This window comes from Chlamydotis macqueenii, chromosome 6 (genome assembly GCF_036417535.1).
Source record: "Chlamydotis macqueenii isolate bChlMac1 chromosome 6, bChlMac1.mat, whole genome shotgun sequence".
Classification (NCBI taxonomy): Eukaryota; Metazoa; Chordata; class Aves; order Otidiformes; family Otididae; genus Chlamydotis; species Chlamydotis macqueenii.
This window is the reverse complement of record NC_141561.1, coordinates 19,410,609-19,554,787: the sequence shown is the minus strand read 5'-3', so window position 1 is coordinate 19,554,787 and position 144,179 is coordinate 19,410,609. Positions and strand designations below refer to the sequence as shown.

Sequence of the window (144,179 nt, the reverse complement as noted above, 5' to 3'; positions counted from 1 at the left end):
ACAAGGCATTTAATTGTGTTTGTCATGCAGTTTGCAGGGGAGGCCAGGCCTGTGCCTTCCAGCCCGTGCCAAGGGAAGAGCAGCCCAAGCCTCTTTCAGGGCCTCACGGTCGCCTGTGGCAGAGAAGCCCGAGCACTGGGACCAGACAAGCTATGCAACCCTCTGCGGTTTTGCCCTTCACATCACTAAGCATAGCAGGTTGCTGCCTTTGGGTTGCCAGACAGGTGTCCTGCCATACCAGGGAGATTTCCTCCTGAGGGACCTACAGACCGGGTGCGAGACCCCCCCATCCTGTGAAGCAGTGCCTGGGTAAAGCCTGTGGGTGATGAGGGGAGGGAAGGCAGTGCCCATGCTGTTATTTCTCTCTTGGCTGAATGAAATAATTCCCAGATCAGCTTCTCAAGTAAGTGTTTCAGCAAGGTCTGGCTTGCTTAAAGTCAAAGTAAATTTCGTTATTGGCTTCAGCTGAAGCGCTGTTTCTTGCGCTCCATTCAGTTTCAAAATTGCAAAGTTTGTGCTTAATTTCAGCAAAATTATGTGGAGTTATTTTTTTAGTGGTCAGTTAAACCTGTGCTCATTCCTATGTCAAGAAAAACATCACAGTGACCTTGCTCAGAGGAATACAGCAAGAGGTTTACATCTGCCTCCACTTTCTTCAGAACTCTCTCTCAGAAAGTGTCTGATTCACTTTCCGATTTAGTATCACTATTTTGATAAAGAAAATAAATAGCAAAGGCATGTATTTAAAAGATCATTCTATTTTGTCCCAGCTTTATAGTAATTTTTGCTTCGTTATTACTTTGGTTTCACAGAGAAAAAAAAATGTTTGTATACCTTTTAAATTTTAATCCCAATGAATGAGCCAAAATGGAGGGTTAATTTCTGTTTGATGCATTGTGTACCAGGTGACTTAGGCAGATGCTATGCTTCTTTTATAAGCAAAGATCAGGTCTCACTGTTATTATCAGAAACCTGACAAAGGCCATAAAAAGACCTGTGTGGCTGTATATGCTATGTATATACTATGTATATATATATATAAAGTGTGTATATATATATTTTTTTTTATATATATCCTGTGCGTATATTTAGAGATTATGTTCTAGTCTTAAAGCAAAAGTTACTTTACCAAAATATAATTTTGCTTGTATTTCAAGGCCACAATGTCTGCTTCTTCTGCAAGTGCATAAGTAGAGAAACAGGTACTTGGTTTCTCCTTTTTCAGCGAAGTACCTTATTTCTAAACCCTCAGCATTTCTAACCACAGTAATCTTTACTACCACCAAATTCATTCAAGTGTTTTGTTTGGTGCATTTTAGTAAAAATTTCAGCCAAAGCTGCTAGCAGAAGAAAGCATGCCTGTTAAGTCTGTCCCTGGCATGAAAATGGTGCATTTCCTACCTGATTGTGTGCAGCTGCAGTGTTAAGGCAGTGTAAGAAATATTCTCAGTTAGTACGTACATGAGACCCAGGATATATATACTTTTAGTTGACTGCCTCTTGGAGCCCCCCCTGGGGTGCCGCGGTGTGCTGGAGCAAACTGAAGCGCTGTTTTGACCGGAGCTGTGAGTAGGGCGTTGTGGTAGAAACCTGACCCAGAGAGGCACAAGCCTCTCCATAATAGTGGCACCTCTACCTGATGCAGCAAATCCTTTTCAGGACACTCTGAAGGTATAAAATAATGTTTACTAAATTAATTCTGTCTGTTTAATCTAAATTCTTGCCAAATACAGAGATGTGATCTCTCTTATACGTTGCACAAGCACCAAATTGATTTGCTTCCAACATATTTAGGGCCTGAAGCTGAGCTGTTTCACAGAGGAAGGACTCACTAACCTGCACACAAGATGCTTATGGGGAGCAGCTGCACTGTCAAGAGCTTTTCTGGTTTTAAAAATAATTATATTCCCTTCAAGGCTGTAAAGGGTCTTTTTTATTATTATTTACATTGCTAAGTTAGCTTTTCCTTATACTTGAGCTATCTTTTCCTACCCACTATCCCTTCTGGTTTTTTTAATTTATTTTTTATTTTGGTCCCTCTTTTACCCCTCCTGTGTTCATGAGTCTGTTTTGCAGTTTTGATAACTGCTTTCTCTTTGGTCCTATTTCTAGATAATACAAAGGATGCTCTGTAGGCCTGGGATCTTCTCTGCAGAAAGGTGGAAAGATTGGTCAGATTGGAGAAAACAGAGAGCATGGTGCGGGAAAGTCTTTACTGCATATTCAGGGCCACGTTTCTGTGAAGGTAATTCCTAAAGACTCAGGAATTATGTATCAATGTAGCAAATTATGAATAGCCTCCACTGGAAAGACATGGGTGATTGGTATTTGCATGAGTTTGGTGGGTGAGGCAAACGGTGACCACGGTGACTGCAGGAGGTTCGGTGCGCAGAGACTTGCGTTGTGAAGGTGGCCTCTAAGAGCCCTGGCAAATCCAGAAACACCTGAGCCAAGAAGAATAAGCAGCTCATGATAGGCCAATAGAAGGAGACCTGGTCCTCTAAGTAGCACTATCCTGTTAGTTTAATTCTGATTTCTTTCCACTAATGTAATGACACTGGTTTCAGGGAAAATGCTACTGATGTACAGAGAAGTGAGAATACAATCAAGTTTGTATGCAGGCTATGTGTGTTATGATTTGGATATTTTTCACATCCCAGTAATCTTACTTCATAGTTCCTTTCCTCATGACCTCCATCTTATGACCATCAATTCTTTCCTCCTAAATCTAACTAGACTAATTCTCCTTACAGTAATAATTACCTAATAGGTTTCTAAAAGAAATGGCTTAGTAGTTTGTTCCAAAATTGTCAAAGACACTAAGTAAATGAAAATTATTTTATCCTAAATTATCAAGCTAGGAGTCCACAATAGAGGAATAATTTACCAATGTTGAAAGAATAGCCAATTTACTTTGATAACTTATTCCAAGCAATTTGGGTGCGTGGGGAGCAAGAATGGATGCATAGTAATTACTGTGTATGAAATTTAGAAAAATATATTCTCATCATTTTTTTTTTTGTTTCTCTGAAAAAAAACCACTGGCATTTTAAAGTGAGTTTATTCTTGGCAGTCCCAATTTATCAGTGCTCAGAATTCACTTTTCCATAGATTAGACAGACAGCTTTAACTCTTCTCAGTGTTTAGGAATTGTATGTGGGAGATCCCTTGGGATTTACTTGTGCTGTAAAGCACATTGTGATCACATTTTGTGAATTCTCTGTTCACTAAAGCCCCTCCAGCCTGTTCGCTGCTTTGCTGTGCGTTGGTCCTAAGGGATGTAAACTCAAATAAAGGGTAGTCTTGAAATATAAAGGTATTTTTAGCTTAGAGGGGAAACAAAACTGTAGAGGTAAGGGCCAAATTCGCTATTGTTGTAAGTGGACCCACAGTCATTTACTTCAGTGGATTTGTGCCTGCTCCTGCAAGTGGATCACTGTGTTTGGCTCTAGATATGTAAAATAAATAATGGAAAACTTTTTAGAATCATGATTGTAAGTGAGCTAGACATACAGGGGTGCTCTAACTTGCACTCTTTCCCTGCCATGGGGTTTTATACAATTCCCATAACTATGAATTTCCTCAGTGCAACAAATGTTCTGCTTCACAGGAGATTTACCTTTCTTAAGTATACATAGCAATAAATAAACGAGTGAAGTTTCAGAAAAAGTATTCTAAACATCACCCTATTTAACCTTTAAAATGCTAAGTATACCAATTCAGGTAATTTTCCCAAGTAAACCTGGACAAATATGCTAATATTAAAAAAATCAGGATATTGGCCTTAGAAGTGGGTACAATGCCTGATTGTAATTGAAAAGCTTAATATACATAATTAGGTACAGAATAAAGAATGAATATGTAACTGTGTAGATAAGAGTACAATTGTAGAGAAGACCATACCATCTTATACAGCAGGTGTGAGTTAAGCAAAGAAAAAGCAATGCAAGATTCTCCTTTTCTTAAATGATTTTTTTTCTGAAATCCTTCTTGCTTCTCCGACAGGAAAGCAAGTTACTCTTCTGGTCAGGGATATCTCCACTGATTTCAACATAATAGCTTCTGGTTCAAATTTGGCCTTAGATTTCTCCTTTCTTGGCTTCAGGGCAATAATAATTAGACTTATAACTATTAAAGATGACATTTTTTAGAAATATGAAGCAGTTGATGTCCTTTTTGTCTGCTGTATGTCATCACATTTTGATCCTTCTGGAAGAGGACGACTGTGCAGCAGCAAGAAAGCCACCATCTCTGTCCTGTCCTGGCTGCTGCAGGGGGCAGGGGATTTCCTGGCAAGGGAGCGGATGTGCCTCCCCGCAGGGCAACTGGATCTTTCTGGGGAAAGGGGCTTTTGTAATGAGGGGATAAGCTAGGAGGGAAAACCCAGCAAGCAGGACTTCAACAACAGGGGAGCCCCTGAGAAAGGCAGGGAGAGAACATCCAGGCAGTCCTCAGAGCCTGACAAAAAGGAAACTTTTTCTGCCCAAAGGGGACTCTGTAGAGCTTGCAGCTGAAAAGTTCCTGGCCTGAGCCCAAGTCTGGAGGAGAGGCTGTGTGTCACAAGGCTATGGCATACACACAAGGATAATCTTTTTGTGGGGAGGAGGTTGCTTTTAGGCCCTCTTACCCAGTAGGGCTGACTCCTAGCCTTCTCACATCCTAGGCTGGGGAATTTGTCCCTTCTAGGGCTCGTCACCCTCCTGGTGCTTTTTGAGGTGCTGACTTCAATAACAAGCTGAGGCAAGTCCAGTTCAAAACTCAAGCTGATTCAAGGGCTCATCACGGAAGGTAGCGAAGATGCCCACTGTTGTGAGTACAGAATTGATCAAATTATTCAGGTGTTAGTAAACTACTTCCTGTTTATTAAGTATTTGTGAATGACTTGTTTGATTTTTATTTGTAAATTGGAAGGATTTTTCAGCCAGCTTTCAACCAACTATTTTGTATTGATTTGCCATAAAACCCTTGGTTCAGCTGTAAACTATTCTCTGTGACCATAAACTGTCTCTAAATCTGTGAATTAATTAGGTTATTTAATTCATGTCATGAGTTTTCCTTTCTGTTTTTCTGAAAATATGAAAATGAATCTGTCTTTGTCCATGTCCTCATGCATACAGGTGCTGGCTCGATAAACTTCCTTTAATCATTCAGTCAACTATTAGCAGAATTCTTCATATTTACACTAATTTTAAGATCCTTTTACACTGGGCTTAGATTTGCTTAAATTAAGATGTGGCCACAAGAATCTGTGCGCATACCATAAATAAAAGGAGGTACAAAGATTAAATCAGACAGACATCTGAGAATTTGCATATACTTTGCTGAACTGAGCTTCCTCAGGTTTTGCTGGATTTTGATCGTGTAGGTGCAAACGCATGTTCACATGGCTGCCATGAGGCCAGTTTGCCTATTGCACCACTGGTGAATGGCATTTGCTTTAGCATTTCATATCAGTAAAATTGGCAAGCTATTTGCAATCAATGCTAAGCAATCTGACACAGCTGCTAATTGAGCAGCCTACTAGCTGCAGTATAGAAAGAAAGATTGTTAGATTTATTCTTGTCATGATACTGTCCATATCTCCCTATCGTGTTATTTTATCCTCTCCAATACAATTACTTGTGACTATGCAAAGACTTCTGCCCAAATCAAAGTCCACTTTGAATAACCACTGAGAATATAAGCGAAAAAGTCAATACAATATCAATGGGTGAGATACAGACAGTATATCCATCCTCAGTGCTCAGAGAATGTCTAGTAAAAAAATATTCCTTTTTTATTTCTCTCACAAGAACCTGAGAGCAGTAGTACTTTTTCCAGAAACATAGTTTGAGTGTTATTTTCAATCCATGCCTTTCTATATTCTTTAACAGCTGCTGTCATGTCTTGAGACCTACCAAATACAGTATGTCTCTCTCCTGCTTGGTCAGTCTCAGGTCATTACTTCTCTGGGAGTGGAATCCCTTAATCCACCAGCATTCAGGCTGGGCCCTATGTTGTAGTCCCATGAGTATCAACCAATGACTACTCTTGCAGGTGCAGACATGGGCCTTCCTTTATCTTTTGAAGCCTGAAACAGTAGCCCTCATTAAAATGACCCCCAAGCAACTTTTCAGCATACCAAAGTAAAAAGCAGGGGGTCTACCAAAGTTTCCCTGTTTATCCGCAGTTCATTCGGCACCACCTTGTTCTTCACATCTGAGCCAGGAGGAACAACTTGGTTTCTTTATAGGCTGTTCTGACTGCTTCTGAATTTTCCAGCCTGACAATTTTTTCTCACACTGGACAGCCTTTTCTACTTCAGCCCAAAACCCTTTCCTGTCTGTAGGATCCTTTAACAGATCAGTGTTTTCTGATCTTCCTCTTCTTAGGCTTAGGCACAAGGAGTCCCTCTTTCTAGCTATAAACCCCGTGCCAGTGTTTTGAGGGATGTTCCTTATCTGGGCCATTCTTTCATCTTTCCTGCCCAGTTCTTTAACAAACCCTTTGCAGCTTCCTTTGATTGAACTCAGTTCATTCAGGTTAAGCAGCAATAGAAAACTGAACAGGAAAAAGCCACATTTAATATTCATTGGAGGATACAAGTATATTTTTCCAGTTTGTCACCCATTTCCTTCAAAAGTGGCCAACTTGCTAGTTGTTGATGCAACAGACGTGTGTTTATTTGCTTTATACTCTGTCTTAGATTTGTTGTCATACATCATGCATAAAACCGTGATAATCCAGCCATACTTATTATCTGTTTCGACTGCATGAGGCCTCAGGTTCAGCAAGAGAGCTGTACCTGTTCCTCAGAATTGTACACTCTAAAGATGTGGACACACAGATGGGTACATGCAGAGCAGGACGCTGGGAATAAACTTAGTTCAGGACTATAAATTGAATAGCTGCTTATTGCTGAGATACTAGGAGATTATATGAAATTCACTGAAGAAAAGTGAATTTTATCAAGTCTTAATGATAATAGAAAAAATAAGTAGTAGAAATGTGTGCATACAAATTAGGAACGATAAAATACTAGTTGATTGTGCACTGGTGCTGATGCTGTGGCATAAGATTGGGGTCTTTGTGATTATTTATGTACATTGCTAATGCTCTTCTGCTCTCCCTTTTGTATAAACTGAATGAATGCCACCATTTTCAAACACATTTGATTGCCTCCTTTGCCTTGTGTGTGCTGCTTCTTAGTGTTTTGTTGGCACCCATGAAGCAGCATTACCTTGAAAGTTAAGAAATCATGTGTGGCTCAGTTCAAACGTTCCCGCTGCTGCTCCTGCACCATGCTGTGTGAGAGTCTGTGGCATGGCCGTGACATTGGTCTACTCTGTCTCTTTTTGAAAGCTGAGTAACTTCTTGCACTGCAGAACTAGCTAGGGTGGTTTGTACTGTTACAGATGGTACTACTCTAATTACTGCTGAGAAGAGCTCAGGTTTGGTCTTAGGAATTAGGAAGCTTGGCTGGGATTTTGTGTTAGCGGATGCAGCAGACTCCATGGCTAGATCTTGATCTAGTGAAGACACAGTGTCACCTCTGACACTTGAATTAATAGAATAAGGCTCTAAGCAAACAGGACTGCAACTGGCAGAGGTCTCCACACTCCCATTGGAGGTATTTGTCCCCTTTATGTTAAAAATAAAAAAAAGAGTAGACCTTGCCAGGGTAAGTGGATTTTTGGTACTACTAAGTATTAATGCGTTGCTTAAAACACTAAGTCTTATGTGTGTAAGACAGTCTGTTTCAAACGACTTGAAAGTTACAAGTCCTTTTTGTTTTGTTTTTTTTTTCAGTCTTTCTTGAAGGGAAAGTGGAGGAGGTGATTTAAAAATAAAATCTCTCCTTTAATTTACTTTGATTACTGAACTTAGACTGTCATGCTGACTTCACTGTGATAGTTTCTCCTTCCTTTTTCCTTGTTACAATAGCTTGTCAACTGCAGTGAAATGAACCTAAAGTGACAGCTTGAGACAAGGAGGAAAACTAATATACACTGTGGAGAGCAGGGACCGGCTGCGCGGGTGACGTCACTCAGAGGGACACCATCTGAGCGTCAGAGCTGTCACGATTCATTCCTCACATATCAAATCTGCTCTGCTTTTGTGTGGAGCAGGAGCTTGTTACCTTAGGTACTTGAATCAAATATCCCTTTCATTTGTTTGTATTTACTCAAGTGTGTTTTGAGGAGACTGAAACCAACTATGTCTGTTGCTACCAGTCATCAACTAGGTTGTGTGCCGGACTCTGTGACCCAGCACTATGAGTGGCTGTCAAATGTTTGATCTTCTAATATGCACTCTTTTTTGCCTCTCCTGAGCTGCTAGTCTTTGTGAGCGTCCACTCTACATGTCATCTGAAATAAGGGTACAAAGCCTGCATCGTGTATACAACAGTTTTTGGTAGTCAGCCACGTCTTCTCCTTTAGGCCATTGTCTTTTCAGCCTGACTGAAGCCTCCTGCTACCGCACACATGAGCAGGAGAAACCCTGCTTCTTTCTTTTTTCTCCTCTGCCTATTTTCCTCTTTTGTTGAGTTCACAGGGAACTCAGTGTTAGATCAGTGATAACATGTAGTGAAATGCTGTTAAATATATGGGATTCCAAACATTAAAATAACTCTCCTTTCTTGAATTATCTTTCATCGCAGGCTGTCTGAAAGCCCAGAGAATTTAGCAATACAATGTCTGGGCAGGATACTTCTGTGCACTGAGATATAATAAGAACTCATTAGGGATGAGCCACCAAAAGGACAATGTAGAGGCTGTGGCATCACAACTATATTAAAAGCTAGATTCACTCATACATGGAGTGTTGGAAAGTATCAGAGAGGAAATTTCACGGTTGCCACTCTCACTGTTTGATTGCCGCAACTTTGAGGTGATGTAGGTATCCGTACTTAACCACGATGGACAAGGGCACAGCTATGTTGGTGTCCTCAAAATTGCCAGGTATAGTGTAGCCTAGTAGACCTGTGTTTTGTGTCTTCTCCTGTTTCCCTTTTTCTAAAAGCTTTGTATGATCTTTTGTGGGGTTGTGAGCAATCCAAGGTCAGTGATTAGCCATGAGGCAGTGCCAGTTCCTTGCCGGGGGAAAGGCTGGGATCTCCTTGCTCTAACAGTTAATCTAAAGAAGGCGCTGCCCTCCTCTTCTGAGCTAGTTCCTTGTTTGCCTGTATGAAGCCATGAAAGCTCAGCTGTTGCCGTAGGCTGGACAGTAGAGGGCACTAATTATTACTGGACCCTAAAGCCTCGTATTCTGCAGAAAATATTGTCTGTGGGGCTGGTACTCTTTTAAGTCATCTGGCACTAGCTAAGGGTGGGCTAGTGTATATTTTTCTGCTACGTACAGCCATATGTTTATCAGAACAGAGTCTTGATGTGTAAAGAGAACACAGCCTACCTTCTTTATGTGGGACTCTGGTACTTTTATCTCTTTCTTGTAGCTGTTTCAGGCCATGACTACTTGCTCATTAGCAAGCAACAACTCTATCATGTAACCAGGTATCACATGACTGTAATATTTTTTTACAAATACTAATGTATTTCTTTGCCAAATTTACCCAAGGGTATCCTATTCCCTGCTCATATATATGAGACATTCATGCTTTTCACAGTTATATAAATTTCCAAGTAAACTGGGAAATGTATTTGCGAGAATAATAAGATATCAACAAAGAACCAGGATTACACCCGGCCTGTCCTGGCTTCCACAGCACAGTGAAGGCTCCTGTAGCGGCAGCTCTAGGCAGGACCTCAAAGAATACCACAACTGCCCTGCCCTTGGAATTAAGCCCAGAGAAGAGGGAGGAAAGGAAGAGTAGAGAAGGGGGAGCGGTGAGCAAGTGTTCCTGATGGGGCAGAGGAGGGTTTCATTCATTCATCCTCACTGACAAGAGCCCTTCACTGATGGGCAGTGCTGCAAGCACTCTGATGCAGATTTTGCCAAGAAGTACCCACCTTGAAGCTCATTTTTTTTCAACAGCACTTCTGTAATTTCTCAATCAGTTTCAGTTCAGCCAAATCCAAATATACTAGAGTAAGCTTTTTTTAAACTTCATTAATATGAAATGTGTAGACATTTTTAATTCAATCCTACTGTCATATTTAAGGAACATATGGAAAACAGTCTGTACAGATTAATCTAAGGAGCATTTTAATGTGCCTTTCCTTGAGTAAGCTGGTTGAATTCTGGTTAGATATGTCCTAACTTGAGAAGTGTTGAAATTGCAGGCAAGTGCTTTCAGACAAATTGATGTCAAATAGCAGAATACAATCCCATATTCTGGATCTTGACCAGAAAGGGTAATGTGACACTGTGACACAGTGCCTAACTAGGCTCTTGTATGTTTGTAGTGTTTATAATTATGGAAAAAATAGCAAGATATATAATGACAAAATCCAGATAATTTGTATATATGTCCCAAAAGAGCTGACAAGATTTCACGGAAACATTCATCAAACAAAAGGGAGGAGTTTAAAGGGAGAAGGTAAATGAAGGAATTGAGAAGTTTCCAAAGATGGGCATCCCAACTCTAAAGAGGAATAATTCAGGAAAAAATGATGTGAAGTGACTGCTTCACCTCAGTATGGAACCTGGTATTTCTAGATTGTTGCTAATGAAAACCATAGCAGTATCTCTTTATAATGCTTTTAGGAGGATCCAGTTTCTCTTTCTGATTAGGAAGGAATGAAAAGAGCATATCCCAAAAATTGATATTGATATTTGCATTAATACTAGAAAGGACTCGGGCAAGAATTTGAAAATCTTCTTTAAAGTTGTCGAGCCGTGCAGGCAATGTGGTTATGTTTTCTGTAAAGCCATGGCTCTGTTGTCTGCCTTAATTCAGGCTCTCTACAGATTAAATTAAAAAGCTTCCCGTTAGCAGGAACACTGTATCCTTTATGCCCATGGATAAGTAAAGCATGCTAACACTGGAAGAATGAACAAATTAACAGATAGCCTGGAGCAACAAGTAACTCGAACTGTCTTGACAATAAAAAAAACTGTGAAGGGAAGTTAAAGTGCAATTCTTATCTATTGACTAAGCCTGGGAAAGATAATAAATTCATAAATTCTTAAATTCTAGGTGGATCTCTTAGAAAAACAGATAAGGAAGACACACACTACACAAATCCTAGGAATCCCAGAGGGGGAGGAAGGTAAGAAGCTACCATATATCCTACATTATGCTACAAAGAACAACTCACTCTATATTGAGAGCTTATCATGTTGCTGTGAAAAGGGCACCATAGGAGACCAGCAACTGCAAAACTGTTCTCCTAAAGTTAATGGACTTGAAGGGTCAAGGGGAGAGTATTTTTGCCTGCACAAAGCGTCAGGACATTTAGTTTAATAAGTGGCAAATTTTGATTTTTTTTTTTTTCCCCAGTGCTGGGCCCTGCACTCAGCAAAATTGTGCTCTTCAGGGCCCAGAAAACATGCTTTCCAAGAAAATAAGTGCTATCAGTTAGTGTAGTCTGGCGAAGTTGTGAGTCAAATAGCCCTGGAAAATGTACTTATTCTAGATGCAGTTGAAGGCAAAATATATGTGTATAAGAGAGAGAAGGAGAAAATTCTTCAGCTGAAGGCTACATAGCTGTATACAAACTGTGTTTTCAGTGGGCTTTGTTGTTCTTTGATCATGATTTTACATTTCGGCTAGTGTTATGTTATAGATAGTAGCTGAATTCCATAAGCAAATGGCCATCCTGAAGCAGGCTATACTGGCAAAGTGAAGGGGATTAATCTCTTTAGGATGCTAGAAAATCTGTTTCAAATTCTATTATTAGTTTAGTTTATCTCTCCCCCCTCTCCTTTCTTAACATAATATTTAATACCAGGAGCTTTTTAGCTGGAACTCAGTATTTGCCTGAGTTTTCAGAGGATTTTTATATGCGGGTATGCATTTACATTGGAAAGTGTAAATGTAGGCTGGGTGATGTGATGGTGTTCCATTTGCTAAACTTATGTGGTACTCATTATTTTTATTTCTTTGTTTCTGGGTAGCTGAGTGTGCTCCATTTGGCCAGGTATACTTCACTTTTGGGATTATGCTGATGGATTCAGTGACACTGTACAGCAAACATTTTGATTTTAAGTATAGGGGTTTTAATATAGTTTGATAGTGGCTGAGAAATGTGAATCACAATTTATTTAATAACAAACAATATATTTAATAAGAAATATAGACAGTAACAATGGAAATAATGACAGTTCTGATCTAACCTGTGTTCCCAATTGTATCTGGACAATTCTTTGGTTCTTTCTTGTTCCTTTGCTAATCTAAACTACTCCACTTGCCACTTGGATGCTTTGTAATCATGTCTGCCTGTTTGGTTCCATATTGTCAAAAATTCCCCAATAGTCTCAGCTTCCAGTTTCTACTTCGTACGTTTTCAAATATACTGTAACCCTGTCCCTTGATATAGGAAGGAAATCCCATGCACATTTGCAAAGCTGTCTTTAAGACTTTAAAAGCTTACTTTAAAACTTTCCTTTGCAAAGAAGCCTGCATAAAAGTAAATCTTTGCATCACTAAATCAACTGATACCAGTGATACTGCTGATTAACATTGTCCTGTCGTATTTCTTCTTAAATCTATACCCTTCCATTGCATTTTATTTAGTCCTTAGACTGAAGGGCATTCAATCAGGGATCATCATTTTGTTCTGTGTTTGTGCAAACCCTATCACAAGGAAATCCTGCTCTGTGACTAACAGTCCTGTGTTAAATGGTAATAGAAATAAATTAATAAATGTAAGCATATGTCTTACTGAGGGGCAAACTGTCAGTTATTACATTATTTCTTCTAATTTTTTGTGGTGTGATCAATAAAACAAGACTGTTCTGAATTTTGTTTGATGAAGAATAAAAAGATATCAGTTGTAGTCTGCAGCATGTGTCTGCCAAGTCACCACTTTTCTGCTGCTGTTTTCCTCCCTTGTAGTTAGAAGTCCAAATCAGTGCCAGATATTCCTAAATAGGGACATCTGTAATGGGCTTCTTGTCCTTTACATGCCTCCTGCCCAGATTCCATCATCACTCTTCTTCTTTCTTTGTTTTTAAATGATTGCATTTCTCATATTAGGCAAATCCTGTCCCTTACCTGGATGATGTCATTAATCTTCTTTTACACCATGATATATTACTAAGTGACATACTGCATTGTATACGTATTGTTACTCCACTCACATGCTTAGTGAAGACATTGCTGGCATGTGGAATGCAAACGTCAAGTCAGCTGTGAAAAAGTTCTTTTTAAAAATCACAGAAAGTGTGTGTGCCAGCAGGACAGACTGCCCTTTTTACTGCAGATTAAGACACAAAAGGATGAATTTTAAGAGAACCAGGAACACTTGCCAGGGCTATGCTGATCAAATTGCTTGTGTATGATGCTTTATATTCCGGACTGAGAAATTACTACAGGAGGAATGTGACCTTTTTGGCTCATTTTCAAATACTAATTGTAAAATTTCAAGTTTAGTGGTTGCAAAGAGTTAATTCTTTGTCCTTCCTTGGTATTAAACTGACAGTTCTAAAAGACCTGGTCTTATTTATTGTTTAGGAAGCATAGAAGTCTCTTGACAGGCTCTAAGTGTAGTGAAAGTCCTTTTTGTAAGAAGCAGAAGGGTGCAAGCAAAAATAACAGCCATAATTTTGAGGACTAATCAGTATGAAGCACAAGGCACAAGATAAAATATTAAATTTAGTTTAATTTTTCTTGTGGCCAGCAAGATGTTTCTAGCGCCTGAATGAGCCATGCCACTTAATTAAAAAAAAAAAAAAAAATGGGGATGGGGATGAGCACTCACTTTTTGGCATTCAGATAGCAAAGAATTTCATAGATTGAAATGCTGTTTGCAAGGGTGCAAACTGACATCCTAGCATTAGCTTGGAGACTGTATTCTAAACAGCTATGTCCACCCAGCATAAATGAAGCATAATGTAGCCATCAATCCTCTTTCCAGTGGTGTCTTGCATCACCTCTGGCCTCTCTGTCGTGCTGCATTTTTGCTTAGGATTAAGGTATCCCTGAACCATTGGGGAACATCCAACCCATACCAGTCCTGTCTTTGGAGACTGTAATTTGAGAACTAGTAAGATGCTAATTAAGAGATTGAAGCATATAAATAGTTTGCAGAGAAGATCATAACGGAGACAGAATACTTTTAGTTTTATCATTAATTGTCTCTACTGGATCATGTTTTTATAAACTTTAGCCCACAACTGGCTCAGTTTTTAAACTAATGCTTATGTTTGATTTTTGCTAGAGCCAAATACTGCATTAAGAAACTCGATAACAAGTGAGATGGAAAGCTCCTGCTCTGGAAGCTTTTTTTTTTGTTTGAGTTTTAGAGAAGAAAACAACTCAGTGCAGTTTAATGATGCTCTGGTGGATAGAAAGTGAAAATATTTTCATTGCTTTGGAGAACAATAGAGTTGGCCTTCTTCAATATACCACTTTCAAGTATTGAAAGTCCATTTAATTTGTTGAAGCTCTAAATGCACCTTTGATTGCTTTCTTATTACCTATTGGCATTGTAAAAATATATTTATTACGTATTGTTTATTTTCAGGAATATTTAAGCATGTCCTCACATTTTATCATAAAAATATTTTTACATAATTTTTAAATGATAAATTATGAACTACGATCCACACTGTGCATAGCAAATGTTAAATGTTGTACTGTTTGCAGACATTAAGCCATCAGTGTTATTTGAGATGTTGCAAAATCATGACCCCTTTAGAAGAAAGACAGCACTAAAGCTTTCCTTCCATAGCAACTATATTCATAGCAGCAATGTACCAGAGTCCATCAAACTAAACAAACCATCAGAAATACCATGCTGCTGATCAGTTGTTGGAGTTTCCATTGTCAGATTTTTTTCTAAAGTCACAATACATATAAGTGAAGCGCAATTTTTTCACCAGTGCGAGGCTTCTGATAAATACTACAGTCAGTTTTTGTAAAGAGATACCTTAGTGTGGGTAGTCGTGCCAAATTTTACTTTAAAATGCTGATATGGAAATCAGATTTTTTTTTTCAATATAAGCTGGCAAGAGGCAGATTTTTTTTCTTATTTTCTCGTTGCCTCAACTACATACTGTCAGTTAGGAAGCCCACAGCTCTGTATCAAAGTCTGTGATTCCCAGTTTGTCTTCTGTGTTGGGATCAAACTGGAACACGTAGCATGTCAGCACAGCAGTGTGGCTGATGGCATCATGCATGACAGAAGAAGGTCTGCTTCCCATGCAAGCATTCTGTGAAGTGATACACTCAAAAGACAAAATCTTGTTCATTTCTAAAATGTAATTTTTAATGTGTTTTGATAAATATTACTAAAGAATTGTATTTTAAGCTCATAGAAAGCTCTGAAATAAAAACAATATTCAAAACAGCTCATGAGAAAACTCTTTTCTTGATTTCTTTGAGGATTTTTTTTGAAGAAACATAAAACTGTGGAGTCGCAGGAAAATAGAATATAGTGGCTTCAAATTAAAAATGCAGTTTTATCTTTCTTTTTAAAATATTTTTAAGGGAGGAAATTTTAATTCCTGAAGTAGTCCTCCCAAATTTTAATTTCTGAAGTGTCAGTCTTGTTACATACCAAGGAGGGGAAAGGTTTTGTTTACTGTACTCTTGTAATCATGGCACTGAAGTCTAAATGAGTTTTTTTTTCTCTCATTGATACAGCATATAATTCAAGTAACTGACTTAAACTTGTGAAAAATACCACTGGCTTTAAGGTGCCACTGAGAACACAGGTAGATGAACAAAGTTACTATGAGATAAACCAGGGTACGTTTGCTTTGTCCTATTGTGCATTATGTTGCCTGTCTGTATGCTCTCACTTCATTCTAACTGTGTAGTACTTCACTTCTAACGAGGGGCAAGATTTTCTGCTTCCTTGTATATAAACATCTTAACATCAGAGATACGTGCTTCTCTCACCAGCTTCTTCTCCTAATTGAAATAACTTACATGACCTTGTGTCTGGATAGCTACTCACATCTAAAGCAGTACCTAGTGATGTACTTGTAACTAGTGAGATTAACATGATACATTTTAGAAAATAGTAAGTTCTATAACAACTGTTGCTAGCTGATGCAGAAATTACCTTATTTTGTAGAGGGAGCAGAATGCTGGAACAAAGAGGAATTTATACCATCTCCTGCTTTGGTAGGTCCACAGAAACTAAGACTTTTTAGTGAACAGATGCCTCTAAAGACTAATATCTCTTTATGTTAATTAGTTACCTTTCCTCTTTCATTCAAGCTTTACTTGCTGCTATTCTGGGATAGATAGCAGGTAACAGACTGAAACACTCTAAATTAAGGCTGCAAGTCATCAAGTTACGGATTAATGCAACTAAAGATGAGGGAAAAGTGGTCCCAATACCATCACACCAGCCTTCCATTACAGAAGTCTTGGGGGAGGGTGAATGCAAATTGGACAATAAAACTCAAATGCTGTAGACCCAACAGAGACATGGTCTGTAGTAGGAGATATAGAAACTTCATCTCCACCTAGAGCTTAGTGGAATAAAATCCCCTGGTATTATATACTAGTGCCTCAGAAAAGGCATTTTCTTTGAAGGCATAAAATGGTCATTATTTTGGTTTGGTCTGTGACCCTAAGAATGACTCCCTGTTACTGCTGGTGAGTTTGTTTGCTTGTGTGTTTGTTTGTTGTTACTTCGCACACCACTCTAGAGAACTAGAGACTGTGCAAGAATAATTAAACTCTTATTTAATTTTTTACTTCTATAGCATTGCTATTGTAATTTCATAGAGTTCTATTATCTTCTCATGCAGAAATACCTTGTAACTTTTTCTTTTAGTTGTTTCAGAGGAATGGTAATAATTCTGTTTCTTGCTAACATCAAGGAAAGTTGTGGAACTTCTCATCAGATCCTACATAAAATGTAAAGGTTTACCCTTCAGCATAGAGAGAGAAGGAGTATCACCACATCTCTCCTGCTCTCACTCAAGGGAAAGGAAAACTTATTTTTTGTATTTTAGAATAGTCCTATTTTAAGAACTAGTCTATGGAGTAATAGTTTAATGTCATTGCTTCAATTGCAATGCAAAGGGAAACTGGAACATGAAAACAAGCACAAGCAAAGAAATAATATTCTAGCAGTGGAGCATTTTGGAATTTATTTTCAACAAGGAACAAATAAACTTGGTCCCCTCACAAAATCTTGTTAAAAACTAACTAGCACACAGAAAAAATAAGCAATAATTCAGATGAGGGGAAAAAAGCCCTAGTTCCTGCTTTACTAGGGACCTGCTCCAGGACCTAGTTATTGAAAAAGCAAAACTCCTACTGAAGTGAACCTCCAGAAGCAGTACAGCAGAGCAGCATTGTAGCCTGTGGTCCAACATGACCATCCTTCTCCCCAACTCCTCTTGCAAGTTTGGAGGGAACAACAGAAGGCAGTGTCTCCTCAGAGAGGTGTTTTTCAGGGACTGACTGCAATATTTCAAGTAATTTATTACATAGACTTGATTGTGGACACGAGGTACACCTTTCTGACTTCAAACATTGAGTCTTGTGAAGGATGCCAGTGTTGCTCTAGAAGCAGAGATAGTACTGTTCTTCTGGAAGGGGCTCTGAAGCAAAAAAGAAAGTAGGAAACAGCATAACTTTAACAACCTAAATATCCCTCTTTTCTGTCTATGCAATGAGTAAGTTGCTGTTATTCCTGGCACTGTCAGTCTAGAACGATTCACAGACATCCTCTCTCTATTTATCTGAAGACTCTAAAAGTATCTTTTTAAAAAGTTACATCCATTGGCAATACCATTAGCCAAGTTACGATGTGTGCCAGTGATCCCAAAACCAAACTGAATTATCATCATTCTATTTGGTCACCAATTCACATTATTAAAATACAGGCCAATATCACATATGGTACACCAAAATGAGCCCTTTGATTTTTGTAATAAAAAGGTACAACTTTATCAAGTTTATTTTTTTTTAATTCATACAATACAGATTTATGACCACCAGAAGATCTCAGTACCCTGACATAATTGTCCCAAATATGTACAACATTCTCCAGCGAGTAGAAAATAAATACCTCAAAAGAGGTAAGAAACCCCTCCACAGCAAACAATGAAGCCTCTTCATTTCAGAGCCCATTTCTATTCCCAAAGGCAATAGAGATTTGATGGACCTGGCAGACTTAATTCCCAAGCCAAATTCCTCTTACAGACGAAACCCTGCTGGCTAAGCCATTCTTTCATACTCAACAAGCTCCAGCACAGCCTCTGATCCAGAGCTGGCAGTTTGACGCAGGAAGAGAAGTGATTTCTCAGGTGAATTTGTTGGAACCATGTCTCCTTTCTAAACCTCTAGATTTGTTCTCACACACTGAGCAAGAGGAGTAACAGCAGTCCCTGTGGTATCTTATCTGTGCAGGAGAGCAATGACTCATCATTATCTTTTGAGTTTTCACAGAAGAGAAGAAATGGAGCCATTCAAGAAATATTTCTGTTGCTGGTAACTGCAGATATCTCAACAAAATACCAGAATTGGATGTCTCAAAGGATAATGGTTAACCAAAAATAATTTGCATTGTAATTTCCTTTTGATCCATAGCCACTGCTGCACACCCTGGTTTATAATGTCATTGGAGTGTCTTGCCATGTTGTTTTAGTGAATTTGCTGGAAAAAAAAAAAAAATTGGTTTATTAGTTTACAACAGTCAAGGAGATCAGCACCTAAAGTTATTTTTACTCCTCAGCTCATTGTTTATCTGCACTGATAGAAGTTATATTCAGCAGCAATGTACCTCATCACCTTTTACTAAAAATGTGATGGTACTGTGATGATTTTAAACTAAAATCTGATCCTATGGAAGGTTGTCATGAAAGGCTGGCTGAAACTCAGGCAAAACTGCATTTACCCTGTGAGATACTATTTGTTTCTATAAGAATGCACGGCTTTAAATGACATCTCAGCAATTTAATTTGAAACTTCGTTACAGCAATCACAAACCAATTCAGCTTTCAAATGAATGGAGGCAAGTAGGATACATGAAGTTGTTAGTTTTCACAAACTGTACTGTCATTGAGATTTTTCAGACATTAACATGGAGCGACTGTCTACCTTTGACACACCACTCATCCTTGGATGCATTCTGGGCTTTGTCCAGCAATTGATGGCCCTGCCCTTCCACAAATGGGCCTCCAGCACAGGGACCCAGTGAGAAGGTCCATGGGTCCATCCCTTCTCTACAATCAGTGTTGGTCATTGTTTTACCAAGTTCCAAATATGGCTTAGTAATTCCTCATTATCATCCTTTCCCTTTCTCAGCTTGGACATTCCCTCTAACATCTTTGTGGTTTGTTCTCCTAGCTATCTTTATGTCTGCATTCTTTATATAAATCCGTAATAACATCCCTTTTGCTTTCTTCTTTTCATCAGCCAGTAGGAGAATATTTTTTGGTGCTTCCAGAAGGTTTCCTCACAACCTTCATCCTTTCCTTGTCTTAGTAAAATTAAGGCTGAGTCTCTTAACCTGTTCTAGTCTTCCTAAGGCAGCTTTCCTATGGCTTTGTATTGTGTTTGCTTGGCCATCGCAGTTTGTACTTCTCACAAAGTCACTTCAAGTTTAAATGATCAAGTTCTGATTTGATGCGGTATTGGCTCTAGGGAAATGATGATATTGAAACTATGTTTGCCCACCATGTATTTATCAGGAAAAAGTGAGTCACAGTTTTTAATTGTGATTTGTTGCTTTTGGGGTTTATACTTGAAGTTATTTGGGCATTTGTCATGCGTGTGTAAAAATTAAGCTACTGAATATAACAAGGGGTTTTAAACCAAAGACAAATGGAAATAAAAATTTCCTGCAAAATGGCAGCTAAGATTTTGGACAACTTCTCAGTCCCTTAGTTTGCATAACAACTGAGTAGAGACCTTCAAATTTAGCCCAATATGATGCATTGCTCTAATTCCTAGCCTTTCTCTAATAACGTCTTACTTTTATAAACCAATAATTGGCCTCCTGAATTACCAGCAGTAATTATCAAGGACTGGCAAGCAGCAAATTAATAAGTATCTGTCGTTCAAAGCTTTATTTCTGAGCAAATACGATGCTCAAAAAGCAACGGCCGAATAGTGTTGACTTGAAAAAAGGCATAATGCAGGCAAATGCTGTGAAAGTTTCCCTCCCACATCTCTGCCAATGAATCTCACTCCTGATCTCAGTACCCCATGCTATTCCAGTTCTGTGCATCTGTTGAGCACAGTCTGTCAACCATGCTGTGCTGACTGCTTTGGTTTTCTGATGGGAACAAATAGGGACTAGGTGAAAACCATCAAAATCACATTCCTTGAGATTAAGAAAAAATAGTTATGTTTTGAGGCATTCATTCAAATTATAGATTAGCTTGTATTTTAATGCGTATGTTATACCATGCATATTTAAAAGCAACTCCTGAACAAAAAGTCATTCACAAAAAGCCAGGTCTACAAGGAAAATATATTTTGGTTTGATTTTGTGATATGTTGTAGGTATATTTTAAACTTTTTTGAGAGGCTTAAACTGGACACAAGGAGAAAATTTTACCATGAGAACAGCCAGGCGCTGGAAGAGGTTGCCCAAGAGGCTGTGCAGTCTCCATCATTGGGGGTTTTCAAGATCAGACTGACAAACACACTGAGCAACCTGGTCTGATCTCATAGCTGACCCTGCTTTGGGCAGAAGGCTGGACTATAGACCTCCTGATGTCCCTTCACGTCTGAATTGTTTTATGATCCTTTTAGGACTTCATTGATGAGAAAGAATGGTTGATAGAGATATCTGTAGTACCTGGAACGGATTTGCTGGCCCACATGCTGTTGTGACGGTTAAGAAAAACTGCAGTGCTCAGGGGGGAACTTTGAAGGGTGTTTTGTTACAACTAACCCACTCATGCTACCAGGTTTCTGCTTATTTCTATTTCTCATTGTCAATATAAGGACTTAATGAGTCACACAGCTGACTGGGAATTTCTGATTAAACTTTTTTTTTTTTGTAGCAAAATACAGACGTGTGTCACTTTCAGTTATATTTTTATTGAGCTATTATAGCACTACAATTACCTGGAGTTAGAAAATAATTTTCTAACTAGTCATGATTTTCCCAACAAGGTCTTACTTTCATTCTATAGAAGTACAAAAGCAAATGAGGAGCCATTTTAAATTTTAATGAAGAGAAATGCCCTTCTTCCTAGTAGTTCGTCTGCTTCTGTACCTGATGTCTTAGCTAAGCGGCCAGAGATTCATCCTGTACTACACTACTGTCATCATCATCAGAAGGTTCATAGGCTTCAGCTAGTCCCAGTCAGTACAGGCACTTATACTGTAAGTTTATTGAGGAATTTTCTGCAGTTGAGCTACAGGTGTAGCTACTATTGGCTCTAGTTTCTGTGGATGGCCTGTGGTTTACTGCACTGACTTCTTGCACTCGATAAAATGACACCCCATGCACTTTCTTGCAGATTGATAGGTCTAAAACTCGCAGAAAGAACACCTATGACCACAGGACCCTGTACCTGATGTTATGTGGTTATGATCTTTGCCGCATAACCTGTATACCTGTTCTAGAGTGCTGGTTCATTAACAGTGACTTCTCAGTAAAATGATGCTTTTTTTGATCAATGTTGTGTGCATTGTTCTTAGGCTGAAAATATGAAAGATGATATAGTGAAGACCAATAATGTGAATCATTAAGGCATTTTGAAGTATGTGCAGGGCATAATTAATTAATCTTACACTTTTTGATGGCATCTGTTTACTATGTCACAGAAACAAGTTATTTGCTCATGAGCAACTCCTGAGTTACTAAAATTTAGTTACGTCTCACAAGCACATGTCTAGTACCACAAAACTCAAAGTCAACACTGTGCAACTGAATTGGGCATCTCTTTTCTTGTTATAATCTCCTGAGGGAACACTAGTGGTACAAAGACAACTAATACATCAGACTAGACAGTAAATTGATAGTTATGTCAAGCTCATTTAACCAACTTTTCTACTACAATATTAAGGCAATTTTGTGCAGGTTTTTATACCTAAATCACAATAATAAAAATTTACAGGGATATTGGCTAGCCATGTATCAGGTTACATACTCATTGAAGCTGAGATCACTGTTCCATGGAATTTAACACAAGCAGAATTCAACCCTAAGAATTTACTTCAAACCTTTTCCAAAAACTAAAAAGTCAGAAGTCTTGGGAAGGTTCAAAGAAGTGAATACTTCTGTGATGCAATCTAGTATCAATTAAGTTTTGTCAAGATACAGCAGATTAGTTGGCTCTGAAATCTGAGCGTATCATTTGAGCAAACATTAAATTTCCTCCGTGTGCATATTCCCTCCCCCTGCCCACACACAAATTATTGGAAAAAAATCTATGTGCTGTATTTCAAAGCAAAAAGTTGTATCTATTATGTGATTTTATCCATAGTTGCATACTAATACAAATAACTATTTTGATTTCATATCCCCAGGCAAATGCATTTAACTGCAATGCACTGGCTGAGAGCTCTGTTACACATTCTGTATGAGGATATAAGGTTTTTAAGAATATACAAAGTGTTCACTTGTGGATTCAGTCATGGCAGTGTGCCTGGGAGCAGCATTGCAGCCTCTCCAGAGCAAACCTAAATGATTTAGTGTAAAATTTAGACTATAGCACAAATGAAAACTAGGAAAAAAATATCAATAAAATTGCAAGGGAGAAGTAAAGACCCTTATAGCACTTTGAAACATTAGGAATCTTATTCAGAAGATATTACAGTATATGGACACTTCTGCAGCATGAAAAGTCATGAATCTGCCTTCCACACTCAGTCGAGCTATCATATTAAGTAAGAAAATTCACCTTGGTTGCGGTTGTACTTGTGTACATCCCTGTATGCTTCCTCAAGGGAATACTGGGAGAGTGGAAGGCTGTAATACATTGTCCCTCACCCATGTACCCTTGCTATTCACAGCCCTTATTTGCCAAGAAAACAAACAAACAAAGTTGTACTCTTTGGTAATATTAGAAGTATTTTGAGAACATAAAAAGTAATGCCAAACTGACCTGAAGTTACAATTACATACTTCCTTCAACCAGGATGCAAATTTATAGGCACTCACACCTGGATAGGTATCTGAGCCCTAATACTCAAACTCAATGCACGTACTAGTTCTCTGGCATGCCTGTGCTGATGCCCATCTGCTAGAGTGGCATTGTGCCACCCATAAGGTAATAACACAATTTCAACTGGAGATAGTTGCCAAGCACAAACAGGTTTGTAAGCTGAGCTTTCAAAACAGAGTGCTGTGAAAGATATTTCCTTGTATGATTCTCTTGGGAAAACACCCACCATATTATGTCTATAGGCATGTATTTGAGTACTTGATGTCACATCTTTTGACATGAAATATAGGATACACATGATGGAATGCTATTGTTATCCCAAAAAATGCAACATTTGTTCTAGGCAGTTGGTGAGACTGAAGAGACAAGCCACAGAATCTCAGCAGCAATTAAGATGACAGTAATAATAATAATACAGAAATAATAATTAGTGGTAGTAGCATTACAACAACTGCATTGCTAGCTGCTCTTGAATACAGAGAAAGTTACATGTCAAGGAGTTAAAAAAACTGGACATGCATTACCCATTCTCAGCCAATCTTATATCTATTGAATTTTGACAGTAACAAATCTTAAAAGGTAATAAAGGAAAATTTGGTAATTTCTGGCCAAACTTACAGACCAGCTGATTGACCTGACCCATGTGTAGGACCTTGCACTTGGCCTTGTTGAATTTCATGAGGTTTGCACGGGCCCACCTCTCCAGCCTGTCAAGGTCCCTCTGGTTGGCATCCCTTCCCTCCATCATGTCAACCACATCACACAGCTTGGTGTCACTGGCAAAATTGCTGAGTGTGCTCTCAGTCCCACTGTCCATGTCACCGACAAAGGTGGTAAACAGAGCCAGTCTCAATACTGACCCCTGAGGAATGCCACTTGTCAACCAGTCTCTAGTTGGACACTGTCGTAGTTCAGCCCCGATCGGACCAGACTACGCAGTCTCTCTCTCACTCCCCCCACCCTCCGAGAGAACAGGGAGAGAAAATATAAGGAAAAACGGCTCGAGGTTTGAGATAAGGACAGGGAGATATCCTTAAAGTTACCGTCACGGGCAAAACAGACTCGACTTGGGGAAAACTATTCATTTATTACTACAAACAGCAGGATAATGAGACAGAGAACAAGATAACCTCCCCCCACCCCTCCCTCTTCCCAAGCTTAACATTATCTCTACTACCTTCCCCCCACAAGCAGCACAGGGGGGAAGAGGGAATGGGGGCTGTGGTCAGTTCATCACATGTTGTTTCACGCCGCTGCTTCATGGTTGGGGGAAGAACTCCTCGCATTCCTCCCCTGCTCCGTTGTGGGGTCCCACCCCTACGCCACAGTCCTTCGTGGAACTGCTCCAGCATGGGTCATCTCTTCCATGGGTGCAGTCTCTCCAGAACAGCTGTCCCAGCGGGCCCTCCACGGGCCACAGCTGCCTTCAGGCATCCACCTCCCCCGGTACGGGGTCCTTCACGGGCTCGAAGTGGATCTCTGCTCCTCCGTGGACCTCCATGGGCTGCAGGGGGACAACCTGCTCCACCATGGTCGTCACCACAGGCTGCAGGGGAATCTTGGCCAGGAGCCGCATTACTCCTCCCCCTCCTTCTGAACTGACCTTGGCGTCTGCAGCCGTTCCTCACAACAGGCTGGTAGATGTCTCTCAGGATCTTTTTTTACATCTTATTCACTTCTTATCTCCTCTCCACTTCTTGCAGCCGGGCTGGATTGAGTCGGGCCCAGTCGGCTGCCTGGCGAGAGGCCAGAGGGTGAGGCCTGCAAGGCCCATGAGGCCTGCGCCTCCCCCTCTGCACCTCTGCCCCCGCTCAGCTTCTTCACATCTTCTCTCCTCTCTCTTTTTTTCCTGTTTTCCCATTCTTAAATACGTTATCGCAGAGGCGTTATCACGAGACATTCTGCTACCAATCGGCTTGGACTTGGCCAGCAGTGGGTCCGCCCTAGGCCTGGCCAAGTCCACTGAACAAAGGGGAGCGACTTCTAGCAGTTTCTACAGAAGCTACCACCTTAGGCCCCCCACTACTAAACAAAACCACGACAGACACTGAGCTGTTGACCACAACTTTTAGAGTGTGGCCATCCAGCAAATTCCTTATCTACCAACTGGTCCATCTGTCAAATCCATATCTTTCCAGTTTAGAGACAAGAATGTCATGCAGGATAGTGTCAAATGCTTTACACAAGTCCAGGTAGATGACATCAGTTTGTTGTCCCTTGTTCACCAATACTGTAACCCCATCATAGAAGGCCACTAAATTGGTCAGGAATGTTTTGCCCTTAGTGAAGCCATTGTGTCTGGAAATGGTTTCTGGGATTATTTGCTTCATCATTTCCCCAGGGATTGAGATGAGGCTGACTGCCTTGCTGTTCCCCAAATCCCCCTCCTTGAAGATACGTGACAACAGTTTCTTCTAATCCTCAAGAACCTCCCCTGATCACCATGACATTTATAAGGTAATTGAGAGTGGCCTCACAATGATCTCTGCCAGCTACTTTAGCACTCATGGAGGCATTCCATCACATCCTATGAACTTATGTACATCCAATTTTTTTAAATGCTCCCTAACATGATCCTCTGATATAGAGGGTAAGTCTTCATTTCTTTAAATGTTCCCACTGGTTTTAGTCTTACCTGAAGGAAGCATATTTGGCTGGGTTGCATCAGAGACCATCATTCTTGGGTTGGAGCTTGTACAGTGTAGTTCAGCTTACTGGAAATATGATGTATGATGAAATATTAAAATATTTTCACAGTGCAAAAACACAATCTAGTCCAAGATTATGAAAGAGACTGCCTTCTCCCCTCCAGTTTTACGGTGTAGCTTTTTTCTTAGAATTTATTTTAAAATACAGTCCAGCAGGTATCTTTTAAAGAATGTTGCATTGCAGTATTCACTATTTTAGATTGCAAAAACTACTACAAATATTGGCAAGATTATATAAAATATTTTTAATATTATAAATATAAAGGTGTCAAAAGTTATGAAAATGTGATTGTTAACCAGCTAGTTATGTAGCTAGTTGATTTTTAGATACAGTCATACACTTAGCCCTTCCTTGTACTTGTGGTTAATGGTGCCTCCTGTAAAGTTAAAGGTTAATAGTAAAAAGTAGGGGAGGGGCGGGGGAAGAGAAACAGAAGCTGGATTCTCTCTAGTGCTGAATGTATAATAGCCACTAAAGACAACGAGGAGTAAGGAGTTCCATTTTTTTCAGGATCAAGTCCTATCTGCCACAATCTGATCTTTCTTCTTATTGCTCATGGTTGTAATATTCTTTTATACTGTACAAACTTCAGGCTTTCAAAACAAACTAAATGAGGGACAGGAGGCTGTGATGAAATGAGCTGTGCCATTCACCAAAACATGAGTTGAGAGAACTAACATTCTTGTCTACTAGTTTGGGATCTACCCTAGTGGTTTCAAGTTGGTGAATGTTATCAATAAGTCTTCTCCAAAGCTCGTTTTTGCAAGCTGATACAGGACTTTAAAATTTCTATTTTACTTAATTTAAGTGAAAATTAAAGACAAATGTGTATTTAAACCTTGGTAGCCATGGAATGTGAAAGGGTGTTATAAATTGGTACCAGTGTATGCGTTCCCCTCACTAAAATTCAAGCCACAAACCATTTAGTAGCATTGCATCCTTGACTTTTTTCCTCATGAAGACATTTTATGTTTTGAGAGAAGACACAGGATATGCATATCTTCCTTGTATGACCTTTAATGAGATTTTTAACCAACAAGGTTCTTTCAGATACTGGCAAGCAAAAGTAGAATTCAAGACTTTTCTACAGTTTTGGTCAAAACGTCATTATTCATGGCTCCATCACAGAAAAATTGGAAAAAAAAAAACCCACATATTTTAAGGGATGAAAAAAAAAACAAAACCTGAGGAGGGAAGAGTTACACTGGCCTGAACTAAAGACTGAGCAGGGCTTGGGAGCAGGAGCCACTCATTATATGCAGTAACTGGCTTTCCAGAGCTGGAGAAGACGAGACCTCCACATTCTTTGTAGGGAATTGGATATAGAGCCTTGATCCATTGATTATGAAAGGGGACTATTGAACACATTTCTGATAGTGGTAACTTTTGATCATTGCAAAGCAAGTGAAAAAAAAAACTATTTTCAAATAAGTAGTACAGAAAAATAACGGATTAGTTTCTATACGTAAAGGCATGAAATGCCAATATTTTCTTGCATATTCCATTTTTTTTAAATGAAGGAGAGAAAACAAATTTGAAGTAAATGATACACAAAGGATGGGTTTTATCCAGCCTCTTGGGTCTGTAGACCTGGTCTAACTCAGATGATATAGAATTGTATATCACACACACAAATATATCGCACATTCCTTTGTCTAACTTGGCTGAAAAGGTATTGTTTGTGTGTTCTGTAACCTATCTAGAAGGAATTTAGAAAGAGGATTGTGAAGAATTCTGATTCATTCAAATTACCATGACAAATCGTTAAACAGTGGCTAGTTTGGCAAAGATCCAAACTAAGGAATTCTGCAAAGTTCCTACTAGTACTTAAAATGGAAGAAAGGCATCAAGAGAGAGAGGAAATTAGTCTGGGATAAAAGGAAGGGGGTGGGGGGAATGATGGAAAGGTTAAAAGAAAGGGAAAAATGTGACGGAAAATTATTTTGTTTAAAAGATGGCATTTGGTATTTTCAAAGGGCAAAATGTATTTTTTTGTTTTATGACAAATGAATGTAAAAATGTGCATGCCTTGTGGCCTAGAGGACAAAACAGTAGGATCAATGTTCTTTTTGTACTCGATGAAGCTTAAGATTAAAGTCCCCACTGATAAACTGAACATTCTTTAAAAGTGACCAGAAGCAAACAGTGTCTGTTTGCTGCTACTTTATTAGAAAGATACCACTGAGAATAGCTAAGAATACTATTTGATCTTAAACAGGTTGACCAAATTATTGCAGTTGGCTCCAGTACATGAGATGCTTTCTGCAAATTATTGTTTCTGGTTATAAACCTTTATAATATCTCAGAATGAATTATGTATGTATTTCATGTTTTCTTTTCTTTTATCAGCCTTGATGTTCTCATTTCAAGTTTCACCCTAGCCTCCTAATAATGCAATATTGAGGCCATTCAGACACTAATTATGCCTCCATGGCTTTCTTGAAATGACTAAATCAGCATCAGTTCTATAATTATCATTAGCAAGTTTGTATCCGTGCCTCACATCACATGAAAAGCACAACTTTAAATGATTTATGAATATATGCATCTGTAACATCGAATGTGCACTTTCTAATAGTATACATACATGAGACAGAGAGATACTTTAGCCATAGGCACACCTGTATGTAGGTTTTCATCTTATCTTCACTGAACTCTGCTGTGTATCTTACAGAAACACAACCTGATTAAAAGCTAATACAATATTTTTTTCTTAATAGAGAGATATATGTATGAGAGTACCCCAAAATGTGTATATTTGAGAATCCTGATCATTTAAATAGTACAAAATGTAAGCAAATCTTCATCAACAGTAGCTTTCAGACTCAATGATTTCCTAATTTTCTTTATGTTTATATAAAAGCCTAGCAAGAATGACTGATAGGACAGAAAGACATATACTAATGCAATTCCTCTATATTTTCATTGTTTCTCCCTTTGAATTATTGATGTTGCCAGTAGTCATTTGTCAAGAAAACAAATCAAGATATATATGCTATAGTGTTGCACTTCCATATGTTTGTAAACTGTTTGTTCTACATAATGCTTGTATTTCAAGCAAAAGCAAAAAAGGGGAATAATATAAAAATTTTCCTATTTTTTTTAGTAATAAAAACATGAATAATAATGAATGTCCAACATAAAAATAGCACAGAAAGAGAGCTTGTAGACATCTTTGAGTCAATTATACCCTACAGAATTATCTGCACATTTGGGAGCTGAGAAACATAAGTAGATATATGCAACACAGCATCTTGTGAGGTGGTGTAGTACCTCACAGCCTAGTTTGGTCTCGATAACAACCAACTTCTGGATTTCTCTCCTCCCTCCTCTCCTCCCTTCCAATAGGGATTCTTTGTTTTGTATGAAAAGTTGTGCTGATCACTAGTATTTTATGACCTACATTATTACCCTCTAGGTAGCAGAATGATAGTGCCAAACTAATTATTGCATTGTCTAATTTTAAATCCAGGTCTAGTGAGATTAACAACTTGCACATTAATTCTGAATATCAACAGTGCACTTAACATAATGCAGTTTTAAAAGAAAGAAGCCTGCTCTGAAAACTTTTATATACTTTCATCTGGATCAACAGCAAATGTAAATTACTACAGCTTCATTGACTTCAATGGAATTATGCCAGTCTTCCCAACTGGATGATTTGGCCTTTTATTTTTATTCAGGAAATGTTTCTGGTTTGAGCCATGTGAACGTCAGAGGGAAAGACACTGATTTCACTAATAAATGTAAGATCACAACTATGTGAGCCCAGAACATATCTGTTAAACTCAATGGATTAATTCCAGATTTTCATCCCTGTAAATGAGATCAGAATTGGCTTGGAATGTGCTTTTAGTTCCTCGACACCCTCTTCCCACAACACAAACACTCGCAACATAGACAAGGATTTTTTGGTTCTTCCTAATTAGAAAAAAAAAAAAAAGATAAAGCAAGAAGGACATTCACAGTCATGGAAAGTGTGAAAACTACTTTGTAGAAAGGTAGAAAACCAGACTTGGCAATGTGTTCTTACTTGATGTTTCACCCTGCTAATTTTTGTGAAGAAACTTATGTGTTGGAAAAACAGAGAAGCTCCCTATATCTGAATCTTGTCAATAGGCAGGCAAATTTAGATCTAAAATGTAGCTTCTGGTCACAAAAAAATATTAATCTCATATTACTGGAAGAGAAACAGGTCCTGGAGAAGTGCTGAACCATGTCCATTTAGCCAGGTAATTAAATAATGGAGTGCGTAGCACAGTGTTTATAAAGTTTCATTTTAGATTGAGAAGCTGTGACTGAATTGAAAAGATCCTTAGAATACTTTTCCATCCTTTCAGCTGCATGGAAAGAACAAACATCATCAACAATCCCCCTCCTCACCTCTTCAGCATAATAACTGGCAGAAAACTGTTAACAAAAACATTTAATTCAGAGTCTTAGATCCCCAGAATCAGAATCCTAGATACCCAAAGTCGTAGTACTAGTGGCATCCTTTGTGTGGCTGCTGAAGGGCTATGTTGACCCCCGTGATAATATTGTATGATACTTTGACTCATCTTTAATTCTGATTAAGTTGTGCGATTGTATCAATTTAAGGTCAAGGTCTTGAATAAATTCTTTTGTGAGTACTATTAGCTGGTCTTTTAAAATTAAAAAGATCCATGTGTCTAATGGTCTTATGAGAATAGAATTACAAACGATGATCTTTAAAATAAATTGTAATTTTATGGATACTTATTAAGAGAATTTATTGTATTGGTAATTTGCTATATTGCAAGTACTGCTGCCAGTTGAGTGAGTTGTAACAGAAGAAAAGAATGCAGCAGCTACTTATTACTGTATTTGTCCTTGCCTTTCGTACTGTTGATTTGAAGTGGGGAGAAGGTTTCTACAGGATATTTAAGGTTTGTGATCTCTTGCTGTGCAGTAAGGATGACCTGCAAGTTGTCATGCTCTGGCCCTGATCCAGCAAAGCACTTAAGTGTGTGCTTAACTTTGAGCATTCAAGTTCCATTTACTGTAATGTGATTGCTCATGTGCACAAAATTAAGCACATACTTAAGTGCCTTGTTGATTGCAGCCAATGCTGTTCATTTAGCAAATTTGAACTTTCTAAGGAAGTTAGAAGAAAGTACACAAGTTGTTACATTACAGGCAGTAGGAAAGGATGCTCTCATTAAAAGCAAATCCAACTGTATTAATTTACTCCATTAACTTCTTTGTATCCTAAGTAAGATAGTATAGTTCTTGCAATGGAAGAATGTCATATGTAGAATAGCTATGTTGCTCAGATTGTCTGAATAGAGATGTTTGTAGTTTGAAAAGTCTGTTCTTTTGCTCTTCAAAAACATAAGGTATACTTGTTTGATATGTTGGTGGTTTTGCATCTTGGAAAGTTACGAAAGGTATTTTATTTTGGATTTTTGATTAAAAATCATAAGCATGACATTCCTAAAGATGAATCCCTAGCTAGAATAGTTTAGAATGTTTCACTTGTTTGAAAAGCTTTAGAGAATGAAAAGCTTTAGAGATGACTGCACAGATAGATTGATAATGTTGTTTAATGACTTAAATACACCCACATCAACACTAAAGACAATGTTTAAAACAATAGGAGTCATAAACACTGTCTTAATTTTACTATAAAAGGAATTTTATTCTGTGAAGATCAATAACATGGTGTAGGAGTGTTACTTAGAGCAAAATACTTGTCTAAGAGTAAAAAAGCCTTTACTCATCAAAAGAGAAAAAACAGGTAAAAGTCTGCTCCTAATGCAACAGCGTATAAAGCCTTGTGGGTATTTTCTCCCACATGCAGATCTTATAGCATGTAATCTATCAGGTAAACTTTTTTTCTGTGCATATGTGCAATTTTGAGCGATTCCAGTGTTCTGCGAAATGTTTTTCTTTCCTTTGATTCCAAAGTTAATTCCATTCATTTGTAGGGTAACTGAGAGATTTTACAATGCGCATTTGAAGATATAAAATGTTTCTGAGAACAGCACATAAAGTGCTTGGAAAAAACACTTGGAAAAAAATCACAATTATGTAAGCATACCATTGTTTAATTTTCACCATTCCATTCCTCCTCAAAAATAAAGTTTTTCTTTCTAGGCACTGACTAAATTAAGTCATTATAGTATTAAGCATTAAGTAAAATATGGTTTTGGAACTGGTAATCATTAATTGTAGGCTCTTATAGTAGGATACTTAGAGTCAAGGTTTAATTGTAAGAACCTTTTTACGGTTGCTTGTAGCTTTGTCAAACATAAACCATTGGGCAGCAGTTTTCATGCCAAATATCTGCCTTGGGCTATTTTTTCAAAACTTTCAGCAAATATGGTCTGTTTCTCAGAATGCACTGAGGGAAAATCTGTTTTGCTCATGTTAAGAAATTTTTGAAATATTTTGATGGCTACTTGCTTGTAGAGGGACCCAGAGCTGGGGAAGGGATACTCCTCTTTCACCAGCCTATGAAGGTCTTCCTCAGTCTGGAGAAATCTGATCCTCTGTAAAATTGTTTGCATATTTCATTTACCAGCTTCTTCAAAGATTCTGTCTGCAGATTCTTTCCTGGGGCTTGCAGATCTGAGAAGGACTTGCTCTCAGATTTCTCTTTTCAGTTGCCAGTGGTGCTAAATACAAAGGGAATAAAGGTGTCTATCAGATGTTCTCAGCCTTCTTCCTGCAAATCATCGGACAGCATGGAATAAGAAGAAGCTTGACTAGAATGCAGAAAAGGGAGACCATCAGGGAAGGGAAAAAAACCAAAACAAAACAAAGGAAAATGTTTTCCGGCACAGGAAAAAGGCACAAGTCAAAGGTCATAAAATATGATGATGGTTTAGGACAAGGACTTATGAGTCAGACTGATACTAGATAGGAGAGTGACTGGGAAGGATTGCGATTGAGATATGGAATCAGGGAGGGAATGAGAAAGATCTTGGCACCAAGGCAAAGATAATATTTGTAAGGGACAAAAGGATTTAGAGACAGGGAAAAGAGAAATCATGTGTTTATAACTGTCATTCCTGTGCCTTGGCATTCTGTTGTAACTGTCAAATGTCTCTGAATCCTACTGGCCTCATGTGGGCATCTCATCCTCCTCTAATTAAAATGAGAAGAGGCTATTTTAAACAAGTGGAAGAAGTTATTAATGTATTTGTTAAGGCAAATGTCAGGGATTAGTGTGGTTCTTACCCAGTTAATGAACAACACAGTGAAAAATAAAAGAAGACAGAGAACAAAACCCCTAAAAACATTCAATTCCTTCCTACAGTTTCCCAAGAGGGATTTTCTGTATTAAAGTTTGCTTTTAAAAAAAAAATGAGAAATTTTATTAAAAATGCGTTTGCTACCAAAGTAAAAATATTAAGCACTCAAAATTCAAGAAATGCCACAAGGCAAAGGTCTTGTCAGATGTTTATGTGACAAACATCTATATATTGTTCTGTTATGCAGGGCACTCACTAAATGAATATTTTTGTTGGATATTGTGAACAATTTCTCCTCTAGGACTAAAATGGAAAATGGAAGTGACTTCAGAGACCAATAGTTTTGTGATGCCAAAGCATCAAATACTCAGCAAGATTGTAGAGAATGACCAATAAAGGGTTTGGCTAGAAATCTCACGAAAATCAAGGCGACCCAGCCCTCATTCCACAGAAATGGAAACAAACAAGAGAACAAAAAATATGTGAAACACTATCGCTTCAAAACCCCAGAATCTAACATAAAGTGGTTACAGGTTGTAAAAGTTATCAGTTTTTACATCAGCACAGCAAAGATGCAAAAAGTGCCTGTATGGACTCTGTATATGACACAGTCAAGAATTACATTAAATATGACCTGTGGTCAAGTGATATTTTGTGATATTAGGTACTGGCCAGTACCTGAGCCAGCATACTGTGTGCTACAGGAGTCCAGGAAGACATTATGTTTTCCTGGCTTAGTCACTGACCTAGGGCTTGGAAATGTTTGAAGCTTCAGTCAAACTGTGCAGAACAGTGGTATGGCTAGGAGGGAGGATTTCATCCCTTGCAATCTCCTGGGTAGAACCTGGAAGCAACATGTAACATTAATATTTGAAATGCATTCCCCCTCAGTGTTTGACTATTGTCCCATTGTTTGCTATGGGGCTTATTTAGGGCATTAATTCAACTAAATGTTAGTTGCCTGTACAAGAAAGACACAATTACTTCTGGTCTAAATTTATCAATATTTCAAGGCTCACACAGGTGTCACTGCCTCTTGGAGTCTCAGCTCCAGCAAGCTGTTAACCATTGTACTCATGCTGACACACAAAAGGTGGTCCTAAAAGGCAGTCAGTGAACCCTTAGCTGAAGAATCTGAGGTTTCTCAGATTGATTTAGTCAGTGAGAGAAGAGGTAGCGTTTCCCACCTGATGAGGGAGGCCTGTGAAAGTCTGTCTTGTCACACATATCCTAGAAATGTCCCAGCACATGGGATATTGAGGCACCCCAGTGGAGATCCAGGTGGAGTAAACAACTAATTGGAGTTGCCTGAGCTCTTAAATATGTTGTACTCCTAACAAAGGAAAAAAATAGTCTGTATATTCACTAATGACCACAATTCCAAAAGAGAGCACTTGCAGGCCATTTATTGCAGCATATACTAGTAGGCAATTACAGCTGGATTGCCCCACGTGAGGTCTGGGAGTGGGAGACTAAAGGGATTGCCCAGCACAGAAGGAGGAGGAAGGCAGGCAGGAGGCCCTGCCCTGGAGGTCAGCACTGCCAGCACGAGAGGGGAGCCCAGATGCTGCCAAACTGTCACCATTAAAAGAAATCTGGCATTGTCTGCCACTGTGAAAACTTGCTCTCATTTACAAATGAAATCCATGTAATTAATGTATGTATGCAATTAATGACTATTTAACAGAACAGAACACTGTTGTTTTTAATACAGCTCTTAAAAACCTTTACTAGGTATACTAAGTAGTAACTACAAAGTCCACATGCATCATCACATCAGCATCCCTGGGAGAACTGATGCAGTAGCATAGTTGGATGTTCTTGTTCTTTGTTTTCTGAGATTTTTGTTTCTTTTGTCTTGTTTTGTTTTCACAATTCAAATCATTTAAATGTTATTAATCTAGATTTGCTGAAAAGGTCTGTGAACCTTTCAAGGAGCCTAGTCTGAGTTTGGAGTTTGTAACAAAACCCGAAACCAGGCAAGTTTCATGTGGTTTTGAATTTCATTGTGAACGTTTCACCTAGATGTACGAATAGGCTCAAAGTAACATTCCCAGTTTGAAAGTCTGTGAGAATTTCCCATTCAAAAGGATCAGGACTGTTTGGTGGCATTTTAAACAAAGAGTGAAATTCATCTATGTACAGATGAGCTGAACAGGGCCTTCACTTCAGCCTAATTCAGACCTCAAAATAAGGACTTAATATGGTACATAAGCCTTATGCTGACCTTCTGCATGGAAATGAATGTCAAGCCATACAAACATATACTGCACGGGTATTGTTTCAACTCAGGCTGTTTTAATGTGGCGTGAGAAGCCTGAAGGGAAGAAAAATATAGGTACATTAAATGAAAATACTGGGGTTAATGCAATACTAAAATTGATAAATATATTATGCACTGGTCAGAAAATTTCAAAAGTGCTGGTGCTCAGCTAACAATACCTTATGATAGTTGCTGTTGTTTTCCTACAGCTGAAAGTTGTTGGAGCTCTGTAATTGTGCAAGAAATTAATCTTTCACTTCAGAGAAAAACTGCATAGTGCCATGGTTTTGGAAAAAAAAATAGGAAAAGGAGTCTCTATGTGCAAAATAGCACAGAGAAGAACCATTTTTACATTTAATAATACGATTTTTGGACCAACTTCATTACCTCGGCACCATGACTTCTTCTTTTCGGTGCTTGGTGCTGGCACCACTGGCAGAGGAAATATGCTGTGTTGCAGATTTCCATATCAGAGACTGCTAGTGTAATACATATAGTTTGGTCAAACTGGTGAACACCAGAGACTACTGACATATTACCTGCATTTGGAACAGTTGTCCGGTTGCATTAATGCCAAAGCTGCCGCTTAATACGTACGAGCTCTTGTAAAAGGGATGAGGGGTGGCTATCTGCACAGGTAACGGGCTGATCCAGGCTGTGGGCCCATTGCTTCTAGCCCCTCGATGCTGAGGGCCAGTAAAATATATCAGAAGAGCACACTGCAGACTGAGCCAGAGCAGATGCTGCGGTGGGGTTTCTCATCTGGCTGCTCTGGGCAGCTGTCTAAAAGCAGTTTCTATAGACTCCTGTTGCTATAGCTATGTTGTCAGTTCTAAAAATAGCTCTACATCCCAATATTCAGTTAAACTGTGTTTTCATGTGTATGTTTTTTTTTTAGTTGGGACATAATGGGAAGCAAAAGCAGTTTCATTACTATAAGCTGTATTTCTCTAGAACCAGCTCCTTGCTTCAGGACGCTGTGTTATTTCACTAGCAGCGCTCTCCTCACGTAACAGTGCTGGCATTGTCCGTAGCTGTCCAAGCGAGCTAGGAATACCTTCAATATCCTTAATAAGCAGAAGTTTGTCCAACCGTTTTACTCTGTCCTTTTACTTCCTATCTGTAGGCACAGCTTTGTCACCTGAGGCCTCAGGCCTCCCAAAAAGAGTCTTCAGCTGGTGAAAACAATTTGGGGTTGACTGAATCACTTCATGGACCACATCAATGGGATAGGCCTTCTGATCCTTTCTTCTCTCCTTCCATTACCCAGTAGTAGAGGGACTGGCTAACAGCTCACAGCAGCTTCTGCTGGCAACTACTTCTGAGTTTTATTTAGGCCTACTATATTACTGAAAAGGAAAACAGCCAGGAAACCAGCCCATTTCCACTCCTCCAGATGCTAATCCCCCGGTCTTCTCTGCCTCTTCCAGAGCCTCCCACTACATCTTCCTTTTTTACTAAGAAAATTTAATCCCTCTCTTCCACTTCCAGGACAGACAAATGACTCTCCCAAGCCATCCTTAACTCCTTAGCAGGACCAGGAAGAGAGGAAGAGAAACCGGTCCAGGAGCACCCTAAGCCAGAGCCCAGGAACCGCAATCCAGACAGCGTTGCTTCTTCTCCGTTGGAAGAGAAGGTACAAACGCTCTGATAGTCCCATCAGGTGTAAAACCAGGAACGCAGCTCCGTTTCGTGGGAAGCCCGCACTCGTCCTTCCGCGGCTGCGGTACCAGGAAGGTCGGAGGCGCGCAGGGGTGGTGCGGGGGGAGCAGGGTGCCCGTGGGCACGGCGGGCCGGCCGCGCCGGAGAGGGACCCGTTTGCGAGAGAAAGCATAACCGGTGTATGAGAGGAAGGGCCCAGTTTGTGCTGCGTGGCCACTTTCTGCCTTTCCTGCCAGCGTAAAGAGGCGGTAAAGCCCGTCTAACGGCCCCCCGGGGAATCCCTCTGATGCAAGGGGAGTCCCCGGCAGCTGTGGGCCGGGGTAGCTGGCTCCCTGCCATCCCCCGCCGAGCCGGGGCTGGGGAAGTGCGGGCAGAGGGAGGTGTGGCTGCCGGGGCCCCTCGGCCATTGCCGGCTACCGGGAATGCTTCGCCGCGGCTGCTAGCGGCCGGGCTCCAGCGGGCGGCTGCTGGGGCTCCCCGGGAGCAACTGCGGGGACCGGACACGTCCGAGCGGGCCCTGGCCGCCGCCCGGGCCGGGACGAGCCCGCCGGCGCGGGAGGCACTTCCACCCCGGCCATTTTCTTCAGGCGGGAGGCGGCGGCGGCCAGCGAGCCCCGACACCGGCCGCCCGGGGACGCGGCGCAGAAGCCGGCCGGCGACTGCAGCCGCGCAGGCCGCCGCCGGCTCAGTCGGGACGCCCCCCTCCTCCTCCTCCACGGCCCCAGGCGGGGGAGGTGTGGGGCGGCCGCGGCGGAGCGGGGGTGGTCGCGGCCGAGGGACCTCCGCCGCCGGCTCCCCGCCCGCCTGCCCCGCGGCCGCGGGCCGCCGCTAGGCCCCGTCCCTCCCCCGGCCCCGCGCCGCGGAGCGGAGCGCGGAGCGCGGCCGCGCCCGGAGGGGAGCCCCGCCGCGGAGGCAGCCCGGTGCTCCCGTCCCGCCGCTCCGGGGAACGGGACCACGGCGCGGGCGCCCCGCTGTCCCCTGCGGGAAGCGGCGGCCCCGGCGCGCAGGGCCGCGGAGCGCCCCCGCCCCCCGCGCCGCTCCCCCTTTGAAAACTGATCTTTGGCTCTTCGCGTGAAAGTGATTTGAATTTGGCTCGGCGGCGCTCTGCGCAGGCGTCCAGCTGCTGGCATGCTGGCTCCTTGCAAAGCAGCTGTTTTGGGTTTGAAATTCCAACATGGCAGAGGCTGCAGTCAGTCTTCCCTTCAAAAACTTGGAATGATTTCAAATCATAGGCACCTTCACTTAACCCGAGCCCCCATTCATCAGCAAACACATCGGATCGATGCTACTCTAACCTATCGGGTTCTTGTACCAAATCTCCAGGTAAGAGGATTTTTTCCCCCTCCTTAGTCTTCCTATCATCATTTTAAATTTTATTTAATCTTAAAGCTCTCCAAGACAGCCGCGTATTTTTTTTTTAATCGCCCGCTCGTGCCCTAAATATTTTGCCTAATTCGCGGTCGTTTTCCGATCCTAAACACTTCGCTCTGCTTTCCTAATCGTAGTCTGGAAAGTACAGATATACAATCGCAGTGCATGGTTTTTCCTCCTTGATCATTGCCAACAATAGTAGGCAGATTAAGAGTTCGCGATTGCAAGCTCCCTCCCCACCTCCTCCTCCTCCTCCTAATTAGATTTATTTTTAAGTTGCATTGAAAATAATAAACTGCAGGTAACGCGGGGCTGGACTTTGAGGCAACTAACTTCTGAGCAAATAAGTGCAAATAAGAATCTCGCAAAACAAAAGTTAGGCTTAAATTGCTGTGTCTTGGCTGGTGGGGGGGGCACGAATATGTCAGAGGAGCTGTTGCAGTAAAATGTAAGCACATCATCTTGGAGGGGTACAGCGTGGTGGGCGTATTGTTGGCGCGGAAGGGAGAGAAAGATGTATAATTTAATGGTATATACAATCCACTGATCCTATTACTGTCCTCCCCGGAGCTCTTGTTAGTTTCAATGGGAGTGAGTGAAATTGACATGGACTTGCATTCCTGGTCATGTGCTTTTTTTTTTCCCCCCCCTTTCTTTCTTCTCTTGTGATCTGAGATCCCCTTTTTGTTGATGTTGCTTTCCCACTTAATTATATGCATGTAGGTTAAATGAATACCTGACGAAAGGGCCCACGTTTCAAGGCAGTGACATTTGATAGCTGAGAGGAAAAGTGGCTTTAATGAAAAGCAACCTTTGGAATTCCTGCTTGTGAAAAATCCAATTCAGCTTTTTGTGCTGCCAGCAAGAAATGATCAGTAGCACCAGTGTTTATGGTATGTCCGTTTTGGGATCTACTTCCTTTGCATCTAAATAGCAAAGACAAATTTAAATAGCATGATAACGCACCGAGGACTCTGCATGCAAATATTTTGTAGTAAATATCTAATGTTTAATAGTGTGTTTTCACTTGTGTGTGTACAAGCATTTTTTTTCTCTTGCTATCATTTGTTTATCATTTCTGCTTCTATTGTAGCATTAGTTTTGTCTATTGTATTGATCTCAGTTGTAAAACCTAAAGTTGCATGTTACTACTGGTGCACTATATATGCCACTGAACTCCAGTGGTATGTAAATTAGTGAAACTCAGCGACTGGAGAAGGGTAAAATGCGTATCAATGAATATATACCTTATATGTCTACGTACTCGTACATGCGTGCCTACAACGTATCTTTTTCTTTTGCAAACTAATATTTTTTGAGTATTTATTTGAACTCCAGCTGCTTTTCCCTCTCTTACTTTCAGTGTAATCATCTGCTAGAGGTTTTAACTGATGTAGGGTGGAGGAATGTTTTGCATGTAAACAAACACAATTACTGTTGTGGTTGAATGTTTAATACTGTTTAATAAGTGGTATTTTATGCTCAGTTTACAAGTGTCTGTTTCCCACTGCTCTGTCCTCAATGTGTAACAGAACGAAATAATCAGGTGCTGAAATTGGATTCATTTTAATGGTCACTCTCCAGCCCCCCACGCCACCCCCTCCTCCAAAAAAGTCAGATAAAATGGAGCATGGGGAATTTCAATAGATCTCCTTGTGGTGCAGTAGATGCACCTCTAGGTATGCAATTAAGGCTAAGTAACTAACAACAGAAGCAACTATTAGTCTGTTTTGTGCAACCAAAAAGGGGGTACGTTCACTTTTAATTACGTGTCGTAGCAACAAATAAGGATGGAGGAGAGACCCTAGGAGAGACAGCAAGCGCGCGCGCGTGTGTGTGTGTTTGGGATAAGGGGGAGGTCTGGCGTGTGTGGCTGATGATCTCTCGTAATAACATATCTGAATGCAAGAAAAAAATTGAGAGTGCAGTTGCACAATGTACACTCCTGTTTTGGTGCTGTAGGTGACTATATCGCTAAACATATCCTGGGTGCTGTATGATGGGAGCGATCTGATTGCATTTTGCATTTAGAACTTGTTGACTTTGAAGTGATCAATAAGGCGACTGTTTATTTTAGATGCACATAATTTGCCCTGAGAAATGTTTTAAGAAGGAGAGCGGAACATTTTTTTTTTTTTCCTAGAGCTGTTGGAGCGAATGTGATTGCCAGATGGGAGATTTCCCTCTGTGATGTTAAAGCTGTAATATATATTCAGAGCAGATTGGACTGCTGCTTGTGATGAGGAGGATATTAAATTTATAAATTTTAAATCGAGAATCGGACAGTATGCTGAGAGCTGAAATTGGATGGTGTGGATGGTTGGGACTGTAAAATGCGATTCCCAGATAATAATAATAATTATAGTAGCAGGAATATATATATATGTATAATAAACATGATACTATTAGGCAGCTATATATATATTCTGTGGCACTTAAGTATATATTTTCGGATATGATTTCTCCTCTCTTCCCCTCATTCCCTAAAATATTAGGGATTGGAGGTAGTTGGGAGGGGGGTTTAAAAGCCCACTGTTAGGAGAAATGAAATGTGATCGGGTTCCTGTTTGAGGAAAAGTTTTGCTACAATTCTTGTTGCAGATGCACCTCTTTCTGAGTTTTTGTTTTGCCCGTCTATGTGGCCTGACAGTGCCACAATCCTGAAAGGCTGGAAAGTGGGAACTAGTCACACTCGAGCAGCTCTGCTGTTGCAAATTAAAAGTGTGTTGTGGCCAGGAAATGAAAGCTACAATGTCTCTTTTGAACAAGTCGTTTATCAAGAGAAACATCTATCAAGCAGTGACTTGTCACATTGATCCTCTAAAAGTTAGGTCCGAAGTGGAAGCTGCTTTGATGTTTTTGATCCCAAATTTATAAAATTGAAAAAGCTGGAGAGAGTAGGACCGATTTGCACTTAAAAATGACTCCGCTTTGGGCATGACAAAATCATCAAGTATCTGTGATACAGAGCTGGTAAATCAAGGAGGTATCAAATCTTCTGCCTAATTTTTATTTTCATGTTGAAACTTTAGCTTTGCTATGCAAGGATGTCTTTTCATACTTCTAAAGATCCACTCTGTGTATCTGTGCATTATTTCACTGGGGCTATTTTCTTGCTTAGGAATACATCTGTTGCTTCCAAATTGAACCTTTTTTTTCTGTTGTTTTTGTGGTGGTATTTATAGACTTCAGCTTGAGAAGGCAATTTCAGGGGTTTTTTTTCCCTCTCATTTTAGCCTTGTTTCTCTTCTGTATTTGTAATCTCAGTTTCCACCTCTCTTCCCCATGAAGCAAAGTTGCTTTGACTGCCAAAGTAATGTTTATTGCAAGTAAGGTACATTTGAAGATGTGTTTGCACAGCTTAAAACATGTTAAGACTCCTGTTAAGTGTGTCTTCCCCTTCTCATCCTCTTTTTGTTTCCATTTTTGTCATATGAACCACACTCTCATTCTCAACAGAAGCAGTATATTTCAACCAAAACAAAGTCTAAACAAATCTTTTATTTCTACTTATTTGCAACCATTTGAATTGTTTAGCAACTTTTTTGAAAAGTTTTTCATTTTGCATGAAGTTTGTTTTTGGATTATCAAGGAATCTCTTTAACAAAAGAGGGTTTTGGTGTTCTGTTTGTTGTTCATTTTTGTTTTCTTTTATTTTCTTTTTGGCTAACGTATGAGCGAAATCTTCCTTAAAGCAGTATGCTTTGACTTCTTTTCTCCAGTGTCATAAATGAGACTAATAGTGCTTATGAATACTTGATAGAGACCCATTTGCAAATAGGCAGCAAACAACAGCGTGGTGGGAGTTTTGGTGAGTGTTATACTTGCTAATTAATCATGTTTGAAATGAAGGAATCATAGCATGGGTAATAAAGGCTCGTTGTTGTTTGATGTTTGTAACAGGATGTGACTCCTACATGAGTCTGGTGGGTTTCGGGTTTTTGTTGTTATTTCCCCCCGTTCATAATAAAATACCTTCAGTACTTGATCAATTTTTTTTTTTTTTACTTATTGCAACATCTGTGAAAGCACAGGCATGTTTACTTCTCTTATTCTAGCAGTATTTTAGAAATATGAAGATTGTGTTGTTATTGATATCTTCATCATACAGTTCATGGGAAAAAATGATGGTCTTACATTAAAAGCTGTTCTTTAAGACTTTTTTTTTGTTTAAGCAGAGAAAAAAATTATTTTTTTTTTTCATGATATGAAAAGCCTACTACTCTTTTTCTTATAATTGGCAAAGTGGCACTTCATGAACTTTTGTGCCCTACTTGTTTACGCATATGTAGTATGGGATAGTAACTAAAAATATATTCCAGAGCAATTTATATACTAGCCCTTTAAAAATTAAGCTGTATAACACTTGGATGGTGTTTTTGTTTCCTTGTTTTGTTTTTTTAATATGGATCTTATCAGAGATGTCATCTTTAGGCTTTATTGTTCACCTTTCAATTAATAACTACTATATGCTGTGTAAAGAGGTGTGATAATCTTTCAGAGTGCAAAGCTTTAGTTTCAAAATTTAATTAATTAATTAAGGCTACTTGATGCTCCATGAACAAGGTCTGAAATCTGCTTTTGTTTAGATACTCTTCTCCTTTTTAAAAGTATAATTCCTAGAGGAAAATTATTCTGCACGGTTCCTGTCAATACGTTTGTTCAATGAATGCATACAAGAAACATTGAATATGACTGATCTTCCTGAGTCTTAATCATCAATTAATAGGCTTATCTGCTTGTTAGGAGTGGGTTTAATGGTACAGAATCAGCATGAGATCTGTGTGTGTGAAACATTTGTATGCTGTTTATAACAGACTGAGTTTTGATCTAGCTTTCCCAGATCTAATAATAGAAATATTTGGCTCTTTGCCCTCAATCAATATATCCCTTAAGAGAACAAACTTCACATAATACTTTCATAAAGTGCTAGATGTATTGATACTGAGTTGATAAATTTAATTACTGGGGTTTTACATTGATTCATTGATCTTATGATTGGAGGAAATTTTTCTGCAGATGTTTCTGAAGTATTGAGGAATATTGTATGTCAATAAAGCTTGATTAATTGATCAGTCAGCACTTTTTTCTTCTCCCGAGTCTTTGATAGAAAAGGCATAAAAACAACTGTAAAAAGAATTATTTGGGATAAACTAACTGGAAATTCTCATGTGTTAGTAAAAAAGCAAATGAGAAGCAAAGCACTACGCAGGTGGGGAAAAAAAAATCAACTTTGAAGTAGAATTGTGCATATTGGGCCCAATCCTCAGCTGGTGTAAAATAGTATTGCTTTAAAGAGCTACAGTAATTTACAGCTCCCAGAATCTGGCCCACTGTGGCTTTTTGTTTTTTTTTTTTGGTGGCTTTTTCTTTTTTTTTTTGAGTACTGTTCTTTGGCTTATTGGAAGCTGTTTTAAATCAGATATTATGACTACCAAAATATATGGAATTTTAGATAAGCACCTGATCCAAAATGAACAGTATAGCTATAAAAGTAATTTGAAGAGCTGTAAATTCAGGATTGCATATCCCTGATATTGTTGCAGAGTATTAAACTCTTGCTGCTAGAGATGGTATCCTCTAAGTGAAAACTTATCTTCCTTATGGGAAAGATCACTTCAGGGAATTCTAGGCTGGGAAAAGGCCTGAAGGTTTTTTTTGTTGCTAAAATAATAATAAGAAATTTTCAATACATAGAATTCGTTATAGGGATATTTTCCAGGTGAAAAACCTTACGGGAGTACTTGGCTCCATTTCTGTGAGGCATGCGACCTTTTCACCCTATGTCAATGATATTTTTATAGAGTGTGTGAGAAATGCGAGCATAAAGAAAATTCCTTAAGATCATTCAATTTTTATTTTTTCTAAAAAAAAAAAAAAGAAGAAAGAAAAATCTGTGAATCTCAAACCAACACATATATCTCCCTTAGTGAAACTGTATTCCTTTAAAGGATGATAGCTAATACAGAAGAACAGAGAAACTCCTCTTGCAATATGTTACCATAGGTTCGACAAATACAATCTTATCCTTCAAGGAGCAAAGAGTCCTAGACTGTAATGGAGGTCAAAGGAAATCTAAGCCTTTCAGTCCTTTAATAATTGTACCTGCCACCCCCCGATCAGCATGTTAAAGAGAATGTGTGTGTATATGTATTATGTTTCTTAGAAAATAATTTGTATTTGCAGCAACCTGCTAAATACAAGTAGACTTCACTACTATTGCTTCTAAATACCTGTTGATGTTGGTCTCACTGTGTGACACATGAGGGTAAAATGGAAAGAGAGATAGTTGGTCAATCTTGGTTAGCAGAGTCTTGAGAAGGTGGGGGGGGGGGGGGAAGATTGGGCTTTGACAGCTCAGTTTGCGAATGGGAAGAATACTAGAAAGTATTATCTGCAGAAAGCACGACTGATTAAGAGCATACAGAGACCTCTGCAGTGATGAAAACGCAGAGTCTGTGCTTCCCTTTTGCTGAGTTATAGTGCTATGAGGTATCGGCACACACAGTATGGTAATAACAATATTGTATGTCTGTTCCTATAGTGCTAGTAATGGTACCTGTCAAACGTATCATAATACCGAACTATCTGTTAATCATATAAGCAACACTCCTTCCTACAATGGCTATTGTATTTGTACAATAGAAAGAACAGCTATGTGTTATTATATTTAAATAATGGAATAAAACTTTGTTCTTTAAACTGTTTTTTCTGCATATGGGAAAAAGTTTAACCTGTCTCAGCTATAATTAAAAATAATGCAGCTACAGATGACTGTCATGTCACTGGCTGAGATTCGTTTGTTTTTTTTTTTTTTGTAATAGTCTATTAAGTGTGTAGTCTGATTGCAATGAAACACTGAAATAGCAATTATCAGTCATATTATTTAACTGTTACTGAGAAACTAATTTCTCAATTCTTTTAAAGTATAGTGCAGCTACTGCTAGTGTATTGTTGGTTAAATTTCAAATGTTCTGAAAGTGAAGTGGACAAAAATGCTGAGATTATTTTTATGCAATGGCAAACTTTGGTGATGCAAGTCCATTTTTGCTCCAGATTCCTTGAAATCATGTATTGCTCAGACTTTGTTATCTGTTTTTAACCCTTTTGTATTCTACTTTTAATGTGTCATGTACTCTTTTTTAAAGCATATGGTTCATTTTCTGTATATGAATTGCTCAATGCATGAAGATGTATGCCACGATTTATTTTGTGTTATACATTTGAATGTGTGCATGTGTCAAGCTGGTACTAGACTGGTAATGATAAATTGGTTTCAGTAATCTGTATCTTATTTGCATCAATACTCTAGCAGTAAAAGCATACAGTGGTCAAACTTCATGATCTGAGATAGCTGTCTCACATCTAATTAAGCAGGGTCTGAATGAATGATTCTCTGGTATGGGTCATAATTAAACTTTTTGTTTCTTGTCTTCAGTATGATAAAATACTAAGGAGACACATTAATGCATGTTTGTGTAACTCCTGCTAATCTGAATGGAGTTGAAAAATGAATATTGAGAGACGGGAGAAGGGAGTGGACCTGGTGGGTTAAGAGGGGTTTGTGGCAGGAATGTATCTTCACGCTCTCATTCAAGGAAGGTTTTGCCTGATTTAGAAAAACTGCTGTTTGGCTTTTAATATGTTGGAAATAACATCCCTATTTTCCTCTGAGAGGTTTTTCCTGTTCTGTCTCCTCCATTCTAGCATACAAGCAAGTCATTAGTAAAAAAGCATTTATACAGTGAGCTAGAATTATCACTTAATAAAACGAGTAGAACTGTACTGCTGCACAGATATTCCTAGACAGTACAACAGATGTTACCGTATGTATGCGTCTTCTGGAGACGTGATGAAGGGAAGAGCCAACAATTGCTTTATATTACTCAGTAACAGCAGAGACTGGATAGGAATGATAAAGTTATATGCAGAAATTATTAATCCCTGACAATAGTATCAATATTGACATTTAAAATATTATGAAGTGATAGCCCTGCTATACAAACTTCTGTCGTAGCTGTGCTTTTAGATGAAAAGTAGCTATTTATATACCTTACGGCTCAGTGCGGTCATGTTGAAAGCATGAACTTACTCATCACAGATTCTGAGAAAGTGCAGGTTAACGTCCTCTGTCTTCTTTAGACCTATCTGATTACTTCAGCCTCCTGTGTTGACACAGAGAAAGAAACAGCTAGATTCTATGCTGGAAGAATAAGGTTTGGAAGCACTGACTGATATAAGGTATCCCATTGTGATATCTAAACCAAATTTAAAAAAATCAAGTATCCTTTTCAAGTAAAACTTGAGAAACATAGAAAGGAACAGCAAAGATGTATCTGAACACACTTGAAGGTGCACCATTTACTTTCAAAAGAGATCTTTCCCATCACTTGTGGGTAGCTCCACCATGAAGAGCGATATCAAAAGATCTCAGAAAAGTAACTATTCTTTTATGTCTTTGGGAACTCAGATGCTTACAAGATTGTTTCTGAGAAGGAAAAGAATTGATCCTATTTTCAGTCCCTTGTTGTTGGCATTTGTGGACCACATCACTGTATATGGTATTGTAGAAATACACTTTTGGTATACGAATACAATTCTATTTCCTCTTGCAGCTCTAAAAGAATAGTGCAATGTTGCTGTATGCAAGCTCAGTTTGGACAATATATTTTTATTATTCCTTTCTTGCAGTCTATAAAATTGTTTTATTTAAAATATATGGAGTTTGATGAAGATCTTTAAACTTAACTATAATCTATGAGATTAAAATAGAAAAATTCAAATTTAAAATACTCTGTATTGTTTTTTATGAAAATAATATAGGCTTAAAGCCTTTTGTGGTAATTTGTGAACTGGATATCCCCATTCAGTCAGAAAATTGCTAGGTTTAAACTAGTAAGATTCAGTTATTTTTAATATGGAAGGAGACTGTAGATTTGCTAACTCTTCAGCTGAACGTACACTTAATTTACAAAATTACGTGGTTTTGTGTTGCTAGTGTTAGATCTGCAGTTTTATATTAACTACATATCTATGATGTTGCTATATTGAACATATAAATAGGCAGATACTCTATTTTAAAGATAGTATTTTTTTTATGTCTTTATAGAATTTCTGATAATTCTTTGTTTCTTACTCTTTGCCTTTGATAAAAGCTGAAATAAATATATTTTGGAAACTGCTCACGCAGCAATTAACTTTTTTGATCATTGATTTTTATTTTATTCTTTGACTTTCATTCATTTCATTTCATACTCCTATCCTGTTCTTTATGCTTTAACTCTGGTGTATTTTTCCTCTTTCAGTTTAAAAACTTCAGGAGTAACATTAATTTAGCTGATACCATGGTAGTTCTAATTTAATCTATTATTCAGATGAATATTAGTGTTGGTAGAGACCTGAAGCTGGAAGTCAGTAAATCCTATGTAATGAGGGGTATGAAGCACTTCTCATTATTTGGCCCCTAGCATTTGTCAATGCGACAGTCATATCAAAGGCATGCCTTAATCTGCAGAGAACATCTTTGTCAACACACGTAGTTAAATAAGTTTGAGAAGCCTTTGTCTTAAGCTTTTTTTTTTAAGCTAATGTAAGTAAAATATATCTCATCATGTGCTTATAGAGACTGTGAATAGCCATTGCTTTAATGAATGACATTTTAAAAGTTTTCCCTAGTTAGAAATGTTCAAAGAGTTGAGTTCCATCACTGAGTAGATTATCCATATGGTACAGAATAACAGACAAACTGACACCAATATTCACTTGGAGTAATCATTTTTACCACTGATTAAGGAAAGATGTTTTGTTACTGAGTAATTAGCAAACACACTTCTTCCCCCCCGCCCCCAGATGTCAGCTGTTTAGAGATAGTAAAAATCATTGCTTTCATTCATGCCAGGCAAGTCGTTTTTAGCTAAAGTTACTGTTCCTTTCTGTTTCAGAGCTGCTACAACAGCTGCAGTTCGAGCCTGAAGGCTCTGAGTGGCTGCGATAACATCACAAATAGTATTGCATCTCAGCAAGTGCAATCCAGGTTTCCACTTTTGGGTGCTCAGTTATCAGAGGCACTGAGTCCCTGCAATTTGTATTGACTTTGGATATGCAGGTGTGCAATGAATCTTAGAAGCCAAGTGATGGCTGTTACAAGGAATTTCCCCAGAAAATAGTAGGCATTAGCTTTATTTGTACTTCTTAAATGCTACAATCTCCCTCTTGAGGTATTAATGCTGTATGATAGAGTAAATAGGGCTTTTGATTTTTTTCTGGTGGTTGTAAGAACACATTTTGCATTCATTAGGACAGAAATATTTGTGTGATGTAAAGGTATAACAAATTACTTATTTGTGATTTTGGATAGAGGAAACTTTAAACTGTTACTGTGAATGTTGCAAGGAGCAAAATGCAGAGTAGATGATGCTGTTCTAATTGCAAAATCTCCCTTAGTTACCTTCTCCCTCCTCCTGATCCTCTTCTCCCTTCCCCCTCTCCCCCCATGGCTTTTTTAAACAATTATGGGCATTGTGCTCCTTAATGGTGCATAGTTGCTGTAAAGATAGATGTCCTCAAATAATGAGTTTCTAATAATAATCAGAGGGAGTTAGATTAAACTGGCTTTGTATAGAAATCTTACAGTGTAAAAAAGCACACCTAAAATCCCGAGATATATTTACAGGAGCTAAGCCTATTTACAGGGTACTAACCCAATTTTGTATCCATGTATGTGTGGGGAGGGGGGAGTAGAGGCATATGTTTGTATGTGCCTACATTTTTGTCCACCTACTTTAAAGACTTCAGAAGATTATTTTTTTTTTTAGTACAGATTTATATTATGCTTTCTGATGACAGAATATTTTTCAAAATTACAACATACTAATTAGCTTCTGTATTTACACTGGAAAGCTTGCATCCCTTCAAATGACTTCTAGCCGTGCTCTTCTTTCTCTCTGTTGCGTCCCCCCTGCCCTGGTCTCCCCCCCCCCCGCCCCCCCCGCCCCCGTGAGGTTTAGTACATTAGATTTTTTGCTTTCTTCCTTGTTCAGAAGTTCTGAAGGGAAATAAATGAAAGTGCTAAGTACAGTAACAGATAATTGCTACTTTAAAGAGTTGTCATTGTATTGGCTAGAAAAATATTTTTCTTAACAGGTTCTGGATCAGCAAGGCTGTGCAATGAACAGAGCAAAATAGTTTAACTTATGGTTTAGAAATATGTATGCCATTTAAATGGAAACAAACCCCCAAATCTCCCACATACCTTTTGGGGTTTGGTAAACAAAAGCTTGCTTGTACGCTCCAAATTCCCCTGGGCCTCAATTTGCAATACCATTATTTAAGCCTGGCCGATATAAACCCATTGCAGAGAAATAGAAGCTCTCCTTTCTGGCTTTTCAAAGCTGTTCTGCGCCGCCCTCTCTCTGCCTACCCGCATCCCCGAGCCCCCCTGCCCCGTTCCCAGCCTCTTGGTCGTACCCTGCCACTGTGAAACTCTTTTGTATTTGAAATATAGTAAATGTGGAAATACTGCGCTTCTAAAACACAGAAAAGTGCCATTCTGCGTGGTCTCATTGACATCTCTACCAACACATATGTAATTCTATCTTCTGACTGGAATCAGGGCTATAATCACTTTAATATCTGTTGTGTCCTCTACCAGGTGACCTGCAGTCTTTCATTGTAAAGATAAGAGACTCTGATATAATAAGTTATTTTTTCTCTAAGTCTGATCTTATAGAAAATACTAACCATAAACTGAGGATAAACTTGTGCCCGCTTAATATGCTCCTGGGGTGCCAGGCTCTCTGGATATCTGCTTGTGGGTACACTACTGGCATTGTTGGATGCTCAGCTGGAAGTTGTTCTGGGTTCGGGTGTAATCCCCAACAGCTACCAGTATGTGTGAGAATCACCGTAGCTCGATGCAGCGTTGAGTACTACAACTGTATTTCTTTTGCTGCTAATAAAATGTCAGTATAGTTTGTCATTAAGAAGCTTGTCTTTTTGAAACAGCAACTGAGGTGCAGTTCTGAGCTTCTCAGTTAGTACCTGTTAGTGAGAAGAGCTAAGAAATAGATGAGCTGGGTTCCCAAATGTGGGCAGAAGGATGGTGAGTAATACATGCCTTGGCATGGCATCTGGCAGAAGTGGTTCAGTTTCTCTTTTTTTTTTTTTTTTTTTTTTTTTCCTGCTCCAGTTTTGAAAGGTGTAAGGTATTCTGATAAGCAGAGGGGAAAAAACAAAAGGGAAAAATACTTCCAAGCAAATCATTATAGCATATCTCAATGGCTGTGCTCCACACTTAGATTTAATTAGAAGACAACTCTACTGGAAAACTGGTCATTTCAGTCATACTTAACGACTGGTTCTCTCCTACCCCCAATCAGAACCGATTATATGCTGTGTTGTATAATGTAATCTCTAAAAGAAAATTAAGTATGAATAGGCATGATAGTATTGTGTAGTTGCAATAATGAGGTTTTCATTAATGATGTTAATTTATCACTTAACTATCCTTTTAGAGGTGAAAATAACTATTTTCCTTGTGATGTTTCCTTTTACTGCATATAGCAAGCAGTATCAGATTAGGGTATTTTGTAAATATTTTAAGCAGAAGACTGTGATTAGATAGCTATTAATATTCATTATGTGGTAAAAAGGCACTGAAAGAAGTGAAACCTTGTATATCTATCTTTCTTATAGAATAATGACTTTCAGGAGGGATTTCTTTTATGATGTAATATAATTTACTAGTGTATGGTTTCTAAAGTGTCATGGGTAGTCCAATGCTGGATTTCAGGCAAGCAAGTTTGTTTCCTACTTACCTGCAATAAGACTGACTTGCTTTCAGTAGGAAGATAATAAGGATAAAAATCATGTATGGTTTAAGAAAAATAATTTGTCCATTTGCATTTGTGCACCAAATTCCACTTGGCGATATGCTTGTTGGGCTGAACTATTAAGTGATCTGTAGGCTGTGTTTCAACTAGTGTACTATTGACTAGGTATAGCAGAGCTTTTTAACTACTGGCAATGCAAAATTTGACCCTGGTTTTACCCTGTGATGTTTTTGCCTTTAAAAAGATCCACACTTCATGACTATACAGGTGGGTGGTAAGAAAATCTATCATTATTATTTGTAGGGTGTGGCTCCATGTTAGAGTAAGAGTAACCTGAATCTGAACTGATGCTGAATAGATTTTATTTTTTTTAATCTTGATTTCAAAGCCCAAGTATGGGAATTGGTATACCATCTTAAAATTTCAAATCTACATTTTATGCACCGTGCCAAAGCACCCATGAGCTTATTAAGCAAAGACTTTTTCAATTATATCTTATGTTTATGCATGTATTTGTACTTGACAGGAATCCTTTAGAGGTTTGCTTTGCAGTATTAACACTTATAGTGTCTTGGAATACATAAAATATGCTCAAACAATAAAAAGAGTAAGCACTGCTTAGAGATCTGGTTCTGGTAGCTTCCTCTGTATTTTTCAGTAGCTGTTGAAAATTTCCCTGGCCAGACATCCAGCCTCTAGAGGGCATGCCAGTAGCCTCCTCTGCCAGACCCCCACCCACACAACCACCTGCAGAAAGTTTGAACGGTGGTCCGCATTTGTGTTGCATAACAAAATCTCTGTATGTATTCCTTGTTATTCCTGCAGTTTTGCTCCAGCAAGTGGCTTGCTTTCATTTTTTTTTTTAAATCTGAGGGAAGGATTTTTTATTTATTATGTTGTTTTACCTTTTTTCTTCTTCTTCTTTTTTTTTTCTTTTTTTTTTTTTTTCTCTCTAGTGGTGATCTTTATGAAGGTAAAGACTCAAATCCACTATGGTATAATCATGTGGCTCACTTACTGTTGTTCCTTCACCTGGTACAAACCTTTCTTTAGGTATACACTGCATTTTACTGTAGTAAAGACCACAGAAGACAGTGCATGGTATTTGAGACTTGCAAAATTAGGTACTAAAATTTATTATGTAGTAAAATCTAGATAATAAATAATTCAGGTGGGATTCAGCCCAGTTAACTCTACTCCAGTCGCCCAGGTTCAATTGCTCAACCCTTTTCTCTCGTGAAATGCCGTATTACAGTTTTTTATTCTCCTATGGGCTATTGTTACTAATGTTGATATTTATGTGAAGTCATACTTATTCTCCAGTTTAAATGTTTGACTATGGTTCTCTACTCTGGTATATCACCGTTAGAAATCAGAGGGGTTTGCAATAATTCAAATGAATCTGATTGTCTGCTTCAAATTTTCCTTAGAGCTAGTGGAACAAAAAAGCAAGTACTCTTGGATTTGGTACCATAAATTAAGACATGCCCCAATACATAGTTTAGTTTTGGTCTAAGAATATGAGTATATTTAGGGAGAAATATATATTTAAGAAAATTTTGTCACACAGAGTGTCATTAACCAAATATACAACCTTTCCTGAAAATGCACTGGTTTAACTTGGGCACTTTCTGCTTGAACATTTTTAAATATTATTTTGCTGGTTTGAATTGAAACGTGTTTGGAGCAGGTACACTTTAGAAGCAGCAAAAGTATCTCCTGCTGATGACTTTGTTAAGTCCTCTGTGTAGGTGAACAGATAGGCCTGTTACTCTTGTCAAACTTTGCTTTCTAATTGCATGAATACAGGATTTTAGCTACACATTTATTGTTAAATTGTCATATTAATCTGAAATGTATTGTTGAGTTTCTATGTTTTTGTACAGCATAAGGAAAAACTGAGAAAGAATCCAGCAAAAGTTAAGGGGATAGATTTTGGTTTATTTTGTAGGTCACCTGGCCTATAATCAAGAGATCTATGCTCAATTCCCACTTAGTTTTCCAATCTTTTATTTAAAAGTAATTAAAAAAAATTAAAAGCTGTTTGGTATATGAAGTGTACGTTATGATGGGTGATATTATTTATGGGTTATACTGGACCAAATTTTGCTGGGCGAGTTTGAAAATAACCCCTGAGCAGTTTGGAATATTTATTTGTTATGTTCCTAGGTTGATGCAAACCCATATGCAAAGTTTTCCATTGCCTCAAAATGTCAAAGATTTTTTGTCAGTCTAAGGATAATTACAGTTTATGGAGATGAAGGGGAAAAAAAATCTCCAAGACAGAGCACAGTCTGTGAAAGTGCTAGGTCGTACTTGTTATTTCTTGATCACCTGTGGCCAACGGGTAGTTAACTTACTGGAGAAATAATGGTGACATTGTTTTGTGATTCATCTAATCCACTTTTTCCCAAGGGGCTGAGACAGTCACTAGTGTGTCACTTCAACCTTGGCATACACCCAGGTTGCAAACTTGTTCCTTCGTTCTGTGTTGCCTGTTGGGGCTGTGCAGTAAACTGCCCCAACCTACAGCAACCTCAATGAAAAAGGATTCGTAACACCGGCAGGCTGGCATTGTTAACCCTTTACAAACCTCATCTCTTCAGGGTTGGGGGCACTCTTAGAATGAGCTTTAGCTGTCATGACAAAGGGTTGGAAATATAGTTAGGGTGTCTGGTCAGTCTTAAACAACCAAGTTTTTTTTGATGACAGAGGTGTTTACAGTCAGAGACTGTCCCCACAGTTTTGCCTGAGAGAGGATAATCTTTTTTTCCTAACTGCCAGTAGAGGCTTGGTATCATCCAAGCATATCCCTTATCCTTGTCCTCCAAACCTCAATATCCTAGGTCTTTCTCTTCCACCCAGTCAAATGAGTGGCTTTTACAGCTTGTCCTGAAAGCCAAAAGAGTCAAGTTGTGTTGAAGTGAGTGGGCAGAAGCAAGTCCTAAAGCCAAAAATGTCCCTATAAGGGACACAGTGCCTGTGGTCCCTCCCGGGTGCCGGTGGGGTGCCCACTGGAAGTCCTCTGCCCATATCATCCGTGGCATCGTGGTGGCGGGCAGAGGTAACTGACTCTCGGATGGGTCAAAATAGCAGGGACAGGTGAATATTCTGTGACTGTATTTATACATTTTATAGGATTTTTTTAAAAAATAGTAATTATGTGGGGAAAGTAAATAAAAATTAATTTTGATGGGAAGTATTAAAGTACTGAGCAACTCAAATGTAAGCCGAAAGGATGGTCTCTGATTTTTGTCACTGGAAGGGTATGTGTTGTATTTGGTCTGAATTTAGAAAAGTGTGAATTTTGTCCTTGTCATGGAACACTGTACCTCTTAAATGTAGGGGAGGGGAGAAAAACAGCAAAGGATTTTTTTTTTTCCTGCTGAACAAATGAAATCCAGAGCAAAGCCATCCTCATTTTAGAATTCAAGCTCCAAATTTCCTTTTAAACCGTTTTTAATAGAAACAGTAAGTTATAAATCATCTAAGCAATTACCTGAACACAGGAGGAGTGTGGCCCAGCCTGGGCTTCAGCCCCAGATGTTTCTGGACTACAATAATGGCCCAGCCCAGATATTTACAGCTTAATTTCTGTTCATGTGCACTTGTCCATAAATGGTTCATTTTCCATTCCCAGTTCAACAACTGAACCACTTATAGTAGAGAATGATTTAAACTTGGATGATGGCAAAGTGTGAATAGAGACAATTTACCTTTGGAAACTTTAAAGTCCATTTCCAATATTTAAAATGTAAGGTAACTCTTGAACAAAGAATGATTGATCAGTAAGTGCCCCCTTTAAAATGTCATATTCTTTATTTTTTTTAATCTATATATGTGTATAAAATCCAATTTTATACTTTTTTTTTTTTGCTTAGCTTTGCTGCAATTTGTCACAGAGTCTTTTTTTTTCCCTCCTTTTAATGCCATGCCATCTAGCACTACTTACATTGCAAGCCAGTGTATCTAACCTCACTCCTCTCCCCATTCCTGTCCTCCTTGCTGCTCCTCCCAACCCAGCCCCATTGCTTGAAACTAAACAAATTGAAAATAATGATTGGTAACCATCTGCTGTGCTGAAATTCCACGTACATCAGTTAACTCCATTTTACAAAACAACTTCAATCTAGTGAATTACAGTGCAGTTCTTGGTGGCAGCAGATAGCAACAAGCAGTTTCGAGTTCCTCTAGACAAAGCAGTTCACGCAGGGAACATTATGCAGAGTCACTTGGTGGTGTTGGGGTGGTGGGACTGAGACTTTTGTCATCAGACAGTCCAGTGCCATGCATTTGAAACTAGAGTCTAACCGCAGCCTAATTGTTTCATCTGATTAAAAAAGAGGCTGGTCCGTAAAGCTGTGCAGACAGGCGATCTTGCGAACGCGCGCGCCCTTTTGCTTGGTTTTCTGTTCCTGGAGCTGCAGTGCAATGCGATGAGTAGTGCGTTCAGGTTCCAGTCACTTTTGTGTGACTTCTGGAGTGCCCAGTGAAAACCTCAACCAAAAATTAGATTGCACAGCTGGTCAAAGTGTATTGAAGAACAATAATTATTCATAGAGATTCTATTGAAGAAACTCTTCTACTGTTGCAGAACTATAACAAGAAGCACTCTAAATAGCGACAGACTGCCAAACAGCGGATATTCAAATAGCGACAGACCATGATGTAATATTAAAATAGGTACTGTTATCGTCTATGTTTTTAACTCAATTTCAGTTATTTGAGCTTAGGTTTTGATCATGTATAAAGAAAGTTGCTTAAAATGGGCAGTATATTGAGTTCAAAGGACCCATAGAGTTCATAAATTCTCCGGTGTCTACTGGATTTTTCATCAGGGAGACTTCCAATAAAAATGATCTATTTTAGAAATAATATTGTTTAGTAGGTTGAAATGTGGTGTAATAAAATTAGACCTTCAGTCTTCTAAAGTTACTACTTAGATGGCACCCTTGGGATGGTAAAATGGCTGTATAAGCAGATGAATCAGACAGTTTCACTGATGGATACATTTGTCAGTCTCTGTTACAGATATAATATATTCTTATATCTGTAATCCTGACACTGTTACATCCAAATGAAATCAACATGAGGTTGTCATCTTTAAGCAAATATGTTAAGTGTTGTCTTTTGTGCTTTGGATTTGAAAGAAAGGGGCCCAAGGGAGCCAGCATCATGCAAATGGAACAAATCCCATTTCTTCTGAGCTGTGCTGTTTCCCCCTTCATGGCAGCTGGCTGTGTTATCTTTGTGTGTTTCTCTGAGTGCTGACAATTCTTTCAGTGATCTAAGTTAGGGCACATTAGAAAGTGGAAGCAGCTGTCTGTCGTTATACTGAGAGACGTGTTTGCTCTACTGCAAAGATGAAGGACCATGAATCCTTGACACACTCTCTCCCCCCCTCCCCCTTTACTTTCCAACATGATCAACATTCAGACGCACAGATTGTCTGCTTGGACAGTTTTTTGTTCTGACTGACAGCATCTGGCATAGACAAATTTAAAAATACATAGCATGCCATGCTTGGAATTGGAACATCCCTTCTTTATTAATCTTCTCATTTAAACCATTCATTTACATTTCAAGAAAGGTTACAGCTTGATATGGTTGAAACATTTATTTTAAATGAATAACCTCCTAATGAAATACCTTGAATGAGCACCAAACAGTCAGTGTTCATTAAAAATTACACCTGATTAGTATGGCCTTGGAACTGTTGCGAAGACATAAGATTTCCCCATTGTCTCAATCCATTAAAAAAAAAAAAAAGAAAATGTTTAGCATGAGTGAATGTATATATATTTTTTTTTTACCACAGAGCTAAATGAGAATGGTGTTTTCACTTGCAACCCCTCATAATTTTCAAGAGTACCATGTTATAAAGCAGTAGTCTTTAAAATGCTATTTGTCTAATTAAATCTGTTTTTGCTGGAACAATACATTTGAAGGAAACACCTAAATAGTGTTTTGTTTTGTTTTATTCTGCTAAGGCATTTATGATTTGAGAGACAAGGTGCTTTATGATTTGATGTCATCTGAAATCCTGTATATATATTTTTCTACTGAGACATATTCACATGTTTGTGTACAATACTTTACTAGTAAAACAGAACTGAAATGGTGGACCACCCACAAAAATGTTTATGCACGTGCACATGCACATATGCACACGTACATTCTGTGCACTCTCATCTTCATGATGCAGGTTAGCAATGCAGACGTGCTTGCCTAGCATTTATGTAAAAATAATATGAAAATTGGCTGTACCACTCAGAATATGGACTTTGAGTCCAGGAAGGGAGGAAGAAAAACCTCTTCTTGTACAAGGCATCTCAGATGCTTTGTATCACTGTGGATTGCAGCTATAACTACTTGCAGTACAGAAAAAAAAATCTTCCGGGGGTGGGGGGGGAACCTCGAGTATTATAATAAAATAGAGGATTGTTCAAGTGCTTGGCAGTAAATATGTAAAACAAGTATACTGGCTTATTTGGAGAGGAAAGAGATGCTGTAGCAGACAGGCTCAATTAACAATTGTAAGCAGGAGAGGAGTTGTATTCCTTCGGTAAATGTAGGAGAGGTCATTTGCTTTAGGATAAATTCTGACAAATTTCAGATATAGACATAAAGGCTGGAATAAAAATGACAAAAGATTTTCAGTTGCACATCAAGCATTTTGTATTTGCAATGGCCATTTCCATTTTTTTCTCTATGAATAGATTTCTTTTTTTTATTAATGTTTTCCTGAATAATATATTTTGAAATTAATTGACTGTGAAACAAGCATTTTGGGACAATAGGAATTTTAATACAGGCTTGAAATGTCATTTATGCTTTTTTAAAAATTCTCTTAGTAATGCCTAATCTATTTTTCTTCTTCTGGAGGAAGCACTACGACAATAAGTTTTCAGCACAGGTTTTAGTATGCTAGTTATGTGTAATCATAAAAGTGAAATCAAATTTTATTTTAAATGAAATCACATTTTTACCCCACAAACTGTTTCATTTATGTGATAAACTTCTATTTTGATTTTTTTTTTTTAATGACTAGTTATAAAGGCTTGTACAGATATGCCTCTGTAAGCAAACTGGGAATAGGTTAGAGAACACAATTCCCTGGTGTAAAAAGCAAGGTTTAGCAGTAATGCTTTTAATCTGGACTTGTAGAGGATTCGGGAGCATCCATAGATCTGCTTCAGTAATTACCATACCCCAAGTGGCACTGGAAGAGACATTTGCCTAAAAACTTGATGTCTTCATTACACTGTTTACATTTTAATTAGAAACATGAAAATTAGTGATTCATACGGACAACTATAGTTTAACTGGGTTTGCTCATAATCTGATAAATCCGAGGGGGGGCGGGGGGGAGATGACGACAACTCCACAACCTGCATCTGCAAGCAACAAACCCTCTCAAACCTTGCCGTTGGAATAAATAGTTTACTAGGAATCATTCAAGGAAATAATGTGTTGGTATTAGAAGCTGGTTAAAATGCCTTTTTTATTTTATCAGAGATGAAATTTCCATGTAAATTAGCGAATGTAATTTTAAAGATAAAGCTACTTGCCTGCAGTACTACACGTACGCAAACGATGCGTGTGTGGGGTATACATACCTCAGCGTATCCATGTATATAAAATCATAGCTATATTAAGGAGAATGGGTGTAGGAATATTTTGGCGGTGCTGAGCACTACGTATGGCGGCAGAGGAGCCAGTTTAGGCCGTTTCAGCTCCGTAAACACATGTAAACATTTGTATAGCTGCACACAGAGCTGTATATATACAGACACACACGTGCGCACACGGAGACAAGTAAGGATACGTTGGTAATTTCTCCCGGAATTTTGCGTGTGCCTGTCGGCTCCCGTGGCCTAAAACCGCTCCGCCCGGGAGGGACGGGGCGCGGGAGCGGTGCCCGTCGGTGTCCCCGCCTGAGTCAGCAGCCCGTTCCCTTCCTGCGCCGGGCGGCAGCCGCGGACCGGCCCTGCCCTCCGCTCCGCTCCCGGGGGGCGCCGGCCGCCGCCGCGCCGAGGCGGATGTGACCCCTCCGCCCGCCGCGCCGGAGAGCGCACCGCAGCGCAGCGGTGTGCGAGTTCAAATCCCTGCTCCTGAAGGCAGAGCTGGGATTCCAGCTAATGACTCAGGGATACAGGGGGTCAATGCACTGGTGATCTGGAGTACTGAGCCACCGCGCCAGCCTAGTTGTACTTCCCCCCCCCACCCCCCCAACTCACGGTCTCAGCCTCCGCATTTCCACCCCCACTCCCTTACGATAAAAGTGATGATATGCAAAATTGCATTTCTTCTTCTAAGAATACCTCATGGGTGGTATTCCTTCAGATTTTAGTTTAGCCTGCCCGATTAAAAAAAAAAAAAAATATATATATATATTTTGCTTGGGGGGGAGTCATAGGGGAATTGTTTTCTACACTATTAACTTATGTTACGCCAGTTCCATATACACTGGTTTGGGTATCATATAAATAGTACATGGATAACAAATCTCTTTGGATGAGAGCGTAGCTTTGGTAGCAATAAGGAAAAACTTGTTGGTTTAATATTAGTGTCTTTAAGCAAAAATAAGGACGTTTCCTTCTCTCTTGCTTTTTAATTGATTTATTTTTGTCAGAATCCTTAGAGATTTGTAGGATAATCTCTTTCCAGAACTCTCATTCTGCATTCTGTTTATAAATATATATATAAATTTATGTATATATTTATAATTCTTCCTGTGTACTTCAGATTTTTAGATAGTATGTGATATACATCAGAATAAGCATTTTATAAAGATATTTCACATCTGCCAATATGAATCATATTTTTGTTCTTTCATCACTCCAGTGGTATTTATGAGCCAGAGAATAAATAAACCGAGGTATATCTTGTGGCTGTTTTAATGCTTTATGTAAGCATTTTATATGCTAAAAATAGACAATAGTTTCTCTTTTCTTTGTATTTGTTTTAACATTAAAATAATGTTTCAGTTTAAGTCAAGCAGTTTCATTTAATCTGCAGATTTGTTTTCCTTTTTCTTAATTTAAGTTTTTATCAAAAGCTGTTATAATTCCTGGTAATTTGGCAGCACTGCAATGAAGTGACTTGGGTGAGCACTTTGTAGTGCAGTTGACTTAGTGACAGCACTCTGTCTTCATTTGTTCTGGTTTTTCTTTTTCCTTTTTTTTTTTTTTTTTTTTTTAACCAGTCTTTTCGGGTGTAGGCATGTTGTAAGTGCGACTAAACAGAACTGTCTGCATCTGCAAAGACAGAAACATGCTGCTTGCTTGTACGTACTGCAAAATTCTAATAGTTTTGTGCTATCTGTAAAATTCAGTGTGCTTTTTGCATTGTGGCACGAAACAGTTGTGCTGTGAGGGAAGCTGGCTGCCTGCCAGCCATCGACTATGAAATCCTGGGTACCTGAGAGCTTATCAGTTCTTTTGCTTTGTAAAAGAAAAAGTGATGAAAATGTTGGTAAACTGCCATGAAGGTTTAAGGCTGCTGGAATAAGGAGCCGTGTAATCAGATTGGAAAATGGAGCTTGAGATTCTCTGCATGGGAAGCGGTCGCCTGTGGACCTACCGAGATGCTGTGCAAGTGCCCGAGCTGACCACTTTGTTAGCAAATCAGCTTGTTTGCTGCAGCAGCAGGGTGGAATAGCCTAGTTCTTGTGATGGTATGTAACACAAGCAATATCTCCTGCTCTGCACAATGTAATCAGCTTGCAATTAGCTCACTCTACATTAACCTTCTTGATATTTTTCCCTTTTGTAAGACTGTGCACTTTAAACAATTAACTATAGAAAGTAATCCTTCAAGCAAATCAAAGCAATCCTTTAATTTTATCACCCTGCTGAAAAAGTATCAGGTGGTCAACTGGTCTTCATCAGCTGCTGGAAATTCTCAGGCTCAGTCTAGCGTGGAGAGGTTCTTTAACCCATTCACATTTAGAAAAATGTCAAGATTTTGTGTTTCTCGCGTAATATAATACTGCATCATGAAGCTGCAATTGGAATTGTTTTAATGAAAAGGCTTGGGAGAGCCCTTTCCTATACAGACAGCTTTTATGCTTCTGTTTGTTTAGGCATTTCCATACACTACATCTCAGAAAGCTTTGATGACACAGCCACTTGTACTGATAATTCCACTGCTTCACCTCCAGTGAACTTGATTCACTAAGGTTGGAGAGAACAAGGCTATCACTGCTGATCTTGTGCGTTGCTTTTTAATCCTCTGAAATAAAAGCCAGATAACAGGAAAATTTGTGTGGTAGGCAAACTTCCTTTTGGGTAGGAGAGAAAAAGTGTTAATACCTTTTGTTGAAATATGGAAGCTTGAAGTTTAGCTAAGGAAAATAAAACAATTCAAATTAAGAGTGCAGAGCACTGCCTTACTGCGATTTGAATGGCTCACTCACCCAAAAGTTCCTTTGTCTATTTGATAGTTTTGGGTTTCATTGAATTTTCCAGAGTCATCCTATAAAACGTGATTATTTATACCCTAGTAATATAGCATAACAGGAATATGCCTGGTATTTGATGTAAAAGTTTGCTTCTATTTAAATAATTGTTTTACATGCATTGCTAATTTCTGAACTTAAATCACTCGACAACTATGCTCATATGAATAAGAGCGGTGAAATTAGTGACAAAAATGTTTACGAATAATAATGCTGTGCATGAACCTTATTCATATGACATTAGTTACATGAGAATAAATATTGTGGGTGATATAAAGCTGTAATGAACAAAGTGATCTGAAACTTCTGTCCAGATATTTTGTTTAGAAGACATTGGAAATGGTCAGCAGCTGCTTTGCTGCCACCCACAAAAAGTCGTTTCAGTCACTTCATTGAATTCCAGTAGATCAGGCCAATAAACTGGATTTATAATATGTGATCTGCTTTTACCAATGATATCTGTGAAAGCAATATTGACTGGCTATGTAGAAGTCATCTTTTATCTGTCTTTGTAGAATGTGAGCATGTTTTGTAAATACAAAGCCAGATCCTACTAATCACACTACATTTATCATATTGACTTTGTCTTAGTTTTAATATGTATAAAAATTCTGGAATTTATGTGCACATCTGTTTTCTGTATGCCCCAATTTAAAAAAAAAAGCCAAAAAAAAAAAACCCTGCATACATCTTATGCTGCAAAGATCTACTTTATATTCTTTCAGAGGACAAACTCCATTAGATATGCACTTACTGTACATTGGATTGTAAATCTTACAATTTAATGGTAATTCAGTGAGCAGTTATTGCTTCTGTGGCCTTTTTTCTTTCTTTTTTGTCCCATCTCACTTGTGAAATAGGGTTACCCTTTACAAGTGTCACATCCATAGATTCATCTTTTGTACTCTATAGTTGTTCCTAGTGCATCATTCTAAGTGAAAAGAAAAATAGGAAGCCAAAGCTACAGGAGGGGCATTGGGGGAGGGAGTCTGTACATAGAAATACAGCGTATAGCAGCAGAAAGACCAAGGCAGTTTAGCATCAATCTAACAGATTAAAATTTTGCTGTAAAGGTGCATTTTCTTTAACCTCATTCTCATTCCTTTTTCCATACCACTGTAGCTGGAGTTTGAATTCCCAGGAAGCAGAAATGGTGTCTTAATGATACGAGCCTTTTTGCCTTGCTTACACTGTTAATACTCTTATCCCTTTTCTGATATGAAATACTTTTTGTAGAAACAATATACACATTTGTAAAGAAATTATAAAAGGATTCTCCTTTTGAAGATAATGAGTTCTCTTCAGGAACTGCAGGTTATGTGGAACACAAATGAGCTCTAAGTGGAGGGATTTAAAGTCCTGCTACAGCATTTAATTTCTTGAGGAAAGGAGTTCAGTTCAAGGTTAGCCTGTTATTGTGGCACTGGCAACTACTTCTCTCGTTCCTGTTCTTCTGCCAGCAGTAGCGCACAAAAGGCAGTCATTTTTATTTAATATGTAGGGAGGTATTAATCACTGCAGTGTTTTCTTGCAAAAATTTGTGTTCTCAAATTCATTGTTTCACCACTCATGACAATAATAGGTGTTTAATTACTCAATAAGAGCAGTTTATAGACTCCATTTTTCCTGTTTGCTGGACAAATGGTATTGATTTTGTACTTTGATGCAACATGAAACTGTATTAAACACAATTAAAATTCTAAGGCTGGCAATGTGTATCGGTTGTGGTAACTGAGCTCCTTGCTAAAGAAACTGCATCTTCCAAATTTTCACTACGTTTAAATTCCCAGGAGAAGAAAGGATCTTTAAGGCTACTCCTTTTATTACATGAGTTCTTGGTGTCCTGTTTTTCTTGTTTTTCACTAGCATTTATGATTGCTACAAATTTTATGTATTTAAGACAAATAGTTTATGTAATATTTTTTTCAGATAATAATCACTTTACAGTGGTAATAAGTTGTGAACATTCCAACCTCAAAAATTTTACCATTGTCTCAACCTACCTTCATGCCATACTTAAAACCAAGATTTCTTATGTGAAAAATAAAAATGATATTGTACCCCAAGCTTGAGTTTGGACAGTAAAAAATTATGAGACTAGGGAAAAGCAGCATATTTCTTTTTCTATTTTTCCTAGAGCTTTCAGTTTTCTTCAAAGGGTGACTATTAAGCCACATGTGAGGTTTTTTTTTCTTTTTTTCTTTCTCCTTTTTATTTTTAGTCATGATTATTATTCTACTGTCATTCATGTCATATTATTGATATATCAGTACCTGCATAGGCTTGAGCTCTTTCTTCAGGTAGGATTTTAGCTGATTTGCAAAAGTTGCACTGCCAAAATAATTGTTCAGTGCTTTCTTTGTGGGTCACTACATTTTTAATTGCAATTCTTTTCTGCTACTGGTGCTTTTGTAACAATTTCCAGTGGGGGTGTTCAATGTTTTCTTATTTTGTGTCTGGTTTTGTTTCTAAAGAGTCAGATTTAAAAAGCATGAACTGAAGGTGAGCATACTCAAGTATCTGTATCTGAATCAAGAAAAGAAGAATGGTTCCTGTCAATGTACATTCCACTGTACAAACTTGTTTAAGTAACCAAATCTTTATGATCTTTTGATGCTTCTTGTGTTCAGACTTCTAGGTAAAGAAAATAGATAAAATCCTCAGTGTAAAATTCCTGCTTTCTCTTCTTGTTAGTTTTATTTCTAGGTTCTGCTTGGAGCCAATATTTTTCCTCATTTAGCTCAGTTTGGGTATTTCTTGAAAATACAGACAGAATTTATGAAAATTGTACCTTGATTGAGTAATATTTTTGAAGACAAAATGTCACAGTGATATCTGTGTTATTTTTTTTCCTGCATCTAAATGTTCTCAAAGTAAAACTGACATCGACAAGGGAAATGCAAGTACTGGAAATATTTTCTGAATTGCATATATAGGTGTGGTGTGTGCTTGTTGGGGAGTGTGGTTGATAGCAGGAAACATACAACATTTAATCACCTGTTTTTAAAGGAAGCACTGGTTTTGCCCCCTGCTTTGGGAATCTGTTCACATTGCATAGTTTCCCAAATGCATATTAACATGCTTACACTCATGTTTTTGTTATATTTTTTTTCAAATCTTTCACAGAGCGTTCCCCAAACTTTGTAAAGCTCTGATTCCTCATTTAAATTTACTTTAAGAGCTTCAGTGGGACTACTCATGCCTAAACTTAAAGACATGCTTAAGTGCATTGCTGGGTTAAACTTTATACTGGATGGACCTTCTTGTTTCTCCTTTTGGACGAATGATTTATTTCCTATGTGTTCTGAATAACTTGGAAACCAGTGGCTCATTCCATCGTTTGTGTTTTAAGCAATGGGTTAGGTGTTCTCCCCTTTATGAAAATCAATACAAATTTCAATTACACAAACAGCAGGAAAGACATGAAAATTAAAAGGACATAGGATTGTACGTTCTAATCCGTGGTGATGTCTCAGCTATCCAGATGTTACGGGAAAATTGAATAAATGTAAGTGGGATTCTGAATAATTGAATATATTGTTCTTATTTATTTGGATTACTGTAGCACTTAGAGGTCTCAACCAAGATGTGACCTTGTTGTGCTGGTATTGTAAAAACATGTAGTGAGAGACTGTTCTGCGTCAGAGAGGTTACATTCTAAATAGCTGAGACGCACAAAGGTTAATAGGGACACAAAGAGGCGCTGAAATGTGAAGAGACTTGCCCAAGGTCGTATAGCAGGTCAGTAGCAGAGCCGCGAGCTAAGCCTACATCTCCGGACTCCTATTGCAGTGTCCTATACACTAGATTGCTTCCCCAATGATTAAGCTATCTGCCTTTAATAGCTATTGAGGGAAGTAATTGTCTTTGATTTATCAGGGAATTTTGGACAGTGACATTTGACTGCATTTCTACTTGGTTCTTGCATCTCATAGAAAATACAAGGATATCATTCAATAATACGGGAAAGAATGTTAAAGTATGACTTACTTTGCCCTGCTTATTGCAAATATACTTTTTTGAGAGGTGGATACTATTTCATAGAACGTTAGCTGCAACTGCTGGTGTTTCTTGCTGTTTTACACATATATTTTTGCTTTTCAGGTGTAGCACAGAAAATCAGAGGTAGAGCTAACCACCTTGATTTGCTCTGAGGCAGTAATGTTTTAATTACTTTGGCGAAGTCATCCCGAAGCCTATATCCTCCTTATGACAGTTCACTTTAGAAGCTACACTGCTTCATTTCAGTAACTTTATTACCATTTGGCTCAGAGATTGCTATTTCGCCGTGGCCACAGATTTCATCAGTTGCCCGGTTCACCTTTGTCCACACTATACTTGTGAAATGACCTGCTCCTTTAGTGCTTGTCAATAGTAAATTGCTGCATCCTCAGTGTCCAGGCTGAAGCGCAGTAAGAAACACAACTCTTTATTAAATTACTGGATTTTACACGTAATTTTTTTGGATTAAGCCTGAATGCGAAAAGTCTTAATTTACCATTTAATACCAAGTAATTAAAGCACTGACCAGGGTCAACTATATAAAGCACATCAGTTTGAACTGCCACCTGATTAATAGGCTTGGTGATATAAAAAGTTCAGCACAAAAGCATGCTCTGCCGGGGTCACTGCTTTAATAGCTGTAGAAAGTGCAGTTTTTGCTGTAATTCTGTTCTAACTGTTGGATCAAAATAATAATTTGTGAGGTGTTCATGGTTGGCTTCTCCAGCGTGACGTCAGGTGAATTATTTGAATTGGACATCAGTTAAATTGGTTTTGTGGGATATATTGATGAGCAAATCAGTTTGGCTCAGATCTTTTCTTAATTTTGTTTACATTCTTCAAAGTGAACCATCAAGTATAATTTTTTTCCAGCCTTTTCTTCCAGATGAGAGTTAAGTTTTGGGAAGGATAGAAGATGTAATGTGTATTAGTGTGTCTATATTGTCATCTGTTTACATACATACAATCATCAATTTATTGCAGCTCAGATGCTGCATGCACTTAGGTGCGTGTTTGCCTGTGAGTATGTGGGAGTGTGTGCACACAGAATTATACTGAATAGTTGGCTTAATAGCTGAGTTTTTATATCCCTGTATATATCTCTCCCTTTCTGTATCTCCCTGTGTTTTATTCTGTTACGAATGCTTTTCCTGTGCCATGCTTAGCCCCAGAGGCTCTGGGCTGCAGGATCACTTGAAAATTGTGCTGTGTTCACATTTAACATAGTGGGGTTTTGTTTTGTTTTTTAAACACTTAACAGTTTATTGATAGGGCCTGGGCAAACGGCTGCACCGTCAGAGGACTCAATTAGCTTTCGCCAGGCTTGGTGTGCATGCAGCAGGCAGCCTGTGCATTAGCAATTGCAGGATGGGAGCCATAATGATTTTTACCTACTGACGGCTCTGTGAGCATTAATCTTGACAACACCCTACGAAGTAGGTAAGCGTGGTTATCCCCACTTTATTACTGAGACCTCAAGAGGAAGGATTAAAGCCTCCATCCTACTGATAAGTGTGCATGTGCTTAGCTCTAAACATGTGGGCAGACCTATGTATTTGAGTGGGAGAGCCTTTTCCAGCAAAGTTAAGGATGTATGTTTTGAGCAAATTTTCTAAGTAAGCAGAAATTTCCATGTTAGAGCTAGGTTTTGGGTCTGGAATACTTGGTTTCAGCTTTGTTCTTCATACTTCACCACTACTTTCAGATAAACTTATAAATACTGTTTTTTATTATTTACTACAATGATTACTTAATATGTAACAGCAAGAGGGTCAACTCTTATTTCCAGCAAAGACTGCTGAGAGTTGTGTGAGTTATTTGCTGTTAATTTAATTCAGTTTTGATGTCAATGTGGATCAAGTGTTTTACTTTACTTTTTTGTTACTGTTTTTGAATGCAGCATAGCTTTCACCTATGCTCTGTATAGTTATAGCATGCAGGTCCTTAGCTGAGATTTGGGTCTCTCTGTACTGGATGCCCCACTTCTCTGTAAGAGCGTATGTGAAGAGGATGCAGTTAAATGCAACAGAGATGAAGTCGGGAGAAAGAGTTCTCTTGACTTTTATTACAACCTTGTTTGAAAACCATGGCTGTGACAGCTCGCTCAGCCGTGAAAGGGGCCAATGTGCTTTCCCTCCAGCCTGCCCCTCTAGGCAAGCCAAAATTTCCTTGATGGCCCTTCTTGGCAGAGCAGCCCTTGGGCTCCCTTGCTGCCTCCTGCTCTGGTACTCTGTTGGGCACTGGCTGCTGGCTCTGGGGACTGTGTGCGGGTTCTGAGGTGAGCTGGGATTCGTTTTATCCCATCCTCTGGCCTGAGCCGCAGAAGTTGGTTTGTGTCCAGCTCTACAAATGGAGTGCCGCATGGGTAGCACAGGACCATATTGAAAGCGGTGCCACGTACGGCTGGCACAGTTGCCGCTGAGCCCCTGTTCCTTCCTCTCTGGGTGCTCGTAAAGCTCCCCTTTAATTTGACAGTTGCGAAGTGCACATTTTAAATAGTAAATGGGAAATCCAACTTCCATTCTGTTTTTTTTTTTTTTTTTGGCGTTTGCTGATGGTCTGCTTCTGTTAAGGATGAATACCTCCTCCCTCCTAGGTGGGAATGAAGATGCTGATGTTCATTCATGGACTCTGAGATAGTGTTCAAAGCAGTTACAGGTTGTTTTCTGAACCATATGCCTTTCAGTTTTACTCTTAAAACAGGACCAGCACAGTAATAAATTGAAACTTCAATTGTCAGAGTATTTCAGGTTCTGATAAATAGACACAGCAAGCATAGCTATTTTTTAATATTCCTACTATGATGAAATAAGTTTACCTGAATGATTCCAGAGAGATGAACAATTTCAGCATACTGAGCAAGGAAAAGGGAACCTTGCAATGCTAAGGAAGTAGTTCACTGATTAAACTATAGAAATTACACCTCAGGCTGTGCTGTAGTTGGAACTTCCTGTAAAACTGTGTTCTTTTCATAATATAGCTGATAGACACTAGGCAATATAAAACTGTCAGTCATTCAAATTTAGGCATTCATAAACACATTTCCAAAAGTGTTGCTCTATTTTGCAGGTAGCAAAACAGTGGCTGAGAAAAGTTGTGTGAGAAGCACTGTGATCTAGCAGACAGTGACTTTTGTGGTAGCCAGATGGGATTACCGAAGTGCCGAGGTTAACTTGTAAAAGGGTTAAATTTTGAGAAGGTAGTGGGGCCAAAAAAGAAAGGATTTATTAGTGTGTTTGAAATTGTTTTCAGGTCAGTTAGTAGCAGATTGATTACAATAACACCAGCTTTCTTTTTTAAACTGGATTTGGGCTTCCAAAGCATTTTGATATCCTCTGGTAGAATCTATTGGAAATCTGTCCACAGAACTCCAGGTCATCACAGCTGAAAAAGAAAACCAATGCAAAATTGGTGTGATGATAAAAAAAAAAAACATTGTTTTCCAAGTCCCTTGTTCCAAGACTTAGTCTGACAAGCTCAAAACAGCCCTCCTGTGAATACATGAGAGAACTCTGAAAAATTAGAGCTGAAGTTCTCTGTCTTTAAATGTGCTGGTTCTTTAATTCTCAGAGATTGAAAAAACTAGCCACTAGCTTAAAATTGTTCAGTAACTCATAGAGAACACTTTTGATAGGAGCATATCTATGAAAATGCTCTTTACAGCTTCCCCCCCTCCATACAAATAGAACTAAATAAACAGCAGCAGGGTGGGTTTTGATTTTGTTTTTTTTTTATGTTCTGGAAAACTCTCCCGTGGACAGATTAACCACATGGTATATTAGCCTGTTTTGAGGAGGCAGAGGTTAGTAACTGGAAGAAAAAAAAATAATTATGATAAAGATTGATACCAAATCTAAATAAATACTTGAATGCTCTTTAACAATTTCAACCTGTTGAATTTTTTTATATACAAACCTGTTCCATAGAAAGGAAAGTGCCGATTGCAGACATATTTCCATTGAATGAAGTGAGTACATCTCAATTCTGATACCTGCTTGAAACAGTTAAAAAAAAAAAAGAAAAAGAAGAAGGAGTTTGATGAACAAAACACAGAATTGTTTGGCTCTGTTAAGAAATGTCACCATTTATCTAAGTAAAACTATTAAGCTTGTTAGCTGTATCTTTTCTTTCACCTTGGTGTACGTCTAGGGTAAAGGTTCAAACCAATCCTTTTCATGTACATAATCATGGGCTGCAATTAATTACGATCTAGTTATTTTAAAAAGAATCCATTAAGAAATCATACCAGATGAACAACCACTAAAGTAGAAAATCTGATGCATTAAGAGTTACAGGCTTGCCATATGAAGCTTGTGTAGCATTTATCAACACTTAGAAGAACATTAAGAGTAACTTACTTGTTATGGCAGTATTCACTGAAATGAAAATTAGAGAAAAAAAATAACTTACAACTAAACCAAGCCTGTGTCCTTCTCAGGAGGAAAAAATACTGATTGGCACTTTGCTGCAAGGAAGCCTTTGCATGATCTTGTAAGAAAATGGAGGATGTTAAAGTAATGGTTTACTAACTAGAAAGTGACCACACGGTACTCCAAACCAGTTGTTAATGTGGAAAAAATGTTTGTCTTCCATTAAAAGTATAAAAAGTGAACAGAAACAAAGTGATTTGCTGTCCTGGAGGGAGATAACTTATTTAGACCTAGTTTATCTGAGCTCTTGCATGGCATTGCAGCTGCCACAAAGCTGCCCTGGTAGGCTGCTGACTAAAGCACTGGGCAGTTGAGACACATCAGCCATTTCAGGTGTGTAAGCAGTGGGTGCACTGACGAGGAATCTGTTATCTGGAGGACCTAATTGAGGTAGGGACATATATCTGAACTAAAAAATTGTGTTTGCAAGCGTGATGACTGTAAGAAGAAACATACGAGCTTAGATTGAAGACCTGCCTAAGTGTCTATTGGCAGAGGTCAATAGTGGATGGTAGAGAAGAGCATGAGATCCCACAAATGTGGTGCTACACAGCAGCTGCAGGCATTGCAGCAGGAGCGTGCACCCACACCACCATAGGCACTGCAGGACCGGACCACAATGCTCAGCAGGGTGTTCAGTTTCCAATGGGCTGTAATTGTTTGCACTTTGTAAAGCTATTGAATGAGAAGTAAGAAACTTTTAACTGATTGCCATAATGTCTATCCATTGACGCAGAATTAAGGAGGTTTTTTTTTTTATACAGTGGACAATTGTTAGTTATTAGCTGGAAATATGCTAATAAATCTAATAGGAATAAAATAAGAAAGGATTCCATAGAAATTACTCAAACTATCACACTTAATAGGCAGTGATAATCCTTCTGTAGGTTTTTTAATCACTCTATCAGTTTCTAGAGAAGTAATATTTTTCCCCTGTCAAATTTCATAGATTGAAAATGTCTTGAAATTGTAATTTCCAGTAAATTTATGTAGAGTTTTTCATGGGAATATGTATGCTCCTACGGGTATTGAATTAGAAAGTTTTTAAAAGGAAGTAATTATAAAAGTAGAACCTTCCAAGGCACTATCTTCAAGGACTCTCAAAGTGGGAAGTGTCTTACTTGTGGTACCTCCAAAAAACTTCTGCCAGAAAGAAATATGGTATTTAAGATAGAAATAAGAGAAGGGTAAACTTTATTATCTGCAAAATTTTTTTTTGGACAGGCTCGCAAAGTACAATGGGTGTGGTGGAAGGAGAGTGAGCTGCTATATCCTAGCAATATTTAATGACAGGAAGTACTGAGGAATGTGGGCAAAGGTTTTGCAATGGTTGTCCTTGGTCTGAAAGGCCCCATGGGCCTGCTCATGGGGCCTTTGACAGGGAGCTGGATCCTGGGATTATGTTTTTGGAGCTGCAAGAGAGTGGCTGTGGGACGCTGTGGTTGTCTACTTCTTCTGGAGGTTCACCTCTGCATTGTCCTCGTTCTGTCATCAGACTCCTGTATGCCTTTTACTGTGTGATGGTGGTTGCAGTAAATTTCTGGAGGTGGAGGGGCAGCAAATGCAGTTTTATTATGCTTTTCAGAGTTGTACCTCTGCTAAGTCAATAGCACCTGGAGAGCGAACTGGAAAAAATGTACAACTAGGGGAAACTACCATGAGGTAGTTGCTTTTGCATTGTTTGCAGGATAGCTTTTCAGCAGCAATCTTTGCTTATACACTAAAAATCTCACTCAGGAAAACAATATTTAGGTATGATTTAATTAAGTAAATAAATAAGTTGTGACTTTTAAAAATTGCGATGCTCCCCTAGATGGAGTCTAGCCATGTTAGTAATTCCTTTTTAACATCTCTGTAGAGTACTTTAGGAAGGCTTTTTAGGGAAAATCCTCTCTCTCTCTCTCAGCACTGTGAACCTTTCTTACATAAATACATCAAGTTATTTGAAATCTCTCTTCTTAAAATGGAAGTATGTGAAGTTCAGTGCTTTGAAAGGCATCAAAATGTCAAATGATATACTTACATGTGAAACTACTAGTGAGAAACAAAACATTTTCAGTAGCACTTAAATGTATTATGGAAACGTCGAAGAATATTCCCTAATATGTTGCTATGTCTTACGTTTATAGATACACTGCAGTCATTAAATCCTGAGAACTGGCTCCAAATACATCAAAATTAGGAACACCTTTTGCACAACTTTCATGTTTAGCTCTGCTTACAAGTTGATAATTACAAGTGTTTAACCTTATTCTCCCTCTGTTTATTAGAAAATGCTACTTTTTTTTAGCAATTGCAAAAATACTAAAGCAGATCAAGCAGTTATTTTGACAAGTAGTTTGAAATATTCTTGCCTAAATTCCACAAATAAAAAATTAAATTAATTTACAGGGACCTCAGTCAACCTTTAGAAAGGATAATTACACTGGTATTTTAACGTGGGGCAAAGGAAATGATAAAATTAGGGCATAAGAGACACTACTATTTTGAGAAGGGAGTAGAATAATTGGTAAGGGATTTTTATTGCAGTTTTATTATACAGTGGGGCTTCTTACTTTCACATGGTTGGATTTTTTTTCCAGGCTCTTAAACTTTCTGTTTAGTAGCACAAATCTGGGCAGAGTGTCTAAGAAATGGCATTGAATGAGCTCTCCCAATGTATTAGTATGTTTTTGAAGCTGTGGATGCTTGTGTGTGTTTTAACACTGCAGCTTCCATCACCTCCACCCTCACTAACTTTCTCTCCCTGTGCCTTGTGTCTGGTAGATGAAGAACATCCATTTAAATGCTGCCAGCACTTTACTAGTTACTACATTAAAGTAAGGACTGTGAACCGTTGGCTTGAATAGATCCATTGCTAGCTGATGCCTTTTGGGGCTCTGGAGAGAAATACTGGGTTACAGGACTCTGATGTACCCAGATCAGAATCAGCCCATGAATTGAGTGTCTACACAAAGTATGTTGCCCTGTATCATCTACATAATGTTGTGTAGTAGAAGTAAAAATACATCTGGCATATCATCCTTTCTTCTTTTCTATATCTGTAAATACAGGGCAAAATGAATTTTTTTCAGTTTTGTACTGCATTAATTTGATTGTTTCTATTGAGTAAAATTCCAGAATTAAACCAGGGATGCTGCAAACATTTTAGTCCTGAACGTCTTTCCCAGAGCTGCTGTAATGCTTATGTTCTGTACTGTGCCATCATTTCATGAGGTCTGTAGATTGGGTTGCAGAGAAAGGGCAAACATCACTACAGCTGTAGAGAATAGGCATTTTAAAACAAAGTAGCAAGCATTCATTACATTTTGCCACATTTATTTGGCAGTTTTCATTTTTTTAAAAGATTTTTTTTTTTAATTTGATTGCTTTAATGGATTTTGTTTTCTTGGCTTTCTTGTACTTTTTACAAACAGAGATGAAGAAGGATCTTAACTCTTCTAGATTCAGTATCTGTCCTGCTAAAAATGTAATGTGTGCTAAAGGAGAGTTTCACTGTTAGGGAATAATTGTGTAAACAATAAATACGTAAGTAAGGGAGTAACTCTGTGGGACGTTTAGCTATTGCCTTATCTTCTTTGCCAAAAGATGTTTAAAAAAAATAAAAAAAAATAGTTTAATCTTGCTTGCACTTTTTCAGGCCCACTGTGATTAATTTAAAATGCTTAGAAATTGTTTTGAAAGGAGTAGTTCCATGCAAAATACAGGCATGAATTCATAGTTTTGTTTTGGTTTTTTTTTCAGGGTTTGTTTGACAGAATTTCACCTAACGCTCTATCCAAACCAGCAAGCTTCACTTAGTTTCAGCCCCAAATTACATCGTTCGACCCCAGTAGAAGTTTCCTCCATTTCAACAAATCGAGCCCAAGTTTGTGTGACAGTGGATAGATGAGGTGAGCTGATGAGGGTCTGGGAGGCATTGCAATCAGAGTGGCAGGTGAGGCAGCTCTCAGTGAATAGATTTGAAGGACTAAATGTGAGGGTTTAGAAAAGGAGGAATTGCCGTAGTGGATTACAGCCAAAGTACATCATGAAAATATCTCAAGTTTGTCAGTAGCTATCAGAAAACATGTTAGAGAAAGGTGTATGAAAATCACAGTAACAAAAAAAAAAAAATCAAGCTGAGTGAGAAGAATTGTATCAATTAAGTCTAGATCTGTTTTACAAAATCTGTGGTTTCTAAAGTTTACTTTTTGTAATCTTAACCCAAGGCAGTTTATCTTGGTATAATATCTTGATGGTACGCACATCATCAGACTGGTATGAGGTTTTGTTTCTTTTTTTTTTTTTTTTTTTTTTCCCCAAGCTGTGGGTTAATGCAGTTAGACAATGCATTCCCTGTGAACTGTGAGTTATCAGCCAGTAGATTCTGAGACTAAGATGAAGAGCAAGGACTATTTTTATTGTAATCAAACAGCTTAATTGAGTTTGGGACATTTGTTTTGGGTTAGATATAGTGGCAAGATAAAATTGTGGGGAAAGCTGAACTTGCCTATACTAGAATTTGCTCTCAATATGGATGCGATGCTCTTACAAGGACTGGATAGCTGCAGAGGACTCACTTACATGTTAGAAATATACACGATTCTTTTAAGCTTTTAAAATTGTATTTGTCCTCTTGCTGTACTGTTTTTGCCAGTGTAAAGACCATAGGTTTTATTTGATTATATTTTGGTAATCTTTTAAATGAGACTGGGTCACCTTGCACCATGCAACATTTCACTTCACTGCTAAAACTTAATGCCATCTTTTTATCTTTCACTGAGTGGATGTCAGAGGATGTAACATTAATATAAGACAGGCATCTCTAATATTTCATGAATGGCCTTTAAAAAAACCTTAAAAAACAAACCTAGGAATTAAAAGTTGACACCAAGCTAGTAAATTTAGCCACCTTTCTCAAATGTTGAATGGTTTTCCATTTATGTATCTCATCTATTACAAGACCTATTCTTTATCAGGAAAGGCTATTAAAAAGCACAGGTGGCTTCCTCAGATTGAATATATTGTTTTTTTCTCTTGGGGTGGGGGGATGGAGAGATTTCCATGAAAAAGTGGTCAAGAGCTGAAGATAATACTCCAAAATAAAACTGGTAGCTTTTCAGTGGGTTAGAATTTACTATTAAAAGCTGGGAGGCCTGGGATTTTGTGCTACTTTGTAGGGTTTTTTTTTTTTGTTTAGCTCACTTTCTGTGCCTTAAAAATTAGTCTATACTTTCTAGCTCTATAGGGATGTCAGGTAGGTTAAATCAAGATCTTATAGTGTTCTAAAAAAGAGCATACTATTAGTAAATTATGTAGCACTTGCCTCCATTTTTTATATACTGCATTTATCAAATGTACTTTTCCAAAATCATTTGGCAATATATACAGATGTGGATAGCTATGTATACATTCATATTTTTTTATGTTATATATCTACACATTTATTTAGAGATATCAGAATGTTGGGTTAGATACAGCTTTTTGTAGCAATATCCCTGCATGCTAATTTTTATATATGGTAGAGGATACATAATGCTTACTGCTAAAACATGTGAGAATGATATATTTTTTTTTGTATTCTCTGATACTTAAGGGTAGGAGAATTCCAGTTAAACTTCTGAACATTAGAAATTTCAATGTCTAATCCTTTATTGGAGTAGTTGTGCCATTAGATTTAAGCATAAGAGAGAGGGATGGCTATGGCAGTGTGCATAACTTATCCACAACCTGAAATAATCATGAAATAGTCTGGATAATGTAGTGAGAGCATGTATTCATGCTTCAACTCTGAATATTCATGTCCAAAACTGGATTAAGCTACTAGTGAAACTTGGTGTCTAATTTATATGTAGTAGTTTCAGAAAACAAGAGTGGAAGAGATATCTAAGATCTTCAGTCTAGTCATCTTTTATTCCAGATACCATGTTGTATAATCTCTTCCCTAAATTTGGTGAGTTCCAAAAATTTATGGAGCTCCGTACTTAGCATTGATTATCTCCACAAAATTTATATTTTGTTTGGCAAAAATCAGTGTTAATAAATTTACCTATATAAGCAAAGTAGAATTTTAGAAATTACTTGCTAGACATACTGGCCAGATAAACGGTTTGGTAGAGTTAATTCATTCCTAGTTTCTAAAATAAGTGTGCAAAGAACTGTCAGCAGTCTCTTCCATCCCCTCAGTTCTGCTGTCTTTTAAGTACGGAAAAAAATGCAGATCTGCCCTCAGTGTTGGCTTCCCCCCTGGAATTAGGTGGTTTTAACAGACTCCTCAATTTCTTTATAAAATGTTGGCTAAGATAGGTAGCTTTCCAAACAGATTTTGTGAAATAATAGTGACCTTTACCACAACCAAATTACTCTGTTAAATTTCCTCAACCCTTTAGATTCAATATCTGTTTTGTTTGTTTTAGTTATTAATGTGGGTTCTTTTTAATTCACATATGCAAATGTAAAAATCTGTCACCATGTGACAATATGTAGATTTGTGGCAGTCCCGAGAGGACCTTGGGTCTATAAACTAGTGACTTTATTATGTAATGCTGCATAAATGCTGTATTTTCATCTGTGACAGATATAATCTTGAACCTGTATTTTTCATGTTACTTAACTGTTTCAGAACATCATGTGTGAGAGAATGCATCAAAATGGAAATTGCTTCTACAGAGGCAGCAATAAATATTGGTTGGTTATATTGCATTGTTGGGCTCCATGTGTTTTAGGATGTTCTCAATTCTCTTGCCCTAATCAACACTGTAAATACATGCTGTGCTTCCTGGTCATCCATTTGTCGGATTAACAATTTGGACCTTGCAGTTTCTACCATACATTTTGATTCTTTACTGTATATAGTCATGGTTATTTAAGAGCATCCCCTAACCAAATTACTCTAAAACCTCCTGTCTTTTCCTGCTACTTATATCCTATCCTATGAAGAAAGGCAAATTATGGAAATTCTGTGCATTATATGTGAGGTAACTGGTAGTTATTTGAAGACTAGCTAGTTAAAAAGCTGAGAAAAATCTTTGCATTCATGTAAAAGTCTGTATCCCTGTGACACACAGAAATTTATCATCTTCTCATTTAAATATTGGGAGGGGTTGTGTTTTGTCTTGTTTTAAAAAAGATACCTTATAACCTCTGGCAGAGATTAAAATAGTTATAGTGCACTATTGAAATACATCAATATTTGCATTGATATATATTGTTAAAAAAAAAAAAGAGCAAAGGGCAAATACGTGTGATTCTGACAATTTTGCACTGGAGGTTTTAGACAAAGTTGTTGGCATGTTAGTTCTATTGAATATTCCCCTAAAGGATTTTGCTGAAGTCATTTATCCTTTAAAGTCTTTATAAACATGTAGTTCATGTCCCATTTTTTTATGTAGCCTCTGCTTTATGCTGTTGAGTTAGAATAGAATCAATCATAGTTCCCCACCTTGTCTTTCAAGTGAGCATAGTACTGTGATGGCCACGTACCTTATTTAGTTTTAGGGCCCTTTATTGTGTCAGTGATACCACTGTTTCCTGTGGAGCCTGAGTACTCTTATGAATGACTTTCCAGCGCCAGACATAGTATATACCAATTTTCTATTGTATACTTTCCTCTGTGGATCAATATGGATTTTAATTAACATCCTAGCAAAATTATAGTTATGCTCAAAGGTCTCTCTCCCCTTGTATCTTGCCAGGAACTTGGTCTCCAGCAAGTTCCTATCATACTAGACATTGTCAAGAACAGACATAATTGAAATCCCTTTTCATTTATCCTGAGGCAAAGACACTTTTCTTTCTTTCCTCTTCAGCAGATATGCACAGAAGTTTGCTAACTGGGGGGATGGAACTGCAAGCCTACTATAAACATCAAAGGTGACTTGATACAGAGATTCTTGGAAGAAGTTTCCACCATACTTGGAGTGTCATGACACTGTTTCATTCAACTGCTTTTCCACATTGCATTACATTAATAACCTCCTTGCAGGTTTCTTGGCAGATGAGGAGAAAGGAAGGCCTTCAGTAGAAAGTTGGATGATGATTTTGAATGAACGAGGATGAAGATGAGCTGTTAGCCTTAAAGCTTGTATGAGGTAGTCAGAACATGAAGAGCTGTGAAGTAGGTCAGTACTTTTGTCTTCTTTTTACATCAGTTGTTCTGCAGAACTGCATTTACAAATGTTTAGCTTATATTCAGACATAGCACTGATATTTCTGTCTCCTCCTTGAGTGTACACTATCCTAGATTATTTTATGTTGTTTTATCCCTTCTGTCATGTAGCTTTTGAAATCTCTTGCGCTAATAAGCATCTGATATATCTCACCAGGAGTCTTGGCTTCATCTTTTGTCTTCCTTCATTCTAACAATTCTGCCTACAGTACATACTGTTCACAGGGTAGATCTTGCATATTGCTGTTCAGCTGCCAGGCTCTCCTCCCGAGTAATAAACCCTGCATTTAGTTTCTGAATTAGTATAAATTATTATTTTTAGGAGTGTTCTTCCCCTGACAGAAGACAGAGCCCAACACCACATCGTTGACCATGGCTAAAGAGTGCATAGCAATCTGGAAAATGAGTTTGTCATTCATTATTCATTTTCTTAGGATGCTTGCAAAAAAAACCAAACTTTATCTGACAGTTTCTTCTGTCAGATAGACAGTGGAAGACCTTTATAGTGTTCCACCTTGTTTTGTTGTATGGGATTTAGAATCTTGGCCATTTAGTCCGCAATACCATTTCTTTCCAAGGTTCTGTATCAGTACTGCTAAAAAGCAAGTTAGCATTCAGCATGATTTCAAATGATACAAAATGAACCTAATAGTGAATTTTATTACTTAATCCAGTTAGACTTTGAGATGTTTTGCACTGTTATTTAGATTTAAGAAGTTGAATCCAGTATTGATCAAAGTCAGAAAGCCTGTTTTCTGTGACTGGATTGTGTTTTGATGTTCAGTTGTCTACATATTGTGTTATTGTTACTTGCCCAAGGTTCCGTTAAGCCAAAAGGTAAATTTGATGTCTTTTATCTTCTTCCTTTCTGAAATTGAAATAAGGTGCCCTATTCCTCCCGTGGTATAGTACCCAGAAATCCCAGGATGATCATTTGCATCCTTTAAGGTCTGCAACTGTTTGTTGCAAAACTGCAATGTTTCCCATTGTGAACGCTCAGATAACACTATATGCAGTGGCAATGGGAAGGAACCCCAAATGTTATTAATATCATATATCCATTATCTATTAATTTATTTCTATGTATGTTCTGTGGTAGCACTTGCAAAATTACCACTGCTTGCCAGCTTTGATAAAAGAAAGTAGTGATACTGCTGTGTTATAACATGGATTGGAATCTAACTAGGCACCTGTTTCAGTATTTGCATTATTATTGTCCATTAAATCCATTAGACTTGAGGATAAAACTTTTAGATTGCTCCATTACTTACAACAACTTATACTTTTGCTTAATAAGTTGTCCTTTATCAGATATTACTGTCAGCTGTGCTGTATCTAGTACAAATACTGCATATACACCATCACCGGCTCAGATATCGTTTTATTAGAAGCTGCTGTCTCAGCAAAATGAGAACATTAATCTAAAATAAGTATTTTTTTTTTTCCCAAGCAGCGTAAACAAATCTATCCTACTTAGAGCTGCAGTGTCAATATTTTATACTGCCTGTGTTGACTTATTCATTGCATTCTTTGGAATATGGGGCAACTCGGAAGATTCCATTTCCAGCTTTTTATTTTAGGCCAGTTCAGGCTATTTCTGACCTTTATGTCAGATATTTTTTTCTGCCCCTGAATAATTTTCATATATACTTAAATGTACATTCTGAAACCTTTGAAATTCCTCTGTATTTACTCATAGTCCCATGTTGCACTGAAAATTCACTTCTTGGTGATATAGGGAGTGGAGACTCCAGTAAGTTTGTCAATTAATTTATCAATTAATGTTTGTCCAGTGTTCTAGAGAGTTTCTAAACTACTGAAGCTTTTCAAGCCTTGACTTCAGCTTGCAGATCTTTCATTGATTGCTGAAAAAAAAAAAAGTATATCTACCTGGGAAGGAAAGAAAGTTTGCTGAGCATTTTTAGCAAATGACAGAGATAGTTTAAGACTTGTTTTAGTCAGTGTTGGGTTCCTTTCAATACCAAAATGTCTTAAAGATTTATTCAATGGCTAGTTTTTAGTTTTATTAGTGCTCAGGATATTTATATGTTTAAATGGTACCATTGTAGGATCATTATGCCAGTAATATTCTCACTGACACACATGTAGAAAATATAAAGGGTTTCTGATCCAAATCGTAACAAAGAGATGAAGTACTGATTGACTTGTCAAAGATTTTTATTAGAAGCACTTTATTGAGGTGTAAATCAGCAACTAGCTTACACATCAAGTTCTTTACATTTGTTCCTCATTCCAAAGCTCATTCCAAAGCATCATTATACCATGTGTTTGTCTGGTAGAGCCGGTCAATAATAGCCTCACCATGGAATCAGCTTTTTCAGTTAACTTCTTGCCTAGATTTGTTACTTCCACTCTCTAGAACATACGTGTTTGCTTTGCCTTAGCCTTCAAAAATTCTGGTTCTTGCTCAGAACTTTCTGGCCATGCTGTGTTGCTTTTCACCTCACTCCAGTTCAAAATTGTATTACCAAAGTAAAAATCTTTGTATCTTTTATGTCATCAAAGTTGTCTGGTTGAAGAAAGTGCCAAAAAAAAAATTATTCTTTTACGAACGTGTTCGCGTGTTTCATTATTCTGTGAATAATTCTTCTTCGCTAGTGACACTACTGTCATTTCTTTGTCCCTACCATACACACTCTGTGGGTTCTTGCTGATTGTTTGCTGTTGTGGTTTAGCCCTAGTCACCACACAGTTGTTTGCTCTCCCTCCCCCTCCCCAGTGGGATGGGGGAGAGAATTGGGAAGAAAGGAAAACTCGTGGGTTGAGATAAAGACAGTTTGCTAGAATAGCAAAGGAAAATGACAATAATAACAAAATATAGGGATACTAAAATATACAAAATGAACAATGCCCAATTTCTCACCACCTGACGTCCCAATGACAGATACAGCCTGTCCTGAGCAGCGATCACAAAAATGAAACCAAGCAGAAAAAGAAAGAGAGAGATGCCGTCCCACATTGTCCTGGTTTCAGCAGGGATGGAGTTAATTTTCTTCTCAGTAGCCGGTGTGTTTTGGATTTTGTGTGTGAAGAATGTTGATAAAAACATTCTGATGATACGAGTTGTTGTTAATGAGACCAAGGACACTGTCTGGCTTTCTAAGTCTCGTTAAAGTCTCGTTAACGTGCAGATGCGGGAAGCTGGGCGAAAGACAGACAGAATAATTGATCCAAACTGGCCAAAGAGAGTATTCCATGCCATAAACGTCATGCTCAGTGTATAAGTGGGGGTTGCCCATGGGAGGGGGTATTCCTTTTCTGGCATTCTTTTCGGGGGGCATTCTTTTCGGGTATCGGTTCGGGCGCCCTTGGCATCCTTTTCTTCTCTCTTGCTTGCTGGCATCGTTCCCTTTACCTTGCTAGCTTGCTCTCCCCCTTTGCCTGCTGCTCGGTGTCGTTCCTGTGATTGCTGCTCAGGATGGGCTGCGTTGGTCATTCGGACATCGGGTGGTGAGAAATTGTACGTTGTTCATTTTGTATATTTTGTATATATTAATATCCTTATATCCTGTTAGCTTTGTAGTTTTTAGTATTTTTAGTAAACTGTTTTTATCTCAAACCACGAGTTTTCCTTTCTTCCCAATTTCTCTCCCTCGTCCCACTGGGTAGGGGGAGGGTGAGTAAGAAACTGTGTGGTGATCCGGGCTAAACCACCACACACATACATACTAAGCATGATGCCACTTATATACTGAGCATGCTGTTTATGGCATGGAATACTCTCTTTGGCCAGTTTGGGTCAACTGTTCTGGCTATATCCCTTCTAGCTTCCTGCACCTGCACATGAGTGAAACCTGGGAAGCTGGACAGTCCTTGATCTCTTTAGCAACAACTCATAACATCAGTGTGTTTATCAACATTCTTCGCATACCAAATCCCATACTAAATCTAAAACACAGCAGCTACTGAGAGGAAAATTAACTCCATCCTAGCCAAAACCAGGACAATATCCACCCCTTATTCCATACCATCTACGTCATACTTTGATATATACACACAAATATCGTTCCCTCAGTTTATGGGCCACCCCTGCAAAATGTCTGTAGGGGTCATTTAGTCCATGACTTTTGGCTCCATCTGTCGTTACAGTCTTTCAGAACAGGAGAGATTGTGTGTAGTTTTGAATTGTTGCATACTGCATCTGGAGCTCGCAGCTGGTACATCTGATGCAGCTAGTCTATCATATCCACAGTCTGCAAGTTGAAGATGTTGATTTTGAGAAAGTTACTGGGTGCCAGTTCTGGTAGATACAGTGGGGCCTCTTCAGCACATGTCACTTCTTCCTCTGGCGACATCCCAACATCTTTGCCTTCTGGCCAGTCTGTGATCACTTCTAAGATTCTTGGGTGGCTGAGGTTTCCTATTCAAGCCTGCTGTGTGATCAGTGTGACCCGCTTACTTCGTGTCGCATCAGTTGCATGATGTGTAGAAGGGACCCTCCCTTCACTCCAGAAATACAAATAAATTCTGCCTCTTTATAGCTTGATGGCATTAGTGTACACTGTACGCCAGTGTCTACTAGAGCCTTATACTCTTTGGGGTCTGATGTGCCAGGCTATCGAATCCATACAGTTCAGTAAACCCAGATGTCCCTTTCCTCCACCTGGCTGGAGGCAGGGCTCCTCTAGTCCTCTTCATAGTATTCACTACTCGCTTTTTGTAAATATGAATTAGAAGTCCCTTCCATAGGATCAGAGGTAAGATTAGCCCTTCTACTCTGTCTGGGGAACTGCCCCCTGAAGACTGGAGCAGCAGTTTTCCTGGGAGACCCTCCTTTTGTGATTGTTTTTCCTTGCAACTCACGTACCTGTGCCTCTAGGGCCAGGGTAGGCTTTCCATCCCACTTCCTCATGTCCTCTCCTTGGTCACGCAAGGTAAATGACAGTGTACCTCACTGCATGTACTGTCTCTCTTGAGCAGGGGAAGGTCTTCTTCTAAGTCATGTTGGCAGGTCTCTTGCAGGTATCTCAGATCTTGATCTTGATTAAGTTTAAACAACTATTTAAGAATATTGTAGCTGCTATAACCCTGGCAGCAGGCACTGCAGCTATTCCATCACAGCCGAAACCAGAATATCTGCAAAATTATGCAATTGTTGCCTTTTCCCTATATGTTAACCTGTGTATTTCTACAGGATAGTTGTCAAAGCTGGTACAAGTCCAAGATGTGTTTTTGTTTAAGTTACAGCTTGAAATCTGTATACTGTTCTGGCCCATGCTTCTTGTAATATTTCTTGTAATATTTTGAATTCTTTCTAATGTTGAAAGGCTATTGGCTTCTGTAAGTATCCATCCTTTCCATGAGGCAATTCTTGCCTTCAGTAATGTCCACTGAACTGCATTACTACCTCTTTCAATCCTAGATAAATTCTAAATCCCCTTCTCTCTGGTTTCAGTTTGAACCATTATATCATTTGTTTTCCTTTATCACATGAGTGTAGAGAACAGCATTCTTCAAATTCTGGAATAATTTCATAGTGACCTTCAACTAAATTTATTGAAAGTTAATACATGCATCCTGTCCTTCAGAGACAGTTGTTATCTAAAGCACTTGCAACCTTTCTCTTTTGCTGGCACCTTTGTCCTGCAGATACAGAATTTCACTCTTACTTGCTATTTGGGGAAGTAAAAGTTGGTTGGACATCGTATTTGCTGTATTTATTTTTTGAGGGTGTTTTACTTATCTTCCTCTTACTCCTGTAGGACAAAGTGTGCAGTGAGAGTTCCTCACCTGATATGCATGTGAAATCACTTTATTCTGTATCTTTCACCAAAATGAGAGCTCCTTAGCACCCCTGCAGATAACCTGTTTGAAGGGACATATTAAAGACAGGGCAGAACAGCACAAAGGTATCACCATTTGTCTGTAGTCTTATTACCTCTTGTAAGCCTATTATCATTGTATTGGTAGTCCAGTGACAATCTTGATATGCAAGGGAAAGTTTGCATTAGTTTGTGTGCTTGCAGCCCAGAAAGCCACCCGCATCCTGGGCTGCATCAGGCAGCATGGCCAGCAGGTCGAGGGAGGTAATTCTCCCCCTCTATACTACTCTTATGAGACCCTACCCTGGGGTACTGCTTCCAGTTCTGTAGCCCCTAATGTAAGAAGGACACTAACCTGTTGGAGAGAGTCCAGAGGAGGGCCACGAAGATGATCAGAGGGCTGAAGCACCTCTCCTATGAGGACAGGCTGAAAGAGCTGGGGCTGTTCAGCCTGGAGAAGAGGAGGCTTCAGGAAGACCTTATAGCAGCCTTCCAGTACCTGAAAGGGGCTTATAAAAAGATGGGGAGAAACCCTTTAGCAGGGCCTGTTGTGATAGGACAAGGGGTAGTGGTTTTAAAATAGAGGGAGGTAGATTCAGACTAGACGTAAGGAAAATTTTTTTTACAATGACCACGGTGAAGCACTGGAACAGGTTGCCCAGAGAGGTGGTGGATGCCCCATCCCTGGAAACGTTCAAAGCCAGGTTGGATGGGGCTCTGAGCAACCTTGCAGGGAGGTTGGACTAGGTGACCTTTAAAGGTCCCTTCCAACACAAACTGTTCTATGATTCTGTCTTTCCCTAGCGGTAGCCTGCCACAGTAGCAGCAAAAGTTATTTTGCTGACTTAGCTTCATCCAAAGATCTCTGCTTTAATTAGATCACCCACCTGTCACTAATTCTGTAGACCTTAAGCCAGAATTATCTGGCAAAATGTGGGCATGAAGGATGCCTGGGTCTAGGTCCAAGCAATTTGAATATTTTTCTGTACAATCCTGCTCTTATCTAGGATGGTCCCAACACCAGTGCTTGTGTGGCTAGGTACAACATCTTTCTAGAAACAAAGTATTAAAGTGGATCCTGAGTACTGAGATTATGTTGCTAATACTTTGTTAATCAAAATCCCTCAGTTTATGGAGCAATCATCTGCAGAATTTCAGATATGAATTAAATTGGAAGTTGTAATACTAGAGAATCCTTCTTGTAAACATGTTTTTAATTGTTTCAAATACAAATCCTAAGGTGCACATGCTAGAGATGTTTTTTTAGCAGGTTTTTCTCAAAAGATCTCCTCTCTGCCCTAATCACAATTCTTCTGATACCCATTTTCCTTGCCAGCCTGAAGTGAATTGGGAGGCTTTGCATGGTGCACAAATGGCAACAGTTCTCTTGGCCAAGTGAGGGAAGTGGTTTGCAATGGGACATCCATCACTAATAAATAGCAGGAAAAAGGGTTATATATCAAGGTTGCCCGTGTAAGTCACTCCTCCAGAATCTACTTAACTGCAAACAGGCTGAGATTTTTTTTTTTTAATACGGGTCCCAGTTATGGCCTGAATGGCCTGAGAATTACTTCTAATTTCTTTTGCAAATATCTTAGTGAATAGGAAGTCTAGGCAGCTCTCTAGTATAGTTCTAAGATATTCTAGAATTTTGGAATAATATTTTTTTTCTCAGGTTAATAGAAAGCCAGAAAGAAAACCTAAGATATTACACAAATCTGTGATGACCTTGATAATTAGTGTTTATACATCCAAGTGCAAAGGCAGCCAGTTCTAAAATGAACCTCACTAAGGCAGACTCCTCGCAGGATTAGTTTTAGCTTTTGAATTTTCTCTCTTTTGTACCAATTGCTTCAAATGATGACAGAAATTGGAAACATTTTTGTTATTTTGTAGCCAGGCATTTTCTCCTTTTTAGAAGAAATATAGAAATAGTAACTGAATTTTTTTCCAGGACAGTTACCAAAATGAAATTGTTAATGTAGTTGTCTTTGGGACAATGGGGATTACAGTAAAGGGAGAAACATTCCTGTTCATGAAATAAACTAAAACTCTCCGATATGTATAATTTATGAAAATACATATTCATATATTTGTGTAGTTTGTGCAATGCGATCGTCTTATAAATGGTAGTGAAATAACAAAAACTCTGTAGCTGTTATTTCCATTCACCAAAATACTACCAATGGAAGAGACTGAGGCAAACTTAAACATAACTGCCCTCCTCTCTCAAACCTTATGTCTAACATGCCCTTCTCTTGGTGTCATTTTTAGGTGGCTTTTTGTGGTGCCCTTTTCTAGGAATTCTGGAGCTCACTTTTCAATATAAATACTTAAGAAAAAATACTTAGCCCATGTTTAAAGGAAAAAATCTTATATGGACTGCAGAGAAGATGTACTTTATATTAAATGCCAGAGCTATAGGAGTTTATGCATTCTTTGTCTGTATTAGAATTAAAGCACATTAGCTGAAAGGTTTACAGAGCTTGATTTAAAAATGCAACTTTTTTTTCTTGCAAAAGTCTAGTTGCCTCTTGTGCATCAAGTTGGAGCCATCTAGGAAGGTCCTGCCCTCAACTGTTAGTTATTTCTCTCAATTGGAAGTTGAAGAAAAGTACCATGGCTGAAGTAAAGGAAATTTTGACCTGAGGTGTTTTCGTTTGTACTGAAGCAGACCAAAATTGCTCCTATCTTGGGTGTGAAAGATTGTCTCCAGTGGATGGGCAGATACTAGAAGCTGAGCACAGTTAATTTTTGAAACAATGAGATCTGCAACTCGGCTCATGTCCCTGGTTTTAGGGGACCTCTCTTAGTAAGGCTGTGTATTTTTTCCAAAGTGAGAATGCAATAAAGTTCATAATTTATAAAAGTTAGTTATTATAGTGTTACTGATGTGAAGTTTTCATAAATCCCAGGTTGAGACCTATGCTGTTAGTGGTTCACTTCACTGTTAACAGACACAGTACATGTAAATAACATTTATATGTCTTCACCAGGGTTCTACTCAGATTAGTTATTGCATCTTATCTAGCAAGAATAAATTTTATTTCATAGTGGTGACTTCCCGATATATTTTTTTGTTCGTTATTGTTTAACCAGAACAGAGAAAATTAACAGCAATGGCTTACATGCATGTATGTATTTGTCTCTGTATATGTTTCTGTATGTACATGCATATATATACACTTAGATATTTACATACATGTATGCACATATATATATGGACATGTGTACACATCTGTGTATGTCAAAGCATCAAAAGTATAACCAAAAATCTTGACAGTAAAGCATGCATGAAACCTGTAAATTATGATGTATTACTGATTTTTAAAAACCTTTTATGGTGTTAAAACCAAAATCTAATATCAACATTCAGTATCACTAGTCCTTCTCCTTCCCCATGCCTTTAGAGCTTAATGTGATTTTTTGGCTTTGAAATTGAATAATTTTATTAGGTCTAAAGCTATTCTGTAAGAGGATATTTCAAAAAGAAATGTAAATCATAAAATTCAGCTGGAACACTTACTGAACTTTTGGTATTGTTTTGTTAAAAACCGATCTGAAATGAACTAGAAAATTGCCGAACCGTCAAAGTATGGGATGTGTGAAAGTTAATATATTAAAGAAACACTATCAGGAGAAGAAGAAGTGCCATTTTAAAAATGATATTTTAAGAAATTCACTTATATAGAGAATAGGGCAAAATCATAATCCCTTATGAGCCCAATAAAAACTGTCTAGCTACCGCCACTTGATACAATACCTTTCTTATTGAACTTGGAAAAATCTACTATGGAGGGCTTTTTTTTTTGGTGCAATATAGGTTTAGTTGGCTTTTTAACTTAAAATGGAAGAATGATGATAGTGTGATAAGCATGCTTTGGACTGGCTGGGCTGGTGCAGAGAGTAGTGTACATGTGAGCAGGGCTGGTGGCTCTGCAGCCAGGGTGCTTGTGTTTGACGTGCTGTTATTGCCCTGGCTATACTGACAATCTGTGTGGCTTGGTAGTGGACTTACAGTAGTGCCTGTTTTAAAGACAAAAATGTACTTTTTTCTCTTCAGCAAGACTTGGGGATGTTATTTTGTTTTAGAGACTGGCTGTGCAAGTAGTTGAACAGGAAGTAAATCCTTCTTATTTTATTTGATGTGGCTTCTTGTGACTGGCCCACTGTATAGGATGTCCATGTGTCATTTTGGAAGACCAAAAAACTAGATGTCATTTTACTTTAGCTCACTTGTTCATGTTTGTTTAAATAGTTAACTCAGGCATGTAGAGTACATACAAAAGATAAGAACGATTAGTATTTGTACTTTGCTTTGTATTTGTGTAGCCGGTGGTTCCTCTGAAAACTACCTTCTGATAGTAAGACAAAATATTTGCATTTCCTAGTCCTCTTACCACATGGTGCTTTCTACTTCAGTCTATTCTTACATGTCCTTATTCGTGGTGTGTAAGTCACTGCAAGGCTCTGGGCTGTTTAATTCCTGGTAACCTACCGAGCTGTAAAAAATTGACAGTGTGTTGGAAATAGGGATTTTCATGCAAAGTTCAAATGCAAGAGAATACTGCTCTTGTTTTATAATGAAACCTGCCCATAAAGGAAGAACCAAGTTGAAAAGACTTCCACTTGAAATTGTAATCTAAAATTATTTTAAGCACTACCTAGGATTATTGCATCTGAAGCATAACGATAAGGCTTTTTGAAGTCAGTTGGCTTTCCTTATTTGACAACATTTTAGAGGAAAATCCAAGTCCTGTCAGTGTTGGTAACAAAATTCCCATTGACTTCAGTGGACTTTGAGTTTAACTCCTATTAAAGAACTTCTGTCGGTGGTCTGTGGCTGCTCAGTGGTGCTTCCTTTCCCACATTCTGCCATGGTGTCTCTGGCTTTCCACTTCTCACAAGGGAGTTTGCATGCAAATCCCACGCAGCACAGAAGAGTGTTTGCTGAAAACACCTGCACTGAGTCTGAACTGGCCTCAGAGAGGAGCATGCAGAGCTAGGAGGAGTGGAAAGACCAGAAGATGTTTGATTAGTATCCTCTACACTTCTATGGTATTGAAAGAGCATCTCTCTTGAACTATTTTAAGCTGAAATTATTACATATCAAAATATATTGCTCACATTTTTAATTGAATTGTGCCTATCCTGTCATTCTGAGCAAGCATTAAATAACTTGAAAAATTTTGCAATCTGTGCTTGTTTACAACATAGTGGCTGTAGTTAGAAATTAATTACAGTACTGTTTCTAAAGCACAGCCTTCCTCCTCATCAAGAAAGCCCTTGTTTCCTTACAAAGAGCCTCTTTGCTGCTATAACAGTTTTTAAAACATACTCTTTATGAGCCATTTAAGAATCAGCAAAGGGTTCAGATGTGTTTCCTTCCTTGGGAGCCTGAGTCTACCTTCAGCTCATCTCTGCACCCTGCCCCCTTCTCCCCACCACTTGGAGAAGGATGTCTGAAACCAGTCATCATCTTACCGTGTCCTCCCACCTGCTCTATTCCTTTGTACCCAGTGCCTCCCCCAAGCAGCAGAAGGCTTCTCTGGGGAAGGCAAGTCCAGCTGTTTTGGCAGCCTGCTGCTTTAGCAGCTGAGACCCAGCTCTCTCCTTTGGCACAAAGCAGTCTTAATGCCGCTCATCAAAATACGTTCACCATGGTAAGCATGGGAAAATAAGCCAATGGGAATGAGACATGAATAACTTGAAAAACTGCAATTATGACTAATGCTTCAAGTGCTATTTACTTTAACATTTGACCAAGATAACGCTGCTAATTTCTTTTAGCTCAATGTGAAATTTAGAGTCTGATTGTTCTAATTGGCAGAAAAGGGAAAGCTGCCAAAAACACACACTGATTTACCTCCCCCTTGATTCTGTTGACATCACTGTAGTTGCACAGGACACTAATTGTTAAAGAAAGTTACTTTGGGGCTTCGGCTTCTTTCTGAAAACATCTAGCTCTGATCTAAATACTCAGAATTTAAGATCCTCCAAGTTAATGCTGTGAAACAGACAAGATGAAAAAAAAAATCTATTAGCTCATCTTTTGCAGCTCTGCAGTGTCCTGCGACTTTGGGGATAGTGGCTTAATTGATCTTTACAAATCAAAATCACAGAGGAGCAAACTACTAGAAAACAGCAGAAATGGCTAAAGGAAAAGACATCTGTGAATTTCATATGGACCATTTAAGTATCATAGCCTACAGAAATAACACATGAAGCATTTGGAGAAAGTAGTTCAGCTCTACCACTGAACATCTTCAGGCTTAGACACTTATGAAGATTAGATACTGATATGAGAGTGGACTGGTCTAATCTAAAATCCATTAGGCTACCAGATCTATCATTAAATCAGTAAAATCCACCTCTTTGGTCCATAGACTGGTGTGATGCATGGACGGCAGAGTGATGTGGGGGAACCTCTCACTGGCACGGAGATATTTATCATTGTAATAGAGAACAAACTGAAGGCCCTCATGTAACATGCAGCAGAGACAACAGCCTTGACTTTCCTGTCCCCTAAATCTTTTTCAAGAAAAGGAAATTGCAAGTACTCTTGGAAGCAGCAGGAGCAAGGGGAATAGTCGCCCCCCCCCCCGCCTTGTCTCTCCCAAGAATATATCAATCTATTTCCAAAGAATTTTATTATGTCTCCTTTCACTGAACCTTTGCAGTCTTTAGTTTGCAACTCTGTTTCAACTAGTACGTTCATAAGAAATGGTTATACATGGCCTGTTTTATCCCTTTGCTCAGTATGAGGCTCTAAAGATATTTGCATTTGTCATACTTTCTTTCTACATCTTTTCCTGAGTAGGCATTAAAAAAAAGAGTGAACTTTTGGAAAGAAAAAAACCCCACTTCTGATGTTAGAAATGGTGTGAAAATACTTGGAGAAAGTTTGGGGGGGTGGAACCACAACAACAAAAAAAGAGAGACATACCTCCCCCTGTCCCGGCCCGCACTCTCTATTAGAACATGCTTTCACAATATCTCTCGCCTGACTCAGAATGTATTCTAGTGCAGACTGTTTAATTATGTGTGTAAGCAGCGGGATTGCAAGCAAGATCCAGGAAAATACTTAATAACCTTTTGAAAAGTAGCATAGCATTTGAACCAGGCAGCTTCCTAATGTCAGTATATTGTATAGCGAAATCCAATGCAGAGGTGCTGGTTGGTGGCACTGGTGACATTGGCTGGGGTTATGGGCTGCTGCCTGCAGGCAAAGGGACAGAAGTAATGGTAAGAGAGTGTGTACCTTCTGTCAAATCAAGCCTAACTGTGTTTTTCAAATGCTTCTAAAGAAAAAGAAAGGATTTTTGGTATGGGTTTGGTCAATGCGAAGATCAAGACCTCTTAAAACTGATGGATGTGGAGTTAGCCAGCTGCCTGTGGACATTATTTCCTTCATGCTATCAGAACTAATACAGTATCTGACAGCTAAAGCAATGAAAAGTTTGGTGATTGCTTGTGCCAGATATGTTGCTTAACACATTGCCCACTTTATCTACGACCTCTGTTCAGAAAGGTTGAATTGTAGTGAGTCCTTATTTGCATATGCGAATGTATTTTTTACATTATTAAATATCAAAGTTTCAACATAATTTTCCCTTTTAGGTTTATAACAAGTGGCCCATGTCAAACCTTAATGGCTTATGCATCTACTAAGGAATGCTATCTACTGTGTACTCTTTAAGCCCAACGGGCATGTGAGGTAATGTGGCTTAGTCCTTTTTCATTTCAGTTTGTGCTGTCTTGCTTAGGCTCTGGGTGAAGAGGGGACATGTGGACAATGACAGTAGCTTAACTCGTTAAGCCAAGATAATTTGATTGCGTGGCTGAGTCTTATCAAGGCCAATCAGTGCAATAGTTTTGGAGAGAAGATCTATCAAAGGACAGACATCCTTGAAGTAACTTTCCAGCATTCTCCAAATTTTTTCTGGTCTTATTTTTGCACATTTTAGGACTTGCATGGCAATGCTTTGGTAGATCAGAGATCTATCTTTTGCGAAAGACAAAGGAAGAGGATAGAGGATGCCTCTGCTTTCCTTGGCGTCCTTTTTCTTTGTCAGTCTCCAACCTTCTTTGCCTCCCTTGGGTGTTTTTGTCACCCTATACAGAACCCACTGCCAGTGCTGTCACACACTGCACACAGAAAGGGCTTGTTTCATTCCTGCTTAGCACTGTGGATTCACACCCTACAAGACTTCTAGTTGAAATCTGGCCTTGGAGAGCTGGCCTTCTCAGCTGGGGCGGCAGGGAAGGCTAACAGTTTCCTTGGCTGGAAGGCATCAAATTGGATAAACAGAAAACGGGGGCCTGGAGAGTGGGAAAGCTCTTGATGGTGATTAGTTGTCATCCTGCTTGTCAGAACAAATGAAGAAGAGGAGCACAATGTTTGCACTGTTTGAACAAGCCTCAGAGAGCAAATTAGATGGTAAATGTGATCATAATTTGCCTGCCTTTCTTGAAACTCCCATGGTGCTATTAGTGTTTTTCTTTTTTTCAGGTAAAAAAAGCTTTAACAAATACACACTTCTGTGGAAACTGAAGTGCACTGAGGTTGTTTACAGATGTGGTGTGCAAAAATTTCTGTGGTTTAAGTGATAGTGCTTATTGTGTCTACATACTGCAGGCTGATGCAAGGTGGTTTGCAATGCCATTGGAAAAGATAATATATTTCAATATTGCACAGGATGTGAAAAAAAGATATAGATAGCTGTCTATACAAGTATATATTTAGGTAGGTGCACATATATAACATAAGCTTGTGCCTGAGCTTTATATTGCGCTTGGTTGAGTACTGTTGATAACCCAATTATGGTATTTTTTTTTTGAGAGGTATCTGGAATGTAAATTCTTCTGTCCTATTATCCTGTGATAATATGCAGTGGCAGGCTGTGCCCCTTGATGAACTGCTGGCACACCTAGGGTAACCACAACTGTTACTAAATAAGAAAATAATAAGAAAGCACTTCTGTGTTTTGTGTATATAGAAACGTGGAGCAACCTGTTACATTTAGATAATGAGTTTGGGATGGAGATGGAGAAATGCTACTTACAGTTTATTTTACACATGAAAGTATTTCACACATAGCAGAAATCATTAGTGTAAACAAGTATCAATTAAGAGAACAAGTATGAGCATTGTTGGAGAATAAGGTAAAAGCTGTGATGTGAAAGGCTCTCTTGAGCAAAGACAGATGACTGACAGTGAAAAGATTTGAAGTATTTTGATTGCCTTTCAATGAAATCTGTGGAAACTAATAATTGACTGAGCTTAATTAGAGAACTACAGGAAGGCAAAAAAAAAATTGTTTAAAAAAACAACTACTTGGACTGTCATATCTCTGATTTGTAGTTACCTAGCTAGACAGAAGAACACCCGACTGCATCCAAAGTCAGAAATTTCCTCAGTATATTGTAAAAATAAATAAATAAATGAAATAAATAGTAACAGTAATTGCGAATGTACTATATCACTATGACATAAAGGGTAACGACAGGAGAATGTAAAGAGGAGCCTATTTATTCTGTCTCTTTACAAAATCATTTTAATATACTAGGCAGCTCAAACTGGTCTTGCTGCTCTCTATGGAATTGCATTTGCCTATGCATCTCTCTTCTTTATCTTTTATCTTAGTAGGGACCCACTGGTAAAGTACCGTGCTGAAGGGCTAAGGCCAGAGCATCAGCATTACCCAACAGGAAAAAGAGGAATTCTGTCATAAAGCAGAGAAGCGCCGTTCTCGCGTGCTGGCTCTGGCTGGCTGTGGTGCACAGAGCTTTAGGAAGGCTCTTGGAGTTTCCTTTAGAAATGTACCTTGTTCCACATCATTTCCAGCAAAGCTTTGTGATGGACGTAGATATTCTCTATCGATCTGCTGGGCCTGCTTCAGACAGAACCATGTACATTTTTTGTTCCTGAGTATTTTGGATGAGCTCAGAGCAGAGCAGTACAATAAACAAGAAGTGTTCTGCTTCAGTCAGTCACAAATGCAGTGCCAAATATTGTATTGTGCAAATACAAGCTGGTAAGTATATACTTTGGCTGGTGCAGATTTTACCAATATTTTAATACACTGAAATTCCAATGAATCAAATTATGTTTATAATACAGCTGGCAATGTACCAGTGTATTCCATATTAGTAATGCACAGTGACAAGCATTTACATTTCATTTTTCTTTATTGACTGTTTAAGGCTTTAAAATATTTATTTGGCAAGTTTGTGTCTCGTTTTTGTTATTTTTAAAGATATGAGTACTTAGCAGACTCATACACTAATGATTTTTAAGCAGTAATAGAAAGCACATAGGATATGAACAGTGATGTGAAATAGATTAATTAAAATCAATGTTATTTCAATGAATACTAATTGAATTATTAATGCTTGGATCAGGGATTTTCCCCATTTTGTGATTATTCAGCTTGTTGGCTGATGCATGCATTTTTGTTTATGAAAGCCGTTTCACCATCTTCCTTTGTTGTTTTGTTTTTCTTTTCTTCTTTCCTGCCCTTCATTAAAGGAATATGTTATCGATACCAAACAGCAGATAGGGACTTGCTCATAGCCAATTTACTTTTTTCAGTGCTGTCTCCGTTGTCTTTTCCAATCCCGACCACACAGTCTGTTGCAGAAGTAGCCTAAAAGCTCTTCAAATGCGCTATGATCAAAAGCAGGGATCAGCTGGTGTTGGAGGGTCGCAGTGTGAGTCCATAGCTGTAGTTGGGGTGGACAGCCAGAACCTGCTGAGCTCTGGTGCCCAATGCTACCTCTGCGAGCTCATTGCCTTTGGGCTTCCGACGCCACTGGCCCCATGCACACGGGTGCATGGTGGAGAAGAGCTGCGGAGAACCTGCTGCCTGGCTCTGGGCTGAGGAAAGTGGGTCTCTTCTCCTCTTTGCCCTGACTGCTATTAATATCCCTTCCTCCAGGCTACTGGATCATATGATTTCAGCTGAAACAGATTAAAAGTTCCTCTGTTTTGATGCCAACAGTAATGTGATAAATTTATTTGCCAGTTCTCTGATGTTTTTGTTTTTGTAACTTGAAGCGATAAGCTTAGGGTCCAAGGGAAAGATTGTTATCCCCTTGAATTTGGAGAGTTGGTTCCGCCACCCCACACTATTTAAAAGATTATATTATTAGAAAATAGTCTATTAAAAGTATGTAATTCACTTCTTAATAATTGACTGCAAACAGAACAGTTTTGTGTGTGTGTGTTCACAGAGCAGAGGAGACAGCATCTCTTGGGTTTTTTGATCTGTTTTCAGGAAGTTCGGTGTGGTAACTGGCTAAGATAGCTGTTTCTGCAGGTAAAATAAAACATCTTTTTTCCCCATAATGAAAGTGCAAAACAGTTCCTGGGCTGGAGGATTGTCTACAAGGCCTTGGCAAATGAGCAGTAATTTTTGGGACTGCTGTGGAAGAGCTACAGTTCATACTATTGAGACCTTTGGGGAAAATATATGTGGCATGAGCTTCCAGTATGCTACAAAGTACAAGAGCTGTTGTAATACCTGTAGCACATAAATAGAGAAGGACAACAACTTGGTATATTATGGATCTTCAGAGAAGCTGATGCTTTTGAACAACATTTGTTTAAATATTATTTAATGGCTTACATGACATTATCAAGGATGGATTCTTGGACACAACTGAGCTGTAATTTTTTTCTAGCCAGCTAGGATCTGGTCTTCAGTTGAAGGAATTGTGGTCTTAGTAGTAATGTTCCTGTCTTCAGCAGTATCTGTGGTTCTGTCAGCCAGGTACAGTAGGGCTTTTTCCCTTCACTGTGAATCAGCAGTACATATTATTTCAATTAGTTGTTACAACTGCTTCTTATAGAAACTGCATTAACCAGTAGTACAATTTGCATTTCTGTAATGCTTTCTGTAGCACTCTGAAAATTTACAGATTTATTATAAAACATGGCTTAGATTGGAAAACATTTTGGGCAGTAACCAAGAAAATGAAATGGTTGTTGAAAGGCTGATCTGTTGCCATCACAGATTCTGAGTGGAGAAATTCTGAGACAAAGTAATTTATTCTGTGTCTGTGTCATAGCACTTCCAGCTCTTCTAAGAGTGGACACAAAATATATTTCACATACATTTTCTCTTAATTATCATCTCTACCTGATGGGACACTTAAAATACTCTTGTACATGCTTAAGGCTCTTCTGATGAGCAATAAAGTGTTCACGAAAGTGCTATATTTGTGTATTTATCTTTTTCACTTTTTTTTTTCCCTTATTTTCTGCCTCCCCTGAACTCCGTATCTCTGTTGCTTGATCCGAATGAGATTTCTGACATGTCGTGTAACAAGAGTTTAGTGATATCTAGCCATTCACCTAAGTAGTTTTTCAACACTGTTAGCAACTGAAGGAGGAAGGAATGTAACTTTCCTTCACATCAAAGAAAATATTCTTACTTTGTTTGGCAATAGCACTGGGAACAGCTTGGTGCACTTATAAAGTATCTTACAGCTTGCTGCTGCTGTAGTGGAAAGGGATTAGTCAGTTGTCCAGAGGAAAAAAATGAAATGACTCACATGTGGGACTTGGCATAATACAGTGTCCAAGTCCCAAATCTTTCCTACTATAAACCTCAGTTCCCCACAGCTCTCCCACATAATTTCTCTGTAGATATTAGCTAAATGCTGTCATTCTAGACTTTCATCCAACCCTAAGGATCCCAAATAACTTGTTATTTAAATGAGTTATCCATATTTAAATATGACCACTTTACAAATACTTAGACAAAGAGTATCAGTTGCTGCAAAATATTTACCCCACTGCTTCTCAGTTAGATAAGACAAGTTGTTTAGGCATATCAAGGGTTCAAAATTCCTTTGTTTGAGTCTCTGATCTACAACATTCCTCAGATTATGTTCTGATAAAAGCAAGAGAGAAGAGGTTGTTTGGATTTGACTTCTTGACCGACTGCTATAAAACTAACTTTCAGCTCAACCTCAAACCATTTTCACTCTTCTCTTGAATTCTCTTTTGCTGAAAGATATGTTTTAATGGGTGGGAGTAACTTGTTGTATCCATCTAACTATGGATTCTTCTTCCAAGCTTCATCTTAAGAAGGATGGAATTGAGGAAGAGAGACTAAAGGATTCATCTTGGGGTAAGGGAACTTATTTTTTTTCCTCCTTCAGAGTTATTTCTCTCAACTTAGAAGCTACTGTTCCCATTCTAATATGTATGAGATTCTCATTATTTGAATTTTATGTGTTTCATAGAATTTTAAAAGGGAGGAAGAAGGCAGCATCCTAGGTCTTCTTCATTTGAAGTTAACAACAGACAAGCACTGTTTCATACAAAATTTCTGGCTTGTATTTCAAGACATATCTTTATAATATTACTTTTGTTCTTTACAAAAAAAGAAAGATTTTCTTTCCATTATCCTTTGCAGTTGGGATGATAGCTGTTTCAGGCAGTACTTTCTGCTCTTTTTAGTGTCTTGTGTTGAGCCTCCATAAAAAGGCAAACCTTTGAAACTTGTTGGTTCATTGGTAGAGTCATTCATAATTCAGGTCTACAGATTGTCCAGTAAAGACTCTTGGAGTTGGGACTTATTCTATCAGGTACATATTTTCATCATAGAGATACAAACATAGAATGATTGAACAGTATAAAGCAAAGTAATTCTCAGAGCATTCTTTTACTAGGCTCTGCAAGAGAAAAATTTTGAGATTCATCAACATGCTGTTTGGATTGCTTGTTTTTCCATCTTCATTGGTCTCCTGTAACTAAAGTAATTTCTGTTTAAAGTATTTTATTAAATGTTCTCCCTCTGATGATGATTCTTTTCCCTCTCGTCTTTGTTGGAAATACTTGTTACTCTTTTTACTTCTTCCCATCTGTATTGGGTTAACAAGACACTGAGTAGCCATACAAGAGAAGATAGAACTGATTTCTTTACCTGTATTTTTATAATTTCCAAGCTTGGGGGTTGCATCCATCAGAATTCACCTTGTGTTTATCTAAAAGATTCTTTATGCCTTACAAGCTTTTAAAGTTAAGAAAAAAATATTTTTTTTGTTACTAATGTGAGGCTAAATAAATAGGAAAACACTTCATTCCAACACTTTGGAATAAAAATGAATGGAATATGAACACTTCATATTTTGGAATAAAATAAATATGAAATAAATCATATATTTCCCCATTTACTAATGGGGAAAAATAATGGAGAGAGGAGACTTACAAATTCTTCCTAGACTTCTACTGAGAAATAGTTTTTCTAAAGCAATTTTTGGTCTTTTATATCTCCTCAGCTATGGCAGAATGCCTGAGCTTTCAATTGCCTGCCATAATGAAAGGTGACATCTGGTGAAACCAGGATTCAGCAGTGGGACTAGTGGGATATTTTGTGAGAGTCTGGTGTCTGTAGATAGACAGCAGAAAGAGTAGGAAACAAGTCTGTTATGAAAGGTTAAGAGAATAGCATGTGTCCGTTTGACAATTATAGGTAAAGAAACTGATTTTGTCTTTCAAAGAAGGATATTAAAGGGGTGTCTACTGTTAGAGGGTGTCGTGGTTTTGTTAGTGAGGGGGGGGCCTAAGGTGGTAGCTTCTGTAGGAAACTGCTAGAAGTCGCTCCCCTTTGTTCAGGGGACTTGGCCAGGCCTAGGGCGGACCCACTGCTGGCCAAGGCCGAGCCGATTGGTAGCAGAATGTCCCGTGATAACGCCTCTGCGATAACGTATTTAAGAATGGGAAAACAGAAAAAAAAGAGAGAGAAGAGAAGATGTGAAGAAGCTGAGCGGGGGCAGAGGCGCAGAGGGGGAGGCGCAGGCCTCATGGGCCTTGCAGGCCTCACCCTCTGGCCTCTCGCCAGGCAGCCGACTGGGCCCGACTCGGTCCAGCCTGGCTGCAAGAAGTGGAGAGGAGATGAGAAGTGAATAAGATGTAAAAAAGATCCTGAGAGACATCTACCAGCCTGTTGTGAGGAACGGCTGCAGACGCCAAGGTCAGTTCAGAGGGAGGGGGAGGAGTAATATGGCTCCTGGCCAAGATTCCCCTGCAGCCTGTGGTGACGACCATGGTGGAGCAGGTTGTCCCCCTGCAGCCCATGGAGGTCCACGGAGGAGCAGAGATCCACTTGGAGCCCGTGAAGGACCCCATACCGGGGGAGGTGGATGCCTGAAGGCAGCTGTGGCCCGTGGAGGGCCCGCTGGGACAGCTGTTCTGGAGAGACTGCACCTGTGGAAGAGATGACCCACGCCAGAGCAGTTCCACAAAGGACTGTGGCCCGTGGGAGGGACCCCACGCTGGAGCAGGGGAGGAATGTGAGGAGTTCTTCCCCCGACCATGAAGCAGCGGCGTAAAACAACATATGATGAACTGACTGCAACCCCCATTCCCTCTTCCCCCCTGTGCCGCTCGGGGGGGGAAGGTAGTAGAGATAATGTTAAGCTTGGGAAGAGGGAGGGGTGGGGGGAGGTTATCTTGTTCTCTGTCTCATTATCCTGCTGTTTGTAGTAATAAATGAATAGTTTTCCCCAAGTCGAGTCTGTTTTGCCCGTGACGGTAACTTTAAGGATTTCTCCCTGTCCTTATCTCAAACCTCGAGCCGTTTTTCCTTATATTGTCTCTCCCTGTTCTCTCGGAGGCTGGGGGGAGTGAGAGAGAGACTGCGTAGTCTGGTCCGATCGGGGCTGAACTACGACAGAGGGGAACACATTTTAAAGCATGATCTGATCATGCTCCAAAAGTCCTATTTGGACTTTAAAATTATTTTTTTTTCCTTTACTTTGTGTCTTGCTGGCATGATGTGGCTACTGTAGAGTTGATTAAAGAAGTTAAAGGTGTTTAGTCATATCACTGGAGTGAATGAATGAAAGTAAGTAATACTATAGTTTTATGATTTAGTTACTGATTGTAACAGAATGGTGTCTTTCACAGCATTGAGTCAATACTCTGGGTCAGAGACTGCAAAATTATTGACTGTCGGTGTGATTCCAGAGCTGAGGTGGCCAACAGAGGAGGGAAAAAGTGTGTAACGCACGGAGGAAAAATAGGAAGTCAATGAGTAAAAGAAAAGATGCTCAACAGATGCTTCCTTTGGTGACCTGGTTCCCTTTTAGAAATATTCTACACATATACAGCTACAGTGAAGACTAGCTGATTAGGATAGAATAGGTTTTTGTTTAGTAGGAAATACTGTCTTTTTAAAAGGTGACAGTAATTGTGTGAGCATTTCCTACATCAGGAATCTGGACAGATGAAATTATGGCTCTTGATGATTCAGCATCAGCCGCTTTTCTGAACTCTAAGTCACTGGCATTCTTTTGTCTTTTCTTAGCATTATGTGATATGCTAAAGTTTTGTTCCAGTTTCTCCATTTCGATTTGTTTGATAATGATTTACTGTCTATTCCATTTGTCTCATATTTTGTCTGTTAAATTCTTAATTGCAGATTGTCCTTGGCAATAGCTGGCATTTGTCTTAGTTTTTGCCCATGGGTGTCAGTCCAAATGCTTGTAGGAGTTTATTGATACCACAAACATTTCTGTTCAGTCACTGAAATCCTTATTGGAGGTTGGCAGATAATGCTGTCTCTGCCATCATGCTTTCTCCAGCACCTCAGTTTTAAATAGCTTTGCTAAGTTTTCTCTTGGAGACCAGAAGATGAGATAAACATGTTTATGCTCTTTGGAAGTGTGGGTGGGGATCTTCTCTGAAATATAGTGAAATCTCATACCCTCCTCAGATCTAGTGCCTCACAACATTCAGATACCCAGCAGAAACAAAAAATTTTAAGGTGTACTAATGTAGCATACCTGCTTTAATGTGGCAAAAGGCGGACAGTAACTGTATGGTCAGTTATGATCATACTTACTCTGTAGCATTTCTCCTCTGGTTGTCAGAAACCTCTGCTGCTCCTCTGACAGGGAGACTTCTTCTGACAGACCTTACTACCAGAATGTATTTTATTCTTATATCAGGATTGGCTTCCATAATAGCTTTACTATTGTATCATTGCTAACTATTCCTCTCAAGTGCTTCAATCCCTGCTTAATGTTGCCAAAGACACTATGGTTCTGGTGAAAGCGTTGCAAAATTTTCAGCAAAGGTAGCATCTAGTGGGTCTGGAGAGGTATCCAGCTTCTTTCAACTAGTTCCTGTCAGGGCAAATTGGAAGCATTGCTGTTGCCAGTAAGCTTTCTTAGACAGACCTATATCATTCTGGAGCAGGGGATAGAGGAATGACACCAGGTTCACTTACCAACTCATCACACTGCCCTTGAGGAACTATTACAGCTCAACAGATTAATCAGATAGATTAATACTCCTGCTCTCTGGTGATTACCAGAGATCTGTTTTGATGGCTCTCATTCTGGCACTTTTCCCACTGAAACCCTTTTCCATGTTAAAGTGGAACTAATTAATTCTAGGGCAATACTGAATGGTTTCTTTCAGGTTAACAGTTCAGCCAGTTTATGTCTGGATGCTCTAAGTCCCACTGAGATATCTTAAACCAATTCTCCAGACAGTGTAGTAAGGTTACCTTGCTACTGGATATACAAGCTTTTGAATAAGTGAGATCATAAGTCATTATAGTCCTAAACATTTATAGTTTTGAGTTGCGTGGTTTGTTTCTTCTGTCATGAAGATGCCATGTTTTTCTTTTACTGAAGATTACCTGTATTTCTTCAGTAATACTTTTGGATAGACAGCATTCTTCTGCACAGGGATCATAATCAGCCATGTGTTAACAGCACATGTCACTCCACTCCAGAAGTGGCTGCGTTGTGGTGACTGCCTTTAAGACAGAGTATCTATCATATGATAGCAGCTGAGAGGCATGATGGTTGACATCATACAACAATGAAGACAATACTATGGGAATTATTTGCAATCTTTAGTCAAGCTCTCTGAGCTTTTGTAGCAGAGGCAATAATAGATATTACATTTATAACAAAGTGAAAAATAAACCTGCCTACTTTTGTGATTATCAAATAATCAAAACTTGTGGTTGTCAGATAATCAAAATAATCACTGCATCCTCAACTATAAAACTTTACATTAACATTTTTTTTTCCTGAGTGGATAAGATTTAAGAGTTGAATGACATATGACAATATTTCCTTTCTAAATAAATTTGATTTTAAAACTGAATTCCTTGTCTAGACATATTCAAGAATTTTAAATAATGGTAGAACAAATCTAAATATTGGCCTCCTTTTGAGAGCCTGTAATCTGTTCATTCTTTGTTAAATTTTCAACTTGTGTTGAAAACTACTTTCCAATGTTAACTTATTCTGACAGCCTAGCCTAAAGTTCTAAGAATTAGTTGTGTCTTTACAACATTTGAAAATCGCTTTTTAAAAATATAATTATGAAAAATGTTATTCTTCAATTAGTTCTAGAGGAATCATAATTGTAGAAGACCTTACCAATGTGAATCTTCTCTAAGGAAATGTATTTTGAAAGAGCCAGTTTGGCAAGCTGCTGTCTTGATTGCTAAACACCAATTCAAGAAATTCCAATTTGACTTTAGGATAGTCACATTCCTACTGGAAAACACACAAGCTTTTACAGTGATTTATATACTTATTTTGCCATCTCAGTGCTGTGATGCTCAATATCTTGAATAATGAACTCTCTAGAATTAGGCACTTGGTAGCCTTCAGCACCTCTTTGTTCTCTCAGGTTTTGTGCTTAATTGATTTGCTACTTATTTTTGAGGGGGATTTCTATTTTTATTTTTATTTTTTATTTTAATGTTTATTTTTATTTTTCTGCCATTAATAGTTTTATTTATTCTTCTTTTCCTTTTTATTGGAACATACTACACTTGACTTGGAGCTCTTAGTATATTTATTCTGTATTAGATATACTAGGCTAGTGAAAGCCAACCCCAAAGGGACTCTGCCCTTTCCAGTTGTGTCTAAAATAATCTCTATACTGCTGTAAGCAGGGACTGTCCCCAAAAGCACTGAGTTGATCCTTGTGTCGGGGAAATAGTATTACACTGGTTTGATGATTTGCCATATCCGAGTAGCAAAAGGACGGCAAGGTCTTGAAGAAGAAGTATATGATGCTCCAATTCAATCTGCAGAAATAAGGATATTTTTGAGAAAATTTAGACAAAGTAGTGAAAACTCAGCCACTTCTTCTAATCTCCACTAGATTGACAGCAGTATTTCTAGGTTATATATTGACTGTCTGAGATAAGGCAGGCTCCGTTTTTGCCCTTAGTGTTGGGAGGGAGCAATATACACCTACCTAATTCCTTCTCAAAAACAATTGAAACTTGTATTCCAGAGAGAGCTGGGATCATTTGGCAAAGATGGTGACATTATACTTGGCTTTGCTGACTGTTCTCTTTCTGGAATTATCCAAAGCAATGGGGAGTTCCATGTTTTACTCCATTGCAAGTGATATGGCCACTGTACTGATGATTGTCTTACATATTTCCTTGAGGTTGTCTCCTCATTCCAATGTGATTCATCCTTCTTCTCCATTCTCACAATTTTTAAAAATGGCTACAGTCCAAGAGAAGCTGAATAATCTCCTAAATATCCTGGCAATACTGCTGGGAGAAGAGGTCCAGTTTTTGTACTACTATCAGACTGTAAGGGAAGTAATAGCACAACACAAAATCTAGTGGGGAATTCAGCACATAGCTGATCTGACTTACTACGTTCTATTTTTGGAATGAGCAAAAATTTTTACCTGATTCACAGAGAGGAAGTTGGATTGGAAGGGACCTCTGGAGATCGTCTGGCCCAACCTTTTGCTCAGAGCAGGGGTAATTCAAAATTAGATCAGGTCAATCAGGGCCTTGTCCTGTTGAGAGGAAGTTGGATTGGAAGGGACCTCTGGAGATCGTCTGGCCCAACCTTTTGCTCAGAGCAGGGGTAATTCAAAATTAGATCAAGTCAGTCAGGGCCTTATCCTGTTGAGGTGTGACAGTCTCCAGGAATGGAGATTCCCCAATCTCCCTGGGCAGCCTGTCTGAGGGATCATCAGTTTTGAGAATGGTATCTGTGCTATGCCCTTCCCTTCAGCATAGGCACTAAAACACACACTGCTTTTTCGATCGATAGATTTGCAACATGGTGCATTTCACCTTTTGTTGTCACCTCACAGAGAGGAACAGTAGACAACAGCTAAGGTATGGTTTGCAATGTACAATTTTCAAAAGTACTGTTTTGATGAGGGGTGGGGAAGCACGTGTACTAAACTGTTGTAGCACACAGTAGTGAAAAACAGACACCTCTACCTATAGCTCTGAGAGAATCACTTTGGTTGTTCCCTTCTGGAATTGTCACTAAAGGAAAGGTGGAGAAAAACTGACGCATAAGCAGTAGTTAGTTTCAGAAGGGAAATGAGAGTAATGAAACATATTTAGTGTAGCGAAGAGATTGCCAAGGGAGGACATTGTTTATTTGAGGTTCTTGAAAGGTATAGACATCAAGGAAGAAGAGAAATTCTTTAGAGGGGGACATTGGAGTGTAACTAATGGATTAGGAAAATAAAATAATTAAGAAAGGAGAAATTTCACCTGAGGCTGTCAAATTTGACATAACTGATAGGAGATGGAATTTCCTAGGTTATACTTGAAGAGGAATTAATTCAGGAAGTGTCAATTGGCCAATAAATCATTTCAGTTGGAATTGCAGAAGAGGTTTGTAGCTTCCAAAAGAAAATTGTGTTTGTTTTTGTATGTGAAAAGATCACCGTACAGTATGCCAAACTCTGTATAAATGTTGGCAGCCAGGACTTTCTGAACAAAGACTGTTTCATCACTTTAAACACAGGCACCTTGTGGATTACTGTCCAGTGAGAGTTTTATTTATTTGTATTTCTGTTGTTTTCTCTCTAATTTTAAAATCAGTTTCACAAATGTTCTGTTTCTCTTCTTTAATTTATATTTTATTTCCTCAACTTCTTCATTTTTCACAAGCTAAAATGAGCAATAATACAAATACTTGGGTAAGTGCTTTGAGTGAGTCTCATTTCTGGACATCTTTACCGCTCTCCCTTGTATTTAATCTTTCTTCTCTTCCCCTTCCCTGTTATATTTCTGTCAGCCAAAAAAGAGTTAAATTACATAGGATATGGTTTGGCTCTTGTCCTCTAATTTTTTTAGATGTTTTCTTTCTTCAGAAGGGCTGCAGTTGGTTTCATTTTGATTCTGCTTTTTCAGATGAGTAACTACCACAGAATATATCTGCAGGAGTGATCACTGGATTTTTGTGGTGTGTGTGATATTCTGCAGCACAGATAATGCTATAAATACAATCCAACATCTATCAGTGAACTAATATTTTTTGTCATTTTAGCTTCTTGTGTGCATAGTTTTTCTGCAGTTTCTGTTATCGTCCCAGACTTGTGACAAGGGAATGGCTGAGTTTGCCACTAAGTGGATCAAATCACTTGTTTGGTTAGGAGGAAAATTTATGAAGTTAAAAAACTTGAAATTGTTACTTATGTCAATTTGTAGCAATTCAAAGAGCCTGCTGGATTTTGTGGAAACTGCTGTATTTACAGTCAGCATCAGGGTTAGCAATAAGTAGCCAACAAGTCCACTATGGAATGGGAGTGACATTATCAGTCATCTTTTCTCCTGTCTAGACCTGCAAGCAAGGGAGGTGCATTCCCTTGTCTGAGCTAGTGTGAGAGGTTGTATGTGTACATAGATAAGAAATTACCTTTATTTATGGGAAGAAATCCTTCTTCCATTTTGAACTGGCAGGCTGAGAGAAACGGTTACAGTTCTCCTTTAAGTAAATGTCAGATTGATGCCAGTCTTGCCTCAATCAAACCTTAAAACAGTTATTATTGCAAGGCAAGGCGATTCCTGTTCCACTGGCTGGTTGGCCCTCTTGGACCTGGCTTCAGCTGTTGCTTTGAAATTCCCATTGAAAATTTTTGAGTTTATCTTGATCCAGCATTTAAAAAATACTGATTTTTGCAATTGCCCATTGTATTGGTAAGGTAGGGTGTGTATTGGTTAAGTGTGTCTTAGCAATAGTTTACTTTTAATCTCCTTGCTGTGCAGTACAATCCGTGCTCTTCTGTGGCATTCTCTTCTACTTGAAAAGCTTGACACTAAGTGGATATATATTTTTAAATATAGACAGGAAAGCTATTATTTTTTTATTTAGCTTTTACTGTGTAATGGAATTTGTGACAAGGTTATTTGCTTCAATATAATTTTGTGTACTGATTAGTGTTCTTTGGAAAGGGCCTTGAGGCATGTTACACGAAAGATGCTATATAAGTAGGGAATGGAAGGGTAAATGACCTTCATTTAAATGCAGTCAAGTAATCATTATCAAAGTTTTAAGCAATTTGAACTGCCTAACAGGAGGTATGATGACAATAATTGCCAATGTCCTTAAAGGACAGCTGTACCCATTTGATCACTGCCACATGCTTAAAGTTCATAAAAGGAAAACCACTTTTCATAATCTCTAAGCAGTATCTGAAGATATCTATTAAAAAAAAAAAAAAAACAAGCAAAAAACAAACAACCAAACAAAAAAATCCCAACAGAAGAACACACATTACAAAATGTATATTCTGGAGGTGTCTGCATGTAGCCCACCAGAATTTTATCATATAGCAGTGTAGATGTCAATACCAGAGGGCATGAGTGAATTATTATTAGTTAAAATAAATAAAGAAAAAAAAACCTGCTTTAGTATTTAAATAGGAATGAAGCAGACAGTGCATATCTAAAGAAGAATGGTGTTGCCATGTGAGTGGAAGGAATGCTGGGCTCTGCAATGCTGTTCTGAGCTTAACTTTTAGATAACTGGGGACAAAGAAGTGAGTTATGCTGGAAGACTCAGCGGAAATGCATTATTATTTCTATTCACTGCTTTCCCTATCCAAAATCATCTTAAAATATACCCACATATAGACATGCACAAGCAGGAATGGACTTTGCTCATTCTCTGAGGTGTATATAGAGGAGCTGGCCCCAGTTTGGAAGCAATAGTTCAGTCCTTAGTGTGGCTTTGCACCAAATTAATATTTCTTGTCTTTCTCTTAATGTTCTCATCACTGGCCTAGTCCCACCAGTTTCCCACAGGCTAAGAAGAGCTCTGTAACCCTTCTGAGCTGGGTATATAAAATACAAAAGGGTCTAGAGAATCTCAAAGTCCAGTCCCCTACTGTCACTATATATTATAATATAAAATGATAAAGCTGTGTCTTAACATGGGCTAATTATTTTTGTCCTTCAGGACTCTGTTTGGCTGTTCAATAATGTTACTGCCCTGGGAGTTACAAATCTTCTAATTTGTAGTGCAAATTTATTTATGGCTGTTTTATACTTATTTGTTCTTGTGCCAATGTTGTCTTTTTGACTTAAATACTTCATCTCCAGTGTATATGCTTTGCAGATTATATTTTTACACAGAAATCATATTCCTATTCAGTCTTGGCAGGGTAGAGCAAGCCAACGTCTTTTATTCTCTGTGAGTGTACACTCTTCATTCCCAGTGTCATTCCTATAGCCCTTCCTTGTTCTTCTTCCAGTTTAAATTAATCTTCCCTGAAGAAAATCAGAATTACAGTTCTGATGAGGTTTCACTGTGTAATGACATTAATACTTTCTGTTAAAAATATTTGCCTGCTTATATTTTACAACTGCATAGCTTGTTTCCATGTTTACATCAAATTAGTTGGTGAAAGTCCATCTTCCAATCCGCTTCTACATTTCAGTTTTTTCTTTTCTCTTTTCTTTGTGATTGAGTAGCAATTTTTTGCACTGTTAACTCATACTTCGTACTACTGCTTTCTGTTCGTTACCTGTGCTTACATGGAACATGATATTTTACCTGTATGATATTTTGATTTTTCTTTCTACTGGTGGTGCCTCCTAATTTTGTGTAATCTGCAAGTTTCCACTGTGTGTTCCTACTTCCTATGTCTGTTTCAAATTCACTAATGAATTTAAGGGAGTTTTGCAAACTGATCTCTGAGGAGCTTCGTTAGCAAGCTTCCTCCAGTTCAGTAGATGCCCTTTCAATACTATCTGTCATTATACCCCTTTTAGTATTTCCTTAACTAATTTACAGGCCTTTTACTAATTCCTGTCTTTCTAGCTGTTAATGCATAAGGTAATCTGTCATATATATGCAGATATACAATTAGATGATTCAGTAATTTCGTTTGTGTAAAATCAGCCATATTATAATAAAAAAAATAAGGTTGGCATTGATTACCTTTGGTAAACCTATTGTGAACTGCATCTCATTTTTCTACAATGTGTATATGTATTTAAACCTTGAACTAATAGAAGAACTATTAGAAGAACTATTGTCTGGATCAATCCACCTCTTCTGCCTCCTTAAATATTGGTGCCTCCCCCACTCCAGCACACTTCTGCACACAATGGCCCTCACTGCCCATTGTACTCGAAGAGCAGGTTCGGGATCATCTAAGGAACCTGAAGGTGCACAAGTCCATGGGACCTGATGAGATCCATCCGCGGGTCCTGAGGGAACTGGCGGATGAAGTTGCCAAGCCACTGGCTATCGTATTTGAGAAGTCGTGGCGGTCTGGTGAGGTCCCCGATGACTGGAAGAGAGGGAACATAACCCCCATTTTTAAAAAGGGGAATAAGGAAGACCCAGATAACTACAGGCCGGTCAGCCTCACCTCTGTGCCTGGCAAGGTCATGGAGCAGATTCTCCTGGAAACCATGCTAAGGCACATGGAGAGCAAGGAGGTGGTTGGTGACAGCCAACATGGCTTCACCAAGGGCAGATCGTGCCTGACCAATTTGGTGGCCTTCTATGACGGGGTGACGGCATCGGTGGACAAGGGACGAGCAACTGACATCATCTACCTGGACTTGTGCAAAGCTTTTGACACTGTCCCGCACAACATCCTTCTCTCTAAACTAGAGAGACATGGGTTTGATGGACAGACCACTCGGTGGATAAGGAGTTGGCTGGATGGCCGCACTCAGAGAGTGGTGGTCAACGGCTCAATGTCCATGTGGAGACCGGTCACAAGTGGTGTCCCTCAGGGGTCCGTGATGGGCCCAGCCCTGTTCAACATCTTTGTCGGCGACATGGACAGTGGGATAGAGTGCACCCTCAGCAAGTTCGCCGACGACACCAAGTTGTGTGGTGCTGTCGACACGCTGGAAGGGAGGGATGCCATCCAGAGGGACCTTGACAGGCTGGAGAGGTGGGCCCGTGCCAACCTCATGAAGTTCAACCAGGCCAAGTGCAAGGTCCTGCACCTGGGTCATGGCAATCCCAGGCACAAATACAGGCTGGGCGGGGAATGGATTGAGAGCAGCCCTGAGGAGAAGGACTTGGGAGTGCTGGTGGATGAGAAGCTTAACATGAGCAGGCAATGCGCCCTTGCGGCCCAGAAGGCCAACCGCATCCTGGGCTGCATCAAGAGGAGCGTGGCCAGCAGGTCGAGGGGGGTGATTCTCCCCCTCTACTCTGCCCTGGTGAGACCCCACCTGGAGTACTGTGTCCAGTTCTGGAGCCCCCAACACAAGAAGGACATGGACCAGTTGGAGAAGGTCCAGAGGAGGGCCACGAAGATGATAAAAGGGCTGGAGCACCTCTCTTATGAGGACAGGCTGAGAGAGTTGGGGCTGTTCAGCCTGCAGAAGAGGAGGCTCCGGGGAGACCTTATAGCTGTCTTCCAGTACCTCAAGGGGGCCTACAAGAAAGATGGGGAGAGGCTGTTCAGTAGGGCCTGTTGCGATAGGACGAGAGGTAATGGTTTTAAAATAGAGGGGGGTAGATTTAGATTAGAAATTAGGAAAAAATTTTTTACGATGCGAGTTATAGAACATTGGAACAGGTTGCCCAGAAAGGTGGTGGAGGCCCCATCCCTGGAAGCGTTCAAGGCCAGGCTGGATGAGGCTCTGAGCAACCTGACCTAGTCAGGGATGTCCCTGCTCCTTGCAGGGGGGTTGGACTAGATGACCTTTGAAGGTCCCTTCCAACCCTAACCATTCTATGATTCTATGATTCTTTTTTTTTTTTTTTTTTTTTCTTTCCTACGTCTATTATTTTGAAATGACCAAACTGGTTTATCCAACATATCCCTCTCTATGTCTTCACAGTCTATAACATCATTAGACACTATCTTCCATCTATTTTTGTTTTTCCTGAAGAATGTATGCATTTTGATATCCGTTCCAGCCCTGACTGCTGTTTTAATGTATTTTGCTTTCCTGCAATAGCTCCTTCTACATCCCGCAGTACTTCAAACTTTTCAATTTTGTTTAAGAAATCAAGGAGTCAGAGCAACAAACCTTAAAAGTATTTCTTACGGATTGGATCCAGTTCCCTAATTAATCTGCTCATGAACCATGCCATCTAACTGATGATTATTTGCATCAAAATTAGTATTTTCTTCTAGATGTCCATCGTATTTCCCTCTCTGTTCTTTAAGCCGTTATTGTATTCCTGTTTTCTTGATTTCCCTCTTTGAATCAAATCCAGATGTGGAAAATATGTGCCTCACCCAACAGTCTTCCTTTCTTTTTTAGATTACAGCTGATATATGCATAGATGTGCACTCATTAATGAAGGAAGAAGAGAGAGATCTTAATAGAAGTTTAGGGAAATAGTGAGCAGAGCAAATTGTATTGCAAAAATAAAACTCAAGATTTACCTTTCTGAAAGGGGGTCAGCCTCTGGTTTTTTGATAGATCTTTCTTTCTCTGTTTTGGACATAATTTCTTTCAAACTGTAAAAAGTTGCAATGAAATCTTCTGGAAAACTTGGAATATCTCTCACTGTATTTTTAATTGACCTACCATATATCTTACCCATGAAAAAAAGGAATGTCTAATAAATAGGAAGCTGGCATAAATATTTCACTGTCATTACTAAGTAACTTAATGTCAGTGGCATTCTTCAAAGCTTTGCTGTTCCTCTGGAGTCTTCCAGGCTACATCATATAAACTAAATGGAGCTAGGACATACACTCAAGAGTGGGCTCAAGACCACTAACCTCCAGACTGTCCTCAAGGCTGAAGACTGGGACCTGGCCCGCTTTATTTGTTAGTATAATAAGTTATTTCTAGAGAGAAATAATATTTGCCAAGTAAGTTCCCCTCTGTACATCTCGCAGGAAATATTTTTCCCTGGACAGCAAGAAGTGAGAAATGTTTGCTTTCTTCTTAATTAGTAAGAACAACTGATGGCAGATGGGAAGGGTTTGAGAGTGAAGACTTCTGCCTGAGCTGTTAATTTTCCCAGTCTTCAGCCTACTTTGGAATTGATTGCTCTGAGCTACTGGGGAGGAGACAGGAAAGTATTTTGCTTTTTCTGAAGTGAATCACTGTCCCAGGCTCTGTGTGAGAACTGGGATTCTTTAGAACTAGGAATGTCGCTCCTGCATCCCTGATTGAAACACACTGTCCTAGTTTTTGTTCTTTCTACGTGGTCACAATTATTCTCCACAAATGGTTCATACCAAAGTCATCCTCTTTGTACCATATAGAAAAAGTGCTGCTGTCCTCTCTCCATCTTCAGGATGTCCTCTTCTCTGTCTTCTCAAAGTATAAAACCAGCCTGTTCTAAATGAACAACTTCTGCATGGAGGAGGAGGGAAAAAGGGTATATTTTTTGGTAGAAAACTATCGAAATTTTAGGATGGATCTTTGAACAGAACAGATTTTACTTGAGCCTCCCGAGATTTTCTCACCATTGTTACTCGGTGAAACTGTATTTACAAGATTATTTTAGCATCAAAACACAACTGCATTTAATTCCACTGGATTTCACTTTTGTTACTTTGAGCAGACATTGATGTGTATATCAGCTCTGCAGAGTTCCGAAACAGACTTAAGAAACAAATGTCTTAAAACAAACATGTCAAAATAAAAATGCAATTATAAGTCAAAATGTCTTGTGGTTTAGGTTGAAGAAAGAAAGAGAAAGCTAATAAAAGAAGAACATATGTGTATTTTTAGCCACAAAAGTAGTTTATTCATTTTTCCATGCCACAGTACTACATTATCTCATAGAACAAGTGATGAAATAAATCCTGTGGAGAATAATTTTTATAAAGGCATTTTTTACACGTAACTAATTAACAAAGAGAGTTCAGATGCTTACAGTGGTAATACAGGTATTTTTAATAAGAAAATTGCAGAAAGGCAACAAATAACTACAGTAATACTTAAATTCTTTTAGTCCAGTGGGGGTATATTTTTCAAAGAGAAAACAGCATAAGTCAAAAGGTTGCAAATTGTAGAAATGGAAAGCAAAATTTAAAAATAATAGTCTATGCAATGCCATTGCGACTTTCTTTTTCTTTTGAGTTCCTGTATTTGGGGAGATTCATTTTATAGTGAGGAACTTACTACTGTGTTATTTACTAGTTTTGCATCTTCTGATATACTTAGCCACACTGCAGAGAGAGATCAGATAACTGCATTTAGAATTTTTTCACCATTCTTTATTATATTACATATGGTTACGACACAATTATTGTGTTTGCTTCAGTGTACACTATCTATGAGAATGACCTTGCTCAAAGCGAAAAATCCCCCTGGTTTCAAGCTGAGTAACAGTCACAATTTTTCAGTGGGAAGCTGGTGATGATCTTGAGGAGAATTGTTGACCACAACAAGAATTGCTATGGCTTGTTATTTCCTTAATTTGTACTTGCCCTGGGAAAAGTATTTGCTGTGAAATATTTGTATTGTCATGCTTAGGCTCGATGGCATTAGGCATAATTTTGACTTTATAAATGGCATCAAAAATCTTGAACAGGTGAATATGCTTCATTTAAATCATAAGTTATTTTGCTGAAACTGAGAGTATATCCATGTTGTTCTTTTCCTGGCAATACAGCCATGTGATAAGAGTGAAAAGAAATCTGATCTTTAATTTCCATGTTGGCAAAATTCTCTCAAAGACTCAGTTGTAGTATGAATAAGGTAAGCGGTGCTTTAAATTGATGTAGTTTTCCTCACTAGTGAGATGAAAGTGAAATTAAGCACAGTACTTTTCCTGTATAAATGGCTCCTAACGCTACAGTTCTAAGCTAGATGTCATGAATCAGCAGACAAATAAGTCCATAGAGTTGCTATGCATGAATCAAGTTATCTTATTTAGCCACATGTTGAGACTAACTCCATTTCTGCCTTGCATGTGATATTTTAGCAAAGCAGTAACTTAATTTGAATACACAAAGTAGTAAACTGCTATCTCTTGAAATCAGTTTTACAGAGAGGTTTAGTCAATGCTGTTGGGAAAGAATAAGTTCAATGTATGCTGTCATACATTAATAACGTCTAAGTTATTTTCTGGACCAAATACATTGAAGCATTAGTGTATGCTTCTTTTTCTGAAGTATCTGTGAACATTTTCCTTTAGACTATATCTGATCATTTTTGTGATAGGCTGTGTAGTGCATGGATGGCTTTTATGTGTGAATGGGTACATTTTATATTACTTAGAATAAACAAGGTTACATCTTAATAATGCTTTAATAGGAGTTCCATTGATTATGTGTCACTCCTGTTAGTTCATAGGAGTTTCTATTAAGCATTTACCTGGGTGCATTTTCTGTGATTATAGCAACCTTTCAGTGGTTGCACCTCATTCACTGTCTGTATTTAGCATTATCTCCCTTTTTATTTTCATTAATCTGTAAGATTCTGTGTTATTTCTCACGGAAACTTACAATGGTGATGGGAATACTGTGTTAAAAAAATGGATGGACATTTGTGCCCTATTACAGATTAAAGTAATACATATGTGTGCCTGTTTATTTGAGAGAATATTTATTTTTTTTTCTTAGGCATCCATAGTCATTTCAAAATACAGCATGCAGTGCAGCAGTTCTATCAGATACTGTATGTAATGTGTTCACATAAGCCTCTCAAGGCATAAATCTTCAATGCATGGAAGTTGTTTTACATCTCAGGCTTTTTAAACGCTATGCTAACTATACAGACTGTATCAATCTAATAGTTTGGGACCAGAATTATAGAACATAGAAGTGCAGGGCTGTGTGAAAGGTGAGATCTCTGTATTTGAATTTTACTTGAATTGATCCGTAAAGTTATTTTTAGAAGTTACATTCTCATAACATCTACATAACCTGGTTTACTCTAATCTGATTTTTCCAAGCTTTTTAAGCAGTGCTGAAAATTACTTTAGGGAATAGATTTGCTTTCAAACTGAGTTTTCAGAATAAAGTTCGGGTCATTGTATTCCTTAAGAGATTGGCTGAATGCCACTAATAGTATGTTGTGACTGTTTTTAAATCTGACAGTTGGCTACAATACATTTGAGTAACTTCCAGCTTTATTACCAAGCCAAGGTATGGTTTTAGTAGAGATGCTGTCTGGCATCCACAGAAGATATTATCATCAGCTTACAAGTAAGATGCAGGTTTTTGGAGGTTTACTCATTATGTTGTGCCCTGTGTTTGAATTAAGTTTGCAAAAAATATTTTATTTTAAAATGTAAGATTGCAGTTTAGTAGCCTGTGAGGTTTGACATGAACATCAATAAGTAAAGCTTATGGAGCGCATTCAGTATCTCAGTTTAGAAGATGCTTTAAAATATGTTTTCAGATTGAAATAATTACATTTCAGAATTAGGCTCATTGATCTGAGAAAAGTCAGATTTTTAGACATAGATAATAGCCTTTATTAGAGTAGTGGCTATAGCTGGAACTATTGAAGATGTGTTTCTTTAACTATTCCATCTGGTTTATGAAAATAATGTTCATTATCATTACTTTTTGTGTAATATGGATGGAGTCAAAGTGAAATTCTGCACCAGCATGTTCCTGGCTGCTGAGAGGTGCTAAGTGAAGAACACTATCTGTATGGAAACTGTCACTTCCGAATGTATTATTTTAAACACCTCTAGGGGATCATGCCACTGTACAGACAAGAAACCTTTGAGATCTCACCTTCTCAGGTAGTTCTGTTTGTGCCCAGTTTATCTTATATTAGCAGAACAATAATTAATGGTATTACTTTTTTAATGATGCATTACTTCTAAAATATTAACTATTGCTTAACTGTGGGGAGTTGATATTCTTTTTTTCTCTGGTTTTTGGGTCTCAATTAATTTGCTATTCCAAATTACAAAAGTCAACATTGCTTAAAGCGTATGCTTCTTTCTTTTTTTTCCCTACAGAGGTTAGTTGTTATATAGTAAGATGTTGGGATGGTGGATCTACATGTATATGTACACACATCAAACCAAATTCTCTCCTGACATGTCTATTCATTTAAAGAGAATAGTGCTGAAAGACAATTGGACTGGCAGTTGAATCTAATAACAAGCTACCATGCTCTACGCTATGTTTTTAATGTGAATTTGAGCTGTACTATGTAGGTCTTCAAAGTATTAAGCATTTGTGAACCAGTTTATTCAAGCTGGTCAGAAGTCTATTTTATCAGAAGTTAGATTATCAGAAGTCAAGAAGACTTTTAAAGGTATTCAGGCACCAAAAGATGCAGATTTTGTGAGGTTTTGAAAATCACTCGTTTCTGTGTTGAGTTAACATCTCTGATCTTGAGTCTTAGTAGCTGTGAGCCACTCCTTGGATGGAGGTCGCACATGTATCTCAGATCTGATGATTTATCGAATACCATCTTTTATTCTAAAGGGCAGCCAACCTCATAATGCCTGCAACTGGAGTTAAGGGAGAAAATCAGAATGGTGGGGCTGGCCACCTCCCTGATTTAAGTTTGATTCCGCCCAGCTCGTGATGTTGACACAGCTAGGACCTGAAGGACAGCAGGCTGAGGGGGTTGCCTCTGGGTGACAGGGCAGTGTGACTGACTTGAAGAATAATGGGAAATAATTTGCAAGTCCGACTTGCTCTTCTTGCAGAGTGGAAGTTGTTGGGATGCAGTTTCTGGTGTGAAGTAAATTAACGGTAGAGACAGGGGCATTTGTACGCAAATCCAGATATGGCTCTGCAAGCCCATCTCTGACTACCATGTGCAGCAGCAACAGCAAAGATGGTCACACCTCCCATGTAACAGAAATACATTAAAATTTATAGCTTTTATTTGTAAACTCACAGATCATGTGCCACACTGTGTAAAGTGTGATTTTTTTTTTCTTTTTTTTTTCTTCTGGTTTAATGTTCAGAGGTAGTGTCATCCTAATTAGTTTCCACTGACAGAATAAATATTGTTCCATCTGTGCACTATTACAGTCAGTGACTGGAGGTTTGAAGCACTTGAGCAATGGATGTCAAGTAGTCTGCAATGGGACTGGAAAGCAACTAATTTTGGATTATTTTGCATATATCACTGTTCAGAAGGAGGTTATGGGAGCAATTCTCATCTATACTGCTATAATCTCAAAATTATGCCAAAATTTTGTTCCCTTTTTTAATAGAATCTACTTGATAATGATAATGAATACTAAACCGAAAGGATTTAATGCATTATGAAAACATAAAGTCTTTTTTTTTTTTTTTTTTTACAAATTTGCAAATGTGTTTTAAAAGGGAAGCATTTATCATCATATTGCTGAGAGTGGGCCAAATAAACTAATATCCTTATTTGTTAGACAGTCCTGAGACCGGAGGCAGAGCAACTTGTCAGGAATCTCCTTTCATTTTCCAGTGTACAAACCATGCAAAAGAAAACATACATATATAAAAGGTAACTCTAATTATTTAAGCCTTATTCCTGGAAATTTTTTTGGCTGTGATTAAAGCAAATGAAATTAAAAAGCAAGCCAACGCTGTATTTAGAGTTCATTTTGGTGTTGTTTTGAAGGGCTCTAAAAAACTAGTCAGGCAGGAGAAACAGGCACATAGAGTTCTCTGTAAGAAGTATAGTTAGTTTCTGGTTGCAAGCCTGTCTAACATTTAAAATATTTCTTGTGAGTAATAATACTTTACTTAATGTGATGGAATTTTTCCAGTTCAACTTCCTGTCCTTCTTGTAGCTTGATTAAACAAATTAATTTTTACACAATTGGAAATCAGCACAGCTCTTCATGAAGATGTTGCTTGGTATTTAAAAAATAGTCTTAAAAGAACATTAGCATCTCAACTATAAATCCCAGGCAGTGTCCATAGGAAATGCTGTAGACTATATAAATCCAATTACTCAAATTCTTTCTTAGCTGAAACAGGATCATATCTGGTTATATCTATGAAATATACAGCTAATACCCCCAAGTATCGCAAAATATTTACTATCTGCATGTTATATTAATGACTGAAATTGTCCAGTGCATGTCCCTTTAGGTATTTTTTTTTTTTCTCAGAAACATTAAGGTAGAGTTAGATGTAAATATTTTGTTAGCAATTATATAATGAGAACCTTTAATTTGCATTAAAATATTATACGTAAAGAGCATGCACTTAGCTGTAGAAAGTAGTTGACTGCCAACCTTGGTTTCAAGGTGTAGAAACCTGTGCAGAGTTGCTGAGGGTTTTTTTGTTTTGTTTTTATTTTCCTACATGTTAAAGCTATCACATGTAAAATAAAAAAGATGCACTCGCTCTTCTGTGTTTCTTAACACGTTGACAAATAGTACGCTTCACTTCGCTCTTATTGGTTTTGCTCTTAGAAACGGATAAAACTATTGTAGACATAAGGGAGGAAAAAGCAGCACTTACTGGGAATTTAACAAATCAGCCTTCTTTACTGGAAGCTTGTGTTATTCTTTTATATAAATTTTGCTATAGAGATTAAATTATATGGCAATTTTAAGGAACTAAAACTCATAAAAGAAATGGCCTTAAAGACGTGTTATTCTATTCTACATCATGTTTAAATAATTAGACTTCTGTCTTATTGAGATTTATATTCTTTGGATTTAAAAAGAGTTAAAAGCATGAATACTGGCATGATTAGGAAATTATATTGTGTCATGGTAAGATTGATTGATAGGTAATTGAATGAAAATGAACTAAAAAGCTTGTAGAAGTAAATGTGTATTCTGCTGCTGCTTAGACAAACGTCCTTGTGTTCACCTGAGTTATAGGAGAGTTGGGCAGGTGAGAAGATGCATCTTTCCATCTTTGGTTTGTGTATGTCACCATTTTTGCTGTGAAATCAGTCATAAATGAAAGAATAAGTTCACGGTGAAACAGAGAGCACTTTAACAATTTCAAGATTTCACAATTGTTTTTACATCATCTTTACAACAGAAACTAACAAGTGAACAAATGGAAATCCATCATAATTAAATATGTGCTGAAGGGGCACACTGGCCTTTAATACTGGCTATCTGTTAAAGACCTGTTAGTTATTTAAGCTTTTTTTTTTTTAAACCAGTTTCTGTAACCAGCTTCACCGAAGAGATGCACATGACTGAAAAAAAAATCTAAAAAATAATTTAAAGGTTATAGTTAGAGAAGTGTCATTCTATTATTCTTAAACTATTGTATTTTTTTTCCCTCCCCCTCCTTCTCTTTTTTTTTTTTTTTTTTTTTTTTTTTTTTTTTTTTCCCCCATTTATTATCTGTCCCCTAAAGGCCTCCTACACATTGAAGTCCACAGTGGAACTCACTAGTGGGGATGAAGCAGAGAAACCACTGCAGGATTCCCTATTTCAAAGCTGAACCAATATTCACCATTGACACATTCATTCATCTGTGCAGGGTCATTGGAAATCCTCTTTCTCTAGTTTTTCCTTCCCTTCAGGGAGCAATGCTTAAAAGAGCAAACCCCTGGTGTGAAGAGATAGAAGAATTCTCAGCGTGGCCAGTGGTGCCGGGAATCGAATTAAAGTTGTCCATTTGCAGATGACTGTATACTCAGCTCCCAGCATATTCGGGTATGGGGCTTGCTGCTGACGTTTTATTTGAAATGCTGTTGGTGGCACTTAGTTGTATTTAAAAAAAAAAAATGGGGCAAAAAGTCATTTCTCAAAAATAAGAAAAAGTGCTGAATTTCAAAATGCATGTGGTTCCTGCTGTTCCTTTTAGGTCTGGAGGTTGTTAAAGATCATGTGCCAGAGAGGTAAATAATTACAGAATTTACTTCTTTGGGTAATTTAACACTTGTCACTTACTCTGCTATTGTTGACATTTCTATTTTGGCATAAATCAGATTTTGACATTACTAAACCTACAATTTTGTTTTTGTTCACACACATTATCTCTTCCATCTGAAAGGTGCTGGGAAGACGCGGGCTGCCATGAAATCTGAAATGCCTGCAGTCAACACGAAGAGCGCCTCTTTATTTCAGTTTCATTTCCTGTTAATAGAGATGAACTTGGTGAACACATTGGGGCACGTTTAGAAATTGTCAAAGGGAGATTCTGTAAAAGGAGTTCTGAGGATTTGAAGAAGTATTTGTCAGTTTGGAGGATGAAAGGATCAGCATAGTTAATCATTTGGTCACCTGCCCAAATTCCCATCCCAGCAACACAATCATACTCCCCTCATGTGTGGGTGGCAGAGGGGTTGGTGTGGTATTTCCCTATCCTTGGTGACTGCTAGGAGGTTTAATTTTTATCACTAATTCCAAAGAAATCACAGACAAAGGGTGTTTCTGTGAGTAACGGTGGCGCGATCTGTTGCCAACATAAATCGCAGTCTCTTCAAGAAACATTGGGAAAGAGAAGTGGGAGAAAGAGTTGGAGGCTACAAATTGTACTCCTACCTAATTGTGCAACTTTATTCATATGACTAGCAAGATATCTGCATGCATGTTAGCCACACATAGGCTTAAATTGTAGACTTTAATAGCAACTTGAAGAAGGGAACAGGGGAACAATTCAAACGATTTAAATTCTCTGTCAGAGCAGCTTATGGCTTTAGATAGAGCTATCCCAGAAATATAGGTTACTCTTTTTCAACCAAATCACACAGGTGGTGTCTTTATGCAGTGCATATAAAAGTAAGCTCATTGTTCATCTCGTAACCAGCACTTCTACACCCAGATATGTGAGGTGTTACAAAGAGGTAACATCACAGTAAGATATTTTAATCCAGTTGAATGACCTTACACAGGGGAAGAATTTTTCGAAGAGGGGCAGCCCAGTAATGAGGGTGAGGTGTGTCCTAAAACAGCCCAGAGCTCATTCTAGTTTATCATGTACAGCTACAATTCCTAATTTGTGGAGCACTAGTGCTTTTTCTGGGCAGTCTATCATTTAAAGTGCTGTAAGAAACAATTTAATAATTTTAAGAGTATGTTGTAACTGATCTTGGAAGTGCCAGTACTCACCAGAGATATACTGAAAATAGTATGACTGCCTTTCCTTCTAAAATAGTCAAAATATTTAAAAAAAAAAAGCAGTCATGCTCAGCAGCAGTTTTCATCGATGCATTTAGGGCATTCCTCCTCTTTAGCAATCCAGACCTTTTTAAGAAATGTCATTTTCATTTCAATACAAAATGGCTCATCAAAGCTACCTTGGTGCAACCTTAGCTCTTAAATATCAGCCCGTGCCCTCTAACCATTTGTTATCAAGTACCTTTTAGTTAAGTCACGGCAAACTATCTATTTAATACATAGAATGAACAAGACACGGATACAGCCCAAGGCATTTTTCATTAAATTAAATATAGGATATTTATTTAAAATGTTTTGGATGTATTCTTGAGAAGGTGGCACAAGATCTTTGTATCATAATGTGCCAAAATAATTATGTGCCTAATGAAAACAATGTGAAGTTTAAAACAAAATAAATAAAAATCCAAACAACTAACAAAAACCTTAAGGCAGCTCATGGACAAATGCAAAGCCTTCCTCAGCCTTGGAAAGTACTAAGTGAAGGTTTGAATACAGCAGTTTTGTCTGATTTTCCTGTCTTTCGTAGACTAAAGTTTCTAAAGTCCTCGTAAATGTGATTTCTGATTTACTGTCTTCCTTACTCTTTATTCTCAGATATATCTTCAGAACAACTAGCCCCGTATACTGGTATAGTGGGTTAGGAATTCACCCACCACTCAGCGAGTGGGCTGGTGTAGGCTGAGCTGAGATCTCTCCGCAGGAATTTCACAAGCCCTTGGGGGTGAGCATGTTGAAGGGTTCTGCTGTATCTGCAGAGTTAAACTCCTAAAGTGAGTTGCAGTCACCCAGGCCGGCCTTCAGTACATGAAGAAAGCAGAAACATGCTTGATAGGTGGTAGGAACAGGATGCTGCTTTGTTAACTTCAAAAACCTTTGCTGTCCTATTTTCTGACCACCCTTTAGCACTGCTGCTCTTGATTTGGCGCCGCATTAAGTTTGAGATAGAGGACAGCGCAGAAATGCATGTAAAGAACTGGGGGAGGGGGCAGGGGAAAAGGAGATCATCTATGCCAGATACAGGAGGAAAGATGCCTCTGAAAGATCTGTGTCTGTTCAGGAGATCTCCTGGCTTGCTGCCAGTGAATAAACTGTTAACATTTACTGAGTATAAAAAGCAATTAACTGAATGGTTTTTACCTTTTTATGAATAAAACGATCTCATTCTCTAGGCAGAAATAATCTTGCGGTACACTGCAGTGCAGTGGGATGGTTTCTGAAAAAAAAGGGTCACTTAGAATTTCTCAAAAGGACATGTATTAGGGATTGCAGTTTATATAGTCTGTATTGGGATAGTCCAAACCAGGGTTTTTCCTGGTTGTGTTTTTCCTGTCTGCTAGGTTCCAGACTAGACACTGTGCCATTGCTAGAGACAAACATCATCCCTTCTCTGGGAGGGGAAATAAATGTATCTGTATGATTATACATACAGAGAGAGAGAGAGATATGTTCTCTGAACCAAAGCTTTATGTTGTGTCTGTTTAAAAATCCATATAAAATACAAATACAGAATCAAAACTGTAATAGTGGGGAACATATTTTCCATCTTGTGCTGCAGGGCATAAGCTAATCTGCTGCTGAGATCAGGCAGGAACCTCCCTTCAACCCTGTGTTGTTTTTCATTACACAACTAGCTGTTTGCATTATCGTTTTTATTAGAACTTGATTGTTTAATGATAAAGATACAGAGTTATGCTAAAATAAATAGAAAACTCTATAGTGGAAAAGCATAAAATAGACTCTATGAAAAATAAAGTAAAAGTCAAGGACTGCTAGATTCTGCTGTGCTCACCCCAGTCCCTCCAAAGTGGATGTTTCCTTACGCATGCACGCATTTTCTTTATTAACCCCCATCCCCTAGACAGACGCCCAACTGTATTATATAGGACCTGATGTTGTTCCTTTTGCCTCCTTCATTTTATAAGGAGATATTTCCATAAGCAATTTCAGTCAGGGAAGTTGTGTACTAGACTGCTCTACCTTTAAAGAAAGACCTACTAGTCAAGCCTGTGTGTTTAAACCAATCTGAAGTGCAGGGAACATTGTCTGCCATAATACAAAGGATTCCAGTTCTGTTGGATAAATGTTCTCATCTGCTACAGCTCATGTATTAAGTAGCTTTTATAAATGTGTAATAAAAGAACAGTAACCTCGGTAGTCTGCAGAGGTGGTTTGTGTGCAATCATTCGGACAAGTGGTTGCTTCTGTTTGGAACAATTAACTTTATTTTTGGGTTTTGGAGGGTTTTGTTTTTTTTTAAAAAAAACAACAAACAAAAAATGCAGAACACCAAGTGAAACAATTTTCTATGGTATTTCATCCAAGCTGCTCTCTACCCCACAAAAAAAAAAAAAAATCTGAATTAAATTGCCACAAATGAGGGAGTAGAGAAATCTGAGGTGTTCTGTGCTCAAAGGCACCCCGTATTGTTTATGGCACCTTTTGCTGAAGGACAAAGTGTGATTGATGCTGGGTCTTGACTGGGAGAAGTTGGGCTATAATATTGGAATTTCACTGATGGAGAAGAAAATAATGTCAATGCTGCTGTAGAAGGTGCAATAGATTTTACCTGGACTCTGGTTTCTGGTGTTTATGCTGTCTTTTGGTGGAGTCGTCCCAAGATGACCGACTCCAGGGCTCACCTTAGGTTTCAATAACAGCAGACACTAGAGCTGTCTCATCCTGCTTGGCCATGCCCCTGTGGAGAGTCCTCAGCCTCTGACACCACGGAGGCGCTGGCTGATGGCAACATCTTAACTTCAACGTGGGTCTTAAGGTTTTTCTTACTGTCCTTGTTTTAGGATCCTATTGCTCCTTCTCACTGATTCACAGCGTTTTGGGGCAAATTCTGCCTTGAGTTTAACCTGCCCCTGCAGCTTCACCTTCTTTGACTTCCGACACTTTTGCAATTTCTATGCTAGTCTGTACTCCTGTATATATGACACTTAGTCTCAGGGTAGCAGTCAGTAATGTAAAATTTGGTAGGTCCTAGTTCTTCAATGGAAATTCCTCTAAGAGTCTGATAAAGAAGGCTTTTGTGATCAGGCTAAGCAGGCCTAGAGATATCAGAAGGAAGAGTCTCAATTTCTATTGAAAGTCAGGTGTTGTTTGGGGTCAGCATCTTAGGTAAGCAGACTGGTGTTTTGTAGGCTGATAAAATAGTGATGGATCTGAGGCTGTGGTAGTGCTAGGATACAGAAGGAATACACTGAAGGTTCCCCCCTGCTTTAATTTTACATTAGAAGTAAGAAAGAATGGTAATCATAGTTTTATAATAATGCCCAGGATACATCCTGTGGATGCTACATTTCTGTCAACCTCTGTTTTAAACTACTAAAAATATCACAATGCATGATATTGAAGGACTTATTGATGAGCAATTGATGCTTCAGAGCATCTGTGCTTAGTAAAATCAACGGTACAAAATGCATATTACGTATCTTAGAGCACTGGGTTGTCACTCACAAATGATGTGAAGTTTAATGCATTATTCAGAAGTACAAGAGGAGGCAGTCCAAAGCAGCTCTGGAGTCTCTGTTATTTTATTTTATGTTTTTTTTATGTTACATTATTTTACAGAGAGCAGAAGCTAAGTGTATGACTCAAAGGTGCGGAGTTCGGAATTGCATGATAGGGTAAGCAGCAGCACTAAAAATCTTGGATTTGACTATAAATTCAGTTCAGATTTAAGAAACTGGAAGATATTTTTATCTGAAAGCTACAAAAACCCATCTGGGAATGAGTTCTGGGTGTAGGGTTGATGTTTTGTTTTGTTTTTTTTTTTTCCTTTTTGCACTTTGTAGTGCAAAGAAGCGCATATCACAAAATCAAATGAAATGGGCATTAATTTGGTAGTCTCAGTTCTTGTAGCCCTATTGATTCAGAAAGCTGCAAACAGATATGGAGGCTTAGAGGCTGCATTTAGGATTACTGAAGTTTGGGGGCTAGAGTATATGAAAGATGCAATAAGAGCACTCATTCAGTAAAAGAACCCTTCTTAACATCTTAACATGGAATTCTCTTATAAAAATCTCTGTTCAAGAGAATTAGCCTTCACCATTTTGTTGGTGGTTTCATTATTGATTACTCGTCTTTATGCGCTTCTTTCCAAAGTCTTGGCCGCCGACACAAATCTTCTCCGGCAGAATCTCTAGCAAGCGAAACAACATTTGCATCCCTATGTATTTTTCCTAGTGAGAGACAACAAAGTAGTCTTGGTCATTTCTTATTGATAACTTTAAATATTATGTCAGGCCTAAATCAATCCGGTGAGAGAACAGTGGCTATTCCTCAAGATTTGCTCTAGATATTTAATTAGGTAGAGCTTATACATGCAATTTATTTTCTTTTTTGCCTCTTTCAGCATTTGTTAGATAGTACTATTGATATGACTAGTGCAGTGAGGTGTATGTCTAGTTAAATTGAACTTTCTGTTGATGAATAATTATCTCTTGCTGATTGCTGTGTTTTGTGAATAATATATGTCACAACATTACATTTTCAAAGCTGTGGTGTTCTTTACATTAGGAACTTGGGTTTTTTGGTGCTAAGTAGGTACTAGGAAGTACGAAGAGTTGATGGTATGTGAAAAGTATAGGAAAAACAGCATTAGTTGTGTATGTGTGTGTGTATATGCATATGTGTAAATATATACATATCTTATACATCTGTAATTTTATTTTGAAATCAACCAATTTGCTCTATTTTTTCTCAAGCATGTTCAGCTGATACTGTGGAAGGAGAACTGACAAGTGTTTCTTCAAATATCTCTTTATTGGACATTTTTGTTCATTATCATTCAGCTGGTGACAACAACATTTATTATTTGTATATTAATGGCTGGAAATTGTTAAGTGATGGAAAAGCAGTCAAACAAAGCTAGATGCAATTAAGTTTATGCATGCTTGGTAGATGATACCCAACTTACAGTACTCTGTGCATTCCTCAAATAGTCTCTGATTAAGTACCATTTACAGAGCTAATCCAGTCTAGCACAGTCTTTTAAGCAGTTTTAAAAATTTGGTCTGGAAGTATTATTTTCAAATATATTTTTCAAATAGTATTTTCAAATATATTTTCAGGGGGAAAAGAAAGTGTATATTGCAGTAAATCTACCATCACAGCTACCAATTCCTTGAGCTTAATTATGACACTACTAAATGTGAAAATCTATTCAGTGCTAGGAACACTTTTCACATTACATTCACGCTAAAGATTGGCTGTTAAGAGCTCATTACTGGTCGTTTTCTAAAGAGCGGTTTATTAAACACTGTTACCTAATAAGCATCTTTGGTGGTGCAAATTGCTGAAAACAGTAATGAGTCTGATTAGACTTCATTTCAATTACGACAGCTTGTCTAGCAAAAAAAAAAAAAAAAAAAAAAAAAAAAGATCTCTCCTTGATGCTTTGGAATCTGGCTACAAGGCATTAGATGGTTTAAAAGGAAAAATGCCACCTCTGTGTTTCCTTTCCACAGTTCAGTAATGAATAGAGAGCTGTCCAAGTAGCCGTCCAATTTAACACATTGGAAAACTAGATGGGCAGCGTTGGAAGCACAATCCTGTTTGCTTAAAAATTCTACAAAGGCTTTTCAGTTAATATATCTAAATAGGGTCATATTTAGGTTTCCTCTGCTTCCCTTGCATAAGAATGTAAAGCTATAAGAAGAGAGAAAATTAAAATGATTCACTCCTACCTGCTTTGCAGAGGTTATGCATTCCTCTGATTAGTGTAATGCACCTTTCAATTGTTATCTGTAAATCTTTTACAGATCTCTAAGATCTGTAAATCTTTTACTTGTAGTCACAAAACTCTCGCAGTTTTCACAGTACTTCATAATTCAACCTGGTTTTTTTTCTAGCTTCTAAAAATTTTTTTGAAATTAAAAGCGAAGCTTAGTAGATTTATACTACTGGTATCAAATACTTCAGTGAATATTTGTTAGTTTATCAACTTAATTTTTGATGCTAAGTGTCTTTAACTGTATTAATGTTAAGCTTTCTTTTAAGCCATTCCTAAATGCTACTTATACGTTCCGGGATGAAAAGAGAAGTGTTAATAGGAAAAAGAATTTAAGCTGATAGTTGCTGAATATTTAGTAAAGTCCTAATGTTCCTATTGATAGTGTATAGCATTTTTAATACTAAATTCATATGGATGTATTTGATTAATATTATTTAACACAAAATTGAATGGAGAGTTTTGTAACTAAAACCTTGTAATAAGTTATGACTGGAGGGACAAAAGGGGGATGGACACATGAGGAAGATGTGGTGCTGCTGAAGGTGGTGTGTTAGGCTGGGGTCTCAGAGTGTGGCTGAAATCAGACTTCTGTACAGTCAGTTTACAGCAAATTTTAGGAAGGTTCACATTCGATAAAGTTTGAAAGCCACCTTATTAGACATAGGAAATAAATCAGAAACTGAGCTAGTGCAGAAAATATCAGAAGTCTCTGGCTAGATTTTAATGAAATATTTTTTGTGTTGACTTTTTATTAAACATGTAGCACAAATACCAAATGCTAGTAAACAAAATATCATTTGTGTAATTAACTGCTAAATAATTGTTGCCTAAAAATAAAATAATAAAATAAAAAGTGGGGCACATTTATCTCCTTTACAATAAATTGTAAACTTCAACTTGGTCTTCAAACCAAGAAGATGACAGGAGAAAGTGACAGGAGAATCAAGCCCATGATCCTTGGGGTCTTGGAGTCTTGTATTGACTCCCAAACCCCTTTTTGGCTCTTTTTGCGACATTACCTTTCTACCTTGGCTTTGAAATTCTTAGAGTTAGCTGTGACATGTTGTATATTTTGTGAGATAAAGGACTTTAATCAGTGTGCTTTATCAAACATCAAGTAAAATAGCGCAATTTTTTTTTGATTTTTAGAATATCATACAAACACAAGTGCTATTATTCAGCTATACAAATGTGTGCCTGTAATGCACTTTGAGATGCTAATCAGTGGAGCTTGACTTCTGTACCCTGAAGCAAATTTTAAAACTATTTCATCACTAGGTGACTACGTATGCAATAATACTACGGACAAAATTACAGGAAAAATAACACAATTTATTATTATTTAAGCTATCAACAGTGCTCAGCTAGTTATCGTTATGATCATCGCATGGTTTAGATTTTTGTTGTCTCTTGAAGGCTGTTTACAGAAAAGGCTGAATTTGTGTGATAGCTGCAAAGTAGTGTGACATTTTATCAGCTGGGCTCTATAATTTCTTTCTGTTTTTAAAGCCAGCGTGTTATTCTTTTCTGCCCCTCGAAATGCCTGTGCACTCTCTCAATGACATCCTGTGTCTTTCAGGACATGGCTCAACTTTTCCTGTTGCAGGATGAACTTTGCTCTTTTGCAGAAAGGAGAGGGAACATATAACACGAAGAGTTGCTTTCTTTTCCTTCCCACTCTCTCCAGGAATATGGCAAAAATATCAGCATATACAGAGTTAAATTTCTCAGTTAAGACATTCTCTCTCTCGCTGGTGTCTCTGTGTCTGTAAAATCTATAAATGTACATGCATATATATAGAAAGAGATTTCTATATTTGTCTATAGAAAATTCCCCGTTCCTCCTCCCCCCATCCCCTGGATAATTTGTCAAGCTAACCGAACAATCTATATAGTTCCTTTCAAACGCCCAGGAAACAATACAGTAAGTCCCAAACCAAAAGCATGCAAAAAAAATTGGCTATATTCCATTTTTCAGGAGGTCATTCAGATACATTTTATTGAATGAGCAAGAAACAATCTTTGGAATTTATGGAATACAATAATTGAAAGGTTTAAGTGGGGAAAAGATTTAGCTCAGTTTAGCATTTCTCGGATGTCAGTTCTTTGGTTATGCTTCTGCTTTTAATCTTGATTCTCCGCTTGGGGGGAGCAGGAAGGAAAGGCAGGGTCAGCTGCTGGCGCAGCCAAGCCCGGGAAGGAGCCGTGCCGAAGCTCTGTTTTCCCTGAGAGCGTGATTAGCACGGTACTGATGACTTCTGATCACTTCTGATGTTCCCTACCTTGTGAAGGAAATACCGAGTTCCCTGTGATAACATCATCCCTTCTCACAATGTCATCTCTCATGTTGAAATATAGACATTTATGCTTGTTTGTTTGTTTTTTAATGAAGAGACTAAATAAGTGTATGGGTTGATAATACAGTCCTTTTACGCAAGATATTCTCTTTGGAAAGACAGTGTATGCCAGCGCTGGGTGTTCTGATGCTTATAGGAGAGAGAAATGTGTGTGGTGTGTGTCTGGTACGATGGGAACAAGGGAGAGAGTGGATGAGCTCTGCTAAGAGCCCTCTGCTCTTAATCCTGGGCCACGTCAGGAGCATTCTAAAGCAGTTTATCTTCATATGTCGTCTTGTATATAAGAAACAACACTAAACCCACCAAAACTCATTTCATATGTAGCTTTTTCCACAGCCTTCAGATCAAAGTTATTTTCTTCAGGCTGGACTAAATTATACGCAGGTCCCAGGAGTGAAGGACACTGAATTAATGCACTGTGTCACCCAGTCCTGGCTATAGAATATTTTTATCGAAGTGTGAGACGCAACATCTCTTTACTATTTCATTAAAAATTAATGTGCAGATTGCCAAAAAGCAAAATGCATAAATAACATAAACAAATTTTGTGAAAGCTTTGTACACTGTGGAGTCGTCTTAAGAAGGATATTTTTTCTTGAGTATCAGATTACTTCTATATATACATTTAATCAGTATTTGTTCTCAGTTAGCTAATTAGCAGAGGTACTCTAATCGCAGTAAAGCAACTGTTCATACCTTTCCTATTTTGGCAGGTTTTAGAATAAGCGCTTTAAAAGGAATGCAGTATTCCTAGTTACAGGCTGGAGCATTGTGTTATTGGCCCATATAAATTTGCTTTTTCATTCTTGGTAGTTGAGTGTAATGGGTCAAACCTGACTACAGTTATTTGAAACTTACTGAAATTGATGATTGCCTTCATATTTGTAAGGTGAATAGGGCTGGTTAGATAAATCTCTGGAATTAACCTTCTTTTGTTATACACAAAGCTATGAAGTACATACATACATATGTTTTTTTTAAAGTATAATGACTGAAAAATGTATTTTAAAAATATAATGTAGTGGAATTTATGCAGAGTGCTGCTGCTGTTAATTGGGGGGAAATATATTTTAAATAAGTCTCACTTTGTAACTTGGTCTGGTGTTTTAGAACAAGATTATTTTCTAACATTTTGAAACAGCATAGTATAAAACATAATTCAGCATCACTTAAATCTCTATTTATTGTGCACTCACTTTTTTCAAATAAAGTATGTCCCTTTATGGCAGTTTTAACCCTATTTATCCTTATGCACAAGTGCTCACCTGTTATTTACTCACATAAGAGAAGGTCGATACTGCAGAACAAGGGGAGTGCTCTGTTGTGACATAAAACATACATATTCATTAGCTCTGCTGTCCCTATGGACACATGTGGTATGTCCTGATGATCTTCATTTGGCAAAAGGAAGTGAGCTTAAGAAGGAAATTGTCTTACTGGATTTAAGATACGTGTAAAACAGATTTTTTAAATGCTGTATTTACAGTGAGGAACCAAAGCAATAATTCTAGTTGTGAATGAAAAAAAAGTCCTGTAAAATGAAACAGTTTACTGAATCATGATTAGCAACAGAAATGGAAGAAATAATAGAATACAATATTTCAAAATTATAATTTTCAGATTTTTTTTTTTCTGGAAGAATTTAGGTCAGGATCTGGATGTTCCATATGAGGCTCCCTAGTGCTGAAGATTCACCTCTTTTGCCTCTCGCTTGCTAAAAAACAAGTTCAGGGTTCTGTGTTTCACCTGCTGCAGTTGATTATGTGAGAAACACGATAAGGCAGTGAGTGTATTTTATCTGCTCTGCTTTTAAGGATTTGTTTTATGTTCTTTCAAAGTAAACGTTCCTCAAACTCCACTTCTGGAAAGGACACCAAGGGAAAGGCTACTTCTGCTATTTTGTTGCTCAAAAAGAGAGTATTCATTTTGCTGCACTTCTAAAAGCTTCAGTTGTGTTTATTGGAGACTTGAAGTAAGCACTTCAGTGGGAGCACAAGCACGCTCCACGTCTAAACTATTTTGCATTTGCAAATATGCATAAATACTTATGCCTATAAGTATTAATTTATGACTATATTTTACCATGTGAATATTTTAATTTTCAGAATCACTACTGTTATCTTGCAGTAGTTATAGTTTCTTATATATAGGCATAAATTGCAAATTATGTGGTATAGTAAATCTTTTAAAAATACATTATAGCTATAAGCGTGTGTTTAGTTGACGACAAAAAGTGATTTTTTTTTTAAATAAGTTGTACTTACTTTTGTTTGCAGTTACTGTTCTTCTGAGTATTCTCTCAGAAATTATTATGATCTTATTCATTTGGCATTGATAAAATATCGTAGCATCTTTAAGCTTGGAAAAGATCTCTAAGATCATCAAGTCCGTATACTAGGTCCTTTAAAGGCATGGTACTGTTCAGACGTACTTGACAGAACCAGCTTAAAAATGTAAAGCCTGGGAAGAGGAAGCATCATAACAGGAAAGTCTTTGCAATTATTGTCTTCTTTAGTGTGTTTTCTAGTTGGTTTAGAAAAGCACTGTTGAGCAAATGAGTACTGTGAGGGCAGACTGATACAGTAAAATATTTTAAAGGTAAACTGCAAATAATCACAAAGATGACCACTGGGGGTTCTGACGCATGCATGCATAAATGCTGTTACTTACGGTAACAGCACGCGGTGATGGTGCATCCATGTGATTACACTGCAAGGATGGAGCCCTGAGCTAAAAGTGGTTTTGTGCTTCAGGCCTGCTGCCGCAGAGCAACGATACCTCTGAGGTGGGTGGCATCCTGGGAGGTCCCGCGGGGTGCCTGAGTGACAGCTACAGTCCCTGTCAGCCACATCTGCAGGGTGCTGCTTGGTTGGCCTACAGATCCAACCTGCTTCTGCTGGAAAAATATGATAATGTCATCTCTGGACCTAGTTTCCCTTTGCTTACTTGGCTATTATTTCTCCTTATTTCTGTTTCATAAGGCCTTTGAAGCTGATGGATCCGCTAAAGGCCGTTTAGCCAGAAATGTCTTTGTGACTATCAAAGGCGCTGCTTTATGTAAATGGCAGGGAGGGTGCTTGGTGGGAGAGAACTCATTTGCTGCAAAATGTATTGCTGTTGTGAGGTGTGAAAGTGTGATTTAAAAGGAATAATCATTTAACAGTATTTAAATTAGATAATTGGAATGTATTAGTTTGAGATTCCATGTCTGGAATTTCATTTTTAGCTGGTCCAGGCTTTCCTTAAATATGTTATATTATTCTTACTGCTTTTGTCTTTAAGTGCGGTTGACGTAAATGTGATCCTCAATATTACTCATGATTTAAGCGTTTTGTTTTAAAGATTTAAAACTTTTCACTATCCCTGCTAGATGGGAATCATATTGTAAACACCTTGCCAACAGCTTGCTCCCACTGATGCACGTGGCATGCATAGGCTATGTATAATAAGAGGAAGAACAGACCCCTACCAAGAAAATGGTGAGAGCACTTTCCAGGCTTGTTTTCATGGGTTTGTGGCTGCCACTTACTGAAAAAAAAACTTCCAAAGTTGGGCTCGTGTGGCTGAGCAGCTCAGTTGGAGGCTCTTCCTCCCACAGAGTCCTTTGACGTCAAAGGAGTTCCTCATGGACTAGAGCAGAGGTCTTCACTGAGTAATTAGAAAATAAATGTGGGAATCATTTTCTTTCCTTTTTTTTTTTTTTTTTTACTGCAAAACATAATTAGCTCAATCCACTCTTCAAAATCCCTCCTGTTTCCAATTAAGAGAGATCAGTTGCACTATCTTCAAACAGCTGAAATTATGCTTATTAATAAAAAATGGAGTGTAAAAGAAATGGTTTATCTTGAATTAATTTTTATTGTTATGGGACATATGACAGTATACGGTCTTACAAAATATTATCAGATTTAGTGCAAACCCAGGGAGCTGTGTGTCCTACATCTTGAACAGCAGTTACAGCTTGACTCATTTATTCAGCTCTGTCCCATGCTTAAGAAGGATTTTAAAATGTGGATTTGGGGTCTGATCCTCAAGGTGCTAACACCTGTGGCTCTCACTGAAGTATGAGGTTTGAGGAGTCCTGGCACGTTCCCAGTGAAGTGCATATTTAAGTGAATAGCTGTTTTGGCAGAGCTGAACTCTGCATGCCCACAAGAAGCAATCCTTTGGCTAAAATCATTATGGTCCATTGTGTAAATACTCAAGGTCTTGAATAATTGGAGTCAGGGCTGAAAGTAACAGTTCCATGGGCAGAGGTAGCTTTTGGAGACTTTGCTAAATGTGTAAACAATCCAAAATTATGAAGTTCACATCCACTTGCAAGTCTAGAGGGAAGAGGCTTGGTGGTGCTCAGAGCTGTGTTTTTAGAGTTGTTTCCTACCTTGCAACAGTGTGCTCTTACAAGTCTGTTATGGACAACTGTGAGAAGTATCTCATTTACTTGTTTGCCCCTTTTCAACAGTGCATTAAGCAGTTGCTCAGACCATATTTAACTACATGCCTAAAGTTAAGAACCTTTGCTTGAGCTACCAATGTTTACAAATGAACCTGCAGACCTGTGCACTGCAGGGATGAACAGGGCAGGAATAGAGAGACCACAACAAGAGCAGAATTTTCTTTTGCCTCAAGTATGTTGAAGAAATGGTTGGAGGCCCCTGATCCAAACTGGAACTTTGGTAACTGGTTGGGAAGGTTGGTGTGCTGCCCTGTTTTGAGTTTCTCATGCACAGTTGCTCCATGTCTTTTAAGTTCTGTTCCCCAGCATCTCTGGAAGTGCAATACCACCTCCGCTGCTATCTTCAGAAAACCACAGTTGCATATGATTTAATTTTAGCTTGATTATTTTATCAGAGATGTGAACAGGTGGGAGATTTACTAAATCCCAGTGTCCTTTGTCTAAAGCAGATTGTTGCTAACCAGGTTGGTTAGTTGGAAGGCGATTGTCATCGTTTGGACTTGTCTATGGGACATAATAAATCCTTTGTTGTGTTTTCACCCACCGTGATCTTGGGTAGTATTTCTGGACTTTTCCATGCCTGCTTTCAACAGAAACTCTTCTATTTAAATTGAGAGGAAAGGCTAGTTATTTTTTTTTAATCTTCTGTAAGAGATATAACCCTGTCAAGGGCTGAGCAATTTGACCTGATACTGAGGGCATCAGGAGAGGGCGGTTCTTTGTATGCACAAACTCATTCGAGCTCCCAGCAGCATTGGGCCTCTGCTGGACATCCAGGATGCGTTTGTTCCCTTTTCCGTTCAGATTACAATGTTGTTTTTTCCTAATTCTGGCATTCTCCCTTTTTTTTTGTTTGTTTTTTTTTTTTGTTTATTTTAATTTACATATCAGAATATGTAAGTGGATTTCTGCCATATGGAACTATTGTATGTCAAACTGATGAGATATTATGTGTATGAGGTATTTACATTTTCAGGCCAAGTGCACAAAATCAGAAAGGAAAAAAATAATGGTCAAACGCTTGGTTCAAAGTAATTGAATAATTAAATTGTTTACTATTATTACTTTAAATGTAATTCAGATAGATCCAACTGGAAGAATTATGGAGGAGGGATGGATAGCAGGGCTGTCAGGACAAGGAAAAATAGATGCTGCTAGAAAAGCCTACTCTGCCTCTCCTATGTAATGTATTAAATTTATCTTAAAAGCAATTCTCTGATAAGTGCATACCTGTACTTAAAGAACAGAATCCTTTCCTTTTGCCTTTTACAGCCCATACCAGCACAGTTTACACAGTTAAAAAAAAATGTTTATAGCTCAGAGGATTCCTAAGTTAACAAAGATTTTTTTTTTAAGAATACATTCAGCCTTGCATTGCTTCTGGATTTTCCGTAAGTTGTTAAGCCAAAACACTATCTGCAGGACCGTGGTTTATGTCAGAGTTTAAATCACCCTAGGAAAAAATGCAACCTCTAAATATGCCCTTATTTACCTGATTTTAGATGTTTATCTCAGCATTTGGATTCCTAACAAAAGAAATGCAGGAAGGTATATCAGCTCAACCAACAAGCAACTAATAAAACACAATTTAGAATATGGAGAGGAAGTTGCTGCAAACATGAAGCAATTGCAGTGAGGGGAAGTGTTTGCATAATGAAAAGAAACTACAAGTTGGTTGTTTTTTTTTTTTTTCCTCCCCAATCAGACATTTGACTCTTCTCAAACAATTATTGAACTATTAACAAACAGAGTCAAACCTAGCAAAAGTTTGCTGCTTTTTTGATTAATATCAAATTGAGGAAATGGCTCTTTGTGCCCCCCAGTCCAGACCGTTTCAGTGGACTCCATGTAAATACAGATTTCTTCACTGCATACTAATGTAAAAAATATGCTTATGGTTAACTACTAACCTGTGCTTCCAAATAACACTAATGATTGCAATGTGCTGGAATAAATGCTCATGTTTCATGGCATGAGAACAGTCCTGTTCTCTTAAGCTTATCTAATCAAAGCCTAATCCTGCCTTTACAGCCTTTGTTAAATGCATTGGTATTTAATATGCATCAATAAATAAACTTTCAATTATTGTGCAGTGAGCATATCCAAAGCGAGCATGACAATGTGAAACTACTGGTCTATCTAGCAATTATTCCAAGTAAAGAATGCTGATTATGTGTCTTATAACAGATAATTCAGATTTTCTCACAGTCTTTTGCAGCCTTGCAATAAGGAAAATAAATTAGACAAAATAAAACATAAAAATAAAATAAATCTAGACAAATAAATTTTTTAAAATTGAATTTTTACACCATCTAAATACATCTCCCCACTGTGACTAGAAATATAATTATTTTCTTTTAAAAACATATGCTGGATTCTAAATAAAAAAGACCAATTGATGAAATTTGATAAAGGTATTTTGAAAAGCTTGCTAAGTGGGTAGTGTATGATATATGTTGCTGTGCTCTGACTTAGTGTATTCTTTTATCTCTTTAAATTGAATAGTCTTCCTTTTACAAGCCATTAAAGACAATGTGCCAAAAGCATATTCATTAACTACAGTACAAGTACCACCTCAGCCAGATCCTCTCCTCCATCCATGCCTATTTTACCTTCTTTTACTAAAGTTTCACTGCTGCTTTAGTGCGTTCTTTGCAAAGAGTCTTTCTCATGGCATCCTTCACTAGCATCTAGTGAAGCATCAATCTACTCAAGTTCTTCTGCATGTCTGTAACAGAAGCTTTCAGTGTTTTGGTAACCTTGTAAGCCCAATATTGCAGAACAGGGATAGGTGGTTTTTTTTTGTTTGCTTGATTTGTTTGGCTTTTTTTTTTTTTTTTTAATAGGGGTAATGAACTTATATATCTGTTAGGCAATTCTGTGTTACAGGAACATTAATATTCTTTCCTTTTTAAAAAGCTTGAAGTAAATCCCATGACACTAGAAGAATTTTAGATACTGATTACATGCAATTGGCTCTTGGTGATTTGCTCTTCAGATTTCCGTCTGACTTTAACAAAGTATGATTTCTGAAAAGCTTCTGATAGTTTCTCATTAAAATTGCATTTTTTTTTTCATGTGAGCATGATTTCTATAATTTTACCCAATTTCATGATACATTTACCCCCTCTGAAAGGCAGTGGTTGAAACATCAGAAACAATTAGCAAAAAAGATTATATTAACGCTGAATGAAAGAAATAAATCTGCCAAAAACTCAGTCTCAAAGCTGCATTTGTCAAAAGCACTTCTCTGAATTAACTTTTATAGGATAACTGTATAATTGTTAACAGACATTTTTCTCAAGTTGTCAAAGGGTTTGAAAAATGAGAGAGGGAGAATGCTCAGGAAAAAAAAAAATCCACAAGTAATCAATGGCATGCTCATGTGGACTGAGATTTGCAGTACTTGTACTAATAAAATATCAGGCTCAATTAGAGGTACTTTGCAGTTTTCAGGCCAAATTTAAATGATTCGGTGATTTGCAAATACATGAATCCAAAAATAAAAATGAAGAATCCAAATGCAAATGAGTACAACTGCAATAAAATATAATTGCAAATGAATCTCTTGCTTTATTCATTTATTGTGTAATTACTGCAATCCTTCCCACCTTGTTTTCAGTATTTCTTAATCATTAAGTCGGAAGCATGACAGCAGTGCCAGCCCTGGCATGATTCTCTTTGACTAAAACCTTGTAAATTAACACAATTAGCACAGCATCATCCTGCTAATTAACTTCCAGTGTCTGGTGCAGTGGTTTTGCAAACAAGAAGAGGGAGTCAGAAGGGAATAAACATGCCATTCTGTTACCAAACTGTGTGCTGTGTTAGGTTTAGCTCAGCGAGGCTAAACTGGCCATGTCAGATGCCAGAGTCAGGCAATGAAGAGCTAAAGGGGTTGGGGAGAAAAACAGGAGGGGGTAGAAGCTGTCAAAATAGTCTGCGGTAATTCAGGGGGGAGCTGGTGCCGCAGATGCTTCATTTCGAGTGGGGCTTCTCCTTATCGGGGGGTCTGTGCCAGAGGGCACAAGGCTGTTTGCAAAAATCACTTTTGGTAATACAGGAGGGATTAAGGAGGTCGGTATAGCTACCCAAAACCCAGCAGTATGCCTACTGTGCACAGGTACGGGTTGGAGGGTTCTATCGCAATGCTTGTAAATTGCGCTTACTGCACACGGTGCATTATGAGGAGGGGGAATCATTCACGTCACATTATTTACAAGATTAATTGCTTTAAAATTACATTTACATTTTTTCTTTTTTTTTTTTTTTTTCAGATAGGTTTTTTTTTTTTTTTTTTTTTTAATAGCCAGCTGTGGAAGCCACAGAACTTTTAGGGACTTGGCTTCATTTATTTTTCCTTTTTTTTTTTTTTTTAATCCTTTTTTTTTTATTTTTCTTAACCCTCTTTCTTTGTACCCTGGAGGCTGTGAGGCGGGGGAGGGAGGGGAGAGCAAGCAAGGAGACCGACAGACAAGTCATGCTTGTTTTTTTTTCCAGAACCTCAACAACAGAACTGAGAGGCAGAAAGGAGCCAGTTGTAATTCATACCGAGTTGTAGGCTTTGTGTGATGAAAGCGACGGAGCGCTGCCTGGGAGATTGCTTTGCTGCACTCCACGAAGCAGATTTGAAACTGTCGTGGACCACTTTAGATGAGAGTTGGATTATGGAATGACCTACTATGTCTGTGTCATATTGTTCTGCGCAGGGTGCATTATACTGTGCTAACTAGGTGTTCAGTACCAAATAAGAGAGGTATCCTAGATGTGATCTGTCAGCTGTGTCTCATATTTTTATATTGGTTAAAATATGAAACTGAAACAGTGATGAGAGAGAGGACAGAGCAGTTGGATGCCTTGTATGTTAACAATAAATCTTAAAACGTACTGAGTCTTATTTAATTATTTTGAGAAATCTGATGTTACCTATATTTTTCAAAAACAACAAGTAACCCCGTACTGAATCGACAAAAAATGTGGCTCCATGTATATGTGCCTACAATAAACCAAGCAGTTTATTCTGCTTCATAAGAGCATTACATTTTCTTTCCTTAAGGGTTCGTGATGTTAAGTATAGCGTTTCAGAGAGCTGAAAAAGTGCACAGACAGTATGTTTGAGAACTCATTTAAAAGCATCCAAAAAAGGCCCAGCTTGCTGTTAACTGTAATTTTTCCTGCTACCCTAGGCTTGAAGATGCAGTGGACGCCGGAGCATGCCCAGTGGCCAGAACAGCACTTTGATATCACTTCCACCACCCGGTCCCCAGCCCACAAGGTGGAAGCCTACCGGGGGCACCTGCAGCGCACCTACCAGTACGCCTGGGCCAATGATGACATCTCGGCTCTGACTGCCTCCAATCTTCTGAAAAAGTATGCAGAAAAATACTCCGGTATTTTGGAAGGCCCGGCTGAGCGGCCCATCCTCAGCAATTACTCCGAAGCTCCCTCGGGGCTGGTGAATGGCCGGAAGAATGAAAGTGAGCCCTGGCAGCCATCGCTGAACTCGGAGAGCGTGTATCCCATGAACTGTGTCCCAGATGTTATCACTGCCAGCAAAGCTGGGGTAAGTGCAGCCCTCCCTCCCACAGACGTCTCGGCCAGCATTGGGAGCTCTCCTGGGGTGGCTAGTAACCTGGCTGAACCCAGTTACTCCAGCAGCACCTGCGGAAGTCACACCGTTCCCAGTCTTCATTCAGGGCTCCCATCTCAGGAATATGCCGCAGGATACAATGGCTCATACTTGCATACCAGTTACAGTGGCCAGCCAGCACCTGCACTTCCATCCCCTCATCCATCTCCCCTACATAGCTCGGGTCTTCTACAGCCCCCGCCACCACCACCGCCACCAGCCCTCGTCCCTGGCTACAACGGGACCTCTAACCTCTCCAGTTACAGCTACCCTTCTGCCAGTTATCCTCCTCAAACTGCTGTTGGTCCTGGGTACAGCCCTGGGGGTGCCCCGCCACCCTCGGCATACCTGCCTTCAGGAATCCCTGCTCCGACCCCTCTGCCCCCCACCACTGTCCCCAGCTACTCCTACCAGGGCCACGGTCTGACACCCATCGCTCCATCTGCCCTGACAAATAGTTCAGCCAGCTCTCTCAAAAGGAAAGCTTTCTACATGGCAGGGCAAGGAGAAATGGACTCCAGTTATGGAAATTACAGCTATGGCCAACAGAGATCTACACAGAGTCCCATGTATCGAATGCCCGACAACAGCATTTCAAATGCAAACAGGGGGAATGGTTTTGACAGAAGTGCTGAAACATCATCCTTAGCATTTAAGCCAACAAAGCAGCTAATGTCCTCTGAACAGCAAAGGAAATTCAGCAGCCAGTCCAGTAGGGCTCTAACACCCCCATCTTATAGTACTGCTAAAAACTCACTGGGTTCGAGATCGAGTGACTCGTTTGGGAAGTATACCTCCCCAGTAATGAATGAGCACGGTGATGAGCACAGGCAGCTCCTCCCTCACCCAATGCAAGGCCCGGGACTTCGTGCAGCTACCTCATCCAACCACTCTGTGGACGAGCAACTGAAGAATACTGACACACACCTCATTGACCTTGTTACCAATGAGATTATCAACCAAGGACCTCCCGTGGACTGGAGCGACATTGCTGGCCTAGATCTAGTAAAGGCCGTCATTAAGGAGGAGGTTTTATGGCCAGTATTGAGGTCAGATGCATTCAATGGACTGACTGCCCTACCTCGGAGCATCCTTTTATTTGGACCTCGGGGAACAGGCAAAACATTAATGGGCAGATGTATAGCTAGTCAGCTGGGGGCCACGTTTTTTAAAATCACTGGCTCTGGCCTTGTCACAAAGTGGTTAGGGGAAGGAGAAAAAATTGTCCATGCATCCTTCCTCGTGGCAAGGTGTCGCCAACCCTCGGTGATTTTTGTTAGTGACATTGATATGCTCCTTTCTTCTCAAGTGAGCGAAGAACACAGTCCAGTAAGCCGGATGAGAACCGAGTTCCTTATGCAGCTGGACACTGTTCTGACTTCTGCTGAGGACCAAATAGTAGTAATTTGCGCCACGAGTAAACCGGAAGAAATTGATGAATCTCTTCGAAGGTACTTCATGAAACGACTTTTAATCCCACTTCCTGACAGCACAGCGAGGCACCAGATAATAGTACAACTGCTCTCACAGCACAATTACTGTCTCAATGACAAGGAGGTTGCACTGCTTGTCCAGCGCACAGAAGGCTTTTCTGGACTAGATGTGGCTCACTTGTGTCAGGAAGCCATGGTGGGCCCACTCCACGCCATGCCAGCCACAGACCTTTCAGCCATTATGCCCAGCCAGTTGAGGCCAGTTACATATCAAGACTTTGAAAATGCTTTCTGCAAGATACAGCCTAGCATATCTCAAAAAGAGCTTGATACATATGTTGAATGGAACAAAATGTTTGGTTGCAGTCAGTGATACTACTTAAAAAAAAAAAAAAGTAATGAATGTTGGCACACACAGAACCTGCTACATAGGGTAGAGAACCCTTTTCAGTAGTGTTAAATTTGCAAAGGGTACTGGGAAGACTACAATTTACCTTGCCTCTAAAGAGCCAGGGTAGACTTGAAGGAAAAGTGCATCAAACAAGAGCTGCTGATGTGAAAAAGCCACACATGACAGAAAGCGCATGTTGATGCTCAGTTCTGTTCAAGCTAGACAATACTCACCAAGGAGCAAGGTGCAAGTGGGTTGATTTCAGAAGGACATGAACCCTGTGTGTTGATTCCATTCTGCTGTTCTTGAGATTTAGTTGCTGTCAAGTGCCTGAAGTGGTGCTTTATTTTTTGTTTGCCTCACAATTACATTGGTGGCATGTGCTAATATAAAGAGCTTTAACTTCAAACATTATTGGACTAAAGAGATGAACGGTTGTATTGCGACAGAGAACCAGATTTTTGCTATTCTAAGAGCAACAGTATTCCTCAATCCTGTCTGTTCTGTGGTGTTAAACTAAGAACAGGTAAAACAGGGTAATGGTAATCTGGACCTTAATTTCTGCAGTTCATTTCTTTTAATGTTCTGTCTGCAAAAACTCAGGAAAGTGATTGTGATTTGTACAGTACCTCAAAGGAATGTGTTGAAAGCACTATGTACTGCTGAGAGTTATAGGCTAGGCTTCAATGTTACTTTATATTAAATATGTATGTTTACCTCAACAATTGGAAAATGGCAAGGAAAATTACTTTGAATGTATCCAGGAAAAAAACTAAAGCGTGATATGACTGAAGCTTTACAGTTTTTAAAAATAGAAACAGAAGGATTTCCCAGTGTTCAGAAATGGTTCTTTTGCCAATTTGTCAGATCAAACCAGAGCAGAACAATTTTTCTTGTTGGTAAACTGTAAGAGTTTTCAGCATGTTGCTTCTTGATAATTATGTGATACAGTCTTTAGAAGGTGCATAGATGAAAAAAAGAGCCACTTAATCGGTTTACGTTAGCATCTGAAACAGTCAAATGTAAGATTTGGTAGGACTCGGAGAGGAAAATTACCTTAAGCTGTGACTGCTGGCCTTTGCTGCGCGGCTCTAGTTGTAGTTTTGAGGTCATTTTGGTGAAGCTGTAGGGAGTGGGATCAGTGTAGGTCGCTAGCAGAGCTATGGGTTGCAGAGCTGTTTATAGCAACGCAGTGGACTGTGACCAAACAAACAGTACAAATAACAAAGCAAAACTGAACCCTCTAAGTACATTTATTTCCCTTCCCAAACGGTAAAGTTGAGTTTTTGTTGTGTATGTACGGCTCCATTGTCCTTTATGCAATCTTCATTTAGCATCCATTAGAAATCTTCCAGGCTGGAGTGTGCCCACTGTTATTTCTACCTCAGTTTTGTTACATTTCTCTTGGAAAGCAAAGTAAGAAATAGGGCAAAAAACAACACCAACACGAAAGTCAGATTACATTAGGAATGTGAACCTGCTAAACAAGTTTCAGAGAGCTGCTGTTTTTTCCCCTGAAGTCAAGTTTTTCTCTGTGTGAGTGCTCTTTACCCTTCCTTTTTCCTCCCCCAAATACACATACTCTGGTGTCTTCCTTCTGGAAAGACTGGCTGGCATGTGTGGCATTTTGCTGAGTTCTCCCCCACCCCCCCACCTTTCCTTTTATCCTTTGATGCTTTCCCTGCAACTCTTCTGGTGACAGCTGACTGATGTTGGGTAATGTCTCTGAGCAGGAGCAGGAGCAGAGCATGCTGCAGCTGCCCAAAGCCTCTGCCATCACATTAACAAAACAGCCTTGCTTTTTTGAATGTATTTTTTATTTGTTTACTTTAAAGATACAGTAACAAAACTGTTGCAAAGCACTGGCATTTAATGTTTCTGTTAAGTAATGTACATTCAAAACAATTAAATAAATGCACTGAAAAGCCCCAAGAAGAGAGATACCAATCTGTCACTAGGTCATGCTTGTCTTCTCAAAAATTGTACAGACCTTGTCTGTTTTACTGAATCAATGGAGACATTTAGCCTTCAGAAAGCTAATGAGGGATATTGTGATATTGCTGGAAATTTATGACTTTTGATTATTACTTTCCTTTATTTTTCTTTTAAGATAAATATATATTTAGATAGAACATACTAAAAACAGAGCAAATAAACCAAAATCTAATTTAAGATTCCTGGTAAACATTTTGTCTATCTAAAACTTCATGATTTAAGCACGAAAGTACCATTTTAAAAACAGTGCCTTTCATTAAGGATATAGAAAGTTGAACTTAAGTACGTCATCTGCTTTTCTTTTTTTTTTCCCTTTATTCTTTTTCTTTTCAACAGCAATTACAGTCTGTGGTCCTTGTTATGACCCAGTCTTTCTGGTTCCCCAGACCTCCACAGGCTGCTTCTTCACCCCGGTCATTCCACCATCCTCATACCTGGGAGATGCTGATGCCCCCATTAGCTCTAGGTTCATGCTGATCTCACTGGCAAGTACGCTATTGCAGATCGCTGACCCAATTTCTGTCTTAGCCCCTGCCTTTCATATCTGCCATTGAGCTGTGTTCATTTGAAAGGCTCAGGCAAGTTTTGATAAACCAGCTCTTCCTAACTGTTCCTTCTTACCATATTCCTAACAGACTTTTTTTTTTCAGCTGGTAAAATGAAAGGTTTTTTTTTTTCCCACTTTTTTATCCAGTAGCAAAACCAAAAGCAAACAAAATTGTAGATGGTCTCTTTGGCTTCCAGCTTTAAATCATTGTCTTTGAAAAATCACTCTTGGAAATTGATTTTTCAAATGTTAACCAAAGTGAGAAGCGGGCAGAAACTGAGATGCTGTGAAAATGCAGGTTCCACACACTCTCATGCTCCTTCTCTCCAGGGTTGAATTCAGCTTTGGGGCAGCAGAAGTGGAAAACTTCACCCCTATCACAGCAGCTGCAAGGAAAGGAAAATAGAGCCAGATTATTACCCAAATCTTTCCTTACCAGTGGCTGTCGTTCGCATCGCTCTGGGAGGGTGCCTGTTGAATTTGGTGAGAAGTTGGCCCAGGTAGGGTTAAAAGGAGGCACCTCACCACCTCTCCAAGTGGTTTCTGGCCACTCCTTTGACAGAATTTCCCCCGGTTTGTGGGGGGGCTGAGCTGACTGAACCTCCTGTCATGTCCTGTCCTTCTTATTGCTTTCCTCCTACGTTCAGCCCCTATTTCCTCCCTGGCGAGCAGGTTTTGGCGTGCTGCTAGTCCTTCACCCCTCTCAGCAGCCTTCTTGTCAAGGAGTGTCCAGGAAGGGCTGAAGCATGATCCTGAACTTGAGCGGGTCCCAAAGGTTAGAATTTTTTTTGAGAAGAGAGGCAAAATACGTTCTAATTGTGTCTTCAGGATGAAACATTTTGTCTTTGACGTTTTCATGGTAGAAAGCTGTTTGCTGCCTTTACAACTGGGCAAAACTGGGAGCTGCTGCCTCAGAAAGGGCCAAGTCCTCAGCTGGGGCTTCCAGGCTGCTGGCACAACCCTGGATTTTAGGGAACCTGAAATGGTTAAAGAGCATCTGTTGTGTCAGCCTATCACTGCAGATGCTTTACATTGTATTTTTATGTGTGGATCCCATTCTGCATCAGCTCATTTTCTTCCTTGTACCTTTGGTAGCAATTCCTCCGGCAACAAAAGTAAAATAAATTGGAGGAATATTTCTGCAAGCTGAAGGATCAATATAAATTCAAGGAGGAGTTCATAATGACCTTATGGGAGACAGAAATGGAAATACTCTATACTTCTGGCATGTTTCTCTCCAAAATATTTAGAACATTAGTGACAATATAGAAAAGTTTGCTGACTGAGCTGATCAATGGAATGTGAAGGCAGTTTACTTTAAGGCTATTTACTTTCACATGGATTATTTATCTATTAGTCAGTTTGTATTCTACTCAAATGGGGATAGATGGG

At 38.6% G+C, this 144,179-nt stretch overlaps 1 protein-coding gene across 3 annotated transcripts; it reads left to right on the top strand.

The window, feature by feature from the left end:
• The first annotated feature begins 38,121 nt into the window (after positions 1-38,121).
• Positions 38,122-140,227, top strand: FIGN (fidgetin, microtubule severing factor). 3 transcript variants are annotated; one of them, XM_086751161.1, is made up of 3 exons: positions 38,122-38,316; positions 97,105-97,159; positions 137,979-140,227. In XM_086751161.1, exons 1-3 carry the CDS (start codon positions 38,122-38,124, stop codon positions 140,225-140,227), a joined length of 2,499 nt encoding a protein of 832 aa, XP_086607287.1. The 3 variants fall into 3 exon arrangements, with proteins under 3 accessions (XP_086607287.1, XP_086607289.1, XP_086607288.1); XM_086751163.1 differs by lacking the exons at positions 38,122-38,316; positions 97,105-97,159 and adding an exon at positions 39,162-39,257; XM_086751162.1 differs by lacking the exons at positions 38,122-38,316; positions 97,105-97,159 and adding an exon at positions 137,446-137,548.
• The last annotated feature ends 3,952 nt before the right edge of the window (positions 140,228-144,179 follow it).

Excerpts from the sequence above, each read along its gene's own strand:
- FIGN (XM_086751161.1), top strand. The coding sequence starts at position 38,122 with ATGCTGGCTCCTTGCAAAGCAGCTGTTTTGGGTTTGAAATTCCAACAT. Across the intron at positions 38,317-97,104 it reads TTCTTGTACCAAATCTCCAG|CTTCATCTTAAGAAGGATGG; the intron begins GTAAGAGGATTT and ends TCTTCTTCCAAG. Across the intron at positions 97,160-137,978 it reads ACTAAAGGATTCATCTTGGG|GCTTGAAGATGCAGTGGACG; the intron begins GTAAGGGAACTT and ends CTGCTACCCTAG.